General features: G+C 51.1%; 1 long non-coding RNA gene across 1 annotated transcript; it reads right to left on the minus strand.

Moving 5' to 3' along the window:
• Nucleotides 1-5,145: 5,145 nt before the first annotated feature.
• Nucleotides 5,146-66,467, minus strand: LOC139229095 (uncharacterized). The gene is made up of 3 exons (XR_011587657.1): nucleotides 66,395-66,467; nucleotides 11,032-11,111; nucleotides 5,146-5,338 (listed from the first exon to the last, which is right to left on the minus strand). It is a non-coding gene; the product is annotated as an uncharacterized lncRNA (long non-coding RNA).
• Nucleotides 66,468-102,942: the final 36,475 nt, after the last annotated feature.

The following is a 102,942-nucleotide window of genomic DNA, read 5'->3' on the forward strand; positions in this document are numbered from 1 at the left end:
AGCGGGTAAGTGCAAAGTTAACCAAATGGGAGGTCGGTCCTGTCTGTAGTAAAAATAAAACGGGGAAGGTGGCTCAACCGTGGCTAACAAGGGAAATTAGGGATAGTGTTAAATCCAAGGAAGAGACATATAAATTGGCCAGAAAAAGCAGCAAACATGAGGACTGGGAGAATGTTATTATCGAGCAGAGGAGGACAAAGGGGTTTATTTAGGAGGGGGGAAAATAGAGTGTGAAAGGAAGCTTGCTGGGAACATAAAAACTAACTGCAAAAGCTTCTATAGATATGTGAAGAGAAAAAGATTAGTGAAAACAAATGTGGGTCCGTTGCAGTCAGATTCAGGTGAATTTATAATGGGGAACAAAGAAATGGCAGACCACTTAAACAAATACTTTGATTCTGTCTTCACGAAGGAAGACACAAATAACCTTCCGGAAATACTAGGGGACTGAGGGTCTAGTGAGAAGGAGGAACTGAAGGAAATCCTTATTAGTCAGGAAATTGTGTTAGGGAAATTGATGGGATTGAAGGCCGATAAATCCCCGGGGCCTGATAGTCTACATCCCAAAGTACTTAAGGAAGTAGTCCTAGAAATAGTGGATGCATTGGTGGTCATTTTCCAACAGTCTATCGACTCTGGATCGGTTCCTATGGACTGGAGGGTAGCTAATGTAACCCCACTTTTTAAGAAAGGAAGGAGTGAGAAAACGGGTAATTATAGACCAGTTAGCCTGATATCAGTAGTGGGGAAAATGTTGGAATCAATTATTAAAGATGAAATAAAGCAGCACATTTGGAAAGGAATGACAGGATCGGTCCAAGTCAGCATGGATTTATGAAAGGGAAATCCTGCTTGACAAATCTTCTAGAATTTTTTGAGGATGTAACTGGTAGGGTGGACAAGGGAGAACCAATGGATGTGGTGTATTTGGACTTTCAAAAGGCTTTTGACAAGGTTCCACACAAGAGATTGGTGTGCAAAATTAAAGCACATGGTATTGGGGGTAATGTATTGATGTGGATAGAGAACTGGTTGACAGACAGGAAGCAGAGAGTCGGGATAAGCGGGTCCTTTTCAGAATGGCAGGCAGTGACTAGTGGGGTACCGCAGGGTTCAGTGCTGGGACCCCAGCTATTTACAATATACATTAATGATTTGGATGAGGGAATTGAGTGTAATATCTCCAAGGTTGCAGATGACACTAAGCTGGGTGGCAGTGTGAGCTGTGAGGAGGACGCTAAGAGGCTGCAGGGTGACTTGTACAGGTTAGGTGAGTGGGTAAATGCATGGCAGATGCAGTATAATATGGATAAATGTGAGGTTATCCACTTTGGTGGCAAAAACACGAAGGCAGAATATTATCTGAATGGCGGCAGATCAGGAAAAGGGGAGGTGCAATGAGACCTGGGTGTCATGGTATATCAGTCATTGAAAGTTGGCATGCAGGTACAGCAGGCGTTGAAGAAGGTAAATGGTATGTTGGCCTTCATAGCTAGGGGATTTGAGTATAGGAGCAGGGAGGTCTTACTGCAGTTGTACAGGGCCTTGGTGAGGCCTCACCTGGAATATTGTGTTCAGTTTTGGTCTCCTAATCTGAGGAAGGATGTTCTTGCTATTGAGGGAGTACAGCGAAGGTTCAGCAGACTGATTCCCGGGATGGCAGGACTGACATATGAGGAGAGACTGGATCGACTGGGCCTGTATTCACTGGAGTTTAGAAGGATGAGAGGGGATCTCATGGAAACATATAAAATTCTGACGGGACTGGACAGGTTAGATGCAGGAAGAATGTTCCCGATGTTGGGGAAGTCCAGAACCAGGGGACACATTCTAAGGATAAGGGGTAAGCTATTTAGGACCGAGATGAGGAGAAACTTTTTCACTCAGAGAGTTGTTAACCTGTGGAATTCCCTGCTGCAGAGAGTTGTTGATACCAATTCATTGGATATATTCAAGAGGGAGTTAGATATGGCCCTTGCGGCTAAAGGGATCGAGGGGTATGGAGAGAAAGCAGGAAAGGGGTACTGAGGGAATGATCAGCCATGATCTTATTGAATGGTGGTGCAGGCTCGAAGGGCCGAATGGCCTGCTCCTGCACCTATTTTCTATGTTGCCGTAATGGACGGTAAGTAGAAAAATTTAGGCCGAGGCTGCGGTTGGGCCTATGGAGTGGGGAAAACTTAAATAAAAAATGATCGTTAAAAAAAACATATACAAAGCGTTCCCGACAGTTTTAATCCTAATCACCGTGGTAACATTTTAAAAAAATAATGAAAGAACCTTTGACTGACCTTTCTATGCAGGGTCCCCCACTTACCGCCCGGTTTAAGCAGCGTTTACCGGGCGGGTCTCTCAGCGATCTGGACGCCGGCGGTTGAGCCCAAACTTACACCCTAGCGGTCGTTCTTACCGATACACTCGGGCGGTCTGGTCCCGGCGGGCGACTTCAGATGTGGGCGATAACGTTCAAAAACTTAGCTGGAAACTCTCGCCAGGCGAAAAACCAGCTAACGCCAAGAAAATCGCCAACAATGAGGCCGAAAATCTGGCCCCATGTCCCCTGATTTTAGTTTACCTTTCGAGTGGAAATATCCTCTCTGCATAAACCCTGTCGAGCCCCCTCACTAACTTATAAGTTTCAATAAGATCATCTCGGATCAATAAGTTTTGATCGAGTGGATACAGAGAGAATGTTTCCACTTGTGGGAAGAGCATAACTACAGGCCATCAATATAAGACAGTCACCCAGAAACCCAATGGGGAATTCAGGAGAAACTTCTTTCCCCAGAGAGCGGTGAGAATGTGGAACTCGAGCAGAAACGCTGGCATGGGTGCTTCATCCCAGGGTGAACCATCCCAGGGTGCTTCACAGAAGCGAATATCATAGCAAATATTGACACCGAGCCACAGAAAGTCATGAGGACAGGTGACCCAACACTTGGTCAAAGAGGGAGGCTTTAATGAGCTTCTTAAGGGAGAGGGAGGTGGAGCCATGGCCGTCAATGGTGGGCCAATGAAAATCGGGGATGCTCAAGAGACCAGATTCGGAGGAGCTTTGAGATCTCGGAGAGTTGTGGGGCTGTAGGAGGTTGCCGAGATAGGGAGGGGGTGAGGCCGCGGATAGATTTGAACACCGGGATGAGAATGTAAAATTTCAGGCATTGGTGGTCAGTGGGCATAGGGGGCGAGGGTGAAATATTCTGGGTTGACACACCCAGTCCAGTGCCTCGTATCGGGTGACCCGGGAGATTGCCCTGGACAATTGGGCAAGGGGCTCGGTGCGTCCGATTCACAACTCTCCAGGCAATTGAGGAGGGGCAGGCTGCGTATCCGGTGCACTGACCTCCAGGCCCTGACGGGAATACTTCAACATATGCAGACATATTATACCAAACAGTTTAAGGGCTAGATTTTCGGTTTTCAGCAAAACGGTAGTTTTATACCAAAATTACCATTTTTGCTACACTACCGTTTTTAGGCCTAACTTTCGGCCGTTACATCTGCGCCGGCGCATCGGTAAAGTCGGCATTGCACGAGGATTCGCGGCGCAAACCACGAGTTTCGGCAACTTTAGTCCACGGCCAGTAGCGCTGCGAGAGAGGCCTGGGGGGGGTGGGGAACACAGAAACAAATTGCAAAAAATATTCAAAAAACCCTTACATACTAAATCGCTGAAAAATAATTTAAAAATAAAAACTTTAACTTACCTTTTTGCAGGTCTTCATACTTACCGCTGCTGGCAGGGTTACACCGGCGGGTTTGACCTGTTGGTATTCTGGGTGCGGCGTACGGGTCGGGAGAGAGCCGAAAGTACAACGCAAACGCAATCTGCCTCGTTGCACGCCGGCGCTCCTCTCCCCGGCGGGACGTGGGAGCACCGCCACACAGAGGTGCCGAGGATCCTGCCAACCAGGTTTTCGCTGCGGAGGGTGAATTTGCGACGAAAACACGGTCGCAAAGTCAGCGAAAATTCAGACCAAAAATATTCATGTTTGATGGAACCCAAAGACAGTAGTGTTTTAGTGCCTTGCTAAATCTTTATATATAAATAATAATGTATCTTCTGTGACCTTGCCCATGTTAAGCCAGGTGATGACCAGGCGGTCCTGTGAAGACCAGAGGGCTTAGAGCACAATGTATTATTCTGCTGCTAAGTTTAGCATGTTTGTGAACTTCAAGCTCCAGGTCGCTCGCTGGGTATTTTTTTTTCTAATCTCTAAAATTGTTTTGCATCTGTGACAAAAGTGTGAGCCCGAAGGACAGAATGCACACTACCCATTGACATACGTACCAGGCCATCTTCTGTAGCACTGCATGGGAGCAAGTCAGGACCAAGTATGGGCTTCATGTTGTTGGCGGGTTAGAGAGCAGGGAGATAATCGGACCAGGGCACTCAGACGTAATGCGGACTTTATTTTAAGAATGTAAGAATTAGGAGCAGGAGTCTGCCCTACGGCCCCTCGAGCCTGCTCCGCCATTCAATGAGATCACGGCTGATCTTCGACCTCAACTCCACTTCTCCGCCCGATCCCCATATCCCTCGATTCCCCTCGAGTCCAAAAATCTATCGATCCCAGCCTTGAATATACTCAACGACTGAGCCTCCACAGCCCTCTGAGGCAGAGAATCCCAAAGATTCACCACCCTCTGAGTGAAGAAATTTCTCCTCATCTCAGTCCTAAATGGCCGACCCCTTATCCTGAGATTGTGACCCCTGGTTCTAGACTCCCCAGCCCGGGGGAAACATCCTCTCAGCATCTACCTTGTCAATCCCCCTCAGAAATTTACATATTTCAATGAGATCACCTCTCATTCTTCTAAATTCCAGAGAGTATAGGCTCAATCTACTCAATCTCTCCTCATAGGACAACCCTCTCATCCCAGGAATAAATCTAGTGAACCTCTGGCCAAAACTATTATATTTTCTTTATAAATTCCTCTGTCCATATTTGTAACTGAAACTGCCTGGGTCACGTAATTGCACCAGTGCTGCAGTGGTGGCGCTGCAGCACCTCTGCTGGCGGGAGGGCGTAATTACAATGTGACACGTTTACATAGGAAGATCCCATTGTAAATGGGGATGTAGGAATTCATAAACGCAAAAATAACTTGACAGGAAGTGCACCCAAAAGTAAGATTGTTTTAATGTATTAATAGATAAATGCTTCCTTTGGAAATCCTTACGATCATTGCTTGTTTCTTTCCTGCAGGTTGTGGTTCTGTTGGTAACGATTCTCCAAATGCAAGAGTCACCTGACTAAATCCTCTGAGCTTGTTGGAGTGGGCAGCCTCGTTCGGACCCCTTCATTACAGGCACTTTCTGGACGACTATTCAGTGCTGGGAATTTATAGAGAGTCAGGAGATCACCAGAAGGAAAAGGTATTACGAAGCGATTTCAATTCCAATTTACTTGACTTCTAACATAAGAACGTAAGAAATAGGAGCAGGAGTCAGCCATTCGGGCCCTCGAGCCTACTCCACCATTCAATAAGATCATGGCTGATCTTCGGCCTCAACTCCACTTTCCTGCACTATCTCCATATCCCTTGATTCCCCTAGGGTCCAAAAATCTATCGATCTCAGCCTTGAATATATTCCAACAACTCAGCCTCCACAGCCCTCTGGGGCAGAGAATTCCAAAGATTCACCACCCTCTGAGTGAAGAAGTTTCTCCTCATCTCAGTCCTAAATGGCCGACCCCTTATTCTGAGACTGTGACCCCTGGTTCTAGACTCCCCAGCCCGGGGGGAAACACCCTCCCTGCATCTACCCTGTCAAGCCCTGTAAGAATTTTGTATGTTTCAATGAGATCACCCTCTCATTCTTCTAAACCCCAGAGAATATCGGCCCAGTCTGCTCAATCTCTCCTCATAGGACAATCCCCCCATCCCAGGAATCAGTCTGGTGAACCTTCGCTGCACTCCCTCAATGGCAAGTATATCCTTCCTTAGGCAAGGAGACCCAAACTGTGCACAGTACTCCAGGTGTGGTCTCAGCTGACAGTGCTGACTCCCACTGAGGCATGGATTTCATTGACCACGGACGTCATCCGATCAATGTTCCCTGTAATGTTTTTTTGGTGCACGGGCTCTTTAACTGGCCGCGTGACCTATTCAATGTTTTAGTGCATGCGCGGTTGTTTACGTTGAACAGTCCATGAGCGGCCTGTGTGGGACTCCATACTGCCGCACGGCTTAGCGGGAACATTACCTCCAATACCTCGCCCAATTGGCCATCCTTCACATCTGACCCAAGACTGTCAGCAGGCTGTAGGTGCAAAGGGTTAAATCCCGAGGGCAGGTTGCACAGACTGGGCCTGTATTCCCTCGAGTGTAGAAGAGGACAATCTGATCGAGGGGTTTAAGATGATTAAAGGAGTTGATGGGGTGGATCGAGAGAAACTATTCCCTCTGGTGGGGGGAGTCCAGAACAAGGGGCAGGACCTTAAAATTAGAGCCAGGCCGTTCAGGGTGATGTCAGGAAGCACTTCTTCACACAAAGGGCAGTGGAAATCAGGATCTCTCTCCCCCAAAAAGCTGTTGAGGCCGGGGGTCAATTGAACATTTCAAAACAAGACTTTTGTTAGGCAAGGGTATTAAGGGTTATGGAACCAAGGCGGGTAGATGGAGCTGAGATACAGATCAGCCGTGATCTAATTAAATGGTGCAACAGGCTCGAAGGACTGAATGGTCTATTCCTGTTCCTATGTTCCTAGCTCAACCCCAACCTCGGACATGGGAGGTTATTGTATATTATATTAATTAAGTTATATTAATATAGTCACACTGAGCCTGGATCATTTGTCACAGTAGCTTCAGAATCCGCTGCTTGGCAAAGGCATGAAGATTTTGAGGGACGAAGATTTTGAGGGACGAAGATTTTGAGGGACGAAGATTTTGAGGGACGAAGATTTTGAGGGATGAAGATTTTGAGGGACGAAGATTTTGAGGGACGAAGATTTTGAGGGATGAAGATTTTGAGGGATGAAGATTTTGAGGGATGAAGATTTTGAGGGACGAAATTCAGTTTTGTGAAGGACAGAAATTTCTCAACTTTTCCATTTACAATTTCTCTGGTTGAGACGGGCGAATGAAGACCAATTTGGGTGGTTTTGTGCTATGGACTCATGACAAACAGGGTCTGGGGTAAAGCTGCCTCCAAATTGCTTCACTTTGGACCCTTTTGCCAATAAACGGAACCTTTTAGTACCGGTTCTGGAGCAGCAGTCAAGGCCAGTTAGCAGTGGGGAAAGCAAGTACTCTCTCACACCACGAAAAACACTTAAAATTCATCGGTCAGCTTGGCTCGGTCGGTCGCCCTCTTGGCTGCCTGTCGGAAAGTTGGAATCATTGAATCTTAGAAACTTACAGCACAGAAAGAGGTCACTCAGCGTCGAGCCTGTGCTGGCTCTGTGAAAGAACAGTCGTGCTCAGTGCCCCCGCTCCCCCCCCCCCCCAGCTTTGTGTCAGTAATCCTGTCAGCTCCTCAGCCTCCAGAACCTGTCCAACTCCCTTCTCCAATCATTCAGGGAATCCACTTCCCCCACCTGTCCAGGTCGAACGTTCCCGATCCCACATCTCCCTGAGTGAAAACATCTCCTTGTTCCCCTCTCGATCATAGATTCAAAATCATTGACAATCACCAGAGTGAATCGTTTTTCCTCTGGATACTTTGTTAAAACCTCATCATTTGTAAATCTCTATTAGGACACCTCTTAACCTTCTCTGTTCCAAAGAGAACTTTTCCAACCTCTCCTCATAACTGAAATCCCTCATCCCGGTAACATCCCGGTAACAACCAAGTAACATCCCGGTAACTGGTAACATCCCGGTAATATCCCGGTAACATCCCGGTAACTGGTAACATCCCGGTAACATCCCAGTAACATCCCGGTAACAACCAAGTAACATCCCGGTAACTGGTAACATCCCGGTAACATCCTGGTAACATCCCGGTAACTGGTAACATCCCGGTAACATCCTGGTAACTGGTAACATCCCGGTAACATCCTGGTAACATCCCGGTAACTGGTAACATCCCGGTAACATCCTGGTAACTGGTAACATCCCGGTAATATCCCGGTAACATCCCGGTAACTGGTAACATCCCGGTAACATCCTGGTAACTGGTAACATCCCGGTAATATCCCGGTAACATCCCGGTAACTGGTAACATCCCGGTAACATCCCGGTAACATCCCGGTAACTGGTAACATCCCGGTAACATCCCGGTAACTGGTAACATCCCGGTAAACCTCCCCTGCACCCTTTCTAAGTCCTTTACATCTTTCCTGGTGTGCTGCTCAGAATTGTCCACCATACTCTATCTGAAGCCGAACCAGTGATTTATAAAGTTCGAGCCCGATCCCTTTGCTTTTACATTCTATGCCTCTATTTATAAACCCAAGTACCCCATATGCTTTTTAACCACCTTATCAACTTGCCCTGCCACCTTTAAGGATTTGTGTGGTCATCTACACTTTCAAAATCGTGCCATTTATCGTATACTGTCTGTCCATATCAGTCCTCCTAAAGTGCATCACTTCACACTCCTTTCCATCGAACTCCACCTGGCACACCTCCTGCTCATTTCACCATCCTGTCTATGTCATCCTGAAGTCGACAACGATCCTTATCGCTATCTGACAGGTTGGCAAGTTTCATACATTGCAACAGTGACTACACTCCAAAAGTACTTCATTGGCTGTAAAGCACATTGAGACGTCCGATGGTCGTGAAAGACGCTATATAAATGCAAGTCTTTCTTTCTACACCCACGCCTAGGTTGTTTATGAAGAAAGTTTGTTGGCTCAATCCCTGGTCCAGGACTTGAGGGATTTGAACTCACGTTTACAGGAAAGCTTGGCTAACAAGAAACTAGCAATCTCAGTTTTGACATTTTCAATTAACCCCCAACTCAACAGCTTTTGGGGGAGAGAGTTCCAGATTCCCACGGCCCTTTGTGTGAAGAAGTGCTCCCTGACATCACCCTGAACGGCCTGGCTCTAATTTTAAGGTCCTGCCCCTTGTTCTGGACTCCCCCCACCAGAGGGAATAGTTTCTCTCGATCCACCCCATCAACTCCTTTAATCATCTTAAACAACTCAGTTCAACAATTGAGTTGCATTGCTAGGCCAAGAAGAGGAAGCTACATCATAGAACGCAAGAAAGCTTGGAGACAGTAAAAGAAAGAAAGCAAAACTTGCATTTATATAGCGCCTTTCATGACCACCGGAAATCTCAAAGCACTTTAGAGCCAATGAAGTAGTTTTGGAATGTAGTCACTGTTGTAATGTGGAAAACGCGGCAGACAATTTGCGCACAGCAAGCTCCCACACACAGCAATGTGATAATGACCAGATAATCTGTTTTTTTGTTATGTCGATTGCGGGATAAATATTGGCCCCAGGACACCGGGGAGAATTCCCCTGCTCTTCTTTGAAATAGTGCTATGGGATCTTTTACATCCACCTGAGAGAGCAGATGGGGCCTCGGTTTAACGCCTCATCCGAAATACGGCCCCTCCGACAGTACGGCGCTCCCTCAGTACTGCCTCTCCGACAGTGCGGCGCTCCCTCAGTACTGCACCTCCGACAGTGCGGCACTCCCTCAGTACTGCCCCTCCGACAGTGCGGCACTCCCTCAGTACTGCCCCTCCGACAGTGCAGTGCTCCCTCAGTACTGCCCCTCCGACAGTGCGGCACTCCCTCAGTGCTGCCCCTCCGACAGTGCAGCACTCCTTCAGTACTGCCCCTCCGACAGTGCGGCACTCCCTCAGTACTGCCCCTCCGACAGTGCAGTGCTCCCTCAGTACTGCCCCTCCGACAGTGCGGCACTCATTCAGTACTGCCCCTCCAACAGTGCAGTGCTCCCTCAGTACTGCCCCTCCGACAGTGCGGCACTCCCTCAGTACTGCCCCTCCGACAGTGCGGCACTCCCTCAGCGCTGCCCCTCCGACAGTGCGGCACTCCCTCAGTACTGCCCCTCCAACAGTGCGGCACTCCCTCAATGCTGCCCCTCCGACAGTGCGGCGCTCCCTCAGTACTGCTCCTCCGACAGTGCGGCACTCCCTCAGCCTGGATTTTTTTTGTGCTCAAGTCCCAGGAGTGGGACTTGAACCCACAACCTGCTGACCATTTGGCCCATCAAGTCCCACATCTTTCACCGTCAATGCCTGACTACCTTCATTATGTTGCCCCCTCACGCATGATACCTGTACACTCTTCCAGGCACCTAGCTAAAGCAAACAGATCTATTAATATCTCTGCAACACTCATTGCTCCTTCCTCGACAGGTATCGATCTGATTCCCTTAAATAGTACGGATTGACCCAGAATTGAATATTTCCACGAACCCATGTCATGTGTGACCTGAATGGCATTGTATAATCTGTGTAAAAATGTTCCACTCCTCTTTCACTGGAGTCCCTTACCTCAAACAGCATAAAATACATCTCACAGAAATTCCTGTGCTCGCTGACCTACATTAGCTTCAGTCTCGATTTCAAAATTCCCATCCTTGTTTACAAATCCCTCCATGGCCCTCGCCCCTCCCTATCTCTGTAATCTCCTCCAGCCCCACAACCCCCCGAGATGTCTGCGCTCCTCTAATTCTGCCCTCCTGACCATCCCTGATTATAATCGCTCCACCATCGGTGGCCGTGCCTTCTGTTGCCTGAGCCCCAAGCTCTGGAACTCCCTCCCTAAACCTCTCCACCTCTCTACCTCTCTTTCCTCCTTCAAGACGCTCCTTAAAACCGACCTCTTACCCACGCTAATTTCTCCTTATGCGGCTTGGTGTCAAATTTTTATCTCATAACACTCCTGTGAAGCACCCTGGGACGTTTCACTACATTAAAGGTGCTATATAAATACAGGTTGTTGTTGTTGATCATGTACAAAACACATCTTGGGTTTAGGGGGATGAGAGTTAAATCCCGATTGTAACTCCTTCCCCCCTCCCCCCCCCCCGCCCCCAACCAGAGCAGGGTGTTTCGGGGGGGATTTAAAATATCGTCACTGTGTTACTCACCTTGTCCATACCACTCACCAGTTTAACAGGCACATTGTGGGCAGCCGCAGGGGGCCTCATTGACATGCAATAGTCGATGTCTGTTGACATAAAGAAAGAACTTGCATTTCTATAACGCCTATCATGACCACCGGACGTCCCAAAGCGCTTTACAGCCAATGAAGTACTTTTGGAGTGTAGTCACTGTTGTAAGGTGGGAGATTGACACAGTCAATTTGCGCACAGCAAGCTCCCACAAACAGTAATGACCCAATAATCTGTTTTAGTGATGTTGATTGAGGGATAAATATTGGCCCCAAGGACACCCTCAAAGCCTCCCTGATAAAGTGCAACATCCCCACTGACACCTGGGAGTCCCTGGCCAAAGACCGCCCTAAGTGGAGGAAGAGCATCCGAGAGGGCGCTGAGCACCTCGAGTCTCGTCGCCGAGAACATGCAGAAACCAAGCGCAGGCAGCGGAAGGAGAGTGCGGCAAACCAGACTCCCCACCCTCCCTTTCCTCCAACCACTGTCTGTCCCACCTGTGACAGGGACTATAATTCCCATATTGGACTGTTCAGTCACCTGAGAACTCAGTTTTAGAGTGGAAGCAAGTCTTCCTCAATTCCGAGGGACTGCCTATGATGATGATGATATATTGGCCCCAGGACACCGGGGATAACTCCTCTGCTCTTCTTCGAAATAGTGTCCGTGGGATCTTTTACGTCCACTGGCGAGAGCAGGCGGGGCCTCGGTTTAATGTCTCAATTGAAAGACGGCACCTCCGACAGTGCAGCACTCCCTCAGCACGGCACTGGGAGTGTCAGTCTAGATTCTTGTGCTCAAGTGCTTTGGAGTGGGACTTGAACCCACAACCTTCTGACTCAGAGGCAAGAGTGCTGCCCACTGAGCCACAGTTCAGTCCACCTAATTGCCCTGGCATCTATGACTCCCCGTGGCTGGCGGGGTGAGAGTTGGCAGTGACTATGGGAAAGTTTGCCACCCAACTCTTCCGGATGAAGTAGAATGGGATGATGGGGGCTGAATCCAGGGATCAGAAAGACCTCCCCCTCTGAGCTACACGATAAATCCATCCACTAATACTGTACTTGCCCATTCATTTTTTTTGTGCCCCTTCTCCTGCCCGCTCCCATAGCTGTGTGAAAAAAAGTTTACAGACGCTAATTCTTTCAAGAGACAAGTGGCCATTTGTTATTCAAGTTCAGACACAAGAAAAGGAAACCTTATGTAAATGTATTCAAATTAATTCTGTGACTGTGGGATCACAAGCTCCCCTTGTCCAAACTTTCCCACCAAGCCCTTTCATATGGAGAGAGCTGGAATAATGAGTTAGCTGTGGTACAGCCCTTGAAAATACAACAAGGGCCCTTCACAGCGAGCCCACGCCTAAACTCATCTCTCGTTAACCCTTGCACCACCATCTACATGTCTGCTGGGTCTTTTTTGCCCAGTTTGTCCCAACCTCTCCTGACGCGCTTGCTGAGGTAGATGTTGCACGGACTATGGGCAGAAACAACAATATGCATTCATATAGCGCCTTTAAAGTAATCAGACGCTCCATGGCGATTCACAGGAGCGTTCATAGAATCATAGAAAATCACGACGCAGAAGGAGGCCATTCGGTCCATCGTGTCCGCACTGGCCAACAAAGAGCTACCCAACCTAATCCCACTTTCCAGGGTCCGTACCCCTGTAGGTTACGGCACTTCAGGTGCACATCCAAGTACTTTTTAAATGTGGTGAGGGTTTCTGCCTCTACCACCCTTTCAGGCCGTGAGTTCCAGACCCCCACCACCCTCGGAGTGAAGAACTCTTTCCTCATCTCCTCTCTAATCCTTCCACCAACTACTTTAAATCCATACCCCTTGGTTGTTGACCCCTCTTCTAAAGGAAATAGGTCATAAAGTCATAGAAATTTACTGCACGGAAGGGGGCCATTCGGCCCATCGTGTCCGCACCGGCCGACAAAGAGCTACCCAGCCTAATCCCACTTTCCAGCTCTGGGTCCGTCCCTTTAGGTTACAGCACTTTAAGTGCACATTAAAATCCTTACTCTCCACTCTATCTCGGCCCCTCATAATTTTATACACCTCAATTAAATCTCCCCACAGCCTCCTCTGTTCCAAGGAAATCAACCACAGCCTATCCAATCTTTCCTCATCGCTAAAGTTATCCAGTCCAGGCAACATCCTCAGAAATCTCCTCTGCATCCTCTCCAGTGCGATCACATCCTTCCTGTAATGTGGTGACCAGAACTGTACTCCAGCTGTAGCCTAACTAGTGTTTTATACAGTTCGAGTATAACTTCCCTGCTCTTGTATTCTGTGCTTCGACTAATAAAGGCAAGCATTCCATATGCCTTTTTAACTGCATTATCGACCTGGCCTGCTATACACTCCAAGGTCCCTCTGTTCATCCACACCTCTCAGTGTCCTCCTCTTGAAGCGATCATCAAACAAAATTTGACACCAAGCCACAGAAGGAGAAATTAGGGCAGATGACATAAAGCTTGGTCAAAGAGGTCGGTTTTAAGGAGCGTCTTAGAAACATAGAAACATAGAAAATAGGTGCAGGAGCAGGCCATTCAGCCCTTCTAGCCTGCACCGCCATTCAATGAGTTCATGGCTGAACATGAAACTTCAGTACCCCCTTCCTGCTTTCTCGCCATAACCCTTGATCCCCCGAGTAGTAAGGACTTCATCTAACTCCCTTTTGAATATATTTAGTGAATTGGCCTCAACTACTTTCTGTGGTAGAGAATTCCACAGGTTCACCACTCTCTGGGTGAAGAAGTTTCTCCTCATCTCGGTCCTAAATGGCTTACCCCTTATCCTCAGACTGTGACCCCTGGTTCTGGACCTCCCCAACATTGGGAACATTCTTTCTGCATCTAACCTGTCTAAACCCGTCAGAATTTTAAACGTTTCTATGAGGTCCCCTCTCATTCTTCTGAACTTGAAGGAGGAGAGAGAGGCGGAGAGGTTTAGGGAGGGAGTTCCAGAGCTTGGGGCCCAGGCAACAGAAGGCACGGCCACCGATGATGGAGCGATTATAATCAGGGATGATCAGGAGGGCAGAATTAGAGGAGCGCAGACATCTCGGGGGATTGTGGGACTGGAGGAGATTACAGAGATAGGGAGGGGCGATGGACATGGAGGGATTTGAAAATAAGGATGAGAGTTTTAAAATTGAGGTGTTGCTGGACCGGGAGCCAATGTAGGTCAGCGAGCACAGGGGGGTAATGAGTGAGTGGGACTCGGTGTGAGTTAGGACATGGGGCAGTGAGCACAGGGGGTGATGGGTGAGTGGGACTCGGTGTGAGTTAGGACACGGGACAGTGAGCACAGGGGGTAATGGGTGAGTAGGACTGGGTGTGAGTTAGGACACGGGGCAGCGAGCACAGGGGGTAATGGGTGAGTGGGACTGGGTGTGAGTTAGGACACGGGGCAGTGAGCACAGGGGGTGATGGGTGAGCGGGACTCGGTGTGAGTTAGGACACGGGCAGCGAGCACAGGGGGTGATGGGTGAGTGGGACTGGGTGTGAGTTAGGACACGGGGCAGTGAGCACATGGGGTGATGGGTGAGTGGGACTCGGTGTGAGTTAGGACACGGGGCAGTGAGCACAGGGGGTGATGGGTGAGTGGGACTGGGTGAGAGTTCGGACACGGGGCAGTGAGCACAGGGGGTGATGGGTGAGTGCGACTCGGTGTGAGTTAGGACACGGGGCAGTGAGCACAGGGGGTGATGGGTGAGAGGGACTCGGTGTGAGTTAGGACACGGGGCAGCGAGCACAGGGGGTGATGGGTGAGTGAAACTCGGTGCGAGATAGGACACGGGGCAGTGAGCACAGGGGGTGATGGGTGAGCGGGACTCGGTGCGAGTTAGGACACGGGGCAGCGAGCACACGGGGTGATGGGTGAACGGGACTCGGTGTGAGTTAGGACACGGGGCAGTGAGCACAGGGGGTGATGGGTGAGCAGGACTCGGTGCGAGTTAAGACACGGGGCTGCGAGCACAGCGGGTGATGGGTGAGCGGGACTGGGTGTGAGTTAGGACACGGGGCAGCGAGCAAAGCGGGTGATGGGTGAGCGGGACTGGGTGTGAGTTAGGACACGGGGCAGTGAGCACAGGGGGTGATGGGTGAGCGGGACTGGGTGTGAGTTAGGACACGGGGCAGTGAGCACAGGGGGTGATGGGTGATTGGGACTGGGTGTGAGTTAGGACACGGGGCAGTGAGCACAGGGTGTGATGGGTGAGCGGGACTGGGTGTGAGTTAGGACACGAGGCAGCGAGCACAGGGGGTGATGGGTGAGTGGGACTGGGTGTGAGTTAGGACACGGGTCAGCGAGCACAGGGGGTGATGGGTGAGTGGGACTGGGTGTGAGTTAGGACACGGGGCAGTGAGCACAGGGGGTGATGGGTGAGTGGGACTCGGTGTGAGTTAGGACACGGAGCAGTGAGCACAGGGGGTGATGGGTGAACGGGACTCGGTGTGAGTTAGGACACGGGGCAGCGAGCACACGGGGTGATGGGTGAACGGGACTCGGTGTGAGTTAGGACACGGGGCAGTGAGCACAGGGGGTGATGGGTGAGCAGGACTCGGTGCGAGTTAAGACACGGGGCAGCGAGCACAGCGGGTGATGGGTGAGCGGGACTGGGTGTGAGTTAGGACACGGGGCAGTGAGCACAGCGGGTGATGGGTGAGTGGGACTGGGTGCGAGTTAGGACACAGGGCAGCGAGCACAGGGGGTGATGGGTGAGTGGGACTGGGTGTGAGTTAGGACACGGGTCAGTGAGCACAGGGGGTGATAGGTGAGTGGGACTGGATGTGAGTTAGGACACGGGGCAGTGAGCACATGGGGTGATAGGTGAGTAGGACTCGGTGTGAGTTCGGACACGGGGCAGTGAGCACAGGGGGTGATGGGTGAGTGGGACTGGGTGTGAGTTAGGACACGGGGCAGCGAGCACAGTGGGTGATGGGTGAGTGGGACTGGGTGTGAGTTAGGACACGGGGCAGCGAGCACAGGGGGTGATGGGTGAGTGGGACTAGGTGTGAGTTAGGACACGGGGCAGTGAGCACAGGAGGTGATGGTTGAGCGGGACTCGGTGTGAGTTAGGACACGGGGCAGCGAGCACAAGGGGTGATGGGTGAGCGGGACTCGGTGCGAGTTAGGACACGGGGCAGTGATCACAGGGGGTGATGGGTGAGCGGGACTCGGTGTGAGTTAGGACACGGGGCAGCGAGCACAAGGGGTGATGGGTGAGCGGGACTCGGTGCGAGTTAGGACACGGGGCAGCGAGCACAGCGGGTGATGGGTGAACGGGACTCAGTGCGAGTTAGGGCACGGGCTGCTGAGTTCTGGATGAGCTGAAGTTTACGGAGGGTGGAAGATGAGAGGCCAGCAGTGGAGCATTGCAATAGTCAAGTCTGGAGGTAATAAAGGCATCGGTGAGAGTTTCAGCAGCGGATGAACTGAGGCAACTTTTACGATCTCATCTCAAGTTATTTTATATGCGTGAGCCTAACCTGCGAGTGCATTCCATTGAAACACGGGAGTGCGTCAGAGATGATGTCCCACACATCTGTAAAAATGGAAGACTTGCATTTCTATAGCGCCTTTCACCACCTCAAGACGTCCCAAAGCGCTTTACAGCCAGTGAAGGACTTTTGAAGTATAGTCGCTGTTGCAGTGTAGGAAAGGTGGCAGTCAACTTACCCACAGCAAGCTCCCACAAACAGCAATGAGATAATGACCAGATCATGGCCCTGAAATTCCCATGTCCCGTGTCCCTACGGACCCAGAAATGCACACGCGCTGAAAACCGGCTTTTCCGATCTGTCACGTTTCTAGCTCGACAGCTCTCGCGCATCTCGGGACCGAGGACACTGGCGGGGCAAGATTTGCGATATTTAAAATCTTGCGCCTGAAAAAGCCGGTGTATAGTCTACTGTTACAGGCGCAAGTGTTTAAAAATACACAAACATTTTAAAATAAAGTTATAAAAACACATTTTATTGTAAAAAAAACCCTCCCCACAACAGTACGATTATTTTAAGGCATAATTTAAAAAACTTTTTAAAAAGTCGGGAAAATATATTTTTTTATAACAACTTTAATTTAAATGAATGTCGTTTATTTTCTATTTTTTATTGTGTTTTGTGTTTTTGGGGGGGCTGTTCTCATTCACTGTAAAGGGAGTTCCGGACTTACAGAACTCCTCCTATTACTAGGAATGAGAATCTATACTTCACCTGATTGGCTGCTGTCTCCAGCTCGTGGCCTGCGCACGTCCCCATGTGCAAGCCCTGCGACGCGCTCTCACGGGAGGCCTCAGGCTCGGAAGTTCCAACGGGCGCAGCAGCAACAGGTAAGTGCGCATCTTTTTTCCCTATTTCACTCATTTGCCCGTGGGAAGGGCTGGACTGGAATTTAAGGGCCCATCTGTTTTAGGTAAAAACTGAAAATGTTGGAAACACCCAACAGGTGAAGTAGCGTTTGTGTTCGGGATAAATATTGGGCAGGACATCAGGAGAACTCCCCTGCTCTTCGATCAAATGGTGCCATGGCATTTTCTACATCCACCTGAGTGAGCAGACAGGGCCTCGGTTTAACGTCTGACCCGACAGTGCAGCACTCCCTCGGCACTGCACTGGAGTGTCAGCCTGGATTATGTGCTCAGGTCTCTGGAGTGGGACTGGAACCCACAACCTTCTGACTCCAAGGTGAGAGTGCTGCCCACTGAGCCACAGCTGACATCTTTACCATTGGAGAGTGGTGTTGAATGGGAAGGCTGACTGACAGCACAATTGATGGCGCTCATGTGACCTGGAATAAACCACTTTGTTTTTTTAAATGGCTGTCATTCCCCGTGGTTAGTTAATAAAAATACTGTTCTGTCTAGAACTTCTCCTTGAAGCAGAGAAGGTTAAGGAGAGATTTTGAAGGGTTTTGATAAAGTAACTAAGGAGAAACTGTTTCCAGAGGCAGGAGGGTCGGTAACCAGAGGGACACAGACTTAAGGCAATTATCAAAAGTGTTGTGTATGGAGAAAGAGTCAGACTGAACACTGTGAGCTCAAAGTAAAGTGTGACCTTAGTCTTTTATTGCAGGTCTCCAGAGTGCCTCTCCAACCTGTGACGCCTCCTTAAATACCTGTGCTCCCAAGGGATTATGGGATCCCTTGGGACTCCAGGAGAAGAGCCCTCTGGTGGCTGTACAGAGTAAATACAAATTTACATATATAACAACACTCCCCCCCTCCCCCCCAAAGTCAATAGTGTAACTATTTACAATGTGAGTCGATCTGGGGCCCTGCTTGCCCTGGTTGATTGTCTCAGTGTGAAAGCTGGTGTTGTTAAATTATTTGTTGGGCCCTCACTGGGCTGCTAGGCAGCTCGCCTTGCTGGGCTGCCTGGTGTGTTGGGCCCTGCTGGGCTGCTGTGGATGATGGGTTCTGCTTCGTGGTCAACCGTGGTGTCGGTTGCCACTGGTGTGTATGTTGGGGTTCAAAAAAGGTAGGGTCCAAGGTGGGTTGCTCAGGGTAGTCCGTGAATCTGAGTTTGATTTGGTCCAAGTGTTTCTGGTGAATGAGTCCATTTGAAAGTTTGACCCGAAACACTCTGCTCCCCTCTTTGGCTACAACAGTGCCGGGAAGCCACTTGGGATCTTGTCCATAATTTAATACAAATACAGATCATTGATTTCAATCTCGCGTGACACATTTGCGCTATCATATAGATCAGCCGCCTGCTCATGTTCATGTAGATCAGGGTGAACTAACAAGAGCCTTGTCTTGTGCTCTTTTCATGAGCAGTTCAGCAGGTGGGATCCCACTGAGTGAGTGGGGTCTCGTTCGGTAGCTAAGCAGGACTCAGCATCGGTGAGTCTGCAGTGAGCCTTCAGTTACCCTCTTCAAGCCTTGCTTGATGGTTTGCACTGCTCTCTCTGCCTGACCATTGGACGCTGGTTTAAACAGGGCAGATGTGACATGTTTGATCCTGTTACGGCTCATGGATTCTTTGAACTCAGCACTGGTAAAACATGGCCCGTTGTCGCTCACCAGGACATCGGGTAAGCCGTGTGTGGCAAACATGGCCCGCAGGCTTTCAGTAGTGGCAACGGACGTGCTAGCCGACATGATCTCACATTCAATCCACTTGGAGTAGGCGTCTACAACCACACGGAACCTTTTACCCAAGAATGGGCCTGCATAGTCGACATGTACCCTAGACCACGGTTTGGAAGGCCAAGACCATAAACTTAGCGGCATCTCTCTGGGTACATTGCTTAACTGCGAGCCTGTATTACATCTGTGAACGCAGGACTCTAAGTCCGCATCGATACCGGGCCACCACACGTGGGATCTGGCTATCGCTTTCATCATTACGATGCCTGGGTGGGTACTGTGGAGGTCATTGATGAAGGTGTCTCTGCCCTTCTTGCGGACCACTACTCGATTGCCCCACAGAAGGCAGTCTGCCTGTATAGACATTTCATCTTTGCGCCGCTGGAACGGCTTTATCTCTTCCTGCATTTCCACTGGGACACTGGACCAGCTCCCGTGAAGCACACAGCTTTTGACTAGAGATAATAAGGGGTCCTGGCTTGTCCAGGTTTTGATCTGCCGGGCAGTGACGGGTGATTGCTTACTCTCAAATGCTTCCATAACCATGGCTAGATCTGCGGGCTGCACCATTTCCACCCCCGTGGTGGGCAATGGCAGCATACTGAGAGCATCGGCGCAGTTTTCTGTGCCTGGCCTGTGGCGGATGGCGTAGTTGTATACGGACAATGTGAGTGCCCATCTCTGGATGCGGGCCGATGCGTTGGTATTTATCCCTTTACTCTCGAAAAGCAGGGAGATTAGAGGCTTATGGTCAGTTTCCAATTCGAATTTTAGCCCAAACAGGTATTGATGCATTTTCTTTACCCCATAGATACACGCTAACGCTTCTTTCAATCATGCTGTAGGCTCTCTCAGCCTTAAACAGACTCCTGGATGCATAAGCAACCGGTTGCAATTTCCCAAAATCATTAGCTTGTTGCAATACACACCCGACGCCATCTGACAACGCATCACATGCTAGTACCAAACGCTTACATGGATCATACAACACAAGCAATTTGTTTGAGCATAACAATTTCCTCGCTTTTACAAAGACATTTTCTTGGCTTTTGCCTCAAATCCATTCGCCCCCTTTTCGTAGTAAGACATGTAGTGATTCTAACAGTGTGCTGAGACCCGGTAAGAAGTTACTAAAGCAGTTCAGGAGTCCCAGAAACGACCGCAGCTCCATCACGTTCTGTGGCCTCGGTGCGTTCTCGATTGCCTCCGTCTTCACGTTGGTGGGCCTGATGCCGTCCGCCGCAATCCTCCTTCCCAGGAACTCCACTTCAGGTGCCAGGAAAATGCACTTCGAGCGTTTTAACCTGAGCCCCACACGGTTGAGTCGACTTAAGAACCTCCTCCAGGTTCTGCAGATGCTCAATTGTGTTCCGAGTTGTAACCAAGATGTCGTCCTGGAAGACCACGGTGTGCAGGACCGATTTCAGTAAACGTTCCATGTTTCTCTGGAATATCGCCGCCGCTGATCGGATTCCAAACGGGCATCTGTTATAAACAAAAAGACCTTTGTGCGTGTTGATGCAGGTGAGGGCCTTCGATGATTCCTCCAGTTCCTGCGTCATGTAGCTGAAGTCAGATCCAGCTTCGTGAACGTCTTTCCTCCTGCCAGCATTGCAAAGAGGTCGTCGGCCTTTGGTAGTGGGTATTGGTCCTGCAGGGAGAAACGATTGATAGTTATTTTGTAATCGCCACAGATTCTGACAGTGCCATCTCCCTTGAGGACTGGGACGATAGGACTGGCCCACTCGCTGAACTCGACCAGGGAAATGATGTTCTTTCTTTGCAGCCGGTCTAACTCAATCTCTACCCTTTCTCTCATCATGTACGGTACTGCTCTCACCTTGTGATGGATGGGTCGTGCCCCCGGAATTAGGTGGATCTGCACTTTTGCTCCTTGGAATTTCCCGCTGCCTGGTTCGAACAGCGAAGGAAATTTGTTTAAGACCTGGGCACACGAAGTGTCGTCAGCGGGCGATAGCACTCGGACATCGTCCCAGTTCCAGCGTATCTTTCCCAGCCAGCTCCTGCCGAGCAGCGTGGGACCATCGCCCGGTACCACCCAGAGTGGTAGCTTGTGCACCGCTCCATCATAGGAGACCTTTACGGTAGCATTGCCGATTACAGGAATCAGTTCTTTCGTGTAAGTTCTTAGTTTCGTGCGAACTGGAGTTAAGACTGGCCTTGAGGCCTTGTTGCACCACAACCTTTCGAAAGTCTTTTTCCCCATGGTGGACTGGCTCGTGCCTGTGTCCAGCTCCATTGACACCGGGAGTCCATTTAGTTCAACATTCAGCATTATCGGGGGGCAATTCGTGGTGAATGTGTGCACCCCATGTACCTCTGCCTCCTCGATCTGAGGCTCTGGTTCGTCGTGATCCTCCGTGGATCTGTCCTCCTCTGCAACATGGTGGTTTGCAGGTTTAACAGGCTTTACAGCTCACCTGCACACTCGCTGGAGGTGTCCCATTGTTCCACAGCCCTTGCAAACGTACTCTTTGAATCGGCTTGAATGGAAACGATGATCACCCCCGCAGCACCAACAAGGTGTTAATGGCCTTGCAATCATCACCCTTGATGGTGAACTCTGAGACATCTGCGGACATGTAGCTGCAGGTATGTGTGACCTGCCCTGTATGTTACGATTTGAAAACAACATCACTTTGTTCACTGTACTTGTAGCAGCACTTGTGTGCTGAGAGATTTGCTTAGTATTGTCACTGGTGGCAATGAACGCCTGGGCTATCGCTATGGCCTTACTCAAGGTTGGGGTCTCTACAGTCAAAAGTTTGCGAAGTATGGTTTTGTGGCCAATGCCAAGTACGAAAAAGTCTCTGAGCATGTGCTCCAAATGTCCTTCAAATTCACAATATCCTGCAAGGCATCTTAGCTCGGCGACATAACTCGCCACTTCCTGGCCTTCAGAACTTTTGTCGGTGTAGAACTGGTACCTCGCCATCAGAACGCTTTCCTTTGGGTTCAAATGCTCTCCGACCAGTGTGCACAAATCGTCGTGGGATTTCTCCGTGGGTTTCGCTGGAGTGAGCAGATTCTTCATGAGGCCATACGTTGGTGCCCCACAGACGGTGAGGACGATCGCTCTACGTTTGGCAGCGCTCTCTTCCCCATCTAGCTCATTGGCCACGAAGTATTGGTCGAGTCGCTCCACAAAAGTTTCCCAATCATCTCCCTCCGAAAATTTCTCCAGGATGCCCACTGTTCTCTGCATCTTTGGGTTCGCTATCTGTATCTCATCGCCAGTTGTTATATATGGAGAAAGAGTCAGACTGAACGCTGTGAGCTCAAAGTAAAGCGTGACCGTAGTCTTTTATTGCAGATCTCCAGAGTGACTCTCCAACCTGTGAAGCCTCCTTAAATACCTGTGCTCCCAGGGGATTATGGGATCCCTTGGGACTCCAGGGGAAGAGCCCTCTGGTGGCAGTACAAAGTAAATACAAAGTTTACATATATAACAAAAAGGACAAGAGGCGACATGAGGAAAAATTAATTTACACAGCGAGTAGTTATGAATTGCAAATGACTGTGTGAAAGGGCGGTGGAAACAGATTCAATAATAACTTTCAAAAGGGAATTGGATAAATACTTGATGAAGGAGAAATATGCGGGGCTGTGGGGCAATAGCAGGGGGAGTGCGACTGATTGGACCGCTCTGTCAGAGAGCCGGCACGGGCTCGATGGGCCGAATGGCCACCTTCTGTGCATTCTATGATTCAAAGAACTGAACCGACAGACAACAGAAAAGTCCTGGCCTCGATGCAGTGCCCAAGTTTTGCAATGGGGCTTGTACCCACAATCTGCTGACCCACGGCTGATACCAGCTGGGCCAGGCATGGCCATTCAGATCAATGAGCCGCAAGTGGCCATTGGAAGCAAATCGCAGCAAGAGTCAGCACCTTTAGGAGGGGAGGGTGGAAAAAAACAAAAGGGGAAGGGAATACTTTTCAAAAATATCTGATAATGACCATAGAAACATAGAAAATAGGTGCAGGAGTAGGCCATTCGGCCCTCCGAGCTTGCACCACCATTCAATAAGATCATGGCTGATCATTCACCTCAGTACCCCTTTCCTGCTTTCTCTCCATACCCCTTGATCTCTTTAGCCGTAAGGGCCATATCTAACTCCCTCTTGAATATATCCAATGAACTGGCATCAACAACTCTCTGCGGCAGGGAATTCCACAGGTTAACAACTCTCTGAGTGAAGAAGTTTCTCCTCATCTCAGTCCTAAATGGTTTACCCCTTATCCTTAGACTGTGTCCCTTGGTTTTGGACTTCCCCAACATCGGGAACATTCTTCCTGCATCTAACCTGTCCAATCCCGTCAGAATTTTATATGTTTCTATGAGAACACATCTCATCCTTCTAAACTCCAGTGAATACAGGCCCAGACGATCCAGTCTCTCCTCATATGTCAGTCCAGCCATCCCGGGAATTAGTCTGGTGAACCTTCGCTGCACTCCCTCAATAGCAAGAACGTCCTTCCTCAGATTAGGAGACCAAAACTGTACACAATATTCCAGGTGAGGCCTCACTAATGCCCTGTACAACTGCAGTAAGACCTCCCTGCTCCTATACTCAAATCCCCTAGCTATGAAGACCAACTACGATGGCCGATCACGTCTCGCGTTCCAAATTATGGATTGATTGATCAATTAAAGGGCGACGTGTCCATCCATCAGGTGATCTGTTCTCAATCACGCCTCATTTGCATGTCCATTATAGAGAGAACTTCCATGTGTATTCACAACCTCAAAGATCTCCCAAAGGGCCAATGAGGTGCAGTCACTGCGGGAAATGTGGCAGCCAATGTACGCACAGCAAGCTCCCACAAGCAACGACGTGGTAACGGCCAGATCATCAGTTTTGATGATGTTCGTTGAGGGATAACACTGGGAAGAACATGTCCTGCTCCTCTTTGAAATGGTGCTATGCGATCTTTTATGTCCACCTGAGAGGGCAGACAGAGTATCGGTTTAATGTCTCATCTGAAAACGGCACCACCGACAGTGCGGTGCTCCCTCAGTACTGCCCCTCCGACAGTGCGGCGCTCCCTCAGTACTGCCCCTCCGACAGTGCGGCGCTCCCTCAGTACTGTCCCTCCGACAGTGCAGTGCTCCCTCAGTACTTCCCCTCCGACAGTGCGGTGCTCCCTCAGTACTGCCCCTCCGACAGTGCAGCACTCCCTCAGTACTGTCCCTCCGACAGTGCGGCGCTCCCTCAGTACTGACCCTCCGACAGTGCGGCGCTCCCTCAGTACTGCCCCTCCGACAGTGCGGCGCTCCCTCAGTACTGCCCCTCCGACAGTGCAGCACTCCCTCAGTACTGCCCCTCCGACAGTGCGGCGCTCCCTCAGTACTGCCCCTCCGACAGTGTGGCGCTCCCTCAGTACTGCCCCTCTGACAGTGCGGCGTTTCCTCAGTACTGCCCCTCCAACAGTGCGGCACTCCCTCAGTACTGCCCCTCCAACAGTGCGGCACTCCTTCAGCACTGCCCCTCCGACAGTGCGGTGCTCCCTCAGTACTGCCCCTCCGACAGTGCGGCACTCCTTCAGCACTGCACTGAAGCGTCAGCCTGGATTATGGACTCAAGTCCCTGGAGTGGGCCTTGAACCCACAGCCTTTGGATTCCAAGGAGAGAGTGCTGCCCACTGAGGCAAGGCTGCCACCTGATTGATGGAGAGAGTAACATGGATGGCATTTCAAAGATTCACTTTCTTTTTGTTTAAGAGTTATGTCTTGTGCTAAGTGGAGTCTAGCCTGCTACCCATGGGTCTGACATGGACCTCAGAGTCCGGGGAGCTCAGTCCTATTTGTGCTTCAATTTATTAACCGCTGGTTGGTTTGTATTTCGTGGTCTTGGGAATTGGGGAGAGCAATTCTTGATGCCATTGCCTCCTTTGTCTGACGCACCTGTCAGTCTGTTGGTATCAGAAAATTGATGTATCTGCAAATTTTTAAGACTGGGTGGAGAAATTGCCCATTTTGCAGAGGCGTGTTAGTGGCTCCGGGAGGTCCTAACGGGGCGGAAGACATTTTTCACCGGGTGGAGAGGGGGGAGCTGCGGCTCCTGGGAAGTTGCCCGGGAGTTTGCAGACTCAGGTAGCAACCCGGGCCGGTGCACAACCGCCGATATCGTCATCACCACGCGGTGACCCCTCAGCACCGCGCGCCATGACCCCTCAGCAACGCGCGGTGACCCCTCAGCATCGCGCGGTGACCCCTCAGCATCGCGCGGTGACCCCTCAGCATCGCGCGCCATGACCCCTCAGCACCGCGCGGTGACCCCTCAACACCGCGCGGTGACCCCTCAGCGCCGCGACCCCTCAGCACCGCGCGGTGACCCCTCAGCGCCGCGACCCCTCAGCACCGCGCGGTGACCCCTCAGCGCCGCGACCCCTCAGCACCGCGCGGTGACCCCTCAGCGCCGCGACCCCTCAGCACCGCGCGGTGACCCCTCAGCGCCGCACACCATGACCCCTCAGCATCGCACACCGTGACCCCTCAGCGCTGCGACCCCTCAGCACCGCACACCGTGACCCTCAGCACCGCGCGCCGCGACCCCTCAGCACCGCACACCGTGACCCCTCAGCACCGCACACCGTGACCCCTCAGCGCCGCACACCGTGACCCCTCAGCGCCGCACACCGTGACCCTCAGCACCGCGCGCCGCGACCCCTCAGCACCGTACACCGTGACCCCTCAGCACCGCACACCGTGACCCCTCAGCACCGCACACCGTGACCCCTCAACACCGCACACCATGACCCCTCAGCACCGCACACCGCGACCCCTCAGCGCCGCGACCCCTCAGCGCCGCACACCGCGACCCCTCAGCGCCGCGACCCCTCAGCGCCGCACAACGTGACCCCTCAGCGCCGCACACCGTGACCCTCAGCACCGCGCGCCGCGACCCCTCAGCGCCGCACACCGTGACCCTCAGCACCGCGCGCCGCGACCCCTCAGCGCCGCACACCGCGACCCCTCAGCGCCGCACACCGTGACCCCTCAGCGCCGCACACCGTGACGCTCAGCACCGCGCGCCGCGACCCCTCAGCGCCGCACACCGTGACCCCTCAGCGCCGCACACCGTGACCCCTCAGCGCCGCGCGCCGCGACCCCTCAGCGCCACACACCGTGAACCCTCAGCACCGCGCGCTGCGACCCCTCAGCACCACACACCATGACCCCTCAGCGCCGCACACCATGACCCCTAGCGCCGCACACCGTGACCCCTCAGCACTGCGCGCCGCGACCCCTCAGCGCCGCACACCATGACCCCTCAGCGCCGCACACCGTGACCCCTCAGCGCCGCACACCATGACCCCTAGTGCCGCACACCGTGACCCCTCAGTGCCGCACACCATGACCCCTCAGCACCGCGCGCCGCGACCCCTCAGCGCCGCACACCATGACCCCTCAGCGCCGCACGCCATGACCCCTCAGCGCCGCACACCGTGACCCCTCAGCGCCGCACACCGTGACCCCTCAGCGCCGCACACCATGACCCCTCAGCGCCGCACACCGTGACCCCTCAGCGCCGCACACCGTGACCCCTCAGAGCCGCACACCGTGACCCCTCAGCGCCGCACACCGTGACCCCTCAGCGCCGCACACCGTGACCCCTCAGCACCGCGCGCCGCGACCCCTCAGCGCCGCGCACCGTGACCCCTCAGCGCCGCACACCGTGACCCCTCAGCGCCGCACACCGTGACCCCTCAGCGCCGCACACCGTGACCCCTCAGCACCGCGCGCCATGACCCCTCAGCAACGCGCGGTGACCCCTCAGCATCGCGCGGTGACCCCTCAGCATCGCGCGGTGACCCCTCAGCATCGCGCGCCATGACCCCTCAGCACCGCGCGGTGACCCCTCAACACCGCGCGGTGACCCCTCAGCGCCGCGACCCCTCAGCACCGCGCGGTGACCCCTCAGCGCCGCGACCCCTCAGCACCGCGCGGTGACCCCTCAGCGCCGCGACCCCTCAGCACCGCGCGGTGACCCCTCAGCGCCGCGACCCCTCAGCACCGCGCGGTGACCCCTCAGCGCCGCACACCATGACCCCTCAGCATCGCACACCGTGACCCCTCAGCGCTGCGACCCCTCAGCACCGCACACCGTGACCCTCAGCACCGCGCGCCGCGACCCCTCAGCACCGCACACCGTGACCCCTCAGCACCGCACACCGTGACCCCTCAGCGCCGCACACCGTGACCCCTCAGCGCCGCACACCGTGACCCTCAGCACCGCGCGCCGCGACCCCTCAGCACCGTACACCGTGACCCCTCAGCACCGCACACCGTGACCCCTCAGCACCGCACACCGTGACCCCTCAACACCGCACACCATGACCCCTCAGCACCGCACACCGCGACCCCTCAGCGCCGCGACCCCTCAGCGCCGCACACCGCGACCCCTCAGCGCCGCGACCCCTCAGCGCCGCACAACGTGACCCCTCAGCGCCGCACACCGTGACCCTCAGCACCGCGCGCCGCGACCCCTCAGCGCCGCACACCGTGACCCTCAGCACCGCGCGCCGCGACCCCTCAGCGCCGCACACCGCGACCCCTCAGCGCCGCACACCGTGACCCCTCAGCGCCGCACACCGTGACGCTCAGCACCGCGCGCCGCGACCCCTCAGCGCCGCACACCGTGACCCCTCAGCGCCGCACACCGTGACCCCTCAGCGCCGCGCGCCGCGACCCCTCAGCGCCACACACCGTGAACCCTCAGCACCGCGCGCTGCGACCCCTCAGCACCACACACCATGACCCCTCAGCGCCGCACACCATGACCCCTAGCGCCGCACACCGTGACCCCTCAGCACTGCGCGCCGCGACCCCTCAGCGCCGCACACCATGACCCCTCAGCGCCGCACACCGTGACCCCTCAGCGCCGCACACCATGACCCCTAGCGCCGCACACCGTGACCCCTCAGTGCCGCACACCATGACCCCTCAGCACCGCGCGCCGCGACCCCTCAGCGCCGCACACCATGACCCCTCAGCGCCGCACACCGTGACCCCTCAGCGCCGCACACCGTGACCCCTCAGCGCCGCACACCGTGACCCCTCAGCGCCGCACACCATGACCCCTCAGCGCCGCACACCGTGACCCCTCAGCGCCGCACACCGTGACCCCTCAGAGCCGCACACCGTGACCCCTCAGCGCCGCACACCGTGACCCCTCAGCGCCGCACACCGTGACCCCTCAGCACCGCGCGCCGCGACCCCTCAGCGCCGCACACCGTGACCCCTCAGCGCCGCACACCGTGACCCCTCAGCGCCGCACACCGTGACCCCTCAGCGCCGCACACCGTGACCCCTCAGCACCGCGCGCCGTGACCCCTCAGCGCCGCGTGCCGTGACTCTTTAGCACCGCGCGCTGACCCCTTTCCGCCCCGCGGGGGAAATTGCCCCGGATCCCGCGAGGCTGGGCGAGCAGATGTCAATGCCAGCTTTATGGGTCACGAACTGGGCTGACATCCGCTCACAGGGCGGACGTTAAGGGGCCGGTCGCCAGAGCCCCATGCCGCCATTTTCCTCATTTTGCCGACTCTCGGGTCGGCTCGATGAACTGCTCCTGAGCGTGGTCCGGGTCACCATCGTGCATGCCGCCAATCCGCTTTGGGCGCAGGCTGCAGGATCGGACCCACGATGCCCTGGGCCCAGTGGCCATCAGAGGCCCGCCCCTTTAATCGAAGGGGAGGGGCGTTGAAGCGCATCAGCGCCTCGCAGAGCATCCGCGTAGCGCTTCACTCCCCGCTCCGCGTCCTTTGAGGGCGGTAAGCCCAATTCAGTGGCGGGGGCGGGAAGGTCAGGCTCCAGCTGGTTACCCCCCCAATCGGGGCGCGGGGCAATTCCCTCCCCCCTCCCCCCCTAGGAATTTGATCTGCATGCACAGCCTCCGAGGCCCCGTGTCACAAAACTACACTCACTGTTTAGTATTTTGATTCCTATAACTAAAGCAAACTTTTATTTATTCAATCAAAATTGCTTGGTTGAATCCAGTCTGACGACAAACTGATCCCAGAGCCAATTTTCCCCCTTTACTAACCAACAACATCCATCATTTTAAACTTGGGTCATCTAAAACTCTGCTGCCCTGTGTCCTAACTCGCACCGAGTCCCGCTCACCCATTACCCCCTGTATTCGCCAACCTACATTGGCTCCTGGTTCAACAACGCCTCGATTTCAAAATTCTCATCCTTGTTTACAAATCCCTCCATGGCCTCGCCCCTCCCTATCTCTGTAATCTCCTCCAGCCCCACAACCCCCCCGAGATCTCTGCGCTCCTCTAATTCTGCCCTCCTGACCATCCCTGATTATAATCGCTCCACCATCGGTGGCCGTGCCTTCTGTTGCCTGGGCCCCAAGCTCTGGAACTCCCTCCCTAAATCTCTCTACCTTTCTTTCCTCCTTTAAGACGCTCCTTAAAACCTACCTCTTTGACCAAGCTTTTGGTCGCCTGTCCCACTATCTCCTACTGTGGCTCGGGATCAACCTTTGTTTGATTACGCTCCTGTGAAGCACCTTGGGACATTTTACTGCATTAAAGGCACTATATAAATGCAAGTTGTTGTTGTGTAATCACTCCTGGTACAGAGGCGGAGGGGTGGGTATTGGCAGTGGGAAGCTGGAGTCTGAAACTAGGACAGACTGGCCATGGGAGACGATTCCAGCAAGTCTCACTTGTCATCCTGCCCACAGTGACCTCCAATGCTGACACCGCCAAACTGTGCCAGACCACTCCCTGAGCCACGATTACATCAGCCGTTCAACCCCTGTGTAAGGGAGCTGATAGATACATTTATGGAAATAAACGTGGCCATTTAGGGGCATCCAGAACGTTTGCCTCGCTTAATGCTCACTCATCGCCCCCAACTTCCTCATTGCTCTACTGGAGGCCATTGCGTCCCATCTCACTCAACCTCATGCCCTCTAGACTCACACAGAGCTGGTATCTGGGAGTGGGGCAGAGTGTGTGGGTGTGTGTGTGTGTGTGTGTGATGGAGGAGCTGGTATCTGGGAGTGGGGCAGTGTGTGTGTGATGGAGGAGCGGGTATCTGGGAGTGGGGCAGAGTGTGTGTGATGGAGGAGCGGGTATCTGGGAGTGGGGCAGAGTGTGTGGGTGATGGAGGAGCAGGTATCTGGGAATGGGGCAGTGTGGGTGATGGAGGAGCGGGTATCTGGGAACGGGGCAGAGTGTGTGGGTGATGGAGGAGCGGGTATCTGGGAGTGGGGCAGAGTGTGTGTGATGGAGGAGCGGGTATCTGGGAGTGGGGCAGAGTGTGTGTGATGGAGGAGCGGGTATCTGGGAGTGGGGCAGAGTGTGTGTGTGTGTGTGATGGAGGAGCGGGTATCTGGGAGTGGGGAAGTGTGTGTGGGTGATGGAGGAGCGGGTATCTGGGAGTGGGGCAGAGTGTGTGGGTGATGGAGGAGCGGGTATCTGGGAGTGGGGCAGTGTGTGTGGATGATGGAGGAACGGGACTCTGGGAGTGGGGCAGAGTGTGTGGGTGATGGAGGAGCAGGTATCTGGGAGTGGGGCAGTGTGTGTGGGTGATGGAGGAGCGGGTATCTGGGAGTGGGACAGAGTGTGTGTGATGGAGGAGCGGGTATCTGGGAGTGGGGCAGAGTGTGTGTGATGGAGGAGCTGGTATCTGGGAGTGGGGCAGTGTGTTTGGGTGATGGAGGAGCGGGTATCTGGGAGTGGGGCAGAGTGTGTGTGATGGAGGAGCGGGATCTGGGAGTGGGGCAGTGTGTGTGTGTGATGGAGGAGCGGGTATCTGGGAGTGGGGCAGTGTGTGTGGGTGATGGAGGAGCGGGTATCTGGGAGTGGGGCAGAGTGTGTGGGTGATGGAGGAGCGGGTATCTGGGAATGGGGCAGTGTGTGTGGGTGATGGAGGAGCGGGTATCTGGGAATGGGGCAGAGTGTGTGGGTGATGGAGGAGCGGGTATCTGGGAGTGGGGCAGAGTGTGTGTGATGGAGGAGCGGGTAACTGGGAGTGGGGCAGTGTGTGTGTGATGGAGGAGCGGGTATCTGGGAGTGGGGCAGTGTGTGTGTGTGATGGAGGAGCGGGTATCTGGGAATGGGGCAGAGTGTGTGGGTGATGGAGGAGCGGGTATCTGGGAGTGGGGCAGAGTGTGTGGGTGATGGAGGAGCGGGTATCTGGGAGTGGGGCAGAGTGTGTGTGATGGAGGAGCGGGTATCTGGGAGTGGGGCAGTGTGTGTGTGTGATGGAGGAGCGGGTATCTGGGAGTGGGGCAGTGTGTGTGGGTGATGGAGGAGCGGGTATCTGGGAGTGGGGCAGAGTGTGTGGGTGATGGAGGAGCGGGTATCTGGGAATGGGGCAGTGTGGGTGATGGAGGAGCGGGTATCTGGGAATGGGGCAGTGTGGGTGATGGAGGAGCGGGTATCTGGGAGTGGGGCAGTGTGTGTGTGTGATGGAGGAGCGGGTATCTGGGAGTGGGGCAGTGTGTGTGGGTGATGGAGGAGCGGGTATCTGGGAGTGGGGCAGAGTGTGTGGGTGATGGAGGAGCGGGTATCTGGGAATGGGGCAGTGTGGGTGATGGAGTAGCGGGTATCTGGGAATGGGGCAGTGTGGGTGATGGAGGAGCGGGTTTCTGGGAGTGGGGCAGAGTGTGTGTGATGGAGGAGCGGGTATCTGGGAGTGGGGCAGAGTGTGTGTGATGGAGGAGCGGGTATCTGGGAGTGGGGCAGTGTGTGTGTGTGTGATGGAGGAGCGGGTATCTGGGAGTGGGGCAGTGTGTGTGATGGAGGAGCGGGTTTCTGGGAGTGGGGCAGAGTGTGTGTGATGGAGGAGCGGGTATCTGGGAGTGGGGCAGAGTGTGTGTGATGGAGGAGCGGGTATCAGGGAGTGGGGCAGAGTGTGTGGGTGATGGAGGAGCTGGTATCTGGGAGTGGGCCAGAGTGTGTGGGTGATGGAGGAGCGGGTATCAGGGAGTGGGGCAGAGTGTGTGGGTGATGGAGGAGCGGGTATCTGGGAGTGGGGCAGTGTGTGTGGGTGATGGAGGAGCGGGTATCTGGGAGTGGGGCAGAGTGTGTGGGTGATGGAGGAGCTGGTATCAGGGAGTGGGGCAGTGTGTGTGGGTGATGGAGGAGCGGGTATCAGGGAGTGGGGCAGAGTGTGTGGGTGATGGAGGAGCGGGTATCTGGGAGTGGGGCAGTGTGTGTGGGTGATGGAGGAGCGGGTATCTGGGAGTGGGGCAGAGTGTGTGTGTGATGGAGGAGCTGGTATCAGGGAGTGGGGCAGTGTGTGTGGGTGATGGAGGAGCGGGTATCAGGGAGTGGGGCAGAGTGTGTGGGTGATGGAGGAGCGAGTATCTGGGAGTGGGGCAGTGTGTGTGGGTGATGGAGGAGCGGGTATCAGGGAGTGGGGCAGTGTGTGTGGGTGATGGAGGAGCGGGTATCTGGGAGTGGGGCAGTGTGTGTGGGTGATGGAGGAGCGGGTATCTGGGAGTGGGGCAGTGTGTGGGTGATGGAGGAGCGGGTATCAGGGAGTGGGGCAGTGTGTGGGTGATGGAGGAGCTGGTATCTGGGAGTGGGGCAGAGTGTGTGGGTGATGGAGGAGCGGGTATCAGGGAGTGGGGCAGTGTGTGTGGGTGATGGAGGAGCGGGTATCAGGGAGTGGGGCAGAGTGTGTGGGTGATGGAGGAGCGGGTATCAGGGAGTGGGGCAGTGTGTGTGGGTGATGGAGGAGCGGGTATCTGGGAGTGGGGCAGTGTGTGTGGGTGATGGAGGAGCGGGTATCTGGGAGTGGGGCAGAGTGTGTGGGTGATGGAGGAGCGGGTATCTGGGAGTGGGGCAGTGTGTGTGGGTGATGGAGGAGCGGGTATCTGGGAGTGGGACAGAGTGTGTGGGTGATGGAGGAGCGGGTATCAGGGAGTGGGGCAGTGTGTGGGTGATGGAGGAGCGGGTATCTGGGAGTGGGGCAGTGTGTGGGTGATGGAGGAGCGGGTATCAGGGAGTGGGGCAGTGTGTGGGTGATGGAGGAGCGGGTATCAGGGAGTGGGGCAGTGTGTGGGTGATGGAGGAGCGGGTATCAGGGAGTGGGGCAGTGTGTGGGTGATGGAGGAGCTGGTATCTGGGAGTGGGGCAGTGTGTGTGGGTGATGGAGGAGCGGGTATCTGGCGAGGTGACCCCGACCTGCGAGAGACCATCAGCGGCAGGTCGGGGCGATGGCGGGAGTGGCGGCCACGGGTAGCGTGGTGGCAAACCACGGCAAGGTACGGCGTGAGCTGGTGCAGGGGGGTGACGGCTGTGAAGAGTGATGTCATCAAGGTCCAGGTCTGTGATTGGAGCGTGGGCAGATACAGCAGGAGCGGCGAGATCGGGGCGAAGGAGCGGCGAGAGATTGTAGAGGGATGTGATCGGGGTCCAGGAGAGGCGAGGGCCCAGGAGAGGCGAGGGTCCAGGAGAGGCAAGGGCCCAGGTGCAGCACGGGCCCAGGAGAGGCGAGGGTCCAGGAGAGGCGAGGGCCCAGGAGAGGTGAGGGCCCAGGAGAGGCGAGGGCCCAGGGGCAGCACGGGCCCAGGAGAGGCGAGGGCCCAGGAGAGGCGAGGGCCCAGGGGCAGCACGGGCCCAGGAGAGGCGAGGGCCCAGGGGCAGCACGGGCCCAGGAGAGTCGAGGGCCCAGGAGAGGCGAGGGCCCAGGTGAGGCGAGGGCCCAGGAGAGGCGAGGGCCCAGGGGCAGCACGGGCCCAGGAGAGGCGAGGGCCCAGGAGAGGCGAGGGCCCAGGGGCAGCACGGGCCCAGGAGAGGTGATGGCCCAGGAGAGGCGAGGGCCCAGGAGAGGCGAGGGCCCAGGGGCAGCACGGCCCAGCTGTGTGTGGGTGATGTTGGAGCCACTAATCGTTTGCGTAGGATCTCAGACTCTCATACAAATGAAAATCTATTCTGTACAATGGGATAAATCGTATCTACAATCAGCTGGAATTCTTGTGCTACTGTTTCTACACTAAATACTGCAACCGAACACAAAAGTGTGAATCCCGTGCTGGAATTCTAACCCAGGCCTGTTGTGCAATGTATGTACTGTAACATTAGACCACTGAATGTACCTTCCCCCTGTATACAGCATACCTGTATCACCAGAGGGTGCTACTGTTGGAGACCTAAGGGTCACCTGCACACTGCTGGTAACCCAGTATAAAAGGGAGCTCCCCTCATTGTGTCCTCACTCAGGGAGCTACAATAAATGGACGAAGGTCACAATAGTTGAAGTATAATACCCTACCTCATGGAGTCATTACTCGAGTGCTTACATATATAACAAGGCCCACACATACCATTGCAGTACTGAGGGAGTGCTGCACTGTCGGAGGTGCCGTCTATTGGATGCCAGGTTAATCCGAGGCGCCTCTGCCCTCTCAGGTGACGGAAACAGATCCCATAACACTATTTCAAACATTGGAAGGCCGGTGTCCTGGCCAAATATTTATCCTTCAACCAACACCTAAAAAACAGATTATCTGGTCGTGATCACTGTGCTGTGTGTGGGAGCTTGCTGTGCGCAAATTGGCTGCTGCGTTTCCCACATTACAACAGTGACTGCACTCCAAAAAGTACTTTATTGGCTGTGAAGGGCGTTGGGACGTCCGGAGATAGTGAAAGGCACTGGGAAGACTTTGTTTGAGCGGAACTCCACACTGGGGTGGGTGAACTTGCCCCATTGTGCAAAAATTAACTTTCAAACATGAGATGGAACATTTTGCAACAATATTCAGTTTGATATCAAGTCCCCAAAAGTTTCTAAGATCTATAAGGGTCTTTGATGGCCGCAATGGTGCAGCAGGGCACGGATACCTTCGAAGGATGAGCAAAGAGCTAGGTCCTTTTCTGAGGGATGGGTTCATACCAGATTTATTTATTTTTGTTTTTTTTCTCTTACCTACAATCGCATGAATTTTTTTTTTATTCGTTCCTGGGATGTGGGTGTCGCTGGCAAGGCCGGCATTTATTGCCCATCCCTAATTGCCCCTTGAGAAGGTGGTGGTGAGCCGCCTTCTTGAACCGCTGCAGTCCGTGTGGTGAAGGTGCTCCCACAGTGCTGTTAGGGAGGGAGTTCCAGGATTGTGACCCAGCGACGATGAAGGAACGGCCGATATATTTCCAAGTCAGGATGGTGTGTGACTGGGAGGGGAACGTGGAGGTGGTGGTGTTCCCATGCACCTGCTGCCCTTGTCCTTCTAGGGGGTAGAGGTCGCGGGTTTGGGAGGTGCTGCCGAAGAAGCCTTGGCGAGTTGCTGCAGTGCATCTTGTAGATGGTGCACACTGCAGCCACGGTGCGCCGGGGGTGGAGGGAGTGAGTGTTGAGGGTGGTGGAGGGAGTGAGTGTTGAAGGTGGTGGAGGGACAGAACGTATAAACTAAGAAAATAAAAATTGGCGAGCACCAGCTCCAACACCCAGAGGCATTTTTTTTCCCCCTTTTAACTTTGGAGAGGCATTGGGAGGGGCGTGCTGGGGGTCCGGGGGGCAGGGGGGAGGTGGATTGTCGGCAGACAATGGCTCGGCCTCCCTCCATTGGGAGATTGGGAGAGTGAGCCAGGGGGCAGGGGGGAGAGTGGGGTGGGGGGAGAGTGGGTCAGGGGGGCCGGGGGGAGTGGGGTGGGGGGAGAGTGGGACAGGGGGGCCGGGGGGAGTGGGGTGGGGGGAGAGTGGGACAGGGGGGCCGGGGGGAGTGGGGTGGGGGGAGAGTGGGACAGGGGGGCCGGGGGGAGTGGGGTGGGGGGGGAAGTGGATTGTTGGTGGACAATGGCTCGGCCTCTCCATTGGGTGTGTCCCAGTTCCCAGAAAGCGTGAATGAGTGGCAGCCCGAACCAGTATATCTCGCTGTGAAGTTTATTCATTTTCTCACTCGCGATCACTCCCAAGGCAAAATGATTCATATTAGGCGCGATCTGCACGGCACTTTTTCATCAAAAAGCCCCAGCTCCTTGTCCCAGCGCAGAGACACAAAGAGCCATTGAGAGATTTGACAATCCCCTGCTGTCAGCCCTTGTCTATCCGTTCTGGGACAGCTCAGCTCTTGTAAAGTGCTTGCCCATTACATCATAACCAGTTTAACCCCCTTTCTTTTTTAATTTTGGCCCGTTTAATTGTTTCTCGAAAACCAAAAGCATAAAATTCTAAGCACAATTTTTTTTCACAGTTTAGCCAATTAGTTTGGCAGAGTGAAGGACGGAGTGGGTTTCTTTCTCTTATCTCTGCAGCTGCTCATCGCAAATTTCTGCTCTCCTTGTCCCCTGTTGGTGCAGCGGGTTTTAGTAATCAGCCCCCTCCTGCTCCTCACCCTCCCATCAAAATGAAATGTAAAATAATTTCCACTCTTTAGGGCCACTGACTTGACACCTTGTTGGGGTACAGAGTCCACCGGCAGTCCCCCAGCACCTCGCCCAATGGGTTGTTGGTCACAGTGAGTGCCGGTGTGCTATTCAACTGGGGGGGGCTTCACGGTCATGCCCGATCTCGTTCTATCCAGACATAGACATTTACAGCACAGAAGGAGGCCATTCGGCCCATCGTGTCCGCGCCGGCCGACAAAGAGCTATCCGGCCTAATCCCACTTTCCAGCTCTCGGTCCGTAGCCCTGTAGCTTAAGGCACTTCAAGGGCACATCCCACTCCTTGCTCGTACATGTTTTCCAGCAGGACTCCCTCCGTCGCGATCAGTGGGGGTGTTGTTGCAGTCTGCAATCGCTCTCGATCAACGGGTAACTCCTCCTGCCTTGGAATCCAAAGGTGATGGGTTCAAGTCCCGCTCCAGAGACTTTGAACACAAAAGTTAGACTGACACTCGCAGTGTTACTGCCGAAGGAGTGCTGCACTGTCAGAGGTGCCAGCTTTTGGATGACACCTTGAAACCAAAAGCCTCGTCTGCTTGTTTCGGTGGGTGTAAAAGATTCCATTCCACTATTGGACTAAGAACTAGGGGCCATAAGTATATAGTAGTCACTAACAAATCCTGTCGGGAATTCAGGGGCAATGTCTTTACCGGTCTCAGCCAAGTTGTTGCTCTGAGCAGCCTGAGATGGAGAAATGGGTGCCTGTGTAGCATCCTCTGACATCCCCTTTAAGAAGCGGCTGGCACCGGACTATCTAACGAGCATCGTCTCATCCACATTCACTCTGGCAATTTATCACTGCGATTTCCCCCTTCGCCGCCTGAAGAGGATTGTGCAACGAGTGATTTACCGATCCGTTTCCCTCTTGGGGCGCTGAAACCTCATTTTGCGGTAGACACCGGTAGAATTTGCAAGGCGCCACAGTTACTGAGCAGCCGAGATTAACGCCTCGAAACAGGCGATCCCGAAGTTCTAACCCTGTGTAACCAAGACCAAGGTGTTTCTGCCAGATTCCTGGCCAATGTTCTACCCTCACACATGACAAAAAAAACATACTATCTCATCGTTCAGCTCAGTTGCGGTTGGCGAGCATTTTGCTGTCACAAAAGGGCTGTTGCATTTCAAAAGTAATTTGTATGAAACTCTTTCGACAAGTTTTCTCAGATGCACAATAGGATGCTTTGTGAAGTTGCGCAGATATCAGAGTTAGGGCCTCACTGTGCTGGGTATGCTGCAGAGTGGTTATGTTACTGGACCGGTAATCTTAAGGCTTGCACTCAGTCCAGATGGACATGAGTTTAATTCCCAGCATGGTAGTTTGAGAATTTGAATTTCAGTTTTTTTAAATTTGGAAATAAAAAAATGTATGTATTGAGAGCAGGAGAAGTGACCATAAAGCTGTTGGATTGGTGTACAAACCCAACTGGTTCATGGAAACCTGCCATTCTTTCCCAGTAATTTTAACGGGCTGCGTGGCCAATTCCCAACTCCGCGCACACGCGGTTGGTTTTCAATTTAAAAGCCGACTCACCGGCTGCACGGGACCCTCGGAGTGTTGCACAATCGCGCAGCTTAACATTGGGAACATTGGTGACGTGATTGACTTTTAACCCCAGCGCAGTGCTGAGGGAGCGCTGCACTGTTGAAGGGGCAGTACAGAGGAAGCGCCGCACTGTCGGAGGGGCAGTACAGAGGGAGCGCCGCACTGTCGGAGGGGCAGTACAGAGGGAGCGCCGCACTGTCGGAGAGGCAGTACAGAGGGAGCGCCGCACTGTCGGAGAGGCAGTACAGAGGGAGCGCTGCACTGTCGGAGGGGCAGTACAGAGGGAGCGCCGCACTGTCGGAGGGGCAGTACAGAGGGAGCGCCGCACTGTCGGAGAGGCAGTACAGAGGGAGCGCCGCACTGTCGGAGAGGCAGTACAGAGGGAGCGCCGCACTGTCGGAGGGGCAGTACTGAGGGAGCACCGCACTGTCGGAGGGGCAGTACAGAGGGAGCGCCGCACTGTCGGAGGGGCAGTACAGAGGGAGCACCGCACTGTCGGAGGGGCAGTGCTGAGGGAGTGCCGCACTGTCGGAGGGGCAGTACTGAGGGAGTGCCGCACTGTCGGAGGAGCAGTACTGAGGGAGCGCCGCACTGTCGGAGGCGCAGTACTGAGGGAGTGCCGCACTGTCGGAGGGGCAGTACTGAGGGAGTGCTGCACTGTTGGAGGGGCAATACTGAGGGAGCGCTGCACTGTCGGAGGGGCAGTACTGAGGGAGTGCTGCACTGTCGGAGGGGCAATACTGAGGGAGCGCTGCACTGTCGGAGGGGCAGTACTGAGGGAACGCCGCACTGTCGGAGGAGCAGTACTGAGGGAGCGCCACACTGTCGGAGGGGCAGTACTGAGGGAGCGCCGCACTGTCGGAGGGGCAGTACTGAGGGAGCGCCGCACTGTCGGAGGGGCCACCTTTTATCTTTCAGATGAGACGTTAAACCGAGGCCCCGTCTGCTCTCTCAGGTGGACGTAAATGATCCCAGGACACAATTTCGAAGAAGAGCAGGGAAGTTCTCCCCGGTGTCCTGGGGCCAATTTTATCCCTCAACCAACATCACTAAAACACAATATCTGGGTCATTATCATATTGCTGTGTGTGGGAGCTTGCTGTGTGCAAATTGGCTGCCGTGTTTCCCACATTACAACAGTGACTACACTCCAAAAGTACTTCATTGGCTGTAAAGTGCTTTGAGACATCCGGTGGTTGTGAAAGGCGCTGTATAAATGCAAGTCTTTCTTTCTTTAACTGCTCTCTGAAGTGACCTGGCCAGGTCAATCAGTCAGGACAACCAGAGTGGTGAAATAATTGCTAGCGATGCCCACCAAGAGATAAAGAATTTGTTTTTGATAATTGAATAAGAAATCTCCAAGAGAATATCTATTAATTACCATTTTTGTTGTTGCCATTTGTACTCTAGATGGGAGAGTGAGTTTTATTCTGTTTGCTGTTACTTTCCAGCCCTGGATGTCCCGTGGACACACCGAGAGCATTTCCTCCATCAGCTGCACAGTGCATCCTGCCGGAGGATCATCAGTTGTGACGGAACTGCTGCACGTGTATTCAGTGAGAAACGCCAGTCAGTGTGCGTCATGTAGCAGGAGTTAGTGTACAGCTCCATATATAACATCTCAATATGTAAATCCTATATCTCAATATGTAAATCACATATCTCAATATGTAAATCACACATCTCAATATGTAAATCCTATATCTCAATATGTAAATCACATATCTCAATATGTAAATCACATATCTCAATATGTAAATCACACATCTCAATATGTAAATCACACATCTCAATATGTAAATCATATGTCTCAATATGTAAATTCAAAGCTCAATATGTAACTCATCTTTCTCAATATGTAAATTCAATAGCTCAATGTATAAAGCTTGTATCTTGATATGTGAAGCCTATAGCTCAATATATAAAGCCTATATCTTGATGTAAAAAGCCTATAGTTCAATATATATAAATCCTATAGCTCAATGTATAAAGCCTATATCTCGATATGTTAAGCTTATAGCTTGATGTACAAAGCCTATAGTTCAATATATATAAATCCTATAGCTCAATATATAAAGCCTATATCGCGATATGTGAAGCCTATAGCTCGACGTGCTGCAGTGTGTGCAGTTCTCCACACACGAAGATTTTGCAGCTCTGAGAAAGCCAGGCATTTGCTGCCAGTCTGACCTCCAATTGGTCTCAGGATGTACCGAAGAGCAAATGACCTTTAACTGTCCTCAGGATAGCACAGTGATTAAATTGTCAGGTCTTAAAGGGCCCCACCAGGTTTCAAACTGCTTTGCCTCAGCAGCAGAATAATTCACGTGTGCTGCATTGTGCAAACAGTCTAACCTGGGTCATTGGATATATTTAAGGCAGAGATAGATTTTTGAGCGATCAGGGAGTGAAGGGTTATGGGGAGTGGGCAGGGAAGTGGAGCTGAGTCCATGATCGGATCAGCCATGATCTTATTAAGAACATAAGAAATAGGAGCAGGAGTAGGCCATTCGGCCCCTCGAGCCTGCTCTGCCATTCAATAAGATCATGGCTGATCTGATCATGGACTCAGCTCCACTTCCCTGCCCGCTCCCCATAACCCCTTATCCCCTTATCGTTTAAGAAACTGTCTATTTTTACCTTAACTTTATTCAATGACCCAGCTTCTACAGCTCTCTGAGGCAGCGAATTCCACAGATTTACAACCCTCTGAGAGAAGAAATTTCTCCTCATCTCTGTTTTAAATGGGCAGCCCCTTATTCTAAGACCATGCCCCCTAGTTCTAGTCTCCCCCATCAGTGGAAACATCCTCTCTGTATCCACTTTGTCGAGCCCCCTCATTATCTTATATGTTTCGATAAGATCACCTCTCATTCTTCTGAATTCCAATGAGTAGAGGCCCAACCTACTCAACCTTTCCTCATAAGTCAAACCCCCTCATCCCCGGAATCAACCGAGTGAACCTTCTCTGAACAGCCTCCAAATCAAGAATATCCTTTCGGAAATATGGAAACCAAAACTGCACGCAGTATTCCAGGTGTGGCCTCACCAATACCCTGTATAGCTGTAGCAAGACTTCCCTGCTTTTATACTCCATCCCCTTTGCAATAAAGGCCAAGATTCCATTGGCCTTCCTGATCACTTGCTGTACCTGCATACTATCCTTTTGTGTTTCATGCACAAGTACCCCTAGGTCCCGCTGTACTGCGGCATTTTGCAATCTTTCTCCATTTAAATAATAACTTGCTCTTTGATTTTTTCTGACAAAGTTTCCAACTTTCCAACATTATACTTTCCAACATTATACTCCATCTGCCAAATTTTTGCCCACTCACTTAACCTGTCTATGTCCTTTTGCAGATTTTTTGTGTCCTCCTCACATATTGCTTTTCCTCCCATCTTTGTATCATTAGCAAACTTGGCTACGTTATACTCAGTCCCTTCTTCCAAGTCGTTAATATAAATTGTAAATAGTTGGGGTCCCAGCACTGATCCCTGCAGCACCCCACTAGTTACTGTTTGCCAACCAGAGAATGAACCATTTATCCTGACTCTCTGTTCTCTGTTAGTTAGCCAATCCTCTATCCATGCTAATATATTACCCCCAACCCCGTGAACTTTTATCTTGTGCAGTAACCTTTAAATGGCGGAGCAGGCTCGAGGCGCCAGGTGGCCTACTCATGCTCCTATTTCTTATGTTCTTATGTAACCTATAACTTACCATGACCATCACCATGGGCGATCAGTTAGTTTTGCATCATACATCGAGCACGTCTCCCATGTCATTGCTCACAGTATAGACAGAGGATATTCCATTTTTATAAAGACAGGTGTAATACTTAAGTCCACCTGTTTGGTCCCTATGAGAGGTTGCCCACGTTTGTTCCGAACCTGATCCTTCTGGATCTTTACTTTAGCCCAATGCCGTGCTTGCTCAAATATCGCCAGCTACTTGTCCCTGAAATAAGTTTCAAATCCATCATCCGGCTCATCACCAGGACTGTGTACTCCCACCCCTGAAATACCACCCGCCTCAATCAGTTCTCGGGATGCGCTAATACAGCTGCGCGTATTCCCAATTAGAGAAGCTGGGGCTGTTCTCCTTGGAGCAGAGAAGGTTGAGAGGAGATTTGATCGAGGTGTTCAAAATAATGAGGGGTCTGGACAGGGTAGATCGAGAGAGACTGTTCCCATTGGCTGAAAGATCGGTAACGAGGGGGCACAGATTGAGGGCGATTGGCTAAACAACCAAAGGCGACACGAGGAAAACCTCTTTTACGCAGCGAGTGGTTAGGATCGGGAATGCATGGCCTGAGAGGGTGGTGGAGACAGACTCAATCGTAGACTTCAAAGGGAATTGGATAAATACTTGAAGAAAAAATTTCAGGGGTATGAGGAAAGAGTGGGGGAGTGGGACTAAGGGGATCACTCTTCGAAAGACTCGATGGGCCGGAGGACCTCCTTCTCTGCTGTACTATTCTATGATCCTATGATTCAATCTCTATCTCACTGAAACCTTTCTTTATGCCTTTGCCACCTTGAGATTCAAATAATCCAAAACCCTCATCTCCCACCTCAGAAACTCCACTCAATGTTAACACTAACTCATTCAACTACACAGCTTGCATCTTAAGTCAGCCTGAAGCCCCTCTCACCTGTCACCCCTGTCCTGCCGATCTCCACTGGCTTTCTGTGCGGCATTGCACCCTTCTTATTATCCACACATCCCTCCGAGCCCCACTCCTACCTACCAACCAATGAGCCAATCAACAACATGCTGAGCACTGCTCACCAGCAGATCAGCTGTCTTTGCCAGCTGTGGGCGGGACAGGGCGGGAGGCAGGGGGTGGGGGGGCGGAGTCCCAAACTAGAGGTCATAACTGCAAGATAGTCACTGATAAATCCAATGGGGAATTCAGGAGAAACTTCTTTACCCAGAGAGTGGTGAGAATGTGGAACTCGCTGCCACGGGGCGGGGTTGAGGTGAATAACAGAGACACCTTTAAGAGAAAGATAGGTAAACACATGAGAGGGCAGACGGAGCCTCGGTTTAATGTCTCATCCGAGAGACGGCACCTCCGACAGTGCAGCACTCCCTCAGCACTGCACTGGGAATGTCAGCCTAGATTCATGTGCTCAAGTCCCTGGAGTGGGACTGGAACCCACAACCTTCTGACTCAGGGGCGAGGGTGCTGCCCACTGAGCCACGGCTGACACTGTCTAAGTTAAAATTAAGTTAACGGCCGGTGACAATTTACCTCTTGTACTTGAATCACTTATTTTTCAATAAACTATATGAAAAGGGCAGTATTTGTCAGTGTGCTTATTACTGATTTACAATTTCAATAGAAGCGGCTGGCAAACTGGGATCCATTCACAATACATTCAGTTATATAAGTCTGTCTTATACGGAGGGCCACAGCTCAAAACTGCCCATCAATTAGCAGCAAATTGTCAAACATGCTCATACATTCCTCCATGTATATGGGTGGGAAACAGAAATGTATACACAGGTAAAGAAAGGAAGTTGAAGCTGACTCAGGTATGTTGCTGGGACAGTATAAACAGAGCTTTACTCTGTATCTAATCCCCTGTACCTGCCCTGGGAGTGTTTGATGGGACAGTGTAGAGGGAGCTTTACTCTGTATCTAACCCCCTGTACCTGCCCTGGGAGTGTTTGATGGGACAGTGTAGAGGGAGCTTTACTCTGTATCTAATCCCCTGTACCTGCCCTGGGAGTGTTTGATGGGACAGTGTAGAGGGAGCTTTACTCTGTATCTAACCCCCTGTACCTGCCCTGGGAGTGTTTGATGCGACAGTGTAGAGGGAGCTTTACTCTGTATCTAACCCCCTGTACCTGCCCTGGGAGTGTTTGATGGGACAGTGTAGAGGGAGCTTCACTCTGTATCTAACCCCCTGTACCTGCCCTGGGAGTGTTTGATGGGACAGTGCAGAGGGAGCTTTACTCTGTATCTAACCCCGTGCTGTACCTGCCCTGGGAGTGTTTGATGGGACAGTGTAGAGGGAGCTTCACTCTGTATCTAACCCCCTGTACCTGCCCTGGGAGTGTTTGATGGGACAGTGTAGAGGGAGCTCTACTCTGTATCTAACCCCGTGCTGTACCTGCCCTGGGAGTGTTTGATGGGACAGTGTAGAGGGAGCTTTACTCTGTATCTAACCCGGGCTGTACCTGCCCTGGGAGTGTTTGATGGGACAGTGTAGAGGGAGCTTTACTCTGTATCTAACCCCGTGCTGTACCTGCCCTGGGAGTGTTTGATGGGACAGTGTAGAGGGAGCTTTACTCTGTATCTAACCCCCTGTACCTACCCTGGGAGTGTGTGATGGGACAGTGTAGAGGGAGCTTTACTCTGTATCTAACCCCGTGCTGTACCTGCCCTGGGAGTGTTTGATGGGACAGTGTAGAGGGAGCTTTACTCTGTATCTAACCCCCTGTACCTGCCCTGGGAGTGTTTGATGGGACAGTGTAGAGGGAGCTTTACTCTGTACCTAATTGGTGCTGTACCTGATGTATGACTACTGTAAACATGTAGATAGAGTCATCAGTCTTGACATTGGTCAACTTAACAAATGCAAATATTCATCAAAAATACAAATTTACATGAATTTTAAGGAACTTTTCAGAATTAAGTCAGCTTCTTCCTGACTCATGACAGCTAATACAAAGTAACGACAGTGTGCAAGAACAAGAATGGTCACCCCAAATAGAAAACTCCATATGAATCAATAGCTATATGTATATATATATATTATATATAATGATATTAATAGTCTGGAATATCATGCTCACTTCCTGCAAGCGTTATACTTCCTGGCAGTTTTTACTCATCACACTTTGTTATAAAACACCAGATGCTCCAATGCACATCAGCATGAGCAGGGGAATCTACAAATATATCGCGATTCTCCAATAACTGCCTTATAGACATAAAGAAAGACTTGCATTTATACAGCACCTTCCACAAACAGCAATGTGATAATGACCAGATGTTGTTTTTGAGGGATCAATATGGGCCCCAGGACACCGGGGAGAACTCCCCTGCTCTTCTTCCAAATAGCACCTTGGGACCATTTACGTCCACCTGAGAGAGCAGACGGGGCCTCGGTTTAAAGTCTCGTCCGATAGACAGCACCTCCAACAGTGCAGCACACCCTCAGCACTGCACTGGGAGTGTCAGTCTAGATCTTGTGCTTGAACACACAATCTTCTGACTCAGAGGTGAATGTGCTGCCCACTGAGCCACAGCTGATGCTGATATACTGACATCACAGTGGACAAGTCTATTCACGGTGTATAGAACGGCGAGATGTTGGGTGTCCTGTCCCAGTGCCATAGTGACCTTCAGATATGGCATCGCGGGAGGCATCACAGTGAGTGGGGCCAAACAGGCAGCTTTGACAGATCACTGCCACTGGTCTGACGGAGTTTCAGGGTAATTCAATCAGCCGTTCCCGCTTCCAATGGTCATGCCACCATTCCCATAAGCAGATCTCACATCCTGTATTCCGGTGCTCATCTGGCCGACCTCTCATCTGCCACCCTCTACAAACGTGAGTGCGTCCAAAACTCGGCTGTCCGTATCCTAACTCGCACCAAGTCCCGTTCACCCATCACCCACTGACCTACATTGGCTCCTATTGTGTTCCTAACACAGATGAGACTGCACACAGGGAGGTTAAAGTAACAGTGACCTCAGTCTTTATTAAGACACTCCAGAGTCAGGAACAGGCCTTAGGGGCCGGTTTATATACAGTGCTCCCAAGGGATGCTGGGATCCCTTGAGACTTCAGGGGATGCGCTCCCTGGTGGCGGAACATGGGAGTGCATGCTTTACAGATACACAACATCACTCCCCCCCAAAGTCAAAGTGAAAACTATTTACAAGGTGAGGCGGTCGGGAACCGTTCTTTCCCTGGTGGATCACCTCGGTACAAATGTCTGTTCTGGTGTGTTGGCTGTGCCCTCGCTGGGCTGGCGTGTTGTTGGCCCTGCAGGGCTGCTGGTGAGCCTGGCCTTGCTGGGCTGTTGGGCGTGATGGGTTTGATTTCCTGGTCCGGGGTGGTGTCGTTGATCCTTTGGGTGTGTGTTGTGGGCTCGAAAAAGGTGGTGTCTGCTGTGGGTTGTTCAGGGCAGTCTGTGAACCGCAGCCTCGTTTGGTCCAGGTGCTTTCTGCAAATTTGTCCATTGTCTAGTTTGACTACAAACACCCTACTCCCTTCTTTAGCTATCACCGTGCCAGTGATCCACTTGGGACCATGTCCATAGTTTAGCACATACACAGGGTCATCAGATCAATTTCCCGTGACACAGTGGCGCGACCATTGTTTACATTTTGTTGCTGCCGCCTGCTCTCTACCTGATCATGCAGGTTGGGGTGAACCAGCGAGAGTCTGGTTTTAAGTGTCCTTTTCATGAGTAGCTCAGCCGGGGGCCCCTGTGAGCGAGTGGGGTCTTGTGCGGTAGCTGAGCAGTACTCGGGACAGGCGGGTTTGGAGTGAGCCTTCTGTGACTCGTTTAAGGCTCTGTTTGATGGTTTGTACTGCCCGCTCTGCCTGCCCATTGGAGGCTGGTTTAAACGGGGCCGAGGTGACATGTTTGATCCCATTGCGGGTCATGAATTCTTTAAATTCGGCACTGGTGAAACATGGCCCGTTGTCACTGACCAGTATGTCAGGCAGGCCGTGGGTGGCAAACATGGCCCTCAGGCTTTCAATGGTGGCGGTGGCGGTGCTTCCCGACATTATTTCACATTCAATCCATTTTGAAAAAGCATCCACCACCACCAGGAACATTTTACCGAGAAACGGGCCCGCATAGTCAACATGGATCCTCGACCATGGTCTGGAGGGTCAGGACCACAAACTTATTGGTGCCTCTCTGGGCACGTTGCTCAACTGAGCACATACACTGCATTGCCGTACACAGGACTCTAAGTCAGAGTCGATACCGGGCCACTACACGTGGGATCTGGCTATCGCTTTCATCATTACTATACCCGGGTGTGTGCTGTGGAGATCCGAGATGAACGTCTCCCTGCCCTTTTTTGTTAGCACTACACGGTTACCCCACAACAGGCAGTCTGCCTGAATGGACAGCTCGTCCTTTCGCCGCTGGAACGACTTGATTGGCTCTTGCATTTCAACGGGGATGCTGGCCCAGCTCCCATGCAGTACACAGTTTTTTACTCGGGACAGCAGAGGATCTTGGCTGAACCAAGTCCTAATCTGGCGGGCCGTGACAGGTGATTTATCATTTTCAAACGCTTCCATGACCATCAACAAGTCTGCGGGCTGCGCCACCATCAACAAGTTTGCAGGCTGCGCCATTTCCACCCCGATGGTGGGCAATGGTAGCCGACTGAGAGCATCCGCACAGTTCTCAGTGCCTGGCCTGTGGCGGATGGTATAGTTATAGCTGATAGCGCGAGTGCCCACCTTTGTATGCAGGCTGAGGCATTAGTATTTATCCCCTTGTTTTCAGCGAACAGGGATGTGAGGGGCTTGTAATCGGTTTCCAGCTCAAATTTAAGGCCAAACAGGTACTGATGCATTTTCTTTACCCCGAAGACACACGCTAATGCCTCTTTCTCAATCATGCTGTAGGCCCTCTCAGCCTTAGACAAGCTCCTGGAGGCATAGGCGACAGGTTGCAACTTCCCCGCAACGTTAGCTTGTTGTAATACACACCCGACTCCGTATGATGACGTGTCACATGCTAGCACAAGTCTTTTACACGGGTTATACAATACAAGCAGCTTGTTGGAGCATAAAATGTTTCTGGCTTTCTCAAAAGCAATTACTTGCTTTTTTCCCCATACCCAGTTCTCACCTTTACGCAATAACACATGTAGGGGCTCTAAAAGGGTGCTTAACCCCGGTAGGAAATTATCAAAATAGTTGAGGAGTCCTAGGAACGACCGCAGCTCCGTGACGTTCTGTGGCCTGGGCGCGTTCCTAATAGCCTCTGTCTTGGCACCTGTGGGCCGAATGCCGTCCGCCGCGATCTTTCTCCCCAAAAACTCCACTTCTGTTGCAATGAAGACACATTTCGACCTCTTCAGCCGCAGCCCTACGCGATCCAGTCGCTGGAGGACCTCCTCCAGGTTTTGTAGGTGCTCGGCAGTGTCCCAACCTGTGACCAATATGTCGTCCTGAAAAACCACCGTGCGTGGTACCAACTTGAGTAGGCTCTCCATGTTTCTCTGGAAGATCGCTGCAGCCGACCGAATTCCAAACGGGCATCTGTTGTCGATGAACAGTCCCTTGTGCGTGTTGATGCAGGTGAGGCCTTTCGAAGACTCCTCCAGTTCCTGCGTCATGTAGGCCGAAGTCAGGTCGAGATTGGTGAACATCTTGCCTCCTGCCAGCAACGCAAATAGGTCGTCTGCCTTAGGTAGTGGGTATTGGTCCTGTAGCGAGAAACGATTAATAATTACTTTATAATCGCCGCAAATCCTGACCGTGCCATCACTTTTGAGCACTGGAACAATCGGGCTGGCCCACTCGCTGAATTCCACTGGGGAGATGATGCCCTCGCGTTGCAGCCTGTCTAGCTCAATTTCCACTCTCTCCCTCATCATGTGAGGTACCACTCGCGCCTTGTGTGAATGGGTCGTGCCTCTGGGACCAAGTGGATCCGCACCTTCACCCCGGAAAAATTTCCAATGCCTGGCTCAAAAAGGGAAGGAAATTTGTTCAGAACCTGGGTACATGAGACCTCATCGACATGTGATAGCGCTCGGATGTCATCCCAGTTCCAGCGGATTTTGCCCAGCCAGCTCCTTCCAAGCAGTGTGGGGCCATTGCCCGGGACAATCCAGAGTGACAGTTCGTGCACCGTGCCCTCGTAGGTGACCTTGACCATGGCGCTGCCCAGGACAGTGATAAGCTCTTTGGTGTATGTTCTCGGTTTCGTGTGGATGTGGCTCAGGGCTGGTCTGAGTGCCTTGTTGCACCACAGTCTCTCAAACATCTTTTTACTCATGATGGATTGGCTAGCGCCAGTGTCCAGTTCCATGGCTACGGGTAAGCCATTCAATTTTACATTTAGCATTATAGGTGGATATTTCGTCGAAAATGTGTGCACCCCGTGTACTTCCGCATCTGCCTCCTCTCTCTGAGCCTCGAAATTGCTTTGATCCACCATGGACCGACCTTCCTCTGCCAGGTGGTGGTTAGCAGGTTTTGCAGAGCTTGCAGCTCGTTTGCAAGCTCGTTGGAGATGTCCCATTGTTCCACAGCTCTTGCAAAAATACCCTTTGAAGCGGCATGAATAGGCTGAATGGAAGCCTCCACAATGCCAACAAGGTGTGAATTGCCTTGCATTCATCCTTTGTTGGGGACTGTGATTCAGCTAGGTCACCTGAGGCCTGCTGGCAGTTGCAGACTTGTGGGTTCTGCCCTGTACATTTCTGTTCGCAAACACAGTTCCAGTTAATTTATGAACATTGCTAGCACTTGTGTGCTGAGAGATTTGTTTGGTGTTATTACTGGTGGACATAAACGCCTGTGCTATCACAATGGCCTTACTGAGGGTCGGTGTCTCTACAGTCAAAAGTTTTCATAGGCGTCTCGTGGACAATGCCCAGTATAAAAAAGTCGCTGAGCATTTGCTCCAGGTAGCCATCAAACTCACATTGTCCTGCAGGTCGCCTTAGCTCAGCGACGTAGCTCGCCACTTCCTGACCTTCAGATTGTTGGCACGTGTAGAACCGATACCTCGCCATCAGTATGCTCTCCCTCGGGTTAAGATGCTCCCGAACCAGTGTACACAGCTCCTCTTACGATTTATCTGTGGGTTTCACCGGAGCCAGAAGATTCTTCATGAGGCTGTAGGTCGGTGCCCCGCAGACCGTGAGGAGGACCGCTCTCCTTTGTGCAGCGCTTCCTTCTCCGTCCAGCTCGTTGGCTACAAAGTACTGGTCTAGCCGTTCGACATAGGCTTCCCAGTCCTCACCCTCTGAGAACTCCTCCAGGATGCCCACAGTTTGCTGCATCTTTGCGTTGGATTCGTATCCTCGTCGCCAGTTATTGTGTTCCTAACACAGATGAGGCTGCACACAGGGAGATTAAAGTAACAGTGACCTCAGTCTTTAATAAGACACTCCAGAGTGAGGAACAGGCCTTAGGGGCCGGCTTATATACAGCGCTCCCAAGGGACTTCAGGGGATGAGTTCCCTGGTGACGGAACATGGGAGTACATGCTTTACAGATACACAACAGCTCCCAGTCCGGTAACACCTCAAATTTAAAATTCTCATATTTGTTTTTAAAATTATTCCATAACTTCACCCTCCCTATCTCTGTAATGTCCTCCAGCCCCACAAACCCCCCTGATATCTCTGCGCTCCTCTAATTCTGCCCTCCTGACCATCCCTGATTATAATCACTCCACCATCGGTGGCCGTGCCTTCTGTTGCCTGGGCCCCAAGCTCTGGAACTCCCTCCCTAAACCCCTCTGCCTCTCTACCTCTCTCTCCTCCTTTAAGGCACTCCTTAAAACCGACCTCTTTGATCAAGCTTTTGATTGTTTGTGCTAATATGTCCCTTTAGTGGCTCTGTGGTAACTTTTGTTTGTTTGTTCTCCTGTGAAGCCCTTGGGACGTTTTATAAAGGCGCTGTATAAATGCAAGTTGTTGTTGTATCAACCAGAAGCTGCAGCTCCGAGTTTTGTGCCTTTCGGGCCCGTACAGTCTCGGTCATTAGTGCCTGGTCCTCTTTATTCTCTTTTCTCTTGAAAACTGAAGGCTGAGGGGTGACCTGATAGAGGTCTGTAACAGTATGAAAGGTTTTGATAGAGTGGATACAGAGAGAGTGTTTCCACTTGTGGGAAAGAGCATAACTAGAGGCCATCAATATAAGATCGTCACCAGGAAACCCAATGGGGAATTCAGGAGAAACTTCTTTACCCAGAGAGTGGTGAGAATGTGGGACTCGCTGCCACAGGGAGGGGTTGAGGGGAATAGTATCGATGCATTTAAGGGAAGGCTGGATAAACACATGAGGGAATAGAGGGTTATGGTGATAGATTTAGATGAGGAAAGATGGGAGGAGGCTCGAGTGGAGCATAAACGCCGGCCTGGACTGGTTGGGCCCAATGGCCTGTTTCTGGGCCGTATATCCCATGTAATCCATCACCTCTCACCTCAAGAAACCCCACCCTGATTGGTGAGATTGGGGTCTAAACCTGCAATGGATTCAGGGTGTGAGCCTCAGGCCATCAAAGCCTCACAACCCATAAAAACAGTTATTAGCGTAATCCGCGGACTGTGCCATTCAAACACTTCGGAAACACTGCATTGTAAAGACGACAGCACACACTCCCTGCCATCGCCTCCTGTTTGGACCACCCCCTGATTTAACCTCCCTGAAATTCTCACGTTACAAGATTCTTCTGCCAGAGCCCGCAGCCTCTGAAGACCAAAATGAAGGTGAAGGTCAGTGCGGTGTTGACCCACACGGAGCACTCGTCGGTCTCAGCAGTCTGGGGCACTACAGTTGGCCTCAGTACCCCAGGGATGGGGAGTGGTGGGGGAAGGGAAGGGGCAGGATTCCACTGTATATCGCTATCCGGTAATTCCTAGAACATAACTACAGAAGAATTAGGAGCAGGATTCGGCCAATCGGCTCCTCGAGCCTGCTCCGCCATTCAATGAGATCACGGCTGATCTTCGACCTCAACTCCACTTTCCCGCTGAATCCTCATATCCCTCGATTCCATTAATATCCAAAATCTCTCGATCTCTGCCTTGAATATACTCAGAGACTGAGCCTCCACAGCCCTCTGGGGCAGAGAATCCCAAAGATTCACCACCCTCTGAGTGAAGAAATTCCTTCTCATCTCAGTCCTAAATGGCCGACCCCTTACCCTGAGACTGTGACCCCTGGTTCTAGACTCTCCAGCTCGGGGGAAACACCCTCCCTGCATCTACCCTGTCAAGCCCTGTAAGAATGTTGTATGTTTCAAATGAAAGTGCACATGTTTGGGCGACTAGTGGTCAGAGCAGTGCCAAGGCTTGAAGGGGGGGAAATTGTGAGAACAAAGAAAGACTTGCATTTATATAGCGCCATTCATGACCACTGGACATCCCAAAGCGCTTTACAGCCAATGAAGTACTTTTGGAGTGTAGTCACTGTTGTAATGTGGGAAACGCGGCAGCCAATTTACGCACAGCAAGCTCCCACACACAGCAATGTGATAATGACCAGATAATCTGTTTTAGTGATGTTGATTGAGGGATAAATATTGTCCCCAGGACACCGGGGAGAACTCTCCTGCTCTTCTTCGAAATAGTGCCCTGGGATCCTTTATGTCATTCGATTGTCCCTCGGGGTCGAGGTTGATTTGCTTCCACACTAACAATGAGTACTCAGGTGACCTATGAACTCATTTTAAATGGTGGAAGATGCCTGTGTGTGATTTCTTTTAACGTGGGGTGACCATTGCACACCAGCCACCACACGGGCTTGACAGAGCGAGGTCTTGGTCCAGTGGCAAGGGTTAACCAGGACGACTGGAGACCAGGCTCCGTCACATGTGCCAATATACACACACAAATCTTTTATGTTCACCTGAGAGAGCAGACGGGGCCTCATTTAACGTCTCATCCGAAAGGCAACACCTCCAACAGTGCGGTGCTCCCTCAGTACTGCCCCTCCGATAGTGCGGCGCTTCCTCAATACTGCCCCTCCGACAGTGCGACACTCCCTCAGTACTGCCCCTCCGACAGTGCGGCACTCCCTCAGTACTGCCCCTCCGATAGTGCGGCGCTTCCTCAGTACTGCCCCTTCAACAGTGCGACACTCCCTCAGTACTGCCCCTCCAACAGTGCGGCACTCCCTCAGTACTGTCCCTCCGACAGTGCAGTGCTCCCTCAGTACTGCCCCTCCGACAGTGCGGCGCTCCCTCAGTACTGCCCCTCCAACAGTGCGGCGCTCCCTCAGTACTGCCCCTCCGACAGTGCGGCGCTCCCTCAGTACTGCCCCTCCGACAGTGCGGCACTCCCTCAGTACTGCCCCTCCGATAATGCGGCGCTTCCTCAGTACTGCCCCTCCGACAGTGCGACACTCCCTCAGTACTGCCCCTCCAACAGTGCGGCACTCCCTCAGTACTGTCCCTCCGATAGTGCGGTGCTTCCTCAGTACTGCCCCTCCGACAGTGCGACACTCCCTCAGTACTGTCCCTCCGACAGTGCGGCACTCCCTCAGTACTGCCCCTCCGATAGTGCGGCGCTTCCTCAGTACTGCCCCTCCGACAGTGCGACACTCCCTCAGTACTGCCCCTCCAACAGTGCGGCACTCCCTCAGTACTGTCCCTCCGACAGTGCAGTGCTCCCTCAGTACTGCCCCTCCGACAGTGCGGCGCTCCCTCAGTACTGCCCCTCCGACAGTGCGGCACTTCCTCAGTACCGCCCCTCCGACAGTGCAGCACTCCCTCAGTACTGCCCCTCCAACAGTGCGGCGCTCCCTCAGTACTGCCCCTCCGACAGTGCGGCATTCCCTCAGTACTGCAGACGGAGTGCAATGTCTCCCCTTTTTAAGGGGCCCGGGCATCCCTTTTAATGGACCACGTGGCCCATTCAGGAATCTGTGCAAGTGAGGCTTCTGCGGTTACAAGCCGGTGAGCCAGCTGCGCGGGAGCTCCAGGCCGCAGCAACGTAGAGGCACGCTGGTGGAGTGTCAGCCTGGATTTTGTGCGCACGTCTGAGAGCCGACCACCTTCCCACTCACGCCGAGGGTGCTCCCGCTGAGCCACAGCTGATACTCGCTGCATTTATGGGGATTAAACAAGGCAGGCACCCTCTGAAGCTGCCTGTCAGAAGTGGACTCCATGGCTACACAGAGTGACGGAAAGGCAGAAAGATGTTGCTGCCTCCGAGAACTCATGTCCTTCACCTTGATGAACAGAGAAAAGAATGACGCTGTCAGTTGCAACTGCCAACAAACGTTCACACATTGTCAACAGCTTGGGGAAAAACTGTGCAGAATCCAGTCAGCGGGTTTAGCATGTAGTGCTTACGAGGGTGAAATTGGGCTTTAGGAGCAGGAGTCGGCTATACAGCCCCTCGAGCCTGCTCCGCCATTTAATAAGATCATGGCTGATCTGGCCGTGGACTCAGCTCCACTTACCTGCCCGCTCCCCGTAACCCTTAATTCCCTTATTGGTTAAAAATCTATCTATCTGTGACTTGAATACATTCAATGAGCTAGCCTCAACTGCTTCCTTGGGCAGAGAATTCCACAGATTCACAACCCTCTGGGAGAAGAAATTCCTTCTCAACTCAGTTTTAAATTGGCTCCCCCGTATTTTGAGGCTGTGCCCCCTAGTTCCAGTCTCCCCGACCAGTGAAAACAACCTCTCTGCCTCTATCTTGTCTATCCCTTTCATTATTTTAAATGTTTCTATAAGATCACCCCTCATCCTTCTGAACTCCAACGAGTAAAGACCCAGTCTACTCAATCTATCATCATAAGGTAACCCCCTCATCTCCGGAATCAGCCTCGTGAATCGTCTCTGTACCCCCTCCAAAGCTAGTATATCCTTCCTTAAGTAAGGTGACCAAAACTGCACGCAGTACTCCAGGTGCGGCCTCACCAATACCCTGTACAGTTGCAGCAGGACCTCCCTGCTTTTGTAATCCATCCCTCTCGCAATGAAGGCCAACATTCCATTCGCCTTCCTGATTACCTGCTGCACCTGCAAACTAACTTTTTAGGATTCATGCACAAGGACCCCCAGGTCCCTCTGCACCGCAGCATGTTGTAATTTCTCCCATTCAAATAGTATTCCCTTTTACTGTTTTTTTTCCCAAGGTGGATGACCTCACACTTTCCGACATTGTATTCCATCTGCCAAACCTTAGCCCATTCGCTTAACCTATCTAAATCTCTTTGCAGCCTCTCTGTGTTCTCTACACAACCCGCTTTCCCACTAATCCTTGTGTCATCTGCAAATTTTGTTACACTACACTCTGTCCCCTCTTCCAGGTCATCTATGTATATTGTAAACAGTTGTGGTCCCAGCACCGATCCCTGTGGCACACCACTAACCACCGATTTTCAACCCGAAAAGGACCCATTTATCCCGACTCTCTGCTTTCTATTAGCCAGCCAATTCTCTATCCATGCTAATACATTTCCTCTGACTCCGCGTACCTTTATCTTCTGCAGTAACCTTTTGTGTGGCACCTTATCGAATGCCTTTTGAAAATCTAAATACACCACATCCATCGGTACACCTCTATCCACCATGCTCGTTATATCCTCAAAGAATTCCATTAAATTAGTTAAACATGATTTCCCCTTCATGAATCCATGTTGCGTCTGCTTGATTGCACTATTCCTATCTAGATGTCCCGCTATTTCTTCCTTAATGATAGCTTCAAGCATTTTCCCCACTGCAGATGTTAAACTAACCGGTCTATAGTTACCTGCCTTTTGTCTGCCCCCTTTTTTAAACAGAGGCGTTACATTAGCTGCTTTCCAATCCGCTGGTACCTCCCCAGAATCCAGAGAATTTTGGTAGATTATAACGAATGCATCTGCTATAACTTCCGCTATCTCTTTTAATACCCTGGGATGCATTGCATCAGGACCAGGGGACTTGTCTACCATGAGTCCCATTAGCCTGTCCAGCACTACCCCCCTAGTGATAGTGATTGTCTCAAGGTCCTCCCTTCCCACATTCCTGTGACCAGCAATTTTTGGCATGGTTTTTGTGTCTTCCACTGTGAAGACCGAAGCAAAATAATTGTTTAAGGTCTCAGCCATTTCCACATTTCCCATTATTAAATCCCCCTTCTCATCTTCTAAGGGACCAACATTTACTTTAGTCACTCTTTTCCGTTTTATATATCTGTAAATGCTTTTACTATCTGTTTTTATGTTTTGCGCAAGTTTACTTTCGTAATCTATCTTTCCTTTCTTTATTGCTTTCTTAGTGAGGGGGTTGACTTATGAGGAAAGGTTGAGTAGGTTGGGCCTCTACTCATTGGAATTCAGAAGAATGAGAGGTGATCTTATCGAAACGTATAAGATTATGAAGGATCTTTACCACGTGGATGCAGAGAGGATGTTTCCACTGATGGGGGAGACTAGAACTAGAGGGCATTATCTTAGAATAAGGGGCCGCCCATTTAAAACTGAGATGGGGGGAAATTTCTTCTCTCAGAGGGTTGTAAATCTGTGGAATTCGCTGCCTCAGAGAGCTGTGGAAGCCGGGACATTGAATAAATTTAAGACAGCAATCGATAGTTTCTTAACCAATAAAGGGATAAGGGGTTATGGGGAGCGGGCGGGGAAGTGGAGCTGAGTCCATGATCGGATCAGCCATGATCTTATTGAATGACGGAGCAGGCTCGAGGGGCCGAATGGCCGACTCCTGCTCCTATTTCTTATGTTCTAAATGCCAATGAGTACAGGCCCAACCTGCTCAACCTTTCTTCATAAGACAATAGAGAGAGCAAAATGGGTGAAGGAGAATCAGCCCCTTTTACAGCCACACGCTTTTCCTTTCCATTGACTTCATCGTTGCTGGGTCACAATCCTGGAACTCCCTCCCTAACAGCACTGTGGGAGCACCTTCACCACACGGACTGCAGCGGTTCAAGAAGGCGGCTCACCACCACCTTCTCAAGGGGCAATTGGGGATGGGCAATAAATGCCGGCCTTGCCAGCAACGCCCACATCCCGAAGAATTATATATTCTGTAGTTTAATGGCCGACTGGCCACCCTCCCGCCATGACAAGAATTGGAGAAACCCCTGAGTCACGTCACTATCCCAACAGTGTAATCAGTATCTCATCATCATCATCGAACGAGGATGACTTGCTTCCACACAGGTTCACAGGTGTTTCAATGAAGGACCCGATGTTCCAGTCCTGAACTCAAGTTGAGGGGGTGGATTTATTTAACGTGGGGTGTCCGTTGCACACCAGCCACCACACGGGCTTGACAGAGCCAGGTCTTGGTCCAGTGGCAAGGGTTAACCAGGACGACTGGAGACCAGCTCTGCTGCACGGACCTAGTGCGCCCACATATCGCCGTGTGGGCTGGGCCCTGCTGCCCCTGGGCCCTCGCCTCTTCTGGACCCTGTACCCTCATTTGCCGCACCTCCGCCACGACCTTCCCGTTCCTCGGCTGTGCCTGGGCCTCGCCGATGTTCCAGCCCACGCTCTAACTGTCGACCGGGGCCTTGATGACGTCACCCACTTGCCCACCTCGAAGCCGTCGCATACTCGGGACGACTCGCGCTGGAAGCTATAGTGGCCTCACTCCAGCTCTTACACTCCCGACCTGCGCAGGTGTCCTAGCACAGGTCGAGGTGGTCAGAATCTACAAATTTAATATTAACACAAACCATTGTTTATTCAAGAAAGGGCAGCAACATCCAGTTTTCAAGTCCCACTCCAGAGGTTTGAGTACATAATCCAGGCTGAGACTTCAGTGCCAGTACTGAGGGAGCACCGCACTGTCGGAGGGACAGTACTGAGGGAGCACCGCACTGTCGGAGGGCCAGTACTGAGGGAGCACCGTACTGTCGGAGGGGCAGTACTGAGGGAGCACCGCACTGTCGGAGGGACAGTACTGAGGGAGCACCGCACTGTGGGAGGGCCAGTACTGAGGGAGCACCGCACTGTCGGAGGGGCAGTACTGAGGGAGTGCTGCACTGTCGGAGGGACAGTACTGAGGGAGCACCGCACTGTCGGAGCGGCAGTACTGAGGGAGTGCTGCACTGTCGGAGGGACAGTACTGAGGGAGCACCGCACTGTCGGAGGGACAGTACTGAGGGAGCACCGTACTGTCGGAGGGGCAGTACTGAGGGAGCACCGCACTGTCGGAGGGGCAGTACTGAGGGAGCACCGCACTGTCAGAGGGGCAGTGCTGAGAGAGCACCGCACTGTCGGAGGGGCAGTACTGAGGGAGCACCGCACTGTCGGAGGGACAGTACTGAGGGAGCACTGTACTGTCGGAGGGGCAGTACTGAGGGAGCACCGCACTGTCGGAGGGGCAGTACTGAGGGAGCACCGCACTGTCGGAGGGCCAGTACTGAGGGAGCACCGCACTGTTGGAGGGACAGTACTGAGGGAGCACCGCACTGTCGGAGGGGCAGTACTGAGGAAGCACCGCACTGTCGGAGGGGCAGTACTGAGGGAAAGCTGCACTGTCGGAGGGGCAGTACTGAGGGAGTGCCGCACTGTCAGAGGGCCAGTACTGAGGGAGCACCGCACTGTCGGAGGGGCAGTACTGAGGGAGAGCTGCACTGTCGGAGGGGCAGTACTGAGGGAGCGCCGCACTGTCGGAGGGGCAGTACTGAGGGAATGCTGCACTGTCGGAGGGCCAGTACTGAGGGACTGCTGCACTGTCGGAGGGGCAGTACTGAGGGAATGCTGCACTGTCGGAGGGCCAGTACTGAGGGAATGCTGCACTGTCGGAGGGCCAGTACTGAGGGAATGCTGCACTGTCGGAGGGCCAGTACTGAGGGAGTGCCGCACTGTCTGAGGGCCAGTACTGAGGAGTGCTGCAGTGTCGGAGGGGCAGTACTGAGGAGTGCTGCACTGTCGGAGGGGCAGTACTGAGGGAGTGCTGCACTGTCAGAGGGGCAGTACTGAGGGAGCACTGCACTATCGGAGGGCCAGTACTGAGGGAGTGCTGCACTGTCAGAGGGGGAGTACTGAGGGAGTGCTGCACTGTCGGAGGGGGAGTACTGAGGGAGTGCCGCACTGTCGGAGGGGCAGTACTGAGGGAGCACCGCACTGTCGGAGAGCCAGTACTGAGGGAATGCTGCACTGTCGGAGGGGCAGTACTGAGGGAGCGCCGCACTGTCTGAAGGGCAGTACTGAGGGAGTGCCGCACTGTCGGAGTGCCGTCTTTAAATTGAGACGTTACAACAATGATTAAACTTCAAAAGTACTTCATTGGCTGTAAAGCGGTTTGGGGTATCCTGATGTTGTGAAAGGTGCTGTATAAATGAAACTTTTTCTTTCTTTAGAAACCGATCTGGTTCACTGATATCCTTCAGAGAAGGAAACCAGCCATCCTTACCCAATCTAGGCCTACATGTGACTCCAGGCCACACCAACCTGGTTGACTTTTAATTGCCCTCTGAAGTGGCCTGGTAAGACACTCAGTCAGGGTGACTAGAGATAAAACAACAACAACTTGTATTTGTATAGCCTCTTTACTGTAATAAAACATCCCACAGCGCTTCACAGGAATGTAATCAAAGAGAATTTGACACCGAGTCACGTAAAGAGATATTAGGGCAGGTGAGGCAGGTTTTAAGGAGCACCTTAAAGGCTGAAGACACGGCCACCGATGGTGGAGCGATTATAATCAGGGATACTCAGGAGGGCAGAATTAGAGGAGTGCAGACATCTCGGGGAGTTGTGGGGCTGGAGGAGATTACAGAGATAGGGAGGGGCGAGGGCCATGGAGGGATTTGAAAACAAGGATGAGAAGTTTACTGGGTCAGCGAGCTCAGGGGGTAATGGGTGAGCAGGACTCGGTGCGAGTTAGGACACGGGGCAGCAGGTTTTTGGATAACCTCAAGTTTACGGAGGGTCGAAAATGAGAGGCTGACCAGGAGTGCGTTGGAATAATCAAGTCTAAAGGTAACAAAGGCAGGGTTGAGGGTTTCAACAGCAGATGAGCTGAGGCAGGGGCAAGAAATGATAGGCTTGCCAGCGATGCCCATATCCCGAGAATGAATAATGAAAAAACAACTTAGGTGGTGAGGACAGAATGGGGGGGGGTTCCGCTGTGATTCCTCTCATGGTCGAATGGTGTGATGACACTCACTGCCTCGGCTGTCACGTGAAAATGGCCAACTTGGGGGCAGGAGGGGGTGGGAGCATTGACGGGCTGCTGCACCACTTACAGGAGAGGAGACGAGGGGGAATGGCGGGGGGGCGGGGGCAGAGGAAAATGTGGTTTCTCAGGAAAATGTACAACGAAAAATAAATTGGGAAATGAAAGTTGTCAAAATGTCCCTGAGCCTCAATGCCATCTGCTCACAGACATCCACAGATGGCCCATCGAAAAACCCCTGTCTGTGTGTGTGTGTGGGGTTTTTTTTCCACACGGCATATGAGAAATATTGAACTGGGATATTAAATTAGCTCAATAAAGAGTTTAAACAAGACCGGGCAGAGTTTGAGCTTGCAATGCCGACAGAGAGCGGGAGTGGGGAACTTGCTATTCAGGAGTTTGAGACAGAGGTCTAAAGGTGCATGTGGTTCACAGGCCCTCTCCTTTGTCATGCTAATGGCCGCTGAATTAAAAAAAACACACGCACACAGACTTCTGTTCAATGGACCGTGAAATACAAATGATTTCTTCGGGAATGTCCAGTAAAAAGTCGGAGGTACGCAACGAGGAGAGAGAAAAAAAACAGAATTAAGGCAGGGAAATAAGCGAAGGAAAGTTGCTCGATTTTTGCGTCGAGAAAAAAAGAAATCACAGCTGAGAGGTGTGGGGTGGGCGGCAGGGGGGACGTTGTTTTTTCCCCTCCGCTTTTTGGCAAAAGGGTGTTTGGAGTTGCATATTAAAGAGGCGCTGCACTGTGTATACAGGTTACACAAAGGAGGCTATTATAATCACTGAAACTAATGCTGAGGCTTGAGAATTTAAAGATCTCCAGACAGTCTAGCATTTAATTTCGGACCAATAACAAAGAGAAGATGGATGGATCATGGGCATGTATACACAAAGAGCCTCCAGAATCTATTTTACATCAAGTACAATTCATAAATTAGCATCCATGAGCAGCACAAACGAGGTGTCACACTGCAGCCGTACCCCCGACTGTGTCCAGTTCTTCCTGCCCCCGGTTTTCCTTCGGCAGGAGAGGGAATGTGCTGCTACTAATGTCCGACTACTTTCAATCGCGTAGCGGTTAGGCCGCAACCCACGTTCAACGCTGAAACATTAGAAAGGATGGACACGGAAAGCGGCGCGGGACCAACAGCTGGATTTACGGCTTTTGGGTTTTTTGGGGCGAAAACGGCAGCGATACGTGAAAATGGCCGTTTTCACTCCGCTACCGATTTTAGGCCGAACTTTCGACCTTTGGTGTCATTGCAAAGGGAGGCATCCCGCGATTATTCACAGCGCAAAACGCGAGTTTCACCAACTTTATGCCAGAGTCGTTTGCATTGCGAGAGAGGCCTTGGGAGGTCGGGGGCGGGGGGGGAATAATTCTAAAAAACATTCCAAAACATTACCGAGACCCTTAACTAAATAATCACTGCAACAAAATTAAAAAATACAAACTTTAACTTACCTTTTTTGCAGGTTTTCTAACTCACCGTTGCTGGCAGGGCTGCACGGATGGGTTTGACCTGTCGATATTCTGGCCGTGGAATGTCGAAACTCGGACGGTAACACAATGCGCGGTGTTACGGTCCGTGCAGCTCTCCCCGGCGGTACGTCCCATCACCGCCGCAAACAAGGACCCGCGGATCGCTCCCGGGCTGAGCGACTTGGTTCTCGCCGCGGAGGGTCAAATCGCGGCAAAAACCCGACTGCAAACCCCCCCGGAAATCCAGCCGCGACATTCGGACAGATGTGATAAAGAGGGTATAAAAATCTCAAGGTTGGATCTGGGAGGGAAATTAAAGCAATACTTTTTTATGTTTTAAGCTTTAAAATAAAGGAACTAAATAGTGAGAATTCCAGTGCCACAATTTAATTTTTGAGGTGTTTTAAAAAAACTATTTCCCAGTATGTGGGCATCACTAGCAATTCCACATTTATTACCGCGACCAGGTCCAACACCGCCCCCAGTGCACCAGTGCAGCCTTCGATCGGCTGAGAAAAGAGTGTTTGAAGACCAGGCCCTCAAATCCACCACCAAGCTCATGGTCTACAGGGCTGTAGTAATACCCGCCCTCCTGTATGGCTCAGAGACATGGACCATGTACAGTAGACATCTTAAGTTGCTGGAGAAATATCACCAACGATGTCTCCGCAAGATCCTACAAATCCCCTGGGAGGACAGACGCACCAACGTTAGCGTCCTCGATCAGGCCAACATCCCCAGCATCGAAGCACTGACCACACTCGATCAGCTCCGCTGGGCAGGCCACATTGTCCGCATGCCCGACACGAGACTCCCAAAGCAAGCGCTCTACTCGGAGCTCCTTCACGGCAAACGAGCCAAAGGTGGGCAGAGGAAACGTTTCAAGGACACCCTCAAAGCCTCCCTGATAAAGTGCAACATCCCCACCGACACCTGGGAGTCCCTGGCCAAAGACCGCCCTAAGTGGAGGAAGTGCATCCGGGAGGGCGCTGAACACCTCGAGTCTCGTCGCCGAGAGCATGCAGAAACCAAGCGCAGGCAGCGGAAGGAGCGTGCGGCAAACCTGTCCCACCCTCCCTTTCCCTCAACCACTGTCTGTCCCACCTGTGACAGAGACTGTAATTCCCGTATTGGACTGTTCAGTCACCTGAGAACTCACTTTTAGAGTGGAAGCAAGTCTTCCCTGACTCCGAGGGACTGCCTATGATGATGGTGGTTTATTACCCATTCCCTAGTTGCCCTGAGATGGGGCAGGTAGACCTTCACCTTCAACCACCAGCAGTTTGACACAACTGAGTGTCTTGCTGGACCGCTTCAGACGGCATTACGAGTGGGCCATGGTGTAGGGACTGGAGTCACATACAGGCTCAGACCGGGTTAGGACAACAGCTTTCCTTTCCTAAAGGGACATCGGGGAACCAGGTGGGTTTCTAAAAGAAAGAAAGACGTATAGCACCTTTCACAACCACCGGATGTCCCAAAGTGCTTTGCAGCCAATTAAGTACTTTTGGAATGTAGTCACTGTTGTAATGTGGGAAACGCAGCAGCCAATTTGTGCACAGCAAGCTCCCACACAGCAATGTGATAATGACCAGATAATATGTTCTGGCTATGCTGATCGAGGGATAACTAGAGGCCCCAGGACACCGGGGAGAACTCCCCTGCTCTTCTTCAAAATAGTGCCGTGGGATCTTTTACATCCACCTGACGGGGCCTCGGTTTAATGTCTCATCTGACAATGTGGCACTCCCTCAGTACTGCCCCTCCGACAGTGCGGCACTCCCTCAGTACTGCCCCTCCGACAGTGCCGCGTTCCCTCAGTACTGCCCCTCCGACAGTGCAACACTCCCTCAGTACTGCCCCTCCGACAGTGCAGCGCCCCCTCAGTACTGCCCCTCCGACAATGCGGCACTCCCTTAGAACTGCCCCTCCAACAGTGAGACACTCCTTCAGTACTGCCCCTCCAACAGTGCGGCACTCCCTCAGTACTGCCCCTCCGACAGTGCGGCGCTCCCTCAGTACTGCCCCTCCGACATTGCGGCACTCCCTCAGTACTGCCCCTCCCTCAGTACTGCCCCTCATTGGAGCCAAGTGCTCCCAGGCAAAATTCATTTTGAGGCTGTAGAAACTCAAAGTTTGCAAAAACCCCAAATCAATGTGTCACAATTTTAAGTATGCACTAGACAGTATGCGATCAAAAATATTTATTTTATCTATGATCACTAATCATTTTCACAATTATCATTTTAACCGTCATCAGTTTTGCAACCGTCAACCTGCCAGTGTCTCAGTGTCTCTGTGTCCCAGAGTCTCAGTGTCCCAGTGTCCCAGTGTCTCTGTGTTTCTGTGTCTCTGTGTCCCAGTGTCCCAGTGTCTCTGTGTCTCAGTGTCCCAGTGTCCCAGTGTCTCTGTATTTCTGTGTCTCAGTGTCCCAGTGTCCCAGTGTCTCTGTGTTTCTGTGTCTCTGTGTCCCAGTGTCTCAGTGTCCCAGTGTCTCTGTGTTTCTGTGTCTCTGTGTCCCAGTGTCCCAGTGTCTCAGTGTTCCAGTGTCCCAGTGTCATAAGAACATAAGAAGAATTAGGAACAGGAGTAGGCCATCTAGCCCCTCAAGCCTGCTCCGCCATTCAACAAGATCATGGCTGATCTGGCCGTGGACTCAGCTCCACTTACCCGCCCGCTCCCCGTAACCCTTAATTCCCTTATTGGTTAAAAATCTATCTATCTGTGATTTGAATACATTCAATGAGCTAGCCTCAACTGCTTCCTTGGGCAGAGAATTCCCAGTGTCCCAGTGTCCCAGTGTCTCAGTGTCCCAGTGTACCAGTGTCCCAGTGTCTCAGTGTCTCAGTGTCTCAGTGTCCCAGTGTCCCAGTGTCCCAGTGTCTCACTGTCCCAATGTCCCGGTGTCTCAGTGTCTCAGTGTCCCAGTGTCCCAGTGTCCCAGTGTCCCAGTGTCTCACTGTCCCAATGTCCCGGTGTCTCAGTGTCCCAGTGTCTCAGTGTCCCACTGTCCAAGTGTCTCAGTGTCCCAGTGTCTCATTGTCCCAGTGTCCCAGTGTCTCAGTGTCCCAGTGTCCCAGTGGCCCACTGTCCCAGTGTCCCACTGTCCCAGTGTCCCAGTGCCCCAGTGTCCCAGTGCCTCAGTGTCCCAGTGCCCCAGTGTCCCAGTGTCCCAGTGCCTCAGTGTCCCAGTGCCCCAGTGTCCCAGTGTCCCAATGTCCCAGTGTCCCAGTGTCTCAGTGTTCCAGTGTCCCAGTGCCCCAGTGTCCCAGTGTCCCAGTGTCTCAGTGTCCCAGTGTCCCAGTGTCTCAGTGTCTCAGTGTCCCAGTGTCTCACTGTCCCAGTGTCCCAGTGTCCCAGTGTCTCAGTGTCCCAGTGTCCCAGTGTCTCAGTGTCTCAGTGTCTCAGTGTCCCAGTGTCCCAGTGTCCCAGTGTCTCACTGTCCCAATGTCCCGGTGTCTCAGTGTCTCAGTGTCCCAGTGTCCCAGTGTCCCAGTGTCTCACTGTCCCAATGTCCCGGTGTCTCAGTGTCCCAGTGTCTCAGTGTCCCACTGTCCAAGTGTCTCAGTGTCTCAGTGTCCCAGTGTCTCACTGTCCCAGTGTCCCAGTGTCTCAGTGTCTCAGTGTCCCAGTGTCTCACTGTCCCAGTGTCCCAGTGTCTCAGTGTCCCAGTGTCCCAGTGCCTCAGTGTCCCAGTGCCTCAGTGTCCCAGTGCCCCAGTGTCCCAGTGTCCCAATGTCCCAGTGTCCCAGTGTCTCAGTGTTCCAGTGTCCCAGTGCCCCAGTGTCCCAGTGTCCCAGTGTCTCAGTGTCCCAGTGTCCCAGTGTCTCAGTGTCTCAGTGTCCCAGTGTCTCACTGTCCCAGTGTCCCAGTGTCCCAGTGTCTCAGTGTCCCAGTGTCCCAGTGTTTCAGTGTCTCAGTGTCTCAGTGTCCCAGTGTCCCAGTGTCCCAGTGTCTCACTGTCCCAATGTCCCGGTGTCTCAGTGTCTCAGTGTCCCAGTGTCCCAGTGTCCCAGTGTCTCACTGTCCCAATGTCCCGGTGTCTCAGTGTCCCAGTGTCCCAGTGTCTCAGTGTCCCACTGTCCAAGTGTCTCAGTGTCTCAGTGTCCCAGTGTCTCACTGTCCCACTGTCCAAGTGTCTCAGTGTCTCAGTGTCCCAGTGTCTCACTGTCCCAGTGTCCCAGTGTCTCAGTGTCCCAGTGTCCCAGTGCCTCAGTGTCCCAGTGTCCCAGTGTCCCAGTGCCTCAGTGTCCCAGTGCCCCAGTGTCCCAGTGCCCCAGTGTCCCAGTGTCCCAGTGCCTCAGTGTCCCAGTGCCCCAGTGTCCCAGTGTCCCAATGTCCCAGTGTCCCAGTGTCTCAGTGTTCCAGTGTCCCGGTGTCTCAGTGTCTCAGTGTCCCAGTGTCCCAGTGTCCCAGTGTCTCACTGTCCCAATGTCCCGGTGTCTCAGTGTCCCAGTGTCCCAGTGTCTCAGTGTCCCACTGTCCAAGTGTCTCAGTGTCTCAGTGTCCCAGTGTCTCACTGTCCCAGTGTCCCACTGTCCCAGTGTCCCAGTGCCCCAGTGCCTCAGTGTCCCAGTGCCCCAGTGTCCCAGTGTCCCAGTGCCTCAGTGTCCCAGTGCCCCAGTGTCCCAGTGTCCCAATGTCCCAGTGTCTCAGTGTTCCAGTGTCCCAGTGCTCCAGTGTCCCAGTGTCCCAGTGTCTCAGTGTCCCAGTGCCCCAGTGTCTCAGTGTTCCAGTGTCCCAGTGCCCCAGTGTCCCAGTGTCTCAGTGTCCCAGTGTCCCAGTGCCCCAGTGTCCCAGTGTCCCAGTGCCCCAGTGTCCCAGTGTCTCAGTGTCCCAGTGCCCCAGTGCCCCAGTGTCCCAGTGTCCTACAGCTTCATGGTCACTTTTGCTGCTATCAGCTTTTTAATACTCAGATATTTTAAACTGAATTCAGATTTCCCAAGCTGCCACGCGGAATTCGGTTTGCTGGATTATTAGCTCAGAGACACAACTCACCACAGCCAGGCAGTCGAAGGCTCCACAACATGTAGCGACAGATTCCATTGCTGGGAGTGAGAGAACATTTCCTGAGCCTCAGCAATGTCTCTGTGCACTTGGCACTGTAATCTGCTTCTAAATAAAGAACAGCTTTCAAAGGCAAACAGCAACGCAGTGTTCCCAAGGTTTCTAAAGAGGCCTCAGGCTCTTAACTTTAAATTCTCAATTAAGCCCCAAGTCCCTGCAAGAGTTGAACACTTGCTTCTGTCTCTGGAGAACCTTTTCTGGCACCTCTCCTGCCATCCTGGATAAGATATGAAGAAAAACGTGCTCTCTGGGAGTTCCTCCTTTGGTGTTGAAGGTTGTGGGTTCAAACCCACTTCAGAGACATAAATCTAAGCCGACACTCCCTGTGCCAGTACTGAGGGAGCTGTCGGAGGGGCAGTACTGAGGGAGCACTGCACTGTGGGAGGGGCAGTACTGAGGGAGTGCCGCACTGTCGGAGGATCAGTACTGAGGGAGCGCCGCACTGTCGGAGGGGCAGTACTGAGGGAGTGCCGCACTGTCGGAGGATCAGTACTGAGGGAGCGCCGCACTGTCGGAGGATCAGTACTGAGGGAGCGCCGCACTGTCGGAGGGGCAGTACTGAGGGACCGCCACACTGTCAGAGGGGCAGTACTGAGGGAGTGCTGCACTGTCGGAGGGACAGTACTGAGGGAGTGCTGCACTGTCAGAGGGGCAGTACTGAGGGAGCGCCGCACTGTCGGAGGGGCAGTACTGAGGGACCGCCACACTGTCAGAGGGGCAGCACTGAGGGAGTGCTGCACTGTCGGAGGGGCAGTACTGAGGGAGTGCTGCACTGTCAGAGGGGCAGTACTGAGGGAGTGCTGCACTGTCGGAGGGGCAGTACTGAGGGAGTGCCGCACTGTCGGAGGGGCAGTACTGAGGGAGTGCTGCACTGTCGGAGGGGCAGTACTGAGGGAGTGCTGCACTGTCGGAGGGGCAGTACTGAGGGAGTGCCGCACTGTCGGAGGGGCAGTACTGAGGGAGTGCCGCACTGTCGGAGGTGCCATCTTCAGATGAGACGTTAAACCGAGGCTCCGTCTGCTCTCTCAGGTGGATGTAAAAGATCCCACGGCCACTACTTCGAAGAAGAACGGGGAGTTCTCCCCGGTGTCCTGGGGCCAATATTTATCCCTCAACATAACAAAAACAGTTGATCTGGTCTTTTCGAGTCTTTTCAAATTTGTTTATCGATGCCGCTGTGGTCAGTCTGGTTGCTCTTAAGCTCCAAATATTCCATTGTAGACGCTATTGCTTCTGCCTCAATCCTCACTGAGCTGAAATCAAGAAACATCGCGTCCCCCTCCCCCCGCTGTCTAACTCATCCTTTCTCAAGGTCTCAACAAACCTCTCCAGTTCCGTCAGCCTCCCTGAGTATAGGAACACAGGAATAGCTGGACACAAAGAGAGGAGGTCCATCTGATTCACCTTCTACCATCCTGGTAGTCGCACAATACAACGATAATGGAGCTGCTGACCAATCACAGCGATCAATTTCGATCAATGAGTCTACAACAGGCCCAGACACAATGTGAGGAAACCGCCAGTGCGGGAGAGCTGTGGGAACCACAGGCCCTCCCGAGCTCGCTATACTCCCCACACGGCACAGCTCACATTACTCACATACTGGCTGCTTTTAAAATGCAAACTCCTACACTTTGGGCTGTCTTGTCCTAAACCAGACAGGGATGGGATGTTGCATTTTGTTAAATGCCGTGAACGTGCGTGAGTTGGGTCACCATGCATACATATGGCTGGCTCATTGATACAAGCGAGTGGAAAATAAGTTGCAATCAGATCCCAGAAGGAACATGGAGGATGGAAAAGGAGATAATCTGTACGGGCAGAATTCAGGGGCACATCTTTAGGGCCATTCAAAGGCCCAGTTGGATGCAGGACTGGGAGAGTTGGAAAATCAAAAGGGCAGTGTAATGTGTAATGTAATGAGAGGTGATCTTATTGAAACATATCAAATACTGAGGGCGCTTGACAGGGTAGATGCAGAGAGGATGTTTCCCCTCGTGGGGGAATCTAGAACTAGGGGGTATAGTTTCAGAATTTAAAACTGAGATGAGGAGGAATTTCTTCTCTCAGAGGGTTGGAAATCTGTGGAATTCTCTGCCTCAGAGAGCTGTGGAGGCTGGGTCATTGAATATATTTAAGGCGGAGATAGACAGATTTTTGAGTGATAAGGGAGTAAAGGGTTATGGGAAGCGGGCAGGGAAGTGGAGCTGAGTCCATGATCGGATCAGCCATGATCTTATTGAATGGCAGAGCAGGATCGAGGGGCCGAATGGCCGACTCCTGCTCCTATTTCTTATGTTCTTATGTTCATGGGTTCTTTGCTTAAGAATCCATAGCAACACATTGCTATAAAGAACTAGTTGGTTTATTAGCAAAGGTTTAACAATCACACTACACATTACCGGTTCATCAACCAGGCTCAAAACCACCTGCCCCATCGTGGATCCCCCGAACCCAACTGGCTGGGGTTTTATTGAGTCTTGTGAACATCACGTGACTGGCTAAGCCACTCCAAACTCAACAGCTCTACAACTATTTTAAAATAGCTTTAAATCAAGTGCCCCCTTGTGGTAAGGGCACTAGAACCCTCAAATTAACAAACTAACTGGGAACTTTGCCAAATTAAATTAAAATTTGGTTGCCGGGGGTGATGATGCACTCCAGTCCCTCCGGTGCCCACCTCTCTCGGAAGGCCATGAGTGTACCGGTGGATACCGCGTGCTCCATCTCCAGGGACACCCTGGCCCGGATGTAACCGCGGAAGAGAGGCAGGCAGTTGGGCTGAACGACCCCCTCGACCGCCCGCTGCCTGGACCGGCTGATGGCCCCCTTGGCCGTGCCCAGAAGCAGTCCTACGAGGAGGCCTTCCGACCCTCCACACAGGGTGCCCAAAGATCAGGAGCGTGGGACTGAAGTGCAACCAGAAATTGAGGAGCAGCCCCTTCAAATATTGGAAGAGGGGCTGCAACCTCACACACCGAACATACACGTGGAACACGGACTCCTCCAGACCACAGAAATTACAGACGGCCTGGGAATCTGTGAACCGACTTAAAAACTTATTGCACAAAACTGCCGCGGGCAATACCCTCCAGGCCAAGTCCCCAATAAATAAAGGGAAGTCTCAACAGCTGTACAAACCTGTGAGCAGGCAGGTTGTAGCAGCAGGACAAAGAGCCGTTTCTCATCGTTGATCTTGCGTGTTCTTCTGTTGATGCCTGCGCAGCAATGGCGGTTAACCTGCAGTAGCGGGTCACCATGGATACCAAGCCCTGACAGACCAGCCCTCAAACCCTCAACTCCGTCTTGTTAGTGTGTAATTTTCTTACTTTGTAACCCCAGACCTTGGGAAGTTGGTAGAAAGTGTGTAGATTATGCTAATTTAAGAATCATTGTTTAAACAGTGTACAGTTTTGGTCTCCTTACCTAAGGAAGGATATACATGCCTTAGAGAGAGTGCAACAAAGCTTCACCAGACTGATTCCTGGGATGGGAAGGTTGTCCTATGAGGAGAGATTGAGTAGATTGGGCCCATACTCTCCTGAGTTAGAAGAATGAGAGGTGATCTCATTGAAACGTGTAGAGCTTGACAGGGTAGATGCTGAGAGGATGTTTCCCCCGGGCTGGGGAATCTAGAACCAGGGGTCACAGTCTCAGGATAAGGGGTCGGCCATTTAGGACTGAGATGAGGAGGAATTTCTTCACTCAGAGGGTGGTGAATCTTTGGGATTCTCTGCCCCAGAGGGCTGTGGAGGCTCAGTCTATTCAAGGATGAGATCGATAGATTTTTGTACTCGAGGAGAATCGAGGGATATGGGGATCGGGCGGGAAAGTGGAGTTGAGGTCGAAGATCAGCCGTGATTGTATTGAATGGCGGAGCAGGCTCGAGGGGCCGAATGGCCGACTCCTGCTCCTATTTCTTATGTTCTTATGGGTGCAGGAACAGAGAGACCTGGGAGCTCACGTACACAAACCTTGGATTACATACTTCAAATGGAAAGCATTTACAGGGCTATGGGGTATGAGCAGGGTGTGCGGGGTGGGACTAATTGAATAGCTCAAAGAGCCAGTACAGACACGATGGGCGAATGGCAAACCTCTGTGCTGTATGATTCTACGAGGGGTGTAAGTAGGAATTGAGCACAGATATAAGGGGCTGGATCTTGTGCTTGCTGCCTCTGTTTTCACCCCAGAGGGGCGGCACTGGCAGTGGTGAGCTCCCAGTGCCCTGCCGGGACGTTCGGGGCCGGTATCGGTGGGACACGGAGCATTACCGCCCGGGGGAGGTGAGCCGGTGTGCAACACCTCCTGGGCGTGACTCCGGCTCGATTTGTGGCTCCCGCCCGATCCGTACGCCCCGCGGTGTGCCCCCTGCTGGGACCACCTGGGAAAGCGGACGGCCCGGTTTTAGCGGCCACAGAGAGGGAAGGAATGTCCACCTCGGGCAAGCGAGGTTGGGTTTTTTTGTGAGTCATGTTGTGGTGGCATGGGCTGTGTATTGGGAATGTTTCTGGTGGGTTTTTCAGGTTGTTTTCTCACCCCACAGACCTCTCTTGGTGCACTCCCGGGCCGGCTGTTTAGCTCAGGATTGTCCCTTGCCCATCCTAGCGCCCCGAGAGAGATACACACAACGCCTCCCGTAGTGCCCCGCCCACACTCAGGATCCCGCCCCCACACTCAGGGCCCCTCTCCCGCTCCACACTCAGGGCCCACCCCCGCCCCACACTCATGCCCCGCCCCCACATACTCAGGGCCCCACCCCCCCCACACACTCAGGGCCCCACCCCCCCCACACACTCAGGGCCTGCCCCCGTCCCACACTCAGGGCCCCGTCCCACACTCAGGGCCCGCCCCCGCCCCACACTCAGGGCCCCGCCCCCCCACACACTCAGGGCCCCGCCCCCCCACACACTCAGGGCCCCGCCCCCCCACACACTCAGGGCTGCGCCCCACACACTCAGGGCCCCGCCCCACACTCAGGGCCCCGCCCCCCCACACACTCAGGGCTGCGCCCCACACTCTCAGGGCCCCGCCCCACACTCAGGGCCCCGCCCCACACACACTCAGGGCCCCGCCCCACACTCAGGGCCCCGCCCCCCACACACTCAGGGCCCGCCCCCCCCACACACTCAGGGCCCCGCCCCACACACACTCAGGGCCCCGCCCCACACTCAGGGCCCACCCCCCCCCACACACTCAGGGCCCCGCCCCACACACTCAGGGCCCCGCCCCCCCACACACTCAGGGCCCGCCCCCCCCACACACTCAGGGCCCCGCCCCACACACACTCAGGGCCCCGCCCCACACTCAGGGCCCACCCCCCCCCACACACTCAGAGCCGCGCCCCACACACTCAGGGCCCCGCCCCACACACTCAGGGCCCCGCCCCACACACTCAGGGCCCCGCCCCCCCACACACTCAGGGCCCCGCCCCCCCACACACTCAGGGCCCGCCCCCCCCACACACTCAGAGCCGCGCCCCACACACTCAGGGCCCCGCCCCCCCCACACACTCAGGGCCCCGCCCCCCCACACACTCAGGGCCCCGCCCCCCCCACACACTCAGGGCCCCGCCCCCCCACACACTCAGGGCCCCGCCCCACACTCAGGGCCCCGCCCCCCCACACACTCAGGGCCCCGCCCCACACTCAGGGCCCCGCCCCCCCACACACTCAGGGCCCCGCCCCACACTCAGGGCCCCGCCCCCCCACACACTCAGGGCCCCGCCCCACACTCAGGGCCCCGCCCCCCCACACACTCAGGGCCCCGCCCCACACACTCAGGGCCCTGCCCCACACTCAGGGCCCCGCCCCCCCACACACTCAGGGCCCCGCCCCACACTCAGGGCCCCGCCCCACACACTCAGGGCCCTCCCCCCACACACTCAGGGCCCCGCCCCCCCACACACTCAGGGCCCCGCCCCACACTCAGGGCCCCGCCCCACACACTCAGGGCCCTCCCCCCACACACTCAGGGCCCCGCCCCCCCACACACTCAGGGCCCCGCCCTCTACACACTCAGGGCCCCACCCACGCCCCCACAGTCGGGGCCCCACTGCCCAATGTTACTGACTGAGACGCACACTGTTCCTGGGCGCTAACTTTACCGCCCCGTCGCCATTACCGCCCCAAACTGAGCAAAGCCGAGAATCCCGCCCAACTTAAGATGTTTAATACGACATGGATACGTCGATATGTTCTGCACACTTTCCATGCTTTGGATAAAGAGCACATAAGATAAGGCGGAGCGAGAGACTGTGTAAAGTAACCTAACTTTGTAGATGAGAGACCTGCTCTCAGCTTTCAACAATCCAGAGAATGTGAGTTCGAAGCCCACCATGCCAATTTGATCATTTGAATTCAGGTTTTAAAATAATCTGTTGATTCAGCGAGCACAGGGTGTGATGGATGAGTGGGACTCGGTGCGAGTTAGGACACGGGGCAGTGAGCACAGGGGGTGATGGGTGAGTGGGACTGGGTGTGAGTTAGGACACGGGGCAGTGAGCACAGAGGGTGATGGGTGAGTGGGACTCGGTGCGAGTTAGGACACGGGGCAGTGAGCACAGGGGGTGATGGGTGAGTGGGACTGGGTGCGAGTTAGGACACGGGGCAGTGAGCACAGGGGGTGATGGGTGAGTGGGACTCGGTGTGAGTTAGGACACGGGGCAGTGAGCACAGGGGGTGATGGGTGAGTGGGACTGGGTGCGAGTTAGGACACGGGTCAGTGAGCACAGGGGGTGATGGGTGAGTGGGACTGGGTGCGAGTTAGGACACGGGGCAGTGAGCACAGGGGGTGATGGGTGAGTGGGACTGGGTGCGAGTTAAGACACGGGGCAGTGAGCACAGGGGGTGATGGGTGAACGGGACTGGGTGTGAGTTAGGACACGGGGCAGTGAATTTTGGATGACTTCAAGTTTAGGTCGGGTAGGGTGAGGGAGGCCGGCCAGGAGTGCATTGGAATAGTTCAGTCTGGAGGTAACAAAGGCATGGATGAGGGTTTCAGCAGCGGATGAGCTGAGGCAAGGGTGGAGACGGGCGATGTTACAGAGGGGCAAACAGGCGGTCTCAGTTATGCCACGGAGCGGAAACGAAAGCGAAGACTGAGAGAGAGAGAGAGTGAGAGAGAAAGGTTCCTGTTAACGATTGTTTCAGTTACTGGTTGTTCAGTCACCTACAGTTCTGTACGAACATCTAACAAGGAGCCCAGGGATTTAGCAATCCTTTGCATACGCAGAAAGAGAGAGAGCATGAATGTGTTTGAAGAGGCGAGCAATTACAGGGCTGCACGCCAGCTCTCCTTCCAGCGGTGTGGGTGCTGATGCCTTTTCATGTTGTGGGGATGTAAGGCCGACACTCCAACAATTACCGATAGGGCTGTACCTGTCACCGGAATTTCACATGAACTCTGCTTTCTCTCCCCACTTGTGCGCGCGTGTGTGTATTTTTCTGTTCTCCGTAAATGGATTAAAACATCTGAGGGCTGGGCTGAACCCAACTGATCTACATAGCGTTTTGTGCAAAAATGCAGGATCAGGCGAAAAAACTGCTGCTGTTGAGCTGGTCCTGCTCCCCTTCCCACTCCAGGGGTCCCGCGATATCACTGTGCGCTCAGCTGTTACCCGTTCTTGCTCTGGTCCTCTGGATTCCTTTCCAATGTTCCCTCGTAGAATCATAGGATCGCAGAAATTTACAGCACGGAAGGAGGCCATTCGGCCCATCGAGTCCCTGCCGGCCGACAAAGAGCTACCCAGCCTAATCCCACTTTCCAGCTCTGGGTCCGTAGCCCTGCAGGTTACGGCACTTCAAGGTCACATCCAAGTACTTTATAAATGTGGTGAGGGTTTCTGCCTCTACCACCCTTTCAGGCCGTGAGTTCCAGACCCCACCACCCTCTGGGTGAAAAAAGTTCTCCTCATATCCCCTCTAAACCTCCCCCCAATTACTTTAAATCTATAGCCCCTGGTTGTTGACCCCTCTGCTAAGGGAAACAGGTCCTCTCTATCCAGGCCCCTCATAATTTTATACACCTCAATAAGGTCTCCCCTCAGCCTCCTCTGTTCCAAAGAAAACAACACCAGCCTATCCAATCTTTCCTCATCGCTAAAATTCTCCAGTCCAGGCAACATCCTCATAAATCTCCTCTGTACCCTCTCTAGTGCTAACAAATCTTTCCTGTAATGTGATGACCAGAACTGCACGCAGTACTCCAGCTGTGGCTTGACCAGTGTTTTATACAGTTCAAGCATAACCCCCCTGCTCTTGTTTTCTATGCCTCGACTAATAAAGGCAAGTATTCGGTATGCTGCCTTAACCACCTTATCTACCTGGCCTGCTACCTTCAGGGATCTGTGGACCTGCACTCCACCTACTTCCCCCTCCCCTCTTTCATTCTCTCGTTCATTGTCACGGTACCGTTTACAAAAATAAAATTCTCCGTGCCCAGTGCCCTCACCTCCTTTCCCGACACGGTCCGTCTCAATGTCGGAGAGGGCGAGTGGTAAAAGGCGGAGTCATGCCGCACAATTCTCCGGCTGGCACGGGATCTCGGATTCTGTTCACCAGAGGATGGAACACAGCAATTCAATCAAACTTTCCAGGTCATGTGTTCCATACCCGCTCCCACTGAATCTCAGAGTTACATACAACCTAACCAAAATCAGGCAGGGAATGTGAACTTCTGTTAGCAACATTTCATAACGGATACCCGGGAGTGAGTTACAGGTTGGAATCTAATCGAGGGGTTCGGGGGTTTATATATAGAATAACAGATACCCGGGAGTGAGTTACAGGCTGGAATCTAATCGAGGGGTTCGGGGGGTTTATATAGAATAACAGATACCCGGGAGTGAGTTACAGGCTGGAATCTAATCGAGGGGTTCGGGGGGTTTCTATCTAGAATAACAGATACCCGGGAGTGAGTTACAGGCTGGAATCTAATCGAGGGGTTCGGGGGGTTTATATATAGAATAACAGATACCCGGGAGTGAGTTACAGGCTGGAATCTAATCGAGGGGTTCAGAGGGTTTATATATAGAATAACAGATACCCGGGAGTGAGTTACAGGCTGGAATCTAATCGAGGGGTTCGGGGGGTTTATATATAGAATAACAGATACCCGGGAGTGAGTTACAGGCTGGAATCTAATCGATGGGTTCGGGGGGTTTATATATAGAATAACAGTTACCCGGGAGTGAGTTACAGGCTGGAATCTAATCGAGGGGTTCAGGGGGGTTTATGTATAGAATAACAGATACCCGGGAGTGAGTTACAGGCTGGAATCTAATCGAGGTGTTCAGGGGGGTTTATATGTAGAATAACAGTTACCCGGGAGTGAGTTACAGGCTGGAATCTAATCGAGGGGTTCAGAGGGTTTATATATAGAATAACAGATACCCGGGAGTGAGTTACAGGCTGGAATCTAATCGAGGGGTTCAGGGGGGTTTATATGTAGAATATCAGATACCCAGGAGTGAGATACAGGCTGGAATCTAATCGAGGGGTTTGGGGGGGGTTTATATATAGAATAACAGATACCCGGGAGTGAGTTACAGGCTGGAATCTAATCGAGGGGTTCGGGGGGTTATTATATAGAATAACAGATACCCAGGAGTGAGTTACAGGCTGGAATCTAATCGAGGGGTTCGGGGGGTTTATATATAGAATAACAGATACTCGGGAGTGAGTTACAGACTGGAATCTAATCGAGAGGTTCGGGGGCTTTATATATAGAATATCAGATAACCGGGAGTGAGTTACAGGCTGGAATCTAATCGAGGGGTTTGGGAGGTTTATATATAGAATAACAGATACCCGGGAGTGAGTTACAGACTGGAATCTAATCGAGGGGTTCAGGGGGTTTATATATAGAATAACAGATACCCGGGAGTGAGTTACAGGCTGGAATCTAATCGAGGGGTTCAGAGGGTTTATATATAGAATAACAGATACCCGGGAGTGAGTTACAGGCTGGAATCTAATCGAGGGGTTCGAGGGGGTTTATATATAGAATAACAGATACCTGGGAGTGAGTTACAGGCTGGAATCTAATCAAGGGGTTCAGAGGGTTTATATATCGAATAACAGATACCCGGGAGTGAGTTACAGGCTGGAATCTAATCGAGGGGTTCGGGGGTTTTATATATAGAATAACCGATACCTGGGAGTGAGTTACAGGCTGGAATCTAATCAAGGGGTTCAGAGGGTTTATATATAGAATAACAGATACCCGGGAGTGAGTTACAGGCTGGTATCTAATCGAGGGGTTCGGGGGGTTTATATATAGAATAACAGATACACGGGAGTGAGTTACAGGCTGGAATCTAATCGAGGGGTTCGGTAGGTTTATATATAGAATAACAGATACCCGGGAGTGAGTTACAGGCTGGAATCTAATCGAGGGGTTCAGAGGGTTTATATATAGAATAACAGATACCCGGGAGTGAGTTACAGACTGGAATCTAATCGAGGGGTTCAGGGGGGGTTTATATATAGAATAACAGATACCCGGGAGTGAGTTACAGGCTGGAATCTAATCGAGAGGTTCGTGGGTTGTATATATAGAATATCAGATACCCCGGGAGTGAGTTACAGGCTGGAATCTAATCGAGGGGTTCAGGGGGGTTTATGTATAGAATAACAGATACCCGGGAGTGAGTTATAGGCTGGAATCTAATCGAGTGGTTCGGTGGGTTTATATATAGAGTAACAGATACCCGGGAGTGAGTTACAGGCTGGAATCTAATCAAGGGGTTCAGGGGGGTTTATGTATAGAATAACAGATACCCGGGAGTGAGTTACAGGCTGGAATCTAATCGAGGGGTTCAGAGGGTTTATATATAGAATAACAGATACCCGGGAGTGAGTTGCAGGCTGGAATCTAATCGAGGGGTTCAGGGGGGTTTATATGTAGAATAACAGATACCCCGGGAGTGAGATACAGGCTGGAATCTAATCGAGGCGTTTGGGGGATTGATATATAGAAAAACAGATACCCGGGAGTGAGTTACAGGCTGGAATCTAATCGAGGGGTTCAGGAGTTTATATATAGAATAACAGATACCCCGGGAGTGAGATACAGGCTGGAATCTAATCGAGGGGTTCGGTAGGTTTATATATAGAATAACAGATACCCAGTAGTGAGTTACAGGCTGGAATCTAATCGAGGGGTTCAGGGGGGTTATATGTAGAATAACGGATACCCGGGAGTGAGTTACAGGCTGGAATCTAATCGAGGGGTTTGGGGGGTTTATATATAGAATAACAGATACCTGGGAGTGAGTTACAGGCTGGAATCTAATCGAGAGGTTCAGGGCCTTTTTTTATAGAATATCAGATACCCGGGTGTGAGTTACAGGCTGGAATCTAATCGCGGGGTTCAGAGGGTTTATAGAAAAATATCAGATACCCCGGGAGTGAGTTACTGGCTGGAATCTAATCACGGGGTTCGGGGGGTTTATATATAGAATATCAGATACCCCGGGAGTGAGTTACAGGCTGGAATCTAATCAAGGGGTTCGGGGGGTTTATACATAGAATAACAGACACCTGGGAGTGAGTTACAAGCTGGAACCTAATTGAGGGGTTCAGAGGGTTTATATATCGAATAACAGATACCCGGGAGTGAGTTGCAGGCTGGAATCTAATCGAGGGGTTCGGGGAGTTTATATATAGAATAACAGATACCCAGGAGTGAGTTACAGGCTGGAATCTAATCGAGGGGTTCAGGGGGGTTTATATATAGAATAACAGATACCCGGGAGTGAGTTACAGGCTGGAATCTAATCGAGGGATCCGGGGGGTTTATATATCGAATAACAGATACCCGGGAGTGAGTTACAGGCTGGAAACTAATCGAGGGATTCGGGGGGTTTATATTTAGAATAACAGATACCCGGGAGTGGGTTACAGGCTGGAATCTAATCGAAGGGTTCGGTGGGTTTATATTTAGAATAAGAGATACCCAGGAGTGAGTTACAGGCTGGAATCTAATCGAGGGGTTCGGGGGGGGTTTATATATAGAATAACAAATACTTGGGAGTGAGTTACAGGCTGGAAGCTAATCGAGGTGTTCGGGGGGTTTATATATAGAATAACAGATACCCGGGAGTGAGTTACAGGCTAGAATCTAATCGAGGGGTTCAGGGGGTTTATATATAGAATAACAGATACCCGGGAGTGAGTTACATGCTGGAATCTAATCGAGGGGTTCGGGGGGGGGGGTTATATATAGAATAACAGATACCCGGGAGTGAGTTACAGGCTGGAATCTAATCGAGGGATCCGGGGGGTTTATATATCGAATAACAGACACCCGGGAGTGAGTTACAGGCTGGAATCTAATCGAGGGATCCGGGGGGTTTATATATCGAATAACAGATACCCGGGAGTGAGTTACAGACTGGAATCTAATCGAGGGGTTCAGGGGGTTTATATATAGAATAACAGATACCCGGGAGTGAGTTACAGGCTGGAATCTAATCGTGGGGTTCAGAGGGTTTATATATAGAATAACAGATAACCGGGAGTGAGTTACAGGCTGGAATCTAATCGAGGGGTTCGAGGGGGTTTATATATAGAATAACAGATACCTGGGAGTGAGTTACAGGCTGGAATCTAATCAAGGGGTTCAGAGGGTTTATATATCGAATAACAGATACCCGGGAGTGAGTTACAGGCTGGAATCTAATCGAGGGGTTCGGGGGTTTTATATATAGAATAACCGATACCTGGGAGTGAGTTACAGGCTGGAATCTAATCAAGGGGTTCAGAGGGTTTATATATAGAATAACAGATACCCGGGAGTGAGTTACAGGCTGGTATCTAATCGAGGGGTTCGGGGGGTTTATATATAGAATAACAGATACACGGGAGTGAGTTACAGGCTGGAATCTAATCGAGGGGTTCGGTAGGTTTATATATAGAATAACAGACACCCGGGAGTGAGTTACAGGCTGGAATCTAATCGAGGGGTTCAGAGGGTTTATATATAGAATAACAGATACCCGGGAGTGAGTTACAGACTGGAATCTAATCGAGGGGTTCAGGGGGGGTTTATATATAGAATAACAGATACCCGGGAGTGAGTTACAGGCTGGAATCTAATCGAGAGGTTCGTGGGGTGTATATATAGAATATCAGATACCCCGGGAGTGAGTTACAGGCTGGAATCTAATCGAGGGGTTCAGGGGGGTTTATGTATAGAATAACAGATACCCGGGAGTGAGTTATAGGCTGGAATCTAATCGAGTGGTTCGGTGGGTTTATATATAGAGTAACAGATACCCGGGAGTGAGTTACAGGCTGGAATCTAATCAAGGGGTTCAGGGGGGTTTATGTATAGAATAACAGATACCCGGGAGTGAGTTACAGGCTGGAATCTAATCGAGGGGTTCAGAGGGTTTATATATAGAATAACAGATACCCGGGAGTGAGTTGCAGGCTGGAATCTAATCGAGGGGTTCAGGGGGGTTTATATGTAGAATACCAGATACCCCGGGAGTGAGATACAGGCTGGAATCTAATCGAGGCGTTTGGGGGATTGATATATAGAAAAACAGATACCCGGGAGTGAGTTACAGGCTGGAATCTAATCGAGGGGTTCAGGAGTTTATATATAGAATAACAGATACCCCGGGAGTGAGATACAGGCTGGAATCTAATCGAGGGGTTCGGTAGGTTTATATATAGAATAACAGATACCCAGTAGTGAGTTACAGGCTGGAATCTAATCGAGGGGTTCAGGGGGGTTATATGTAGAATAACGGATACCCGGGAGTGAGTTACAGGCTGGAATCTAATCGAGGGGTTCGGGGGGTTTATATATAGAATAACAGATACCTGGGAGTGAGTTACAGGCTGGAATCTAATCGAGAGGTTCAGGGCCTTTTTTTATAGAATATCAGATACCCGGGTGTGAGTTACAGGCTGGAATCTAATCGCGGGGTTCAGAGGGTTTATAGAAAAATATCAGATACCCCGGGAGTGAGTTACTGGCTGGAATCTAATCACGGGGTTCGGGGGGTTTATATATAGAATATCAGATACCCCGGGAGTGAGTTACAGGCTGGAATCTAATCAAGGGGTTCGGGGGGTTTATACATAGAATAACAGACACCTGGGAGTGAGTTACAAGCTGGAACCTAATTGAGGGGTTCAGAGGGTTTATATATCGAATAACAGATACCCGGGAGTGGGTTGCAGGCTGGAATCTAATCGAGGGGTTCGGGGAGTTTATATATAGAATAACAGATACCCAGGAGTGAGTTACAGGCTGGAATCTAATCGAGGGGTTCAGGGGGGTTTATATATAGAATAACAGATACCCGGGAGTGAGTTACAGGCTGGAATCTAATCGAGGGATCCGGGGGGTTTATATATCGAATAACAGATACCCGGGAGTGAGTTACAGGCTGGAAACTAATCGAGGGATTCGGGGGGTTTATATTTAGAATAACAGATACCCGGGAGTGGGTTACAGGCTGGAATCTAATCGAAGGGTTCGGTGGGTTTATATTTAGAATAAGAGATACCCAGGAGTGAGGTACAGGCTGGAATCTAATCGAGGGGTTCGGGGGGGGTTTATATATAGAATAACAAATACTTGGGAGTGAGTTACAGGCTGGAAGCTAATCGAGGTGTTCGGGGGGTTTATATATAGAATAACAGATACCCGGGAGTGAGTTACAGGCTAGAATCTAATCGAGGGGTTCAGGGGGTTTATATATAGAATAACAGATACCCGGGAGTGAGTTACATGCTGGAATCTAATCGAGGGGTTCGGGGGGGTGGGTTTATATATAGAATAACAGATACCCGGGAGTGAGTTACAGGCTGGAATCTAATCGAGGGATCCGGGGGGTTTATATATCGAATAACAGACACCCGGGAGTGAGTTACAGGCTGGAATCTAATCGAGGGATCCGGGGGGTTTATATATCGAATAACAGATACCCGGGAGTGAGTTACAGGCTAGAATCTAATCGATGGGTTCAGGGGGGTTTATATATAGAATAACAGATACCCGGGAGTGAGTTACAGGCTGGAATCTAATCGAGGGGTTCGGGGGGGTTTATATATAGAATAACAGATACCCGGGAGTGAGTTACAGGCTGGAATCTAGTCGAGGGGTTCGAGGGGGTTTATATATGGAATAACAGATACCTGGGAGTGAGTTACAGGCTGGAATCTAATCAAGGGGTTCAGAGGGTTTATATATCGAATAACAGATACCCGGGAGTGAGTTACAGGCTGGAATCTAATCGAGGGGTTCGGGGGTTTTATATATAGAATAACCGATACCTGGGAGTGAGTTACAGGCTGGAATCTAATCAAGGGGTTCAGAGGGTTTATATATAGAATAACAGATACCCGGGAGTGAGTTACAGGCTGGTATCTAATCGAGGGGTTCGGGGGGTTTATATATAGAATAACAGATACACGGGAGTGAGTTACAGGCTGGAATCTAATCGAGGGGTTCGGTAGGTTTATATGTAGAATATCAGATACCCCGGGAGTGAGTTACAGGCTGGAATCTAATCGAGGGGTTCGGTAGGTTTATATATAGAATAACAGATACCCAGGAGTGAGTTACAGGCTGGAATCTAATCGAGGGGTTCAGGGGGGTTTATATATAGAATAACAGATAACCGGGAGTGAGTTACAGGCTGGAATCTAATCGAGGGGTTCGGTAGGTTTATATATAGAATAACAGATACCCAGGAGTGAGTTACTGGCTGGAATCTAATCGAGGGGTTCGGGGGGGTTATATGTAGAATAACGGATACCCGGGAGTGAGTTACAGGCTGGAATCCAATCGAGGGGTTCAGAGGGTTTATATATAGAATAACAGATACCTGGGAGTGAGTTACAGGCTGGAATCTAATCGAGGGGTTCAGAGGGTTTATATATAGAATAATAGATACCCGGGAGTGAGTTACAGGCTGGAATCTAATCGAGGGGTTCATAGGGTTTTTTTATAGAATAACAGATACACGGGAGTGAGTTACAGGCTGGAATCTAATCGAGGGGTTCGGGGGGTTTATATATAGAATAACAGATACCTGGGAGTGAGTTACAGGCTGGAATCTAATCGAGGGGTTCAGGGCGTTTTTATATAGAATAACAGATACCCACGAGTGAGTTACAGGCTGGAATCTAATCGAGGGGTTCAGAGGGTTTATATATAGAATAACAGATACCCAGGAGTGAGTTACAGGCTGGAATCTAATCGAGGGCTTCGGGTGGTTTATATATAGAATAACAGATACCTGGGAGTGAGTTACAGGCTGGAATCTAATCGAGAGGTTCGGGGGCTTTATATATTGAATATCAGATACCCGGGAGTGAGTTACAGGCTGGAATCTAATCGAGGGGTTCAGTGGGTTTATATATAGAATATCAGATACCCGGGTGTGAGTTACAGGCTGGAATCTAATCGCGGGGTTCAGAGGGTTTATAGAAAAATATCAGATACCCCGGGAGTGAGTTACTGGCTGGAATCTAATCACGGGGTTCGGGGGGTTTATATATAGAATATCAGATACCCCGGGAGTGAGTTACAGGCTGGAATCTAATCAAGGGGTTCGGGGGGTTTATACATAGAATAACAGACACCTGGGAGTGAGTTACAAGCTGGAAACTAATTGAGGGGTTCAGAGGGTTTATATATCGAATAACAGATACCCGGGAGTGAGTTACAGGCTAGAATCTAATCGATGGGTTCAGGGGGGTTTATATATAGAATAACAGATACCCGGGAGTGAGTTACAGGCTGGAATCTAATCGAGGTGTTCGGGGGGGTTTATATATAGAATAACAGATACCCGGGAGTGAGTTACAGGCTGGAATCTAATCGAGGGATCCGGGGGGTTTATATATCGAATAACAGATACCCGGGAGTGAGTTACAGGCTGGAATCTAATCGAGGGATCCGGGGGGGTTTATATATCGAATAACAGATACCCGGGAGTGTGTTACAGGCTGGAATCTAATCGAAGGGTTTGGTAGGTTTATATTTAGAATAACAGATACCCGGGAGTGAGTTACAGGCTGGAATCTAATCAAAGGGTTCGGTGGGTTTATATTTAGAATAAGAGATACCCGGGAGTGAGTTACAGGCTGGAATCTAATCGAGGGGTTCAGGGGGCTTATATATAGAATAACAGACACCCGGGAGTGAGTTACAGGATGGAATCTAATCGAGGGGTTCGGGGGGTTTATATATCGAATAACAGATACCCGGGAGTGAGTTACAGGATGGAATCTAATCGAGGGGTTCGGGGGGTTTATATATAGAATAACAGATACCCGGGAGTGAGTTACAGGCTGGAAACTAATCGAGGGATTCCGGGGGTTTATATTTAGAATAACAGATACCCGGGAGTGTGTTACAGGCTGGAATCTAATCGAAGGGTTCGGTGGGTTTATATTTAGAATAACAGATACCCGGGAGTTAGTTACAGGCTGGAATCTAATCAAAGGGTTCGGTGGGTTTATATATAGAATAACAGGTACCCGGGAGTGAGTTACAGGATGGAATCTAATCGAGGGGTTCGGGGGGTTTATATATAGAATAACAGAATACCCGGGAGTGAGTTACAGGCTGGAATCTAATCGAGGGGTTCGGTGGGGTTATATTTAGAATAACAGATACCCGGGAGTGTGTTACAGGCTGGAATCTAATCGAGGGATCCGGGGGGGTTATATTTAGAATAACAGATACCCGGGAGTGAGTTACAGGCTGGAATCTAATCGAGGGGTTCGGGGGGGTTTATATATAGAATAACAGATACCCGGGAGTGAGTTACAGGCTGGAATCTAATCGAGGGGTTCAGAGGGTTTATATATAGAATAATAGATACCCGGGAGTGAGTTACAGGCTGGAATCTAATCGAGGGGTTCATAGGGTTTTTTTATAGAATAACAAATACACGGGAGTGAGTTACAGGCTGGAATCTAATCGAGGGGTTCGGGGGGTTTATATATAGAATAACAGATACCTGGGAGTGAGTTACAGGCTGGAATCTAATCGAGGGGTTCAGGGCGTTTTTATATAGAATAACAGATACCCACGAGTGAGTTACAGGCTGGAATCTAATCGAGGGGTTCAGAGGGTTTATATATAGAATAACAGATACCCAGGAGTGAGTTACAGGCTGGAATCTAATCGAGGGCTTCGGGTGGTTTATATATAGAATAACAGATACCTGGGAGTGAGTTACAGGCTGGAATCTAATCGAGAGGTTCGGGGGCTTTATATATTGAATATCAGATACCCGGGAGTGAGTTACAGGCTGGAATCTAATCGAGGGGTTCAGTGGGTTTATATATAGAATATCAGATACCCGGGTGTGAGTTACAGGCTGGAATCTAATCGCGGGGTTCAGAGGGTTTATAGAAAAATATCAGATACCCCGGGAGTGAGTTACTGGCTGGAATCTAATCACGGGGTTCGGGGGGTTTATATATAAAATATCAGATACCCCGGGAGTGAGTTACAGGCTGGAATCTAATCAAGGGGTTCGGGGGGTTTATACATAGAATAACAGACACCTGGGAGTGAGTTACAAGCTGGAACCTAATTGAGGGGTTCAGAGGGTTTATATATCGAATAACAGATACCCGGGAGTGAGTTACAGGCTAGAATCTAATCGATGGGTTCAGGGGGGTTTATATATAGAATAACAGATACCCGGGAGTGAGTTACAGGCTGGAATCTAATCGAGGGGTTCGGGGGGGTTTATATATAGAATAACAGATACCCAGGAGTGAGTTACAGGCTGGAATCTAATCGAGGGATCCGGGGGGTTTATATATCGAATAACAGATACCCGGGAGTGAGTTACAGGCTGGAATCTAATCGAGGGATCCGGGGGGTTTATATATACAATAACAGATACCCGGGAGTGAGTTACAGGCTGGAATCTAATCGAGGGATCCGGGGGGTTTATATATCGAATAACAGATACCCGGGAGTGTGTTACAGGCTGGAATCTAATCGAAGGGTTTGGTAGGTTTATATTTAGAATAACAGATACCCGGGAGTGAGTTACAGGCTGGAATCTAATCAAAGGGTTCGGTGGGTTTATATTTAGAATAAGAGATACCCGGGAGTGAGTTACAGGCTGGAATCTAATCGAGGGGTTCAGGGGGCTTATATATAGAATAACAGACACCCGGGAGTGAGTTACAGGATGGAATCTAATCGAGGGGTTCGGGGGGTTTATATATCGAATAACAGATACCCGGGAGTGAGTTACAGGATGGAATCTAATCGAGGGGTTCGGGGGGTTTATATATAGAATAACAGATACCCGGGAGTGAGTTACAGGCTGGAAACTAATCGAGGGATTCCGGGGGTTTATATTTAGAATAACAGATACCCGGGAGTGTGTTACAGGCTGGAATCTAATCGAAGGGTTCGGTGGGTTTATATTTAGAATAACAGATACCCGGGAGTTAGTTACAGGCTGGAATCTAATCAAAGGGTTCGGTGGGTTTATATATAGAATAACAGGTACCCGGGAGTGAGTTACAGGATGGAATCTAATCGAGGGGTTCGGGGGGTTTATATATAGAATAACAGAATACCCGGGAGTGAGTTACAGGCTGGAATCTAATCGAGGGGTTCGGTGGGGTTATATTTAGAATAACAGATACCCGGGAGTGTGTTACAGGCTGGAATCTAATCGAGGGATCCGGGGGGGTTATATTTAGAATAACAGATACCCGGGAGTGAGTTACAGGCTGGAATCTAATCGAGGGGTTCGGGGGGGTTTATATATAGAATAACAGATACCCGGGAGTGAGTTACAGGCTGGAATCTAATCGAGGGGTTCAGAGGGTTTATATATAGAATAATAGATACCCGGGAGTGAGTTACAGGCTGGAATCTAATCGAGGGGTTCATAGGGTTTTTTTATAGAATAACAAATACACGGGAGTGAGTTACAGGCTGGAATCTAATCGAGGGGTTCGGGGGGTTTATATATAGAATAACAGATACCTGGGAGTGAGTTACAGGCTGGAATCTAATCGAGGGGTTCAGGGCGTTTTTATATAGAATAACAGATACCCACGAGTGAGTTACAGGCTGGAATCTAATCGAGGGGTTCAGAGGGTTTATATATAGAATAACAGATACCCAGGAGTGAGTTACAGGCTGGAATCTAATCGAGGGCTTCGGGTGGTTTATATATAGAATAACAGATACCTGGGAGTGAGTTACAGGCTGGAATCTAATCGAGAGGTTCGGGGGCTTTATATATTGAATATCAGATACCCGGGAGTGAGTTACAGGCTGGAATCTAATCGAGGGGTTCAGTGGGTTTATATATAGAATATCAGATACCCGGGTGTGAGTTACAGGCTGGAATCTAATCGCGGGGTTCAGAGGGTTTATAGAAAAATATCAGATACCCCGGGAGTGAGTTACTGGCTGGAATCTAATCACGGGGTTCGGGGGGTTTATATATAAAATATCAGATACCCCGGGAGTGAGTTACAGGCTGGAATCTAATCAAGGGGTTCGGGGGGTTTATACATAGAATAACAGACACCTGGGAGTGAGTTACAAGCTGGAACCTAATTGAGGGGTTCAGAGGGTTTATATATCGAATAACAGATACCCGGGAGTGAGTTACAGGCTAGAATCTAATCGATGGGTTCAGGGGGGTTTATATATAGAATAACAGATACCCGGGAGTGAGTTACAGGCTGGAATCTAATCGAGGGGTTCGGGGGGGTTTATATATAGAATAACAGATACCCAGGAGTGAGTTACAGGCTGGAATCTAATCGAGGGATCCGGGGGGTTTATATATCGAATAACAGATACCCGGGAGTGAGTTACAGGCTGGAATCTAATCGAGGGATCCGGGGGGTTTATATATACAATAACAGATACCCGGGAGTGAGTTACAGGCTGGAATCTAATCGAGGGATCCGGGGGGTTTATATATCGAATAACAGATACCCGGGAGTGTGTTACAGGCTGGAATCTAATCGAAGGGTTTGGTAGGTTTATATTTAGAATAACAGATACCCGGGAGTGAGTTACAGGCTGGAATCTAATCAAAGGGTTCGGTGGGTTTATATTTAGAATAAGAGATACCCGGGAGTGAGTTACAGGCTGGAATCTAATCGAGGGGTTCGGGGGGTTTATATATAAAATAACAGACACCCGGGAGTGAGTTACAGGATGGAATCTAATCGAGGGGTTCGGGGGGTTTATATATCGAATAACAGATACCCGGGAGTGAGTTACAGGCTGGAATCTAATCGAGGGGTTCGGGGGGTTTATATATAGAATAACAGATACCCGGGAGTGAGTTACAGGCTGGAATCTAATCGAGGGATCCGGGGGGGTTATATTTAGAATAACAGATACCCGGGAGTGAGTTACAGGCTAGAATCTAATCGATGGGTTCAGGGGGGTTTATATATAGAATAACAGATACCCGGGAGTGAGTTACAGGCTGGAATCTAATCGAGGGATCCGGGGGGTTTATATATCGAATAACAGATACCCGGGAGTGAGTTACAGGATGGAATCTAATCGAGGGGTTCGGGGGGTTTATATATAGAATAACAGATACCCGGGAGTGATTTACAGGCTGGAAACTAATCGAGGGATTCCGGGGGTTTATATTTAGAATAACAGACACCCGGGAGTGAGTTACAGGATGGAATCTAATCGAGGGGTTCGGGGGGTTTATATATAGAATAACAGATACCCGGGAGTGAGTTACAGGCTGGAATCTAATCGAGGGATCCGGGGGGGTTATATTTAGAATAACAGATACACGGGAGTGAGTTACAGGCTGGAATCTAATCGAGGGATCCGGGGGGGTTATATTTAGAATAACAGATACCGGGAGTGAGTTACAGGCTGGAATCTAATCGAGGCGTTCGGGGGGTTTATATATAGAATAACAGATACCCGGGAGTGAGTTACAGGCTGGAATCTAATCGAGGGATCCGGGGGGTTTATATATCGAATAACAGATACCCGGGAGTGAGTTACAGGCTGGAAACTAATCGAGGGATTCCGGGGGTTTATATTTAGAATAACAGATACCCGGGAGTGTGTTACAGGCTGGAATCTAATCGAAGGGTTCGGTGGGTTTATATTTAGAATAACAGATACCCGGGAGTTAGTTACAGGCTGGAATCTAATCAAAGGGTTCGGTGGGTTTATATCTTGAATAACAGATACCCGGGAGTGAGTTACAGGCTGGAATCTAATCGAGAGGTTCGTGGGGTGTATATATAGAATATCAGATACCCCGGGAGTGAGTTACAGGCTGGAATCTAATCGAGGGGTTCGGGGGGGTTTATGTATAGAATAACAGATACCCGGGAGTGAGTTATAGGCTGGAATCTAATCGAGTGGTTCGGTGGGTTTATATATAGAGTAACAGATACCCGGGAGTGAGTTACAGGCTGGAATCTAATCAAGGGGTTCAGGGGGGTTTATGTATAGAATAACAGATACCCGGGAGTGAGTTACAGGCTGGAATCTAATCGAGGGGTTCAGAGGGTTTATATATAGAATAACAGATACCCGGGAGTGAGTTACAGGCTGGAATCTAATCGAGGGGTTCAGGGGGGTTTATATGTAGAATACCAGATACCCCGGGAGTGAGATACAGGCTGGAATCTAATCGAGGGGTTTGGGGGGTTGATATATAGAAAAACAGATACCCGGGAGTGAGTTACAGGCTGGAATCTAATCGAGGGGTTCAGGAGTTTATATATAGAATAACAGATACCCGGAAGTGAGATACAGGCTGGAATCTAATCGAGGGGTTCGGTAGGTTTATATGTAGAATATCAGATACCCCGGGAGTGAGTTACAGGCTGGAATCTAATTGAGGGGTTCGGTAGGTTTATATATAGAATAACAGATACCCAGGAGTGAGTTACAGGCTGGAATCTAATCGAGGGGTTCAGGGGGGTTTATATATAGAATAACAGATAACCGGGAGTGAGTTACAGGCTGGAATCTAATCGAGGGGTTCGGTAGGTTTATATATAGAATAACAGATACCCAGGAGTGAGTTACTGGCTGGAATCTAATCGAGGGGTTCGGGGGGGTTATATGTAGAATAACGGATACCCGGGAGTGAGTTACAGGCTGGAATCCAATCGAGGGGTTCAGAGGGTTTATATATAGAATAACAGATACCTGGGAGTGAGTTACAGGCTGGAATCTAATCGAGGGGTTCAGAGGGTTTATATATAGAATAATAGATACCCGGGAGTGAGTTACAGGCTGGAATCTAATCGAGGGGTTCATAGGGTTTTTTTATAGAATAACAGATACACGGGAGTGAGTTACAGGCTGGAATCTAATCGAGGGGTTCGGGGGGTTTATATATAGAATAACAGATACCTGGGAGTGAGTTACAGGCTGGAATCTAATCGAGGGGTTCAGGGCGTTTTTATATAGAATAACAGATACCCACGAGTGAGTTACAGGCTGGAATCTAATCGAGGGGTTCAGAGGGTTTATATATAGAATAACAGATACCCAGGAGTGAGTTACAGGCTGGAATCTAATCGAGGGCTTCGGGTGGTTTATATATAGAATAACAGATACCTGGGAGTGAGTTACAGGCTGGAATCTAATCGAGAGGTTCGGGGGCTTTATATATTGAATATCAGATACCCGGGAGTGAGTTACAGGCTGGAATCTAATCGAGGGGTTCAGTGGGTTTATATATAGAATATCAGATACCCGGGTGTGAGTTACAGGCTGGAATCTAATCGCGGGGTTCAGAGGGTTTATAGAAAAATATCAGATACCCCGGGAGTGAGTTACTGGCTGGAATCTAATCACGGGGTTCGGGGGGTTTATATATAGAATATCAGATACCCCGGGAGTGAGTTACAGGCTGGAATCTAATCAAGGGGTTCGGGGGGTTTATACATAGAATAACAGACACCTGGGAGTGAGTTACAAGCTGGAACCTAATTGAGGGGTTCAGAGGGTTTATATATCGAATAACAGATACCCGGGAGTGAGTTACAGGCTAGAATCTAATCGATGGGTTCAGGGGGGTTTATATATAGAATAACAGATACCCGGGAGTGAGTTACAGGCTGGAATCTAATCGAGGTGTTCGGGGGGGTTTATATATAGAATAACAGATACCCGGGAGTGAGTTACAGGCTGGAATCTAATCGAGGGATCCGGGGGGTTTATATATCGAATAACAGATACCCGGGAGTGAGTTACAGGCTGGAATCTAATCGAGGGATCCGGGGGGGTTTATATATCGAATAACAGATACCCGGGAGTGTGTTACAGGCTGGAATCTAATCGAAGGGTTTGGTAGGTTTATATTTAGAATAACAGATACCCGGGAGTGAGTTACAGGCTGGAATCTAATCAAAGGGTTCGGTGGGTTTATATTTAGAATAAGAGATACCCGGGAGTGAGTTACAGGCTGGAATCTAATCGAGGGGTTCAGGGGGGTTTATATATAGAATAACAGACACCCGGGAGTGAGTTACAGGATGGAATCTAATCGAGGGGTTCGGGGGGTTTATATATCGAATAACAGATACCCGGGAGTGAGTTACAGGATGGAATCTAATCGAGGGGTTCGGGGGGTTTATATATGGAATAACAGATACCCGGGAGTGAGTTACAGGCTGGAAACTAATCGAGGGATTCCGGGGGTTTATATTTAGAATAACAGATACCCGGGAGTGTGTTACAGGCTGGAATCTAATCGAAGGGTTCGGTGGGTTTATATTTAGAATAACAGATACCCGGGAGTTAGTTACAGGCTGGAATCTAATCAAAGGGTTCGGTGGGTTTATATATAGAATAACAGGTACCCGGGAGTGAGTTACAGGATGGAATCTAATCGAGGGGTTCGGGGGGTTTATATATAGAATAACAGAATACCCGGGAGTGAGTTACAGGCTGGAATCTAATCGAGGGGTTCGGTGGGGTTATATTTAGAATAACAGATACCCGGGAGTGTGTTACAGGCTGGAATCTAATCGAGGGATCCGGGGGGGTTATATTTAGAATAACAGATACCCGGGAGTGAGTTACAGGCTGGAATCTAATCGAGGGGTTCGGGGGGGTTTATATATAGAATAACAGATACCCGGGAGTGAGTTACAGGCTGGAATCTAATCGAGGGGTTCAGAGGGTTTATATATAGAATAATAGATACCCGGGAGTGAGTTACAGGCTGGAATCTAATCGAGGGGTTCATAGGGTTTTTTTATAGAATAACAAATACACGGGAGTGAGTTACAGGCTGGAATCTAATCGAGGGGTTCGGGGGGTTTATATATAGAATAACAGATACCTGGGAGTGAGTTACAGGCTGGAATCTAATCGAGGGGTTCAGGGCGTTTTTATATAGAATAACAGATACCCACGAGTGAGTTACAGGCTGGAATCTAATCGAGGGGTTCAGAGGGTTTATATATAGAATAACAGATACCCAGGAGTGAGTTACAGGCTGGAATCTAATCGAGGGCTTCGGGTGGTTTATATATAGAATAACAGATACCTGGGAGTGAGTTACAGGCTGGAATCTAATCGAGAGGTTCGGGGGCTTTATATATTGAATATCAGATACCCGGGAGTGAGTTACAGGCTGGAATCTAATCGAGGGGTTCAGTGGGTTTATATATAGAATATCAGATACCCGGGTGTGAGTTACAGGCTGGAATCTAATCGCGGGGTTCAGAGGGTTTATAGAAAAATATCAGATACCCCGGGAGTGAGTTACTGGCTGGAATCTAATCACGGGGTTCGGGGGGTTTATATATAGAATATCAGATACCCCGGGAGTGAGTTACAGGCTGGAATCTAATCAAGGGGTTCGGGGGGTTTATACATAGAATAACAGACACCTGGGAGTGAGTTACAAGCTGGAACCTAATTGAGGGGTTCAGAGGGTTTATATATCGAATAACAGATACCCGAGAGTGAGTTACAGGCTAGAATCTAATCGATGGGTTCAGGGGGGTTTATATATAGAATAACAGATACCCGGGAGTGAGTTACAGGCTGGAATCTAATCGAGGGGTTCGGGGGGGTTTATATATAGAATAACAGATACCCAGGAGTGAGTTACAGGCTGGAATCTAATCGAGGGATCCGGGGGGTTTATATATCGAATAACAGATACCCGGGAGTGAGTTACAGGCTGGAATCTAATCGAGGGATCCGGGGGGTTTATATATCGAATAACAGATACCCGGGAGTGTGTTACAGGCTGGAATCTAATCGAAGGGTTTGGTAGGTTTATATTTAGAATAACAGATACCCGGGAGTGAGTTACAGGCTGGAATCTAATCAAAGGGTTCGGTGGGTTTATATTTAGAATAAGAGATACCCGGGAGTGAGTTACAGGCTGGAATCTAATCGAGGGGTTCGGGGGGTTTATATATAGAATAACAGACACCCGGGAGTGAGTTACAGGATGGAATCTAATCGAGGGGTTCGGGGGGTTTATATATCGAATAACAGATACCCGGGAGTGAGTTACAGGCTGGAATCTAATCGAGGGGTTCGGGGGGTTTATATATAGAATAACGGATACCCGGGAGTGAGTTACAGGCTGGAATCTAATCGAGGGATCCGGGGGGGTTATATTTAGAATAACAGATACCCGGGAGTGAGTTACAGGCTAGAATCTAATCGATGGGTTCAGGGGGGTTTATATATAGAATAACAGATACCCGGGAGTGAGTTACAGGATGGAATCTAATCGAGGGGTTCGGGGGGTTTATATATAGAATAACAGATACCCGGGAGTGAGTTACAGGCTGGAATCTAATCGAGGGGTTCGGTGGGGTTATATTTAGAATAACAGATACCCGGGAGTGTGTTACAGGCTGGAATCTAATCGAGGGATCCGGGGGGGTTATATTTAGAATAACAGATACCCGGGAGTGAGTTACAGGCTGGAATCTAATCGAGGGGTTCGGGGGGGTTTATATATAGAATAACAGATACCCGGGAGTGAGTTCCAGGCTGGAATCTAATCGAGGGGTTCGGGGGGGTTATATTTAGAATAACAGATACCCGGGAGTGAGTTACAGGCTGGAATCTAATCGAGGGGTTCGGGGGGTTTATATTTAGAATAACAGGGAGTGAGTTACAGGCTGTGAACTTTTCGCGTCAGTCAATATTTTGATGGAGTTGCACCAGCTGTGAGTTCTGACTGACTCTGGCATCACGTTCCATGTCGACACCGATAGGATTTGTGTGGAGCGATTCACGCTGGCTAGCAGCTTTACTTCGTGACACCCTGTTGTTGTACAGTGACACCCTGTTGTTGCACAGTGACACCCTGTTGTTGCACAGTGACACCCTGTTGTTGTACAGTGACACCCCGTTGTTGTACAGTGTCATCCTGTTGTTGTACAGTGACACCCTGTTGTTGTACAGTGACACCCTGTTGTTGCTGAGTGTCACCCTGTTGTTGTACAGTGACACCCTGTTGTTGTACAGTGACATCCTGTTGTTGTACAGTGACACCCTGTTGTTGCACAGTGACACCCTGTTGTTGCACAGTGACACCCTGTTGTTGTACAGTGACACCCCGTTGTTGTACAGTGTCACCCTGTTGTTGTACAGTGACACCCTGTTGTTGTACAGGTTGTACAGTGACACCCTGTTGTTGTACAGTGACACCCTGTTGTTGTACAGGTTGTACAGTGACACCCTGTTGTTGTACAGTGACACCCTGTTGTTGCACAGTGTCACCCTGTTGTTGTACAGTGACACCCTGTTGTTGCTGAGTGTTACCCTGTTGTTGTACAGTGACACCCTGTTGTTGTACAGTGACATCCTGTTGTTGTACAGTGACACCCTGTTGTTGCACAGTGTCACCCTGTTGTTGTACAGTGACACCCTGTTGTTGTACAGTGTCACCCTGTTGTTGTACAGTGACACCCTGTTGTTGTACAGTGGCAACCTGTTGTTGTACAGTGACACCCTGTTGTTGTGCAGTGACACCCTGTTGTTGCACAGTGTCACCCTGTTGTTGTACAGTGACACCCTGTTGTTGTACAGTGACACCCTGTTGTTGCACAGTGTCACCCTGTTGTTGTACAGTGACACCCTGTTGTTGTACAGTGACACCCTGTTGTTGTACAGTGTTGTACAGTGACATCCTGTTGTTGTACAGTGACATCCTGTTGTTGTACAGTGACACCCTGTTGTTGTACAGTGACACCTTGTTGTTGCACAGTGTCACCCTGTTGTTGTACAGTGACACCCTGTTGTTGCACAGTGACACCCTGTTGTTGTACAGTGACACCCTGTTGTTGCACAGTGTCACCCTGTTGTTGTACAGTGACACCCTGTTGTTGTACAGTGTCACCCTGTTGTTGTACAGTGTCACCCTGTTGTTGTACAGTGACATCCTGTTGTTGTACAGTGACACCCTGTTGTTGCACAGTGTCACCCTGTTGTTGTACAGTGACACCCTGTTGTTGTACAGTGACACCCTGTTGTTGTACAGTGACATCCTGTTGTTGTACAGTGACACCCTGTTGTTGTACAGTGACATCCTGTTGTTGTACAGTGACACCCTGTTGTTGTACAGTGACACCCTGTTGTTGCACAGTGTCACCCTGTTGTTGTACAGTGACACCCTGTTGTTGTACAGTGACACCCTGTTGTTGCACAGTGTCACCCTGTTGTTGTACAGTGACACCCTGTTGTTGTACAGTGTCACCCTGTTGTTGTACAGTGTCACCCTGTTGTTGTACAGTGACACCCTGTTGTTGCACAGTGTCACCCTGTTGTTGTACAGTGACACCCTGTTGTTGCACAGTGTCACCCTGTTGTTGTACAGTGACACCCTGTTGTTGCTGTGTGTCACCCTGTTGTTATACAGTGACACCCTGTTGTTGTACAGTGACACCCTGTTGTTGCACAGTGTCACCCTGTTGTTGTACAGCTATACCCTGTTGTTGTACAGTGTCACCCTGTTGTTGTACAGTGACACCCTGTTGTTGTACAGTGACACCCTGTTGTTGCAAAGTGTCACCCTGTTGTTGTACAGTGACACCCTGTTGTTGTACAGTGACACCCTGTTGTTGCACAGTGTCACCCTGTTGTTGTACAGTGACACCCTGTTGTTGTACAGTGACACCCTGTTGTTGTACAGTGTCACCCTGTTGTTGCACAGTGTCACCCTGTTGTTGTACAGTGACACCCTGTTGTTGCACAGTGTCACCCTGTTGTTGTACAGTGACACCCTGTTGTTGCTGTGTGTCACCCTGTTGTTGTACAGTGACACCCTGTTGTTGTACAGTGACACCCTGTTGTTGCACAGTGTCACCCTGTTGTTGTACAGTGACACCCTGTTGTTGTACAGTGACACCCTGTTGTTGTACAGTGTCACCCTGTTGTTATACAGCTATACCCTGTTGTTGTACAGTGTCACCCTGTTGTTGTACAGTGTCACCCTGTTGTTGTACAGTGACACCCTGTTGTTGTACAGTGTCACCCTGTTGTTGTACAGTGACACCCTGTTGTTGTACAGTGTCACCCTGTTGTTGCTGAGTGTCACCCTGTTGTTGTACAGTGACACCCTGTTGTTGTACAGGTTGTACAGTGACACCCTGTTGTTGTACAGTGACACCCTGTTGTTGCACAGTGTCACCCTGTTGTTGTACAGTGACACCCTGTTGTTGCTGAGTGTCACCCTGTTGTTGTACAGTGACACCCTGTTGTTTTACAGTGACACCCTGTTGTTGCTGAGTGTCACCCTGTTGTTGTACAGTGACACCCTGTTGTTGTACAGTGACACCCTGTTGTTGTACAGTGTCACCCTGTTGTTGTACAGTGACACCCTGTTGTTGTACAGTGACATCCTGTTGTTGTACAGTGACACCCTGTTGTTGTACAGTGACATCCTGTTGTTGTACAGTGACACCCTGTTGTTGTACAGTGACACCCTGTTGTTGCACAGTGACACCCTGTTGTTGTACAGTGTCACCCTGTTGTTGCACAGTGTCACCCTGTTGTTGTACAGTGACACCCTGTTGTTGTACAGTGTCACCCTGTTGTTGTACAGTGACACCCTGTTGTTGCTGAGTGACACCCTGTTGTTGTACAGTGACACCCTGTTGTTGTACAGTGACACTATGTTGTTGTACAGTGACACCCAGTTGTTGCACAATGTCACCCTGTTGTTGCACAGTGTCACCCTGTTGTTGTACAGTGACACCCTGTTGTTGTACAGTGACACCCTGTTGTTGCTGAGTGTTACCCTGTTGTTGTACAGTGACACCCTGTTGTTGTACAGTGACACCCTGTTGTTGCTGAGTGTCACCCTGTTGTTGTACAGTGACACCCTGTTGTTGTACAGTGACACCCTGTTGTTGTACAGTGACACCCTGTTGTTGTACAGTGACACCCTGTTGTTGCACAGTGACACCCTGTTGTTGTACAGTGACACCCTGTTGTTGCACAGTGACACCCTGTTGTTGTACAGTGACACCCTGTTGTTGCACAGTGACACCCTGTTGTTGCACAGTGTCACCCTGTTGTTGTACAGTGACACCCTGTTGTTGTACAGTGTCACCCTGTTGTTGTACAGTGACACCCTGTTGTTGCACAGTGTCACCCTGTTGTTGTACAGTGACACCCTGTTGTTGTACAGTGACACCCTGTTGTTGTACAGTGTCACCCTCTTGTTGTACAGTGACACCCTGTTGTTGTACAGTGACACCCTGTTGTTGTACAGTGTCACCCTGTTGTTGTACAGTGACACCCTGTTGTTGCACAGTGTCACCCTGTTGTTGTACAGTGACACCCTGTTGTTGTACAGTGTCACCCTGTTGTTGTACAGTGACACCCTGTTGTTGTACAGTGTCACCCTGTTGTTGTACAGTGACACCCTGTTGTTGTACAGTGCATGTTTTGCGTATGTTCCTGCTGCTGAAAGAGTCAAGAAACATCCAATCAGGTAACAAAGAGTATGTTCACTTTTCGATTGGCTGTGGGAAGGCGGGGCTATGCTGGGATGGACGTGTCAGGCGACCAATGGCCGGAATGTGGAGGCGGAGTGGTTGGAGGCCATAGATCATGTGATGAAACCTCTAGTAATGCGCCCAAAAAGTTGGCAACCTGTAATGCATGCACCGGTGAGTCTGCTCACAGGTTTGTAGAGCTGTTGCCCCTAGGGCATCCTGTGCAGGTCCGAGGGCCTCCTCATAGGACTGCTTCTGGGCCTGGCCAAGGGTGCCATCAGCCGGTCCAGGGGGTCGAGGGGATCGTTCAGCCCGACTGCCTGCCTCTCTTCCACGGTTACATCCAAGCCAGGGTGTCCCTGGAGATGGAGCACGCGGTGTCCACTGGTACGCTCGCGGCCTTCCGCGATAGGTGGGCGCCGGAGGGACTGGAGTGCATCATCACCCCCAGCAACCAAATTTTAATTTGATTTAAAGGTTTGTTCAAGTTTATTTGGAAAGTTGTGGGTTCCAGTGCCCTTGCCAAAAGGGGGTGCTTGATTTAATGTTCTATTTACAATAGTTGTAGAGCTGTTGCATTGTGAGTGGCTTAGTGAGTCATGTGATGTTCACGAGACTCAATAAAACCCCAGCCAGTTGGGTTCGGGGTTCCACGATGGGGCAGGTGGTTGTGAGCCTGGTGGATGAACTGGTAATGTGTCGTGTGATTGTTAAACCTTTGCTAATAAACCAACTAGTTCTTAATCGCAATGTGTGGCTGCGAATTCTTAAGCAAAAAACCCATGAAGCAAATCCATTGCACAACCCTATCTTACAGTCTATCTTAGTTGAGGCATAAATCTGTAGGTCCGACGGCCATTTTGTCCCGGTCCCTTTTCTGCCTGTCACGGGGCCTTGCCAATGGTGACTGAGCCACGATCCAGCTCTGAACCTGCTCCTTGTCTTTCTCTCAAGAAGAGAGCATGGGGAAAGTAATTAGCGAGCAGAGTTACCCCAGCTTCCAAAGAGCACGTGTAAGGGGCCCTGTTAAATCGGAACCTTTGGGCCTGTGTTCTCCACCCGCTCTCTCACTGTGGCAAGGTGCCTCCGCCTACACTTGACAACTGCCCACAGCCAGATCATCGGAGTGAGCGACTCCCCTTGTGGGGGATTCTCAGGCATAGGGCCGCTTTGTAGCATTCCTGAAAGAAACCCTCCACAACAAGTTCCAACAACTTGCATTTATATAGTAACTTTAACCTAGTAAAAGGTCCCAAGGCGCTTGACAGGAGCGTAAGTCAGCCTGAATTAAATTGACACCCAGAAGGAGACATTAAAGGATATGTGACCAAAGGCTTGTTTGAAGCGGTATGTTTTAACAAGTGTCTTAAATGAGGAGAGAGAGGTGGAGAAGTTCAGCAAGGGAACTCCAGAGAGTTTAATGCCCAGACAGCTGAAGGCACATCTGTCAGTGTTGACCTCTTCAGAACTAATGGGTAATGCTAACTAAACCCACTCAGGCATGTTTAAACCCTGTTTCTATAAATATAGAAAGCCACCTTTCAAAATAGTTGAGGCCGATCTCCTCCATTTAGTGTGTGGATCTTTCGACAATGAAAATATCTGAACCACGCTGGGAAAAGCGGGAGAAAGGATCAGGGTTCTGTTACATTCTGAATACTGTGGTCCTTTCCATTGGGACCAGCTATTCTTCCTCCCCCCCACAATCCCCGTGTTGCAGGGAATGGTTCTGCCCCGCAGCACATGTGCTTGCTCACCTGACACATTTTCTCAAGTAGCATTTCCTGGTTCATCTCCTTCCCCTACACACCAAACTCACGGCTACAGAGAGAGACTTCATAGAATAGAATCATATAAAAGTTACGCCACAGAAGGAGGCCATTCGGCCCATCGAGTCCACGCCGGCCGACAAAGAGCTACCCAGCCTAATCCCACTTTCCAGCTCTCGGTCCGTAGCCCTGTAAGTTACGGCACTTCAGGTGCACATCCAGGTACTTTTTAAATGTGGTGAAGGTTTCTGCCTCTACCACCCTTTCAGGCCGTGAGTTCCAGACCCCCACCACCCTCTGGGTGAAGAAATTCTCCTTAACTCCTCTCTAATCCTTCTACCAATTACTTTAAATCTATGCCCCCTGGTTATTGACATCTCTGCTAAGGGAAATAGGTCCTTCCTATCCACTCTAGGCCCCTCATTATTTTATACACCTCAATAAGATCTCCCTCAGCCTCCTCTGTTCCAAAGGAAACAACCCCAGCCTATCCAATCTTTCCTCATCGCTAAAACGCTCCAATCCTGGCAACATCCTTGAAAACTAGAAGAGAGGAGTGATTTAAGAGATAACAGGGATAATGGGCAAAAATGAGATGGTAATGGCACGTTAGGAAACTTGTTTAAACTTGTTGGGAAACTTTATTAAACCCCTCTTGCCCCTTTCCCCTTTCCCACGTCAGCCAGTGATGATTCCATTCACATCCCATCTCCACTCACCTTTTGTTTCCTAACTTGTGCCGTTACCCATCATCCTTTGTCTCTAATCTCTCCTGCCTTCCACCCTCTCACAGACCTTCCCGTTTGTCCTTTCCTCCCCTCCCCCTCTCACTGCCCCTGTACTTCCTTAATAACCTGTTACATCTCAAACTTTTCCAGTTGCGATGAAGGGTCACTGACCCGAAACGTTAACTCTCTCTCCACACATGCTGCCCGACTTGCTGAGTGTCTCCAGCATTTTCTGTGTGAATGTTTTATACTGTTCAAGCCGAATTTCCCTATTCTTCTATTCTACGCCTCGGCTACTAAAGGAAAAAAACTCCGTTTGGCTTTTCTCTCAGGGCCTACAGCTCAGGCTATCTGGGGGCTCACCAAGATACAAGTGCTGGCTCTGGTAATTGTTGCGATTCCCATCACCAATTAAGAGAAAGCAAACGCCCCCATCTTAAAGGGGCACAACCAGGAGGCGAAGGCAGAGGGCGGGGTGGGGCGGTGCATGGGGGAGGGGGGCAGGGGAGCGTGGGGGAGGCAGCTCCACAGATGGCCATCTATCCTCGGGCACCTCCCCCACGTGTGAGCTGAAACGGTTATTCTACCATGACGAGCATCGCAGCCGAGCCAGATTCATTCGCTCATTAGGAACAGACGGAAGCCATTCCCGCCACTCGAACCTACTCTGCCATTCAATCATATCATGGCTGATCTATAGCTCAACTTCATGTCTCCATGTCCCTTGTTACCCTTACCAAACAAAATGATCTCAGACATGAAAGCTCCAATTGGCCCCCAGCAACCACAGTTTTGTTGGGGAAGAGAGTTCCAGATGTCCACTAACCTTTGTGAAAAAATGTTTCCTGATTGCAAATTGCAAAGTGCTGCAGTACAGCAGGACCTGGGGGTCCTGGTGAATGAAACACAAAAGGATAGTATACAGCTACAGCAAGTGGTATCTTGGCCTTTATTGCAAAGGGGATGGAGTATAAAAGTAGGGAAGTCTTGCTACAGTTATACAGGGTATTAGTGAGCCCACACCTGGAATACTGCGTGCAGTTTTGGTTTCCATATTTAAGAAAGGATATATTTGCTTTGGAGGCAGTTCAGAGAAGGTTCACTAGGTTGATTCCGGAGATGAGAGGGTTGACTTATGAGGAAAGGTTGAGGAGGTTGGGCCTCTACTCATTGGAATTCAGAAGAATGAGAGGTGATCTTATCGAAACATATAAGATTATGAGGGGGCTTGACAAGGTGAATGCAGAGAGGATGTTTCCACTGATGGGGGAGACTAGAACTAGGGGGCATAATCTTAGAATAAGGGGTCGCCCTTTTAAAACTGAAATGAGGAGGAATTTCTTCTCTCAGAGGGTTGTAAATCTGTGGAATTCTCTGCCCCAGAGAGCTGTGGAAGCTGGGACATTGAATAAATTTAAGACAGAAATAGACAGTTTCTTAACCGATAAGGTGATAAGGTGTTATGGGGAGCGGGCGGGGAAGTGGAGCTGAGTCCATGATCAGATCAGCCATGATCGTATTAAATGGTGGAGCAGGCTCGAGGGGCCATATGGCCTACTCCTGCTCCTATTTCTTATGTTCTTATGTTATGTTCTTATTTCCCTTCTCGATGGCTCTGCTCTGATTTTAAGTTTATGCCCAACGTTCCCATTAAGCTGGGCGGCTGTGTAGTGGTCTGGCGGCCCCGCGCAGGCCATTCACCGGCTTTTCATTGCAAGACATCACGCACGTGCGGAAATTTAAATGGGCCGCACAGCCCGTTAAACAGACCACGCACCAAAAGACAATGACAGGGAACTCTGTTTATGCTTCCTTGTTCTGGACTACCCCACCAGAGCAAGTAGCTTTTCCGTGTCCACCGTAACAAGTCCTTTTGCAATGTAAACCGTTCGATCAGTTCACCCCTTTAATCTGCTACACTCAAGGCAATGTAGGCCTAGTCTATGCAACCAGCTGGGCCTCAGTGGCTGCAATCTCACCTCAGAGGTCCACTCCAGAGACTTGAGCACAAAATCCAGTGCAGCAATGAGGGAGTGCTGCAATGTCAGAGGTGCCGTCTTTCGGATGAATCAATAAATTGGTGATACTGCAGGAAAGTGGAGTTGAGGTCGAAGATCAGCCATGATCTTATTAAATGGCGGAGCAAACTTGAAGGGCCAAATAGCCGACTCCTGTTCCTGATTCTTATATTTCTTCTGATAAACCGAGGCCCTGTCTGCTCTCTCAGGTGGATGTAAAAAATCCCATGGCACTGTTTCGAAGAAGAACAGGGGAGTTATCCCCAGCATTGTGGCCAATATTTATCCCTCAACTAACATCACTAAAAACAGATTATGTGGTCATTATTACATTGTTGTTTTGTGGGAGCTTGCTGTGCACAAATTGGTTGCAGCATTACAATGGTGACTACACTTCAAAAAAGTACTTCAATGGCTGTAAAGCGCTTTGGGATGTCTTGAGGCTGTGAAAGGTGCTATAGAAATGCAAGCCTTTGTTTTATTCTCATAGTGCACCTCCTGAAGCCCTGGCATCTTTCTAATCAACCGTCACCCAAACAAGTGCACTTTCTAGGAGTCACTGAATAGCAGTCAGTAATGGAGTCCTGCCCCTCCCCCAACACTCCCCATCCCTGGGGTACTGAGGCCAACTGTAGCGCCCCAGACTGCTGAGACCGACAAGTGCTCCGTGTGGGTCAACACCGCACTGACCTTTCACCTTCATTTTGTAATTCAGAGGCTATGGGCTCTGGCAGAAGAATTTTGCAACGTGAAAATTTCAGGGAGGTTAAATTAGGGGGTGGTCCAAACAAGAGGCGATGGCAGGGAGTGTGTGCTGTCGTCTTTACAATGCAGTGTTTCCGAAGAATCACAAAGTACAATAAGAATTTATTTTTTTACAGATGTGACCCTTATGATGGCCTGGAATGAGGGCTCACAACCTTAATCCATTGCACATTTAATCCCCAATCTCACCAATGAGGGTGTTTTTTTTTTGAGGAGGGAGATCCAATGACGGAG

This window comes from Pristiophorus japonicus, chromosome 18, assembly GCF_044704955.1.
Source record: "Pristiophorus japonicus isolate sPriJap1 chromosome 18, sPriJap1.hap1, whole genome shotgun sequence".
NCBI classification, from domain to species: Eukaryota; Metazoa; Chordata; class Chondrichthyes; family Pristiophoridae; genus Pristiophorus; species Pristiophorus japonicus.